At 39.6% G+C, this 106,587-nt stretch overlaps 5 protein-coding genes across 5 annotated transcripts; all 5 read left to right on the top strand.

Moving 5' to 3' along the window:
• The first annotated feature begins 36,123 nt into the window (after positions 1-36,123).
• Positions 36,124-41,236, top strand: gdf10b (growth differentiation factor 10b). The gene is made up of 3 exons (XM_022208916.2): positions 36,124-36,619; positions 38,066-38,970; positions 39,483-41,236. The coding sequence occupies exons 1-3, from the start codon at positions 36,358-36,360 to the stop codon at positions 39,672-39,674; spliced, it is 1,359 nt and encodes a 452-aa protein (XP_022064608.1). The 5' UTR covers positions 36,124-36,357; the 3' UTR covers positions 39,675-41,236.
• Positions 41,237-42,932: 1,696 nt separating this feature from the next.
• gdf2 (growth differentiation factor 2) lies at positions 42,933-47,700 on the top strand. The gene is made up of 2 exons (XM_022208917.2): positions 42,933-43,684; positions 44,647-47,700. The coding sequence occupies exons 1-2, from the start codon at positions 43,336-43,338 to the stop codon at positions 45,558-45,560; spliced, it is 1,263 nt and encodes a 420-aa protein (XP_022064609.1). The 5' UTR covers positions 42,933-43,335; the 3' UTR covers positions 45,561-47,700.
• A 3,098-nt stretch (positions 47,701-50,798) lies between these two features.
• LOC127531168 (retinol-binding protein 3-like) lies at positions 50,799-55,481 on the top strand. The gene has a single exon (XM_051939884.1). It carries the CDS (start codon positions 50,799-50,801, stop codon positions 53,562-53,564), a length of 2,766 nt encoding a protein of 921 aa, XP_051795844.1. The 3' UTR covers positions 53,565-55,481.
• Positions 55,482-55,953: 472 nt separating this feature from the next.
• On the top strand, positions 55,954-59,652 carry LOC110961334 (retinol-binding protein 3). Its single transcript, XM_022208915.2, has 4 exons — positions 55,954-57,224; positions 57,487-57,677; positions 58,000-58,142; positions 58,716-59,652. The coding sequence occupies exons 1-4, from the start codon at positions 56,031-56,033 to the stop codon at positions 59,039-59,041; spliced, it is 1,854 nt and encodes a 617-aa protein (XP_022064607.1). The 5' UTR covers positions 55,954-56,030; the 3' UTR covers positions 59,042-59,652.
• A 4,001-nt stretch (positions 59,653-63,653) lies between these two features.
• antxr1c (ANTXR cell adhesion molecule 1c) lies at positions 63,654-104,109 on the top strand. Its single transcript, XM_022208919.2, is given in 19 exon segments — positions 63,654-64,367; positions 76,983-77,054; positions 78,732-78,803; positions 79,418-79,499; positions 79,644-79,674; positions 79,763-79,836; positions 79,974-80,042; positions 80,764-80,844; positions 81,869-81,929; positions 82,791-82,889; positions 83,273-83,342; positions 88,100-88,178; positions 90,881-90,976; positions 91,201-91,239; positions 91,595-91,693; positions 91,793-91,960; positions 93,324-93,404; positions 101,002-101,122; positions 101,125-104,109. Coding segments are annotated over 19 exon segments (1,698 nt in total). The 5' UTR covers positions 63,654-64,209; the 3' UTR covers positions 101,271-104,109.
• Positions 104,110-106,587: the final 2,478 nt, after the last annotated feature.

The following is a 106,587-nucleotide window of genomic DNA, read 5'->3' as shown; positions in this document are numbered from 1 at the left end:
GTTATCTTATGTCGTTTTGAAGTTATTTTGCAGCTTTATAGTTGATTTGTGCTGTTAATTATTATTTCATTGTGGTTTTCCTTGTATCTCTTTTGCTGCTTTGTGTTTCTGCAGTTTTTGTTTCATCTCTTTGCAGTCATGTTTTTCTTTCTCATTGTAGTTGTTTCACATCTGTTTATGGGTCTCTTTGTTGTCATTTTATGTTGTTTCACCCCAATACTTGCCTTTTAAACAATAAATAGTAACAGAGAGTATATATGGAGGATCTGGCTCAGAGGCCTGCCTGGTTTCTCTGTCCCTTGTGTGTTATCTAACATTAGCATACTTTCCATAAATACATTTGTCTGTGAAACTGGCTTTACTAAGTTACTTTCTCAGCTATCTATATTCTTCTGCTGTTGTGGTATTGTTCCTCCAGGTTGTGGCATTTTCATATTATCCCATAACTGCTTACCTAAATGCTTACCTTAAATACAAAAAGCTTGCTGAAAGGGGAGAGGCATTTTTGCAATAATAAAGCTGAGCAAAGATTTGCTTGTTAACAGCCAAAAAAGGACCTGATCAAGCAGTTGGCTCAGGATCAAAATTGTATCGCCCCTGATTGGTTTGTCAGCTGGCACAAAGACATGAAATGAAAAGAGGTAGAAATGAATAAGTGTGTTTAGGTTTATCAGACAGGGTTGACTGTGCATTCCATAAATACTGGGTGCCATGTCTTGATTTCAAAAGGAAATCAAGACAATACCATTGACTCCCATTCATATCTGACCCCTAACCCTAACCTTAACCCAGACCAAAACAATGCCTGACCCTAAAAAAATGTTTTTGCACTTTTACTTTTTTCAGTAACAACAACATGGCCAAGAAAAGACTGTTTAAACTTGTGGGGACAAGTGACATTGTTTTTGGTTTTCCTACAGTTGTGGAGACATTTGGTCCCCACAAGTATAGCCAGCACCTGACCCCACACACACACACACACGCACGCACGCACGCACACGCACACGCACACGCACACACACACACACACACACACACACACACACACACACACACACACACACACACACACACACACACACACACGTAGGCTTAAACTTAATAGGAGTAGCTCTCTGCTGAAGTATTTTGCCAGTGAACCTCAGGCGCTTTCATGTGCTTAAATCATGTCTATCACATTAACCTTAATTGGCTGCTCAAGCTGAAGAAACAACAAACACAACCAGAGAGCAGCAGAGACAGTTCAGGCCTGAGGGAGAAGCAAATACTCATCAAGTCACTGTGACAGCAGAAGAAGTGAGTCAGTGCTTCAAGACACATGAAACTGATCTCTGGTTTGCACAGCAAAGTGATGCAAAAAAATACTGCTAATACTGGTAATCATGAACTGTAATTAAATTCTACCGCAAAAGTAGATACACATCTTAGGTACAAGAACAAAATCTGTTTGGGTTACTTTGAGCTTCATATTGTCAACAGGAGCTCAAAGCTTTGTTTTATATTCTTTGAAGGCACAGGATCCTCTCCCTGATTTATGACTATCACAGGAGTTCCCATAAGATTTAACCACAGTGGAAATTGGAGTGTACAAGCTCCTACATGCTGACAGGTTTCAACCTAAATTTGTTACAGAATTTAGAATTTAAATGAATGCACATTTAGTGCCGATGTCCTGCCTTTGAAATAACAACATCACAAGTCACCACAGTATATATCAAACAGTCAAATACTAATCAAGCCCAGGGAGGGTGTTGTGAGGTTGCAAACAAACTGCTAGAAAAACTGCCCTGTGGTCATAGGCCTTGGTCAACCGCTCAAGTTGCAGTTTACATCCATGCCTGTCTGGAGTCGTATCATATTCAATATGTAGCAAAGACATTGAAGTTCAGTGAGAGAAACAAAAACTGAGCTAAATTCTTGTATGTGTTCACACACTTTGCCATCAAAGCTGGTTCTGGTAGAGCACAAAATTGTAACCATGGCAGCAGGCGATGCTTCAAATATGGACGTCGTTGCAGAGAAGCTAGAATTCTTGAGTTACGACCAAAAATGTGTTTTGTGAGGTCACAGTGACCTTTGATCGCCAAAGTCTAATCGCTTCATCCTTGAGTCCAAGTGAACATGTGTGACAAATTAGAAGAAATTCTTTCTAGATGTTCCTGGAATATCACAGAGAAAAATCTGCAGAGGCATAAAAAGAGAACAATGACAAAAATCGCTACCTTAAAACAGATTTTTAATTTTTTCTCACAAAAACAAGGGCTTTAGTCCCTAGGAAAGGAACAACAGATGAAGAGCTATCTGTTGCTGAAAGAACAGGCAATAACTGAACAATCATGGGACTTCTTGGCCTTGTGTGCATGAGGATTTCAAGCAATGCCAACATCATAGCTCAATCTGGTAATATTGGCCTGTTTGTTGGTCGGTCTGGCACTTTGGTCCAGACTGAAACTTCTAAACAACTACATTTCTGCTTAAATGTAATCACAAAAGTGAATTCGAAGTAAACTTTAGAAATGTTGAAAATGAATTTTAAAAAGAAAATGGCAGCAAGGCATATTTCTATTTCTGCTATTCTGGAGTAAACAAACCAGACTATTTCAGAAGGTGGAGGTATGGACTGCATTACACATAGCTAAAATAAACAGACTAGCAGTAAAGGTTACAAACCAAAAAATAAATAAAAAAATTGTCAAAACCTGTCACTTTGGCCATGTACAACAGAAAAACAGGTCTACGGGGATTTTGGTGCAGTTGGGCAAGTTGTAATTATTGTTTTATGTCAGCTGGTACCAGTCCTGTTTCCTGAGACTCTTGAAGCAAAAACAAGTAATCAGTCGTTTAGATTAAATGTTCCATATACCAGCATTTATTTGGAAAAGGTGCTTCCATCTCCAACCAAAAGTCTCACAAGTCTAAAATGACCTTTGGCACGTGTTGAAACTTACAGGTTTTCTCAAATGTTGTCATTCCTAATGCAGTACTTCAAAATATCCCTAAAAATACATTATTGACACACGACTTATGAGATGAAATGCCATGACATTTTGGACAGACATTCTGACTTTTCATTGAGCACCACCATCAGATGAAATTGGTTTATGACTTAACACTAGGACAGCTTGGTTGTGTGGTGGTTAGTACTGTCAGTAAACAGCAAGAAGTTTCTGGGTTCAGTTGAGATGGTCTAGCTCCACTGCCCCGGGAACTTCTAAGGCAGCTGTCTGCAACCTTTGTTGCACCACAGATCGGATTCAAGCAAGACAATTTCCTTCAGACTGGTCATTGCATGCATAAAAAACAAGAAAAGCACTCTGAGAGTGTAGTACTCTACCAAGGCTGCTCAGTTGTATTATTTTCAACGGATGAAATCTTTCATAAAAAAATTACTTTGCGATGAGCACAGGAGTGTGTTATGCATGTGTACGTTATGTACGGATACCGAATCCCGTGACGCAAATATGTAGCGGGCGGGAATTGATGGAACTCGGAAACACCCTCACTATTTAATCAATTGTTCCTTGTATCATTTCCAACTAATAAGTCCAGAGAAGTCCGCAGTCGTCAATTTGTATTAGGATCACAATCATGTGATCATCAGCATGCAGCTGATGTAGTGTTCACTTGTTGTCATAGTTACAGTGATGCCGGGTCACTGTCACGTAGTGATACAGAAATGTTTAACAAATCTATGGATCCAGACTATAAGATGTATCACTGCCAAAATGTAATCACTTGGTCCTTGTGTTATTTCTGACCTTCCCTGAAAATTTCATCCCAATCCATTTTTGAGTAATGTTGCTAACAGACAGACAGACAAACGTACGCCGATTGTCACATAAATCTGCCACGTTCCTTGGCGTAGTAATAATGACTGTTTTTCTAAAAAAAATTACTTGTTTTTACTAAATATTTCATTATTTTTTCTTCTGTCAGCATCAAGTCGCTCCTGCTTTTAAAAAAGGGTCTCCACAGATGTTTGTTTTTTATTAATTTTGACAAATTGACAGCTTTATTTAACATTAAATGTGGGAAACAAGCACAGACAGGAAGACGATCTAGTCATTTTCCAAAATAAAACACCCTGCAGACTCCACCAGAAAATAAATAGAAAATAAACCGTTTTTATTCCCTCCATGCAGCCCGGTACCAAATGACCCACAGAGTGGTATGGGTCCATGGCCCGGTGGTTAGGGACCACTGCTCCAAAGGATAAGAAAATATTCCCATTTTGTGCCAATTAGCAGATGCCAGCATGCTAGTGCACTAAACGAATGGTGAACATGACTGACTTTACATGTGCTTGACAACAACACGATCACATTATATTAGCATGCTTATGTTAGTGATTGCTCAAGGCATCAACGCATAAAAAATCCACCTCAAAGACCTGCTAGAAGGACTTTAGATTCTCATTTAGATCATTTAAAGGCAATGAACCTAGCCTTTAATTAGGTAAATTTCTGCAACACTGAGACATGAAGTGGAATTTGAGGCTTTACTCTTTTAGTAAGTCTGCCACAGACTATACTAAGCAACCTGGAGTTAAGTTATTTAAGTGTAAGTTGACTTTATTATCACAGGAATCTAGGTTGAGTCTATTGTGTGGAGCTATTGCTGATACAGTCACTGATTTACATGTAGATATATGACAAGCAACATGTTCTATAAGTCCTGGGAAAACACGAGTGGAGCAGCTTAGTTAAGTGTTTGATTCACACCTTCAAACATCCCACCACACTGTACACCCACCCACCCACACACCTTCCCCTCTCCCACCATTCCTGGCATCAGTTGAAGCACTATGTGTGAGACACCCCTCATTAACTTTGTGTATGTGTGTGTGAATTTTGACTGGCCCCTCTCCCTGCTTATTAAACATTCATAGGAGGGCAACCACTCTGATGTCTGCGTCCTCTTAGCCTCTACTGTGTGTGTGTGTGTGTGTGTGTGTGTGTGTGTGTGTGTGTGTGTGTGTGTGTGTGTGTGTGTGTGTGTGTGTGTGTGTGTGTGTGTGTGTGTGTGTGTGTGTGTGTGCGTGCGTGTTTTCTCTGAGGCTTGCATCCTGCAGCGATCGCACAGGGAGAAAATTTCTGTCTGCTAACAAAGAACCACTGTTCAACATGTTCAACATGGTGCTGCCCTAAACTGTGGAGAAAAGCAGTTGTCTGTGTGCTGCAGCAGAACATGCAGTTCCTCATCCATTTATCCTAAAACTACTTCAATCCTTAATGTAAAACAAACTCCGATATACTATACAATAAAATCTGATCATCAGGTCTGACATAACTACAACAAGAATGAAGTACAAGATGGATGAGATGTGTGACTATCAAATCAAACATTTCCATTGCCCTCAGGGGCAACTACAGTGCAATTATTTTGATTTATTTCTCAGGTGCAGTGAAAGAAAAACTTGGTATAATTAATTTATTTCAAAACATTACAGAACTGACAATATTCTGATATTGATGATGTGCAGCTGTATTGACAAAGTTACTCTATATACGGACAACTTGCCAGGGGAAAATTGAAACGATAGAGGGAAGGCTGGAAAACAGAGCAGGTACCTGATCACCTGGAGAGAATAAACAAAGAAACAAACAAGAAAAGCACTCAGAGAGCGCAGTACTCCACCAAGTACTCAGTCGTTGTATTATTTTTGATGGATAAGTCTCTCTATGTCCACAGCAGTCGATTTGTAGTAGGATTGCAATCATGCGATTGTCATTAGGCAGCTGATGTAGCATTCACTTGTTGTCATAGTTACAGTGAGGGAGGAACTGTGTCAAGCATTACACAAATTACAACATTTTTATATAATATGATTACCTCCTAAGACCCGAGCTTTGGTTTGGTTTGCATTTTAGTTTTTTTCTACTTTACCTGGGATAAGGAGTAACCAATAAATATAATCACTGGATAATATCTAATATCTGATTATTTTGTTCATTACATTTGCATTATTTTTTTTACTAGATTTACATTGATATTACTATTATTGTTTTTTTTTTGTAGTAGTAGTGGTTGAAGTAGTAATCTTAGTATTATTATTAGTATTAACAATATGCCCTTTTGGGGGAAAAAAAACAAACAAAAAAAAACATGTCCACATATGTGGATGTCAGGTCTTAAGAGGTTAAAGCCTCAGAATTACTATATGTCTCTATATTGTACACCACAAAGCAAATGCTTCTTCTTTGTTAATGATACCACACCACAAGATGAGATCTGATCCCCGGACTCTCCTTGTGTATGTTGATACACAGACCTGAAACTGGAATACAATGAGGCCCCATCCAATTAGACTCAACGCAATTTGGATCCAACCCAACTCAGGTCCCCTGTGAACTTTGTGAACCTGTAAAAAACACATTTGCAGTCAACAGCTGTTTTCTCAATAGCTTTCTGAAATACGCAACAAAATATGTTTCAGTCTGCATAATCTCAACTGGCCGAAGCTGAACTTTGCCTCATTTTCTACTTCACTCATTCTAGCTGGCCTTCAACAACCACTGAAGACCTGTGAAGCAACTTAAAGAGGTGGGAAACTCTTAAAACTGTTGGCACACTCACTTGATGCTTATTTACCTTTTCTCTTTAATTTATTCATCCATCCAAATAAAAAAAAGAGGTTGAACTCTAGAGAAAGAGTCTTTTCTTACATCTTGTCTGCCTCAGCAGTCGTCCTCAAGCCAACAGCGTTAGAGAGGTTGGATCTTTAAAATCCTCTCTCTGGGGAGCTAATCTTCCAATCCACACTTGAAGCCAAAAAAACATTTTAGCTTGTAATTATTCAGCTTTCACAATGCCTGCCTGCGTACCTGGCGGCTCCCCATATAGGGTTATTTGCACAGCTACCAATTGCTTGTAAAAATTGAAAATAAAAAAGCAGCTCCTGAAAGCGAACAACTCATTACTTCTCGTAATCAACTTCAGATTTGGTTTATTCATCGGCGGCAGTTTTCCCCATGAAAACCAGGTTACATTTTCTTCTGATTAGATGCTGATGGTGCTAAAATATTACAGTGTGAGTAATAACGCAGGGACACAGTAATAAATCAGCAAAAATGAAAGCAAACAAATGCATAAACTGTAAATGTCCACATACAGGCAGAGTTTTATTACCAGTAAAGGCACATAACTCACATATTCACACAGGCTTTTTCTATGAAGTGATCCTGATCTCCATCTCTGTTGGAGAATGAATGTAAATGCTTCATTACTATGATTAAAAAACTGATTCTGTGTGAAAGTATGAAACAGATCTGAGACCAGCATGGACAGCCTTGACTTCAATCGTTTAAATAGAATGTTTGTCAAAAGGGTTGATGTATTTACCAGTTGAATGTTTGAGTTGCATTGTCATTCCAGTATATGTCATATACAATGGGAAATTTATTATTATTATTTGATTTTATGTGTAAAATAAACTCTTTTCATGTGGATGATCACTGCCATCACACAAACCATTAAATCTAACCTGCATTAATCACAATTATCTTCTTACAATGTCAATAACTAATGTGTTCACAAGCTGGGGCTATTCCTCCAAACAAATTTCACTGTTTATTAAAGGGAACTTAAATTACGCTGAGACAACTCAAGTCAAGAGTCTTTATTGTCATTATGCAATTAGTTTTCACCAGTCACACAATGAAGTTTTTTGGTAGTACTGGCTTAAAAGTCAAAAATAAAAGATGTGGACAGTAAAACATACAGTTTTACTTAAAACTCAGAAAATACTGGTTGTGCTTCGACCGGATGTGATCCATTATCTATTCAGGATGAGTAGGATTATAGCAGTAAAGGATAAACAATGTCATATTGGTTTGCTATGTGTGGCTAAAGTTAGCAGGTTAACGTCCAGATAACTGTCCTAAATGTTGTTACGTTTTGCCGCCAAACAACACAAATTTGACTGTGTCTGGTTTGTAACATCCAGATACGTATTAGTAGAGGGAGAGCAGAGGGGTGCTGCAGCCTCATCTATTGATGGTTATGTGCTAATATCTTAGACCGAACTGGTAAACAGATTTGAACAGTCATAAAAATATTTAGAATTAATTTAACTAACTGTTATTTTTGGTGCCAGCTACTGAGGATAGCAACACTTAATTGTTTAGTTGATGAATGGTGTATGCACTTGTAGCAAACACATGCCTTGTTACAAATCCATAAGACAAAAAGCCACAATAGCACTGATTTGGTGTCTTATTAAGGCCTTCTGATAAGACTCCAAGATTAAAACATATGCAATATCACCTCCCTCCTTCAGCTCTGGTTTGGTATTCATCTGACCCTGTAGCTAGTCCAGTCAAGCTAGCTGAGTTTTCTGTAATAGCATTTACTTATACTTCATCACTAACAACCATTTTAACAGTAATTGTCACATTTTGATTGAATTTAATTGACTTGTTAGCAGTTTTTGGCTATTTACAAAGACACAAAGAGTACAGGTCTCCATCAACTACTGCAGAAAATGCGTGACTTTTAAATGTTGCACCATGTTCACCACCTAGCCGCTAATATTGTCTGTCTGTGGTTTGGTGCTGAGAGAATAGCGTACAATAGTCTTTTCAAAGAAAATAGTCACTTACTACTGAGACATTGCCAACTATACAGCCATGGCCATAAGTTTGGACACAGCATGACTTACTATGTCTGTTTTGATGTCTATTACAGAACATAACTAATATTTTTTGACAGCACCAGTTTAATTAGTCAACAAATCAACAAGGGATATAATATTATCAATAAATTCCAACAACTGGAACAACTTTGTTCCCAAAACATAATATTAGAAGAAAATAACAAAAAAATGCAGTACTTTCACAACCGAATTTGGTAATAACAAAATGACACCAAACTCTTTTGATGTTTTTTTTAAATATGAAACTTAATATAATTCTCAGGAGTTGTGTACTGTATTGTAAGTGACAATTTTGTGGTATTTTCTAAGATTCACAAGCGTCATGGTACTTGTGTCCAAACTTATGGCCATGGCTGTAGTAGTAAGAGTGAATAAAAACAACAATATTACAAGCCAAAACCAAAGTAATGAGCTGAAAGATGCTAAAACACTCTGCAGAAGTACGCTAGGTCAAATTTCTAGCTACAAATCTTGTCCATTTATAGCTAGATTTGCTAAATTTGTTAAAATGTCACTCTAAACTTATATTTTACAGATATGAAGAATGAATTCTTTGCTGTTTTTATTTTCTTTCTCTTTTTAATTTTCTTGTCTAGCACTGTTTTGTTACTCCACTAAATTTTAAAGTATATTTTATTGCAGATTTTGGCCATCAGGTGTCAGTGTTGAGTGACAACACTTTCTCAGTTAGGACAACCTGAAGATTGACATGGTGGACAGAGCTATAAATCTGATAAGTACACTAGTAGCTAAATATGCACAACTTGTCTTGTTAAAATATGTATGTATAAATACATTAAAAAATGATCTGCTTTGCTTTATTAAAGTTAATGTAAAGGGAATGTTGGTGCAAGTTGCTGAGAGTTGTAAGTTTCTATTAGTGTGCATTAAAAATGTAACCACATAACTGCACTTTGTTATGAGGGAAATGGTTTGATCTTACCACAATTTCAAAGCAGATGGTAGTAGCTTAAATTGTGTGACCCTAAAGAGGTTTATTAAAGGTTTTGTTTAGACTTAAAGTGGCCTGAAAAAATATACATTGAACATGTGTAACTTTGTAGATTTTCTAGATTTATGTGCTTTCATTTTTTTCTGTTAAAGACTGCAACCTGAAAGTCCCAAGAGCTCTGGAAATTCATGTCTTTAAATCCACAGTTACACATTGCTAATAATAATAACAAAAAAGTGAATGTAGCAGCTTTAATTTTTTTTTTGCGTTATAAGGAAAATATGTCACACATCTGTGTAGCACTGAAACAAACTTGAAAAACATATGTAATAGGGTTCTTTCCAGATCTGAGAAGTCTGGGAATTAATGAGAAAAGCCTGAGAACTGCATGAGAACTTTGACAAAGTAGGAAAATATAGTGCAACTGAAAGATACAGACTGCATCTGGTGTTAAACCCAAATTATCCCACATTTTAATATTTTTCTTTTTAAAAAATAATATAAAAAAAAGGAATACAACACAGTCTAGCATGTGATGGAAACAAACACAATATGTCTGAATATCAAAGCCATCCAAATAAATCATGACGTGAACGTCTGGAAAAGCTTGGAATTGTCCCGGTAACCCAGAACCGCTGCTTTTCTCTTCAACGTCTCCTGTTCCCTCATCGTTGTCATTTTTCTCTTTTTTTTTCTCGTCCTCGCACACACACAGTTTTGTTATCAGTTCAAAGCACAAAGAAAGGTCAGTGAGGGAGCATGTCAGGCAGACAAGTTGTCACCCAAATGATGACAAATTGGCCGCCTCTCCGCTCGCCTCCCAATCAAGTCCAGACCTGGCTTTCATGCACACATAGTTCCTGTAAATGGAGATCGATGGTGCTCAGGTGAAGCTTGCAGTCAGTTTGCTCACATGAAGTCAGCACTCTGTCACTGCCATGTAGACTTAACAGCTGCTTAGAATCTGAAAATTGAATTTATCTGGTTTTCACTGGTGTGTTTTAGTGTCCCATGATAACCTAAACGCTGCTGCAGATGCTATTTCACCCAGAACGCTCAGAGCACATCTGCTTTTGACAAGAAAATTGTCACATTTGACCATATTGAACACAATTGCTTTTGGCGTCAAGCTTCCTCCCACCTTATAGAGCATAAAGTACAGAGACAGAATGACCAAGACAGAGCCTTCACCTGTTTCTGATCTCCACTCGACTGCTAACCTCTCCAATTGGCCTGTTTCCAGGCAGACAAACATCATGTAACCCAACACTGTGAGTCTTGCAATAACATCTTTATCGCCGGCAATGGATGGAATTTTCTCATTTCACATCTTGAAGCTGAGAGAATATGCAGGAATGCTTTTCCTCCTGGTGAATGTAGAGCGGAACATGGAGCAAAATATTTGCTTTCTTTCATGCTATTTTCTCTCACTTTTCTGGACCGATATTGTCTCTCTATCTTGCTTTCTATCTTTGGCCACTTCTTTCATACATTTTGTGTTTGGATAGCAACTTCACATGGAGCTGCAACTGTTTATGTTTCATATTCTGACCATATTCAGTCATATTGGTCAGAAACACAGGCTATGTCTATGTCCAACCTGGCAAATAATTTAGTCACGGACATACCAGCGGTGTTACAGAGGGAGTAAATGAGAAGCCAGCTTGATAACATCCCTCTTTCCATTATGCGGCTGATCCACTGAGGTGACTGACCCGGGTTCACCTTTTCAACCGCTTGGCTTATCACAAGCATCTCCTTTAAACCAGGCAGAATTCTCAGAGTAAATACATACCTTGATGGTGGGAGATGACATGACATATACACAATAAAAACAACTGGGTCAAAAAGTTTGCTTCAATACAGCACAAGCATGATATTTGCTCCACTAAGGAAGGCGGGAGAGTTATCTGACGATTGACGAAGTTTTTCCGTCTGTTTGTATGTCAGCAACATTACTCAAAAACAGGCCAACGGATTTGGATGAAAAAATGACACAAAGATCACCTGATTAGATTTTGGCAGTGATGCAGCTTATAGTCTGGATCCATGGATTTGTTAAAGATTTCTGTATCATTGCGAGATAGCGGCAAGGCGTCACTGTAATTATGACAACAAGTAAACGCTACCGGCTGCCTGCTGACGATCACGTGATTGCCATCACCAAACTTTAGATACTGATTGGTCTGCTAATTAGAACTAACAAAAAACTGGTTTAAAACAAAATGTTCTTCACTGAATAAAAATTACAGCCAACTGCTAAAAGTGTCTTTTAGTACAATCAGCTAAGGCAACCAAATTGTTAATTGTTTCATGAACTGAAAACGCACTGTGACAACACTCAAAAGCAAATTTATGGCTATTTAAATGTACACAGTGGCATGAAAATGCATTGTTCTGCCTTTATCCTGACTGACAGGTAGCTCACAAGGCAGCTCCATGCTTTATCATCTATTTTCCTCTAAATGTGACCATAATTTACTAAATTAGCATCATGCTGTGTCAAAGGAGACTTGAAAATAGTGATTCAGACTCTCAAATTATGAGGGAAAATGTTTAGGTAACAGATCGAGTGAAAGGTAAGGCCATTTTCTCATACACTTCAATACAATATGCAGCCAGAGGAGTCGCCCCCTGTTGGCTGTTAGAAAGAATACAGATTTAACTTTCTGACCCGGAGGCCGCGTTCACCTTTTTAAATCAACCCAGTAGTCTGTCAGTACTGTTGGACCAAACTTGGCCAAGTTTTAATGTTTTCATGCAGCGATTTCTACTGTCTAATCTTTAAAATAAGTTTACTTTTTTGTGTTGGCACTAGGACTGTCTCAAAAAGGTATTTTATTGCACTGATTCTGATCCCTGTGCCTTAATTTATACACAACATCAGGTATCTATATTTACTTAAATGTTGATTGAAAATGTGTCCAACACATTGAAAAACAGGAGCAGCTACTAACTGTGGAACTAATTTACCAACTACTGATAAATTCTGCAAGCGAAAAGCAGCATGAGTTGGACAAGTCACACAAAGGTTAGATTATGCACCAATAATTACTGCAGTAGAGCACGGTAAATAAGAAAGAACTGGATTTTCACTGTCCTTATTTTAACAGAAACCAATCAAATAAAACATGTAGTTCCTACTTGTGTGTACAATTTAACTTACTTGGCTCTCCATCTTAAACTCAACTCACTGCTTGTGAAGTCTTCTGAATGTCAAAACATCCAGAAGAGTGACACGGATGTATCTGAAGACAAGAGACACATGGGGAATATAAGTTATTTTGCATATTTCATATCCTACTTTCATCACAAGTTTTCTTTCTACTTCTTCTCTGTTATTGTTTCTTCTGTGAAACCCACTGAGATCCATAAAGTTTAATGTTCTGTCACTGTACAAATCCTACTTTTTACTGTACGTTTCACTCAAGAGACGCAAGAGTTTGAATTATTCTGTTTTCTGGCTTTAAAGCACAAATTATCTGGAGGACAAATGCAGGACAAAAGTTACTACAAGGGCTCCTGTGGTGATGTGGACCAATCCCAGGGTGAAGCTTTTGCTCTGATTCACTGCCATCACTTCATACGTTCCCATTTGGTCAGAAAGTCATTGGGTTGGGGAGGGGGTGCGGGTGTTAGTGGGGGCAGAGGTGAAATCCAAGACTTTAAAGCTAAGCCACAAGGTTTGCATAAAAAACAGCTCTGGACCTCAGATGGCAAATGTGAACAAAAGAAAAAAAATCCCGGCTCATTTTCTTTTCTTTACCACAAGCTTCCTCCAGGCGGGGGTCCGCCAAGTTAAAAATTAACGTTGATTTAGAAACAACAGAAGCCTTTTGTCTCGCTGGGCTCTGATTTTTTTTCTTTCTTTTCTTTCAACCATTGAGCCACTTGGCTCCACGTCATGTTATTTTTCCACGCATAAAACTTTCATGATGAAATAAAGCAGAGGCGGCGGGGACAGGCTGCTCACTGGGCCTTTGGCTGCTATCACTCATGAACCTGTCTGACTGATGAGATGAAGTAGAGCTGGATGTCTTTCTTTCGCTGTCTTTGCCTGCATCTGTCTTTTTTGCTGTTTTTTTCTCTCTCTGTTTCTTCAACTGTCTCCTTTCTATTTCTACCATCTTTTCTGTTTTTCTGCTACAACTTTCTATGTTTCTGTTTATTTTTCCTCTGCATTTAAACTCAATTACCAAACCTTTTTACTGGCATGTAAGCCTGAAAATCAATCTTGCTGACGAATCAGAAACACTCCTGTTATCTGTATCATTCTTTTTCTCATCTTCCCCCACCAACACACACAGACACACAGACACACACAGACACACAGACACACACACACACACACACAGACACACACACACACACACACACACACACACACACACACACACACACACACACACACACACACACACACACACACTCACTTAGGTTCCCTCAGATGTCAGGTTTTGGGATTCAATCTGGACATCTGATGAAGAGGTGCGTCTGGGTTATTTCCACGCGGATGTTGGTTTTGCCCGCAGAGCGTCGTTTCAGCGTCGGCATATGATACTCATATTCTGTCATCTCTGATGTTTTCCCAAGATCCCCTCTACCTGTCCTCATATACGAGGATAAGCTGTGGGTTTAACTGGGCAGCAGCAGACGATGACTGCCGCTGAGCACGACACCACATTTATTTCACATATCTTTAGTTTTATGGCTCAGTTTCACATTTTATGGTGGGGAAGGTGAACCGATGTCCCGAGGATACGAAAATATGCCTTTTTTTAAAACAGAGAAGGGATAGTTTAACTAAGTATTACTTTTAGAGTTGATTTAGAGAGCACAGTGCTACAATCTGACACAATCTGTCAAGCAAAAACACCCCAAAAACAACATCCCTCTAAACCCTTAATGTTCTTTTAAAAGCTTGGGGCCAGTGGAAAGACCTTTAAAATAACACAGACACAATATCACCATGTAAAACCGTTATGGTGGCAAATGACAAAAAACAGTTTCTGGCCACCTGACGATTCACTTGAGTTCCGACTAAAGGTCTCTTTGAGTACTGAATTAGTTGCTCATTTTGTCTTTTTGTCGTATTGTGCTGGACAAGTAGTATCCTGTGGATTTATCAAAACATTTCAGCTGCTGAAGGCTGCCTGCTGCATCTGGAAAAAAGATGGATGACAGTGGTGAGAGTTAGTCAAAATATCAAAGCTCCAGGTGTAAAATCAAAACCTTTCATCAAATTAAGGAGTCGTGTAATTATTTTCTGTAGGTTTGTCACTACAAGTGTGCAATGTATAATTTAAGTGATGCAGCAAGTGGCATTTCTAAAATTACATTAGAGTTTGAGCTAATTTATAATAGCAAATTTAGGGCTGGGACTGAATTATGATTAATTAACACATTTAATTGTTCCTTTCTCAGTTCCCTAATGTCTGCGACATCGGTAACACTGATGCACACTCCAGCCCAGTAGGCAGCAGTAATGAACCTAAAGTCTGTTTAACAGTCATGAAGAAGATGTGAATCAACAGAGAAATGTCAGACCAACATGGCGGCTCGGTCGCAAACTTTCTCTTTAGTTATGAAAACTGTTCAGCAAGAAGTACGTCTGAAAGCAAGACATTAGCGACTGAATCTGTCCTCGTTTTAGTTCAACGATGGCTCGTTTAGATGTTTAACAAAAGTTTCAGTATGCGTTGGACCTCCGCTTCCAGTGCTGCATTTGCATAAATTAAATTACTTTATGCAAATGAACTCTGTGGCAGTGCACCACGTGTTTAGCTACGACAGCCCTGGTACCGGCAAACCGTGTAGTCAGCCCACAATAGATTATTTTTCAAGACACTGAAAATGCTTGAGTTTACAAAAAGTCTTAAAATGTTGAATCTAATTGCTATAATTACACTTTGAATTTGCAGTCATCTGTGAATGTAGTAGACAGATGAAAAAGGCAGATAAATACAAATGAAACAAATATTTTTGTTGTTTAAGTTCACATGTATGTTCATCGATTCAATCGTCAACCAAAATTTATTTGAATTGAAAAACTTTGCCTGTTGTGTCAAAAATTGCTGTTTGACAAAAATCTGATTAATCACCATTGCTTAATTACAAAGCCTGTAATTAATTAGATTTTTTTATCGCATCCAAACACCAATTAAAATACTTATTAGTGTAGATTTTAGATTTTTGAAATAATTCTTCCAAAAATAACACCAATCAATAACATATTAGAAAGTAATATTAGGCCTAAATAGAATGCAACATACTGTAGAAAACCACACGAGTATTCAGCATTCAGCATTTTTCACAGCCTAGCAAAAAAAATATTGCTTCTATGAATAGCTATATCTAATCAACAAAGCATGAGTAAGTAGTTACTTACCCTATGAATATTGCCTTCATAGAATGTGGTATCAGTTTACAGATTTTTGTATTTCAAGTCAGAACGTGTGACTTTTCCCACCCACTTCAGTCCAGAAGTAGTTTCTATCACTTAGCATCTAGTGGACATTTGAGGAACTTCATTTAATGCAGTTAGGCACAGTCCAGACAGCTACTGTTTGGTTTCACATCAGAAAAAAAGCTCATTTTCATTACTCTTTAAATGGGGCATTACTATATATAAGCCAGTTCCAATTCTAGCCATTAGTAAGCTATTTGGCCAATCAGAAGCATGTTTGCATAGAGGCAGGTGGCTCATTTAGTGTCGGATCATGTTTGGAAAAGTTGGCAGGTTACATCCTTTAGTTTTACCTGGGGAAATGTGCCATTTCTGTCGTTGCTTTTTATGTTGTTATTGTGTTTCCCTGTATTTTAACATTTAATGCTAAGGCACACGAGCTGCACATTTGAGTTTTAAATTCCTCTGATGCAATTTCCCTTCACTTTGAGCCTTCAGCTTGTGACAGGGCCGACATTAATTATGAAATGACACATTCAGCCAAGACCTTCTTTCCTCTCCCGCAGTAATGTGAAGTAGCAATATCAAATGTCTTAATTAGAGGTGTTTGGCAGAAAGCAGCAGGCTGACCTCACTTCTAAAGAAACACCTGACGAGACAGAAAAACAGACTGACTGACAGCAACCGTGAAAGAACAGAAAAGGGGGAGAGCGATGGAGTAGAGAGAGAAAGTTCACCGTAGTTTGATAAACGCAGCAGTCAACTTTTACAACCCCATCACGCTGCATTTGGAGAATTTGAAGTCAAAGGTTCAAGACTGGGCCACGTGGTCATTAACAGCAACCTGAGAGAGATTGCAGCAGCGGTGTGCGGTGGAGGACTGTGATTACAGGAATAATTCAGTCGGAACCAGAAATTATCTCAACTCAAGCCAGTGCCGGATCAGTGACAAGATTGTGTGTGTGTTCATGCTCCTTCACATATCATTTAGTTTGAAACAATAGAAATCTGGGTAATTAGTGTCAGTGAAAGTGGAGAAATATAACATTACAGCTACAACAAGAACAACAAAAAGATATTGCAGAGGTTAACATAACAGAACTAAAGCAACAATACCTTAAAGGCTGCTTCAGTCTGGGATTGTAGACTTGATGTGATATAAACTGAGTACGTTTGCTGCAGCTAGAAACAGGATTAATTATCGGTCAGTGTAATCCAAAAAAGGAAAACTGTAGTCAAGATATTGATTACAGCAGCTTTAATGGAAAATTAAGCAGAAACTAGGCCCAATAAATGTTATGTATATTTTAATTAAAGCACTCTATTTGGTAAATAGGCCGAACTACATATTTTGAAAAATACCAACAATTTGCATTTAATAACAGATATTGTACAGAGGCCATCGTGAAAAGGATTGAATTCTAAATTATGAACCTATTATTTCTGATCCTAAATAACTATTTACGAAAGATGTTAAGAACCTTTTGAATGAACATGCACATTGCCTAAATAGCACACTCAGAAGACTAAAAAAACCCAAAACTAAAGATATGAAGCATGAAGCATGAAGAAAATGTCACTTTGCAAAAAAGTCAGAAAGGCTGAGTAACATAATATCACCTCAGACTTTTTGCTTTCAGAGAGGAAGAAACCTCAAAAACCACCCAACCTCAAAGAGCTGGTCATCTTACCATCAAATACCCTTAATATAACATCAATTTAGTAGATGTTTGCATGAAGGGTTTCAGTTCCATGAGAACGGACGTTTTCAGTTTGAGCAGCCGCAGCAGGAATCTGACCATTAAAAGTATTGAGTTAGTTTTTCTCAAGGGAAAATCTGCAGCCAACAGCAGAGAACCGAGCTTTGAGTCAGTATCAGCAGGAAGCACAAGAACTGAACTAATGTGTAACTGTTCTAACAACAAGGAACACATAAACAGAGTTAGACACTATCAGTCCTATTACATATACAAATTCTCCTTAAATGGTAAGTTTGTGAAATATACCTTTTTGTCTTCAAGTTCAATAAAAAAAATGATACTGTGCTTATATCTGTACAGCAAAACTAAAGCTACTGACAGTAGCTGACTAGTGTAGCCTAGCATAAAAACTAGAAACACTGCACTTAGATTTTTTTTCCCCAAACTGGACAAAACAGATGTGTCATTATTTGTCTCACACACATTGACTACAGTTATTACTTAGCTCGCCAATGTGAGCGAGTCTTTGTATTTAGCTTAGCTTCCGGAGACAAAGAACTTAACAGAAAGTTCGTTCTTTTTAACATTTTGCTGCGCTTTATATTCTTTTTCCTCTTGTGTCTGTATCTTTATGCAGTAAATTCATAAGGCTGCAGAATATAGAAAATAGAGAATGTCTTCCTTAAGTTGCAACCTTTTCAACTCAAACATACCATTACATGCTCTTTTCAAGAAATGTGTTAACTTGAGACAGCTAAGACAGCCGCATCTCCTCTTTTTTAGTCTTTATGCTAAACAGAACATGCTGCTTGTTGTAGCTGCAAATTTAACATGCAGACATAAAAGTAGCACTGAGTGTGGACTACAGGTGAGGCAGGGGGAGCTTTGTTCCTCTGAAGGCCCTTTCAAGTCCTCAAATACATGAGGGTCATTGTGACAGAAATTTCGTCATCTTTCGAAATTTGTGAGAATTTGCGTGGACCCCTCTACACCAACATCGGTAATCTGTGTCGGCGCGGCAACTCTACTACAAGTGGCTACAGCGCACATGTTTGGCAGTAGTGTGCACAAACTACCATGTACGCATGGAATGAAATCCTGCAATTTCACTCCAGCAGAGTAGAAAAATGGTACAGTAGCAACAAATGCTCTCCATGGTGAGCAGCATCTCTCTGTCTTCTCACTGCTCTCCACTCCTTTGTGGTTCAGAAAGACACACAGTAGCAGCAACTGTTCATCTTGTGTTATTTTTCTTATTTATATTTTTATTGATGTGAACAATCATTAAACAAAGCAAGAAAAATGTGCTTTATTAAAGTGGTAACAGTCATTTTTGTACAAAAAAAAGAAAAGAAGTGAGCTACACTGAATGCAGTGATATAGTTTGCAAAGTGAAGCAGTGCTGATGGAGTAAAACTTATGATAGAGAATATATGCATTTCCAAATATGTGAAACTATTCCTATAAATGTTCCCTTTGGACGATTTTGGAGATGTTTGAGCTTTGTGGTCTGCATTGTTAGCCTGTCAGAGATGAGCGAGACTGTGACTGATGTGTTTCCAAGTGCTGAATGAACAATGTGTTTTAACTGTATAACATGTGAGCTGCTATCATTTGGTTTTCTCCCATCAATCTGCTGGTTTTCTTCGTATTCCTGCTATCTGTCCTCTGAGCTCTGCTGCCTCCTTCTCTCTTTCACTCATCAGCTCTCCAAGACAGGAAGCAATTCACTAACCCCTCTCATCACCACTCCAGTTGTTCCTGTCTCCAGCACTTTGGCAAGCCGTTTTGATAAATACCATGACAATTCATATACAGCGAGTCCGCCATACCATATTAGCCTCAATATGATGGAGTGTGTGAATGTGGAGCACAAATCTAGGGCCCCTGACTGAGTACGATGCAGTATCCTCTTAAACCCCTTCAAAAAGCAAGCATTCCCTCATGGATTCATGAAAAGAGCCCATTTATAGATGTGAAAAAAGGCCTGTTTCAACAGACTTTAAGTGCAGCAGCCAAGGAAAACAATGTGCCTGGCCAGAAAAACTGAAGTCTGTAATGCAGCGACTTAATTCCATTCTCTCGCATGAAAAGAGAATAAAAAGTTCAGAGCTGGCTGGAAAACTCGCTGTGTCCGAATTGTGTGCGACTGACAGAGGCACTGACATACAAAGTATCACGCTGCACGAAAATCAAGTTGAAGCTAAATCACACCACAGGCTGCCTCAGCAGGGCCAGAGTACGTCGCAGTGATATGACAAGTGATTTATGGACAGCGGGGCCAAAACGCTGAAAACAGGATAAGAGAAAACGTGAGCAGGGAGCCATAAGCAGAGTGGGGAAAAAAGGAAAGTATACAAAGATAAAGTAATAAGGGGGAGGGGGGTGGGGGGTGGGGGGGTGGAGTGCGCTTGGTGCCAGTCGTCAGTCCGTTTGGTCCATTAATGTGGAGTAACGGCCTCACTGACTGAGGGATGATGGGAAAATGGCCCTTTACCGTTGGGTAGTCCTTGAGGTAATGTATAGTAGTGAGGACAGAATGCAGCACTCCTTCTTCCTCAACTCATCACAGGCATAAACATCAGGGGGTCTTTCTGTAAAGAGAGGGCACTTTCACAATCTGGAGCCAAAGCAAACACAAGTGGAAGAACTGTGTTGTTTTGGTCATTTGCTCCGCATCGTCTAGATTGCTGCTGCTCCAGGCTATTTTCCCGGTAAGGAAATGTGACTGCACTAATGCAGGTTCAATGAGGCTGTTACTTCCACCTCTGTTTATGAAGCTGATGCAGAATTTTATTACACGTTACAACAACAACAACCTAAGATATTCCAGGCAGCTGTTTAACCACTTCACTATAAATGCCAATCAAAGACTCCCTTTATTTCTCTGCTAAGTGGCAGTATAAGAGTTGAAATAAAAGATGTCCCAATAAAAAAAATGTTTACCCATGATCATTTATTGCTATTCCGCCAAAGAACGCAACAGAGTTATGTGACGAGAGGAGTTGGGGTTTTTTTCTGTCTGTTTGTATGTCTGTTCACAACATTACTCAAAAATGGAATAACGGATTTGGATGAAATTTTCAGGGAAGGTCAGAATTGACACAAGGACCACCTGATTAGATTTTGGCAGTGATGCGGCTTATAGTCTGGATCCACAGATTTATTAAAGATTTCTGTATCATTACAAGATAATGGCACGGCGTCACCATAACTATGACAACAAGTGAACACTACATCAGTTGCCTGCTGACGATCACATGATTGAGATCCTACTACAAATCGACTGCTGTAGACTCATCAGAACTTATCTGTCAGAAATGGCACAAGGAACAACTGATTAAATTGTGGCAGTGTTTCCAAGTCCCAGAAATTCCCGCCACCCACGACATATTTAGGTCACACGATTCAGTATCCATACATAATGTACACATGCATGACACGTGCCTGTGTTCACCGCAAGATCATTTTGTTTGTTGCCGATCATCATTTCTGATCATCAGTAACTAATAAAAACAATGCAGCATTTCTGATAATGCCGTATGTGGGAATGAACAGCCTTGGCAGAGTACTGCTCTCTCTGAGTGCTTTTCAAGGTTAATATGTCCTGATTCCATTTTCTAAGATAATACACATTGCAAGTATTATAGATTAGCTACAATCCCTGTTTGTGCCACATTTTACTGTGTAATACTGTGGAGAATGTTGACAAGCAGAGAGCATTGTGGGGGTTTAGCTTGTAAAGGGGCACCATGACAAAGTCTTTTGGGATTGTTAATGACCTCTGACGAGCACCAACATGTTAAATCAATCAATCAATCAATCTATATCATGTGTCTGTGGCTTAAAATATCAATATCAGCACAGGACAAGTGACTAGCCTGCATAGTTTTCAACACAAATTAATTAATTTTTGATTGATATTGCTGACTTTATTTATATTAAAATGTTGAAATCCTGCATGAAAGCGGATGGGAACAAAGAATATGTTAAGGCATTTTTTCCCCCCATTGCAGTCTAAGTGTTCTATATCTTTACCACCACTTGGTCTCTGAAAAGTAATTTCAGACATTCCTGAATTTGTAAAACCTCTGGAAATCTCTACAAAGACTTTCTAGCAGCTAAACAACCAGCCATAGCAACATCTGAGTGTCCTGCTTGGCATATCATCTTTATAGACTGTAAAGCAAAGTCCCCTTACAGAAACTACCGGCTCTCATCCCCGAGATAGGAATTTCATAAAACTTCCAAATTCAGATAAGACTGGATTTCTTAGTTTTCAGTTTTCCACAATTGTACCAGGAAAACAGATAAAAATCTTAAAGCATATCTACATATCTAAACAATAAAAATGTCTCCCTGTCACTTTATGTAGACACAGTAACATAAGATCAAGTGGTTACATTGTGTAGAAGCAGCTAAGATTTGATTTAATTGGCTTGAATTATTATTTTTATTTCATTTAAAATCATGATTTATAACTCTGTATAGACAAGGGTTTTATTATTGTATTATTGTCCATAGTATATTATATGTATCCTCTTGCCTAAGTGTCTTTTTGTTATATTTGGATTAATTTAAAAGTGTAGTGAGTTATTGTGGCTGTCAATCAAATTACTAATCTGGGATGAAGGAATCAAAAATGTTAAACAGAAAGAAACTGGACTTTGTTTTACTTGTTAAAGATGTTTCCAAAAAGAATTCCAGTTGCCCTTTACTTAAGCACTCAGGATTACCAGGACCAGCTTCGACATTCTGGATGACAGAATCTACACAAACATTTGGACAAAGTACAAAACACTTTCTTTCAGCCCAAACTGGGCCAGCATTGTTGCAAATGAGGAAAAGTTCTTCTTCTTGAAAACATCAACAAATGTATAATAATTAGTTGTATATTTAAAATACAAAGATAAAGTTATTGTTGTACAGAATAACATGTTAAACTATTTGCTTGCATGCTTTGTCAGCTTCAACATTCTGTGGTCTCACATTCTGAAAAAGCAGCATAGTTTGGAGGTGGTTTACAGGGCGATGCCAAGTGCAAGTGTGAAATGGACCGGTGCAGCGAAGCGTTCCTACTGGCCAAGAAATATCTGCAATCATGGCTGGCTTTTAAAATGTAGCTGGTCCAGAAGCCTAAGATGTGAATAATAGGTGCAATTTGAGATCGTTGTCAATTTTTCAAATAACTGACAAACACGTCGCGGATGATTGTTCTCAGACGGGGGCCTCTGAGGAGGAATTGCCAAAACAACTTGGTTAGAGAAAATTGCAGTCCTGACAACACTCGAAGAGAGTGGTCATCATTTACTAATGAACGCTTTTCTCCTGGGAGACGTTCAGTCTCATCCGTCACACAGTCACAAACTGTCACTTGGTTTAGACAGAGTTTGTAAAGGTTTGGGCCTCAGCTAAGAAGGCTCCCAATAACATGTTTTCTTATGATTAGTGAGATTGAATGATCCCCTCAAACTCCTCAGTGCAAATCTGCTGTTGGATAGCACACCAAGTCATTTTTAAAAAAGTGAGCGTTGTTGTGTTCACAAGTTTTCACGCCTTTTTGCGCCTGTCTGTCTTTGGTTGTTGAGTTCAGCACCACCCTCCAGATCTGGTTTCTCACTTTCCTTTTGTGCAAAGGGATTTCCCCAATTCTTTATTCCTAACCATAATGAAACCAAATTTCCTCCTTAAAGTCAATCCATCTTCTTGCCTCCAGTGCGGTACATCAACTGTGGATCAGACAGTAAAAATGAGAACTTAGGTTTGTTGAAGAGAGAAAAAAAACAACCCACAAAAGTATTTTCCTAATTGGGCCGCTCGAGGAAAAGCGTGTCAGGGCTGAAATCCATCACACTGATTGCTGGCCTTGTCTGCGTGGAGCCACATGGGGGTGGTGCTGTGTGGGGTTTGTTGGGGTTCTTGCGGTTTTGGATTCTGCACATGCTAGTTGGATCTCAGGAGGGAAGCCCTCGCGCAGCCGAGAGCAGCTCATTACTTCGGTTAGTCATCAGCCTCATTGTCTGCAGTGGGATGATAAATGAGCAGGTCCTCATGTGTGGCTCTGACAGCCCCGTGGCACAGGGTCAAGCTGACATCTATCGTGGGGCGCAGGCAGCAAGGAGGCCGAGAAAGAAGCAACCACACTTCAGAGAACCTGTGAGGGCTTTCTGAGAATTAAAACACACCCCTGCTGGCTGTACTGGAGGCCTTTTCTGGCAGCAGTTGTATTCACATCCATTTGAGAGATGGCCACTTAGCCACTGGTTGTCTTTGTATGATGAATTTTGTGTTTTCATAATGTCTGAGCTGGACTATCTGAAGATCTTTACTCATCACATCATCACTACAAATGTCTCTTAACAGGGACAGATTATGTAATTTTTAAAAATGGTGGTTCATCTGGCAAAATTTCTTGTTTGCTACCAGACTTCTTGTCTGACTGCTGGATTTCAGCAATGTCATCTGAGATCTCTGCAATACACTGTTATTTCAGAGAGTATTAAAAGCCAAAAGTAATAACAGAAGTTTTCCTTTAAAGGAAGACAAAGTTCAATTAGAATATTATGTGCCTTCAAGCTACCATTCAGCAGCATTTTTATTTTCAGTTTTGGTTTTATTTACTGTTAGTGGAAACTAAGCAGCGTCCTTCAAGGGTTAAAAACTAATGTGTCAAAAACTGCAGTTCCTCTAATGGCCACTTGAGGCTGACCCCTAAAACGAGTCAAACCTCATCATTCTCCAGCTTAAAATGCTCAACTTTACAGGTGAACAAAAAAACATGTTTGCTGTGTATAGAGAACGGGTGGATGGATATTCGTTGTTTGTCGGACAAATGTGTTTATATTACCCACTGTGGTAAATCACATCTGAAAGTGGTTTATACCAGCGGATTCATGAGAATCTAAGCTTTCCATCGGTGTATAGTGTTTGTATAATCGCGTTTGCAGCTTCAGACATTTAAGGAAATGCTTATGCAGATCTCAAAGTGTCCCGCAGGTGGAACACTGAAGCGCAACGGGTTAATTAGATCTCTAAAACCTCATCTCTGATTCTTAAAAATAATGACAAAGAAAACACCACTGTGCAAGTTCACAGGACTGATACCTTTTGGTTTGTCATGTATGAAACTCCAGTTGCCTGGATCTGTATTTTTTGAGTATAATTAGGACGCTGTAGTTTAAAGTGCAGTTCATAGTGTTGTTTACATACTTTTCATTGTATATGACTTTTAGCATACACTATCAGTCAAAAGTTTGGACACACCTTTTCATTCAGTTCTTTTTATTATTATTATTATTTTATTATTATTATACTATTATTATTATTATTTGTATTTGTATTTGTATTATTTTCTACATTGTAGATTAACACCAAAGATAAACACACTTCGTTTACACCATAATTCCATATATATTCTTTTATAGTTTTGATGTCTTCAGTGTTAATCTACAATGTAGAAAATAATTAAATAAAAACCATTGAATGAGAAAGTGTGTGAAAACTTTTGATTAGTAGAGTATAAAACCTACCTTATATACACATGAACAAGATATTCATAGGAGGGGGTCTTTTTTTTCATCCAGCATTTGTACATGGATAATGGCAGTGGCCATCTGAATTCCTCTGAAAGGGAAAGTTTCACTTTAGAGATTACAAAACATAAAATAGGAGATTCTTTTCAGATATACCCATGTGCTCAGATAGGACGTCAAACAGATGTTCACCTTATGCCATTCGTGGAATTTTGGACGGTAAAACTTTTGTTCACTTTATGTTCAATCATCCAAAACTGCAAATGTACAAATTTTGTTGTTTGTTGCTCTATGGCTGACCATCAAACACACACGTGACGATGATGACTCCTCTGTCAGCGAACTGCCCTGTGCTGCAGGAATGAATAAATGCTGTCTAATTCTCCTCATATGTCACTTGTTATTTTTTCACCATAAAGTCTGGCAAATTGCAGCGATTTGCAGTCATAAATTTGTCATGCGCACGTTTCCCCCCACCGGCTCCTGCAGACATTCCTCTTTGGGCTGGCATGGCTGCAGCAACTTGCAACACTAATGCATGAGACAACCGGATGTCTCCCAGAGAGAGCCAGAGGGGAGAGTGTGTGTGTGTTCGTGTGTATGTGGACTTGTCAATCTCATTTGAGTGATGTTGATGTGAGCTGAAGAGGCATGACTGTGGCTCTCTATGAGGGAGGTATGGCACAGAATCCAGACTGGACTGTGGCGTGGTGTGTGTGTGTGTGTGTGTGTGTGTGTGTGTGTGTGTGTGTGTGTGTGTGTGTGTGTGTGTGTGTGTGTGTGTGTGTGTGTGTGTGTGTGTGTGTGTGCGCGTGCACGATGATGGGATGTCATGCCCCTCAGACTCTCACACACTCAAACACAAACATCCATATCCAGCATCAGCGAGCATGAATGGTCATTCAGCTGCAGCCAGCAGTATGAAAACAAGTCAAAGGGAGGAAAAGGAGGAGGATGAAGGATAGGGTCCTGGGCCAAAAGAAACATGGTGGGCTCGTCTGTCCTCCTCCCCTGTCCTGATGAGCACCCCAGGCAAATATTCTGTGAATGAGAGCATATTTCGGGGGGCTACACTTCAATTTCACCCTCCAAAGGAGAAGAAGGAGGAGGTGGCATGAAGAGGTGACTCATCCATGATGTCATACAAATGAAAAATGGTAAATGAGTCTCAATGTGTAACTGAGGATGTGAATTTTGGCCTGCTTGTTGGCCTGGTAGTTCTATTACTGTGAAATTATTGCTTACTGCATTACTGAAAATACATCCAGAGAGCCTTATCAAGGTGCACAGCTACAGGAACATGAAAACCATTATAGTGATATATGAATGGATAATGGCTAACAGAGTACGCTTATTCACAGTGTTTCTGAGAGAAAGGTAATAAGATAGAAATATGAAAGCAGCTGGCTAGCTTAGCTTAGCATAAGGCTGAAATGAGAGGGAAACAGTAGGCACAGATCTGTCTAAAGCTTCGTCCACATCAATATGTTTTCATTTCAAAATTTTGAAGTTTGCATTTTAAAATGACCACCTCTAGACAACATTTCAGCACTGTGTCATGAACAATCATATGCATAAGAATCCACCTGAAAACTCATTTTACACAGATATCCATGTAGGGTCCATGCTGGCACAAACATGAAGCAGAGCTGCTTAGATATGAAAAATACTACAGTAGAATAATGGTGATGGTGAATAGTACAACTGTACAGCATCTGCTAGCATAGACAACAAGGTCAGCAACACCTGAAATTCCTTTTTCATGCTGATTAACTACTGGTGGTCAAGGCTGATGTCTTGGTTTTCTTCTGGTAAATGTTCACATGATGGGAGTGACAAATCAGAGAGTGAACATATGGCGCCTTTCCACTAGCACCTATTTGACTCAACTGGGTTCGACTCTACTCAGTTTGAGAAGTTTTCCATTAGGACATAATACCTGATACCAGGTATTATTTTAGTACCTACTTGGAAGGGATTCCAAGCCAACTTAGTCGAGTCGATAATGTGACGTCTACAGAGTGCAGGCCACTGATTGGACAGGGAGTGATGACACTACACAACGTACATATTTTAATACCTAATAGCAATAAATTGCAGCCATTACAGGGTTGTACATGGGACTGATGTATGATAACTGTAGCGAACTAGCATTAGCTTACCCTCAGACATCATCTAGCTCGTATCCTTTTGTTTTCGGCTTGATACTTCTGTATTGCCTCCCAAACTCTCATGTTCTCCTGAGTGTTTCGACTCACCACCCTCAGCTTTCTCTGACTCTCTTCTTTTACTTTCAATCTGACAAAAAGCCATAACTGAGCAGTAGGTGTACCATCGTCTCAATGTCCTCCATTGTTGTGTTGCATTTGTGTCACACACAAATGACGTTAAGGGACTTCCGGACCGCCGTGCTATGACGACTCCATCCACAATGAGGTGGTACTCAATTGTAATGGAAAATGACCTAAACCGAGTAGAGTCGAGCTGAGTATGTGCTAGTGGAAAAGCACCTTTAACCAAAGTGAACAGGGGAATCTCAAGGGTGTCAAGTCATTGTTTCCAGCTTTCCACCTTTCTAGCTAAAATGAGATCAGCAGATTTTCGAGAAGTCTTCATTTTAGGGGTCCTAAAACTAAAATAGATGCTAGATGTGAATGCAGTGGAACTTTTGCTCTTTAAACTGAAATATTTTAGGTGGCATAAGGAAGGAAGGCTTTGCACCTACCTAAGAAGTAGTCCAGTGCGTCTCCCAAAAAACTACAACTTGTCATTTCTAGAATTTTTTGTACAAACTAAGCATAATATTATACATTAATTAGTAAACTTTAGGGTTGCTTGTGGGTGGATTTTTTTTTGCATTTGGGTAGCTGTTATCTGCTTTTAGTCTTTATGCTAAGCTAAGCTAACCATAGTAGATACCAGCTATGCTTGGCCTACTTATCTCTTGAGGGTTCTGTGTTAACAGATGACATGCTGTTGTGCTAACAACTATTCAAATTAGCCCCCAAAGCTAAGTAAGGGTACACACAGATACCTTGACTGACCTAATAGGGACTGCCAGTGTTTACAAACAGTGACGTCACGAAGTCACGTGATCCCCGCGCCGGTTGGCAAAAGGAACCAGAGAAACAATGGCTGACGATAACAATGCGAATTTTCTTTCCCTGAAATTGTCCGATTATGCTCAATCCTTATCACCTGAGGCCCGACAAAGATACGTGAGTAAGCTGAGATATCAGGGAAACAGTAAAACCTTGCCACTTGCCAGATCCCTACAATTTGAAGACTGGGTGGGTTGATAATCCTTCATTGTGGCCGGACATTTCCTTCACCGACATTTATTTTTACTTGATTGATACCCCTGGACAGTTCACCCACGACAGTTTGAGAGCAACAATCAATTTTTAAAAAAATATATAATTATGAATTAAAAATAATATATGTTCCATTAATCTTCAACAAGATGTCAAAGAAACGTCAAGAAGTTGCTTTATTTTTTTGTCTGCAGTATGGTTTCTATGTAACAGTAACAGACCCACAGCATTGGTGATCGAAAATAGGACAATTCTAAAAAACGATCGCTAGACGCATACAGAAACAAATATGGTTACAAATATGAGGCTGCTGGCTTAAGGAGATGTTATTGAATGTGCTTCATTCGACTTTAGTATACTTTCATCGCCTAAAAAGCGATCGGTAACACATGACAACACTGAACCAAACCGAAAGTGTAGAGATCGCTTCACGCGAAGGATGCGACACTAAATCAATATCTTTTGGTAAATAAGCTCAAAGTTGGACATACTAAACATGCTAAACTGTTGAATAGTTTACCTGAAGAAAAGTGGGAGCCACAAACACGATCTCTGCTGCTTACTGGGGTCCAATTTTTCCTGTTGATGGCCTGAAGCCACTGCCATCTTCTCTCTCCTGACATCGGTATTCAGTGAAATTTCAAGCCTGATCCTTTCTCAAAACGCTTAGTACAACTAACAACTACACATGATATTACCATTGTGGCAAATACATGTGCATTTTCATTCATGAAAAGCGATAAATGTACGTATTTCCTTCAAACCCGATACCGTTCTCGTTGCAAGCCATTATGTTACTGCCGGTTCTTGCCAACTGGCAGCCATCTTGTACCACGTGACCATAACAAATGACGACACGCTGGCAGTCCCTATATTGGTATGTAGCATTGCTTGCTAGCTAAACAACCTAAGGATATGGTATTTAGACACAGCTAGCATTTGAATGCTGAAGAGATATCTGAGGTTTCCTCTGATAAGACAAGGCCAACTGCTGATTTGTTACAGTTTTGCCTCACTGAATTTCATTTGTGGGGCTGAGCAGCTTTTTCTTATAAATAATGAAGCAGTTCATGCTATCTATACCTAGCACAGAATTAAATACGGAACTTAAAACATAATAATCCTGTGTCGACAAAAAAAACTTATCAGATTAATTACTTTTCTTTACATTAATAAATGTATAAATAGTAACTTACACAATGTACAAACATGAAATAAATTGATGTAAAGTGCAGTATTTACAATTTATTTGATGTAGATCTCTTTCTCCACACAATCAAAACTGTAAACTTTTTTTTAACTGTACACTTTGAAACACACAGTCAATCACATCATCATTTTCACACATGACCCCAAGCAGATCTGGTGCCTTCACTGGCTACTGGCTCTCTATTTTACTTTTAGTGTGCAGATACTGGAGTGGTCTCAGTCTTTAAATGCAGCTCACAGCAAGAAGGCCAATAAGGCTATTATTGGTAATGTCAAATTATTCCTCTACGTGGCAAAAAATGCACTTATAATAAAAGGAAAACTGAATATTGGTGCTTTATTCCATAGTTTTTATTCAGAAGACCAGTTTAAACATACTTCCAGTGGAACATAAAGCCTTAAGCCATTTAATATTCATGCTTGAACACCTAATAATGATGGATTTTCTATGTTCCCTCTCTCGTTCTACACTCCCTACTTTGTTTAGCAGCTTTACTGGTAACCAGGCTGACGTGTGTGGGACCCTGAGCCCGGACACAGTCCTTTGATCTCTGGCAGCAAATCCACAATAATGAGGTGACTTTATGATCATTGAGAATTTACGCTCATTGGATATAACAGTTTTCAATTCAGTAAATTATGAGCCGTGTCCTTCTAAATGTCCGCTCTGACATTTTCTCTGCTTCTCCTATGGCAGGCAAGCTGTTAAGTGAGGGATCTTACAGAGTTTGCTGCGGGTGTGACAAATACTCACGAGGGTTTAAATTACCTTTGAAGTGGTCGCAAATCATTGTGCTTAAGCAGTTCTGGCTCAGTGGCAAGGAGTCACTATGGAGCTGGGTCCTTTTGGCTGAAAACCCAGTTTCACAGTAGAAAATGTCAAAATATTGATGGCAAATTCTCCTCAGAAGATGTAAATAAAGGCCTCTCTCATTTCTACCAGTGGTCAGCAGTGAATAGAAAGAGGAATACAATGTTAACTTTGTATTCGATGTGAGACGGCATACATCATGACCTCAAAGGCAGCGGATAGAAAAAGATTAGAGTCTGTGATAACACGAATGGAGACTGAACTCATTCAACTAACTGAACTTTGATGCCAGAGAGCAGTTTTGTCTCTTTGGATTATAGTACTTGAAGAAACCAACAGACAACAAAAATGGAAAATTAGTTGTACATTTGCATTTGGTAATTTAACAAAACCCACTGAGGCAGTGGTTGAGCAGCGTGACTGAAACAGCCGATGCTGATTAGCATAGCCAACTTCCAAAATACAGATTTGTGAAAAGTTCTGGAAAAAACTTGAGCTGCATGGTAAAATGAAGCAATTAATACCGAAGCATGCTCTGTCCCATGTATAAGAATGCTGAGCTGGCCTAGTTGTACCAACGTGAGACAGTGAGAGGGAAAGATCTAAGTGACTTTGAGAAAGGGTTCATTGATGGGGCACAGACGACAGGAGCTTCAGTCAAACAAACTACTCAAGTGGCTACCATTTCAATGGGAACACCGATCTCTTGCAAAACTACAATGAACAATTGCTACAACGTTGATTAGTTTATTAATTGTTTTGGTCTACAAAGTGTTAGAAAATGGGGAAAATGTGTTTCTCAAAGCCCTAGATTATGTCCCCACATTCTTTGTATTGTCCAAAGAAATTTAAAGAAAGCAAAGAATATTAAAATTTAAGAAGCTATATTCAGATAATTTAGACTTTTATTCGTAAATTTCTTCAAATTGATTATCAGAATGGTTGACAATAAATTCAAGTTCAGTTAGCAATGTAAAAAAAAATATCAGTATTGGTCTACACTTTAAAGAGCATTCTCAACAAGTGGGCCCATATGCAGGTGGTGTACAACAAGAGAAGTGTACAGGTCTATATGAATGACCCCTACATTGAGGGCACCTGGTGGTTCTGTTATGTTGTAGGGGTATTTTGCTGGTATGGTTTGGATTTATTTCTCCCTTGGAGGAAAGGGTCATTGCAAATGAATACAAAGGTGTCAGACTGAGCCTATTTCCTCATATCCTGATGGGAGTGGTCTCTTCTAGAATGGCAATGTCTCCGTCCATAGGGCACGAGGGTCACTGAATGCTTTGATGAAAATGACTTAAATCATATGCTGTGGTCTTTAGTCACCAGATCTCCACCCAGTTGAGCACCTATGGGAGATTTTGTCCCGACGTATTAGACAGCGCTCTCCACCACCATCATGAAAACACCAAATGAGGGAATATCTCTTGGAAGAATGTTCCAGAGACTTGAAAAAGCATTGTCAAGGAGAAATTGCACTGTTCTGTTGGTACATGGTGGCCCAACACCTTCTTAGGACACTTTATGTTGTTTGCTCCTGAAATTTTTAATTTTATACATGTAGGAAAAGTTCTCTCTGCAGAACAGATAAAGAATTCTAAGTCTTCACATCTAAAAAAATAAATATGCATTTTGCCATAGCCATGCATGTTGAACTGCAAGAGTGTTTTCTGCGCTGCCAACAGGATTGATTAATTTTAGGCAACTTAAACTACCAGGTAAAGGTTAAGAAAAGATTGTGGTAATTTTAAAAAAGAAGCCAAAGTTCAGCTGTTGGTAATAGACTGGATGTGCTCTGTGCTCTCCAGTATCACAGTCATGCCCTTTGTGCCCCCATTCATCTTTCCTGACCTCCTGCTTCAGAAGTTTTGTGGCACTATGACAACATCAAGTCACCTTCAGGGCCCCAATCCTCTAGGGTCCGATTGGTAATCCAGCCGTACCAGCCGTGGCTACTTTCGCCTTTGCTGCTTAGAAAGAAGACTCTTTATTTCCATGATCACAAGATGTTGCTTGTCAGAAAAACTTTTGACATTTTAAGTGTTGATAAAATTGTTAAAGCCTTTATTCTTTCTTGAAGAGGATGAAAAACAGTGAATCTTAGTGTAACAGAGCTCGTCTTCCTCAGTGTCACACGGATTTACTTAAAAACTGTGCAAAACACCATCAAAAGAAATCTCATAAGAGCAATATTAGTTTAGTCTAGCCCCATTACGCCCAATTAGACAACCCCACGCTGAGTGATAACAGCTTTTGATTACTCCCTGGGAGGAGACTGATGTTATCTGGCTATTTTGTTGAAGCAGCATGACCTTTAAACACATAGTGGAGGGGATCAGAGTCCTTTATCTCTGATGTAGGACACAGCGGTGTCAAAGAGTGCCTTGTGATCCCTCTCTGGACCAGTAGGAGGTATTTTAATGGCTGTCTGACTCGTGGTGGCAATCGCCTGCTGCCCTGTCTCCCTCAGGAAAACCACTGTGCTGCAGCAGAAAGCTGAAGTTCTTTTTTTGCTGGTGGCTGTTTAAATGAAACTGTCAAACAACAACCATGACGATGTTTCACCTTGAGGCAGTTTCTGTCCTAACACATGTCTGTCATCTTGATGAGCAGTCAGCTAGCCTAAGACTAACCTTCTTCACTGCAGCCTCCAGTTCTAATCCAGTACACTATTTGTCAAATTCAGGGCTCCACCTCTAAGTGTGTCTGCATGGAGTTCAACTTTGACAAGTGAATGTACACCTTTGGCAGAAAAGCTGCGGTGTATAAAGAACAACAGTCAGTCCAACACAGTTTGACCAGCATGTGCTGAAATGTTGTCCAAGAAATTTGTGCTCTATAATAAAGTGTTCTCAAATATTCTTGGGCTTTCGAGCTGTTCAGACATTTTTTCCCACTCCACGTGCTGTGGAAGCAGGTTAAGTTATGCTGAATGCCAGAATTCCCTACTCTGCTTGTACAAGCAAGCCAACACTGGTGACCTTTGAGGAAAGTCCAAAATGAGGAAGCTTTTGTAGCAGGTTCAATCTGATAATAGAGCAGTTTTCTAACTTAATGGTACTCAAAGTGCCATACAGTGTTTCTGATTCGTACGCCAATAGCGACAGAGCTGCCATGCAAGGTGCTTGCCTGCCATCAGGAGCAACTTAAAGTCGATCACCTCAACCACAACCGTCATAATGTGTCTAATACATAGACCCGACTGTGCATGTATGGAATGGAATCCTCCAAGTGAGCGATCAAGTCGTATAACAATAACTCTGCATCTGTCGTTTTTACAGTTGTCTGTGTGCAAAGGACCTATTTCTAAAGCTGAGTCTGTTTTGGAGAATGATCTGACTCAACCTCATTATTACTCTGTCATGGAGAAAATAACACAAAGGCTTGTTTGTATTTCTTTAAACCACTCACATTGATCTTGTTCAGTGCTCAGCCCAGGATGTAGCAATGATGCCCCCATGAAATGGTGATGGGTAGAATGATTTTGTTGCAACATTTGCCCATAGGAAAATGAGCAACGATTTATTCATAAACAAAAACAAGCAGGGCTGCCTTTTCATATACAACACACGTGTAGGCTGATGTTGAGTCTTTTGTGTTTGTTCTATTGTGTTGAATCTGATGGAGACTTTAAAAGACACAGCCTTGCACCATCCATTTCAGGGGTCGGCAACCCGCGGCTCCGGAGCCTCATGCGGCTCTTTCATCCCTCTGTTGCGGCTCCCTGTAGCTTTGGAAAATAAATAATCAGGAGGCTATTTAATTAAAATTTATTTTAGTTTAGTTTAATTTTTAAAATTTAATTCGAAATTTGAAGATTATGGTGATCTTGTAGCATAAAAATAAAACGTCTTAATTTTTGTCTGTCAAAATATGCGTCCCAGCCGTCAATCTCCGACACTCGCTGGTTTGCGTGTATTTATTTGGAGTCCTGTTGATCTTCGGATCCCAGTGTTTGCTCTACATTCATTCAGCAGCAGCAGGCCACCATTCCTAAATCTTAGCCGTCGCGCCTTCAAATTTCCTTTTTTATTGTCGCAAATACACCACCGCCACCACACTCAGAGTGTTCTCATCTTCAATAACTGTTCACCAAACTTTGTTGTGCGCTAAGAGTGCATCCTGTGAATGTTCTTCACGGCTGGAAAACAGACTTTAGGTTCATTAGCGCTACCTACCTGGCTGGAGTGTTCATCAGTGTTATCGATGTGCCAGAAATTTGAAAACTGAGAAAGGTGCGGTTCAATACATTATTTTTTAATGCATGTTTTTTCATTAATTAATTAGTCAAAATTAACAAGTGCATAGAGGTACAAAGCAATATATGTAGTGTTGTCTTCATTTTAAATGCCAAAAGGATTTTGTGTCTCCCGGTGTTCTCTTTTCTGAAACGGGTCGAAATGTCCAACCCGGTCTCACAGGGATTCGTGAAACTGTCACGTAAATTTTTGTTTCCGTTTCGTGCGCACCAACACGATTTCGTCATGTTTTTCGTGCCGCTCACCACGAAATGTTTTTCGTGTTGCACACAACGAAACCCGCTGTGGTAATCACATCTGAAAGTGGTTTATACCGGCGGATTCATGACGATCTAAGCTGTCCATCGGCGTATACTGCTTGTGTGATCGCGTTTGCGGCTGTCGGACATTCTTTAAATTCCTATGCAAATTGATAAGTGTACCACCGGGTAATGGTGAGGGTTATGGTTAGGTTATGGTTAGGGTTATGGTTAGGGACGATGTCATGCAAAATATAGCGTTGGATTCGCCACGGTTTTACATTAAAAATATAATATACCCATTCGTTTGAAATACGTTCTGAGTGGCACGAAAAGTCCGCCGTTTAAAATACATTGGTGCGCATTTCGTGGTGAGCGGCACGAAAAACATGACGAAATCGTGTTGGTGCGCACGAAACCGAAACAAAAATTTAGGTGACAGTTTCACGAATCCTCGTGAGATCGGGCTGAAATGTCTCTTTGAGTGTTAAAGGTTGCAGACCCCTGATCCATTTCATCAACCATTTATCTAGCCTCCTCTGTTTGAGTATAACCTGTTTTTCAAGGGAGAAACAATTTGCAGACAATTATAAGGCAAAGTCAATCATCCAAATAACACTACACAAAGTCAAAGTCAGTTATTATCAGTATTATCATTTTTATTATTATTTATTATTATTATAATGACAAAATGCCTAAAATGCTGTCGGTGTTTTTTGTTTGTTTGCTTTGAAGGAATCTTGTTTTATATTCTGTCCATACTCATTTTCTATCCCCCTCAATCCCAATGTGCATTGTCGGTGTTCAACTTTTCAGATTTGAAACTACTTACAGAAACTCTATTTTAGATTCTGATGCCTTCTGGATTAAATATACTCTCATCTGAGGGCCTTCACATCGACTCAGTGCTGGAGCAAAGTGATGCTGCATACATCTGTAGCTGTAAATTTATTTTCAGTAAAAGTTATTACTGTTTGCTGCCAGTCAATACTCAAGCAGTTCACCTAATGGGCTGCAGGCTCTCGTTGGCTGTGCGCTCTGAGGCGTCACCATCTGTCATCCGGCAGCAGCGCCTCATGCATGCATCCAACCCGGGTCTCCTCCCATTGTAGAAACAGCTGTGGACCGTGAACCGTGAGGTTGACACGGATTACCTGGACATCGGCTCGAAGCCTAGGTGGGCAACACGAAGGGAGAAATAAAAAGCGAGCGTTTCTTTCATTCTTTTTACTCTCCGCGGTTCTTTTGATTGGAATCATCCTCCACATCTGCAGCCATGGTGTACCGGCTATTTTACATCCTGCATTTACTGGTGATTCTGGAGTCCGTCTGGGGTCGTCTCCTGTCTGAGGGTCTCGACGGAGCCGTGCGTCATGGTGCCGATGTACCACCGGCTGTGGAGGAGCGCGTCTTTACGCAGGAAGGCGCCAACTGGGACATGGTCTCCATCAACATGTTCAAAGTGTACGAGAAGTACAGTAAAGAACCGCAGAGCCAGAGGGAAGGAAACACCGTGAGAAGCTTTAAAGCTGTCCCGAGTGAGTGAGCAAGCCTTTATTTCCTCCACTGTTACAGAACCAGCGCGTCTAAGTCCAAGTAGTTTGGTAGTTTTGTTTCTCACTGTTGCAACGTTGCATTAAAATCCCCGATTAATGGTATTTTTGTTCAATTACTAAGAAGAAATTTTCTAATTTAAAAAAAATGTACATAAACACAGGTTTGTTTAATTTGAATGTAATTTTTTTTGAAGCATGCTGCTGTGTTGCACAAATCAGAATTACTTTACTGATATCCATTTAGTAGCAATTCCTCTAAAATTTAGTAATCAATACAAAATGGCCATATATATTTATAGAGGCATTTTTTAAAGTAATAAAATGTGCACACAGTTTATTTGCATTTTAAAATTTTCATATTTGTCCTTAAATTAAGCTTAATAAAAGGAAAGTTGAATGCAAGAAATGTAATATGAAATGTTTGCTCCTATGTCTATCTCTTACTGCAAGGGTCATATCAACTTACTCTTTGGAATTTTTGTTGCACATTTTATGCATAGATCAACCCAAAAACATATAGTTAGTGCAGAATGTACACATTAAATAATGTGCCTAAAATAATGCCTTGATTAAAGAGCTGATTCTAATTATTTCATCATTTTAAACATCCTGAGTGCAGGTGTTTAGTCAATCACATGGCTGCTCCTTCTTCCCTTTAGGCTAAACGTCCTCACCTCTGTGCTCCGTCAGTGTTGTGATTTACGGAACTGGGGGACTTTAACTCTCGAACACTGTTACTGTAGTTACCCGGTAGCTCTAACAGCCTAGGTGTTAGACAAGAGCCTATTATCACACTCAGACACCGGCTGCACTGCAGAAAAGCCTCAGAGGAGCTTTCCCTCCTATAAGCATTTCCATATGCCTGCAACAGACCTACTGGACCGACCCAATGTTTGTCTTTCAGGCTGTGGTGGAAGTGCGGGAGACAAGGTTGAACTTCAAGAGTATAGCAATCTAAGATGAGGTTTTCTGGTCATGCAAGCAGGCACTTAACCGTGCCACGCTTAATATTTTCCATGCTGCTTATGTCGGTCAGATGTGTTGAGAAACAGTTTGCAGATGATATATTGGATGCTGTTACTCATTTCAGTCACACGTGCAGGAGTGAGATGATAAAGGAGGAAAAAAGAAGATGGGGGAAAGGGGAAAAGGTTCAAGGCAGCAACGTGATCTCTTCACTCCTCTTTATTGTTCATTTCAGAGAGCGGTCCTCCCTCAGGGCGTCAGCATCTGTTTAACAAAATATCTGTATGGTTGAACTAGAAAGCACACCGCTGTGTATGAATCCTTTTTTTAACGCTGTTAAACAAATTAGAAAAAAAGCACTGAAGACAGAATGAAAAATGTTGTTTCCATAAGTTTGAACTTTAAGAAACTTTCCGTGCCAACCCTTTCATCTGTCTCTTGATTCCTTTTCAAATCTTCTAGGAGTCTCACAAGGCAAAGAAGTGTTCCAGTTCAACCTGTCCTCCATCCAAAACTCCGAGCTCACCCTCTTCGCCTCTTTTCATTTTCTCCACAAGCGGCCCCGCCACCAACAGAGACCGTGGCGTTTCCGAAGGCCTCGCCACCCATCCACAGGCCTCCAGCAGCCCTATCCTCCCTCCTCGCAGCTCCTCTTCTATGGATCATCCTCAAATTCAGCTTTTGCAGTGCCGCTGGGAAACATAACTCTGGCTCCTTTCAAAAAAGGCTCTTGGCAAACAAGGGATGTAACTGCGGTGGTGAAACATGCCAGGGATGTCAAAGAGCTTGTGGTCACGGTGGAGTTTGACATGGGGGTTGGGGCAGCTCGGATCCCCACGAGTCCCCACGGCCAAGAGCGCCTCTCTCCAGCCAACCTGCCGTATATTTTGGTTTACGCCGATGATCAAGCGATTGATGAACCCAACAGCGTGGCCATGTCACTTCAGCGATATGGGCCTTTTCCCATTGGGGAGGACGCATCTGCCACGGCCTCAGCCTCAAGGATCCGGAGGGAACTTCATCTCCAGATCCAAACCAACGACATCCCAGAGGTCCAGTTTAACACCTTGAAGAACCACGAGCTGTGGCAGAACACATATTTCCCAGCTAAAGCCAAAGCAGCAGTCAAACCGGGAAGGAAGCAGGGCCAGGTGAGCAGTGAGGGCCTGACTAAGCCTCAAGTGCTGAGCTTTGATGAGAGGACAATGAAGAAGGCCAGGAGGAGACAGTGGAGCGAGCCCAGGGTTTGCTCTCGGCGCTATCTCAGAGTGGACTTCGCTGACATCGGCTGGAGTGAGTGGGTGTTGGCACCAAAGTCTTTCGATGCCTACTACTGCGCTGGGACCTGCGGTTTCCCCATTCCCAAAGTAAGCCACAGAAACTTTTCCCTTTTATTCCCAGATTCAGTGGCTAAAAGGCAGTTTTACAATTATCTTTTGTAGGGGGGCAGGTTTCTTGCCCCCTCTCATAATCAGTGTTTAAAACAAGAGCATACGAACTTCATTTTTTGACGTCAGAGCAAGGCAATCAAGTGTGATGTAAAAACACAGTGAGTCTAGAACTCTTACACTAAGAACAGACTTTTAAGGTAACCAAGAGACATCTTGTGTCGAGCAGTTACATCTTCAAAATGAAAAGTGTTTGCATATCCTTGTATTTTTTCAAATGTAATCTCTCATTCAGTAAAATGTACCAGGACAAAGAAGAGCTTCATAGGATAGTCCTTTGTTTTCCAAATGTAACTAAAATTCACAACACACTGATCTGAAAAACGTAAAAAGCAGAGACAGCAGGGATTTACCTTTATTTCAAGAGCTGAACAGTTGTTTTTCATTTTATTTTGTAATAATTTCCTTTTGTCCTCCCATTGTTTCCTCAGGTATCACGTCCCTCCAATCATGCCACAATCCAGAGCATTGTCAGAGCCGTGGGAATCGTCCCCGGAGTCCCTGAGCCGTGCTGTGTTCCAGACAAGATGAGTCCCCTCAGCGTTCTTTTCCTCGACCCGAACAGGAACATGGTGCTGAAGGTTTACCCCAGCATGTCTGTGGATACATGTGCCTGCCGGTAGGACTGGAGCTGACCGGACCACTGGAAACTGTGATCAATAAAGATGAGAGACAGTGAGGAAGACGTAAATGTAGACTCAGCATGTAGCAGGAAGAACCAGGTCAGACGGAGGAACAGTTGTGAAATACTCATTGAGGAAAACTGAGAAAAGCTGAAGAACTTGGTCTTGGACTTGTTTGGACTCTGTCGTGATCGGACTTTGCCTTAAGTTTTTCCTACTTTTCTAACAATTTTTATAAATGTCTATCGTTACTCAGTCCACTTTTATTTAGTTTCTCCACTCCTTAACGAAATATTTAAGGGAGTGCTATTAGAGAATCTAGAGTTTATAATTCTCTATGTTGATTTGCTGGACGGCGACAGGTTTAATCTAGAGCTACTGCAGGTAGAATTTTATTGATCCTTAATAAGCCTTTGTGGTCTTTTTTTTGGTCTTGTTTTACTTTCAGAAAGTGATTTTTCCCTGTTTTGATCTGGAAAAAGACTTGATTTCTCTGGTGTCAGCTTGGACTCGACTGGATCTGGTTCTGGAATCTGCTCAGACTCCTCACAAATGGCTTGTGTGAGGATCCTATACTGACCTTTTAGGCTCAAGTTTGATGAGTTCAGTTGTAGATGATCTGGGTTTCAACAGCTTCTGAAATCTCTGCAAAGTGTCTTGTCTTAATCTTTGATTTTAAGAACTGGACTTTGATCAAATGATAACCTGCACACTGAAAGAGAATTTCGGACCCAGAGGCTGTACATTGAACATGTTTACTTATTGCCAAATTAACCAACAATTGCAATGTAAATACTGTAGTAATTAATGCAAACTAAGCGGTACTTATTCCTAAATGATGTGGCACTCTGAGTGGCACATTGAACTGTTAATTATGCATGAGAAGTCATATCTTACTTAAGCTATATTTCAACAATAATTTGTGCATATCTTGTATATAATGATTAAGTTTTGTTGTTTGGTAAGTATTGAAGCTTCAGCGGACTTGTGTAGCGCCTCTCTGCTACATCACAGGGTAAAAACAGTGCGCTGCTGCCATCTGCTGTGCATTTCGTCAATGTTGATGGGACTTTTTTAAAGATTTTGCTGTACCTCCTGTGGCCTTTCATTAATTTGTTTTAATACGAACTATTACAATATTGTGTCATATGCAATACTGTTTATCTGACATGTAATGTACAGTTTGAAATCTGTACAGTAATGACAATAGTTTTCCATAATAACTAAAAACTAATATCTCTGTTTTCACTAATAATAAGCATTTGGCTAAAGTATAATTAAATAGTAACATGATGTGTTCTTTAACAGATCATACACATAATGTAAGTTTGGTATGGAAATAAACTGAATTGTACATACAGTCAATGATAGTGACTGACTTAGGCTTTTTTTTTTTAAAATTCTATATATAAGTATGTGTAATGTTGAGAAGTTTCATTAGAATACATTAGAATATATTACACTAGATTGCTTATATTTTATTTAAAGTTAATATCTTGGTTTACTGATGTAACAAAATAATCTTTGATATTTAAAATTAAATAACTGATTTTGGACCATGATAGTGTTTTGTTTCTGAACAAAGCTTGTCAATTTCAAGTCTGGTTAACCTTCAGTGTGATGTGTTTAAGTTTTGTTTTTTTACATTGTTTTTTTTTAGTTCTTTATATGTAGATACTAATGTAATGTAAAACTTAAAGCTGCACTAGTCAAAACATTTATATCAACAGTGGATCAAGTGGTTATGTGTTATGTGTTATGTGACATTAGTCACTTAAATGGACATACTTACACAGAAATGTCATAAACTACTGCAGTTCCATTCATGTCTATGGAGCATTTTAACAGCTTTTTGATAATTGTTTTTGCTTTCATGGCCCACAGCTTTAATGTTTTTATCCACTCTTGGTACTCTCATCAAGCTTCTCACTATTTTTCCTGTATCAAACAGCTGAGAAACAAAAAATAGTGACTATTCAGTGAATATAGTGGGGGAAAACAGCTGCTAAATAGCTGCAATATAGAAAAGAAAGTGTTTGCCAACGTGTCAATATGATCATACCAACATCAACTTTATGAGGTGATTATATGTTCATATTATCTGTATAATTTGTTTCACTTTTCTTAAGTAGCCGCAAATAACTGATGCTTTGAGGAGCTAACAATATACTAGCTAATGGGAGACATTAAATGTTCTAAGGTTTCTAAATATTATTTCCAAGTGTTTTGGACCATGATAAAAAAAAAAAAGACTAAATCTGGAAAGCTTGGATATTTCTTTTTTTCTTCACTTGAAAACTAAAAACTTGGGACAAAGTATTGGCACAATGCTCGTATTGCTAATCAGATGCATAGATGGCCAAAACCTGATGTTGCTTAATAGGTTTTACCACATAGTTCTCAGAACCGTAATCAGATTAGTGCCGCAGTTTCATAGTGGGCCTTAGCACTTCCTTCTGTGTTTGTTTTCCTCCTTCATGCCTGCATTACTTGCTGTATCCATGCCAGTGCATTTTGTCATTGCCTTTCATTACTGATGGACTGCATAGAGAGGAATGTCCAAAAGCATGAAAAGGCCACAATGAAAGTATTTTTATGAAACCCAGCGTGAACCAAGTACTGAGTGACTGCATGAGTGAAAGGCAGAAATTCCCAGATAGGGAATATTCAGGTCAGTGGCCCCAGATACACTGTAATGCATGTCGTGTTATCCAAACGTCCAACTTGGAGTATCATGTCTTCGTTCTACCTTCCAGTGGTGTGAAATAATCTGCTCTCAGATTTTCAAGAGTCAAATCTATACCAGTTCTTTAACCTTTGTCTATGAGTTTTTCTTACAAACACTCTACACCTGTTTGTTCCTGAAGCGCACAAGAAATTTTCACTTCGCTTGGAAGCCACAATAAGTTATGACTGACTGTATTTAGCTGCATGGTGAGATAAGACTAGGTAAACAACAGCATGCTGTGATGTACAGGTAGGTAGGATTGTTTTCATTCTTCTACTACAGATTCAAAATACAGAATATCTAAATTTTTTGGTGTCAGCCAGAGCAGTAACCACTCATATCCATGTCATAGCAGAAACACATTTGTTGTTCATTTTCACAGCATTTACTTCTCTGAGAACATGGTGCCACTTTACGAAACAACACCTGCTGCAATGCGAATGTTATAATGTTACTAGAGATCTCAGATTTCAGAAGACATCTCCAACAAAACTTGTAGCTTCATCTGCATTTTTTGTATTTCATGAAGCCAATGTGTTTTTTGCCTGGTTTCGATATGAGGTCACAGTTTCACCCTCAAGCTGGGAAAAGGCATTTTATGGAAATGTCTGCTTGTCAGTAACCTCAGTTTCCAGCGCCTCCCTCATTACCGCCGTCAAGTGTTTACAGTGTCTTCATTAGCAGCCAGCCCTCTATTGATAACAAAGCTTTAAAGAAGGCATAAACGACAGTGATAAGCATGGCCAAGCTACTATTTTGGTTGACACAAGTCCCCCTGTTTACTCTGGGAGCATGGGAGCGGACATCAGGACTGTGATCCCGGCATTGGGGATCTTCATTTTCAAACTGTGCCACCGCAAAAGTCTGCTTTCAAACAGGGAAGAAGGTAAAGTTTTTGCCAGTTCAGTGGCTTAGAAAAAAAACTTTAACAAAATGCAGATCTCCAGAACCTTTCTGTTCCGGTTGTGTTTGAGTTTGGTGATTTCGACCGGCTCCTGCACCTGTAAGCCTCTCACTAATGACATCCAAGGCGAGGACCTGGAGGAAATCTACTCTCAGCTGACAGAGGACTTTCTGGAAGAGGAAGATGCAGACTCGAGGATGGAGAACCTCCTCGGAACCATGAAGGAGGGCTTACTGAGGCAACTCAACCTGTCAGATGTTCCTCAGGAGCACAACAAGATCTTCCCCCCTCAGTTCATGATGGAGTTGTACAACAAGTACGCCTCGGGCAGCTTGGCAGTACCTCAGTCTGATGTCATACGAAGTTTCTCTGTCCAAGGTACAGAAACAGTGTTTAACTAAGGGAAATACATTATGAAATGATCTGTGTTGCTGATGATGAAGATAACGATCTCAGTGGGCAAATTTTTCTTGATAATCCCTTCAGTCATTTGGAGCCCAATACATGTCAAACGGAAAGTTCAGTTTATCTCATCTGTATAGCTGTTTGTTATCCATATTTGATGTAATAGAGGTTTTGCTTCACGCCAGCTGTAGAGAATTGGCTGAAAGTCAGCACCAGGAGTATTACTAACAATAAAACTCTGACCTGACACACATCCAAGTTGGATCAAGTCATGGTCAGTCAGTAAATAACAGCCAACTGTCCTTTTCCTTATAAAATCTGCATCAGCATGTTCTTGACACCATCACATAATCAAATGCTCAGTTAAGGTTGTTGGGAGTTTACCATATTTAAACCTCTAAACTAGCCAGAAGTTTCCCAACTTACACCGTTTCCTCTTAAAAAAAAAAAAGAAGCAATGTCTCCTGACAACCCCTTATTTTAGATCAAAGGCCTAAAGATATAAAATTGTCAAGTCATTTTGTGTTGTAGAATTATGCTCCTGTGGGTTCCTTTCCTGTTAATCACTTTACAGATGCTGGCCACTCTGATCCTGGCTCTTCTTTCATTGACAATGCAGTAATTTATTATTGCATGATAGCCTAATTGCTACTTACAAATGATGAAAGAGGAAAGAAACCCCTAGTTGGTTGACTGCCTGTGTGGCCTTTGGAACTCCAGTAATGTTTTGAATTATTTTTAGTATCTGCCTACACAGATACTAAACACATCTGAGAACCATGAACCACATCCCCTGGGTAAGAGCAATGTTGGGGCAGAAATCTTGATTAAATATAAACCTTTTGGCTCAATACATACACACCTCATGTCGGACTGTGGAAACCTTAGCTAGTTTTTCAGATAAGTAATCCAGCCTTTTCTCCTCTCTCCCACAGATATCACTCTCTCTATGACAGATGGCACAAAGACCAAACACAGGCTGCAGTTCAATGTCAGCATCCCCAGCCATGAAAAGATCACCACTGCAGAGCTACAGCTCCTCTTCTTCCCCGATGCCGGGTTGAAGGTCACTCCCCACAGTTTCAAGGCCATCGTCAAAGTCTATGAAGCTGATTACAACAATTTCACATCCCAGCTACTCGTCGGCAAAGTGGTGAAAGGCTCACAGAGCACATGGGAGACATTCGATGTGACCACAGCGATTCAGAGGTGGATCAGGTCGGGACGTGCAGCTACAGTGTTTGATATAGTGGTGGATAAGAAGCACTGCGGGGCCCCTGATAGTGGAGAGGAAGGAACCAGCTGTTTAAACATGAGCCTGTCTGTTGGAGATAATACCTCGGCAGCTTTAATAGTCTTCTCAGATGACCTTGGTAGCAGGAGGAGGGAGACGAAGAAAGAGCTAAGAGAGATGATCCTTCATGAAGAAGAAACCATCCTGCACTCGGGGGCCGACTGGAGCAGAGGAAATCAACTTCCAAACGAGATCCCGGAGGCTCAGCACCCACGGAGAAAGAAAAGAAAGGCAGAGAGGGAATACTGCCGGAAAACCTCGCTCAAGGTCAACTTTAGAGACATCGGCTGGGACAGCTGGATCGTGGCGCCTCCAGAATATGACGCCTTTGAATGTCGAGGAATGTGTTACCACCCGCTGACGGATGAATCGACCCCGTCAAAGCACGCCCTCATCCAGACACTGATGAACATCAAAGACCCCAGAAAGGCCAACATGGCATGTTGTGTCCCCATCAAACTGGACCCCATCACAGTCATGTATCAGGAGAATGGACGACTCACCATCAGATACCTGTACGAGGAGATGAAGGTGGCAGAATGTGGCTGCAGGTAGTCAGAGAGGGCTGGTTTGTCCTGCTGCTAGCAGAGATGAACATGAGTCTAAAAAGAGGTGTTGCAATATACCAGCATTGACGATGACCATGGTATTTAATGAAATATTGATGTAATGCTAATATACCAAATGATAATGTAAATAATTAAATGTCAATTATTATCTGGTTTGCAATCCAACACAGGAACAACATACAGTACGGATGTGGTTACAGACTCTCTCTGCCTCTCAACATTCCTATTTTGAGTGTAATTAATTTGCCAAACAAGAGACAAAACACAATAAACAAAGCTGAAGAGGATCTTGGTGATTTTTTTATTTGCTTGTTTGTTTGTATTTTTGTTTTCACAGATATTGCAATAGTATTGTTTCTGTGAATTGTTTTTCGGCACCATTATTCATGATGGGGAAATCTGATATGTGCTAAATCTGATTTTCATTCAGTTCAGTCTGATGTTCTCCTCCATACCCTCCACTGGTCCAAGAAGACACATGGAAATCCATATACAACCATGCCTCCATCTGCATTATTTCACATTTATCAGCCACAATCACACAATTACCTAATGCTCATTCTGTGTTCTGAGTGTTGTTTTGTTTAGTTTTGATCAATAATTCTCAACTATTTTTAAACACAAAAAACATAATTCTCGGTGTTTCGGTGTCTTAACAGTATGACCAAGAACACATAGCATCAAATGCTGTTTCCAAATTTGGCAGACTTACCGTGGATGTAGCTAATATGCTAACAAGGAAACTAATGAGCTCGCTGGCACTTACCTTCAATACATGAAGGGAACACGGTAAAGTCATCTCATTCATAAGGGTATTATCAGAATTAAAGTTACATGAATAATATATGAAAACTGACAGTGGGAATTATTTTATGTTCTGCTTTCAGGGAATGCGATTGCTTGAATGGTAATAGCGTCAGAGTTCATTTCATTGGCCACAAAGAACAGAATAGAATAGAAGATTTGTTATAACCCATAGACTGAATATGAGTCTGAAACTGAAGCCAATGTGGAAGTGTATTAAACCTGCATTCTTTTCTGCAGCCAGCAGGGGGCGACACCTCTGGAAGACTGATTGTATAGAAGTCTCTGAGAAAATGCCCCTACTTCTCACTTCATCTGTTACATCAGTAAACATTTTCCTATTGAGTTTACAGTTCCAATCACTTGTTTCAAGTTTCCTTCAGTACAGCATGTGTTTATTAAATTATGGTTCCATTTAGAAGACAATGGGCAGTAAAGCTGGGGATGTTTTAGGGTGTGGCTACCTTTTGATCTGACAATTAGCTACCGTATCAGTGTGCATGTTGTCTTTGAGTTCTCAGTCAGATCCACCCTGCATGACCATGGCCAAATTTCATTCATATATATGTCACTATCAAGTCCTATGATAACAATTTTGGGTTTCACTTTTCGTCAGATGGTTTGAGAACCAAATGAACATACAGGGCCTTGTTGAAATGTTTTTTGTGGTAAACTAAAAGGAACAGGCACAGTTTATATTTAATTCTTATTTGTATATAAAAGCTTTCCATTTAGGTGTATTGGATTAATGTGTTCAACTTTAAAACTAATAAAATTGTATTTCTATTTTGAAGTAATGTAAAAAAAAAAAAAAAAAGGAACACATGCATGTAAAATAATGTTAAAAAATATATATATGTGATTTTTAAACATAAATGGTGTTGGCTTCTTTTAAGTTTCATTAGTAAATTTAATTACTATTACAACAAGTACAAGGACATTTTATTTTTGTAAAAGTTTTAAGAGGATTCATTGGTAATGATACTCTGGTCAAACACATAAAATAACATTTAGTCACTGCTCATCTGTTAATGCTTATGTAAATCTGTATACTACTATTGGAAGTGTACTTTGTTTATATTGACATATACCTTGAAATACTCTGTAAATTGCTGCCATACAAACTTGAACTGCTTATACATGCATTCTACATTCTGCCATGAAATAAGTTGTCTCTATATAAGCTATACAGTATGGCAGTAGTAAACTCCTGCAGAGATAAGTCTGTATCTGTATTCATGTTTGTTTTGACAAAATCATCCAGACAATGATGGAAAATTAAAAAGAAAAAAAAAGTTCAATAAAATGTGTTTTCCTCTGTGCACAGGTTTCTACTGTCCTGTATGTCTCATGATGTCTACATTTTCGTCCAACCCTGAAATAGATAAAGCTCGTGCGGAAAATTGTGTCAAAAAATTAAATTTAAAGTTGAATCACTCGTCATACATTTACTGCATAACTTTTCAGTATATTAAGACACAAGATACAGGCATCGCTATAATCTAGCACAGATAAGGTGGTAACTAGATAAGTGAGTGAGGAGGCCGGAAAGATCAAGTGATCCTAAAAATGGGAAAACAGGGCAGGTGGGAATTCTAGGAGAAATGCAAAAGAAACAATACGTAACAGAAAGAATGACTGAATTAAACTGTGACAGCTGGATGACTCCATATTTATATGTATGATTAAATGATCATAATGTGTATGATTCACATTCTCTCATCTTACAATCCTGTATATGTTTTTTGTGCAGTCTCTTATGGACACACGTTCTCATTCAGTGCTTATAATTTATTTGTATTATTTTCTACACTGTAGATTAATACTGAAGATTAACACTTTTTTTTACATCATTCCATATGTATTATTTTATAGTTTGATATCTTCAGTATTAATCTACAATGTAGAAAACAATAAAATAAAAACCTTTGAATGAGAAGTTGTGTCCAAACTTTTGACTGTTAGAGTGTATTTCTTTCATAACTGCAGTAATGTTCAAAATGGCAGAATAACAGGCAGTGAGGGATCAGTGGAATACTCACACCTCAGATTAAATGTTTTTGTCTTTACACTTTACAATACCTGAACCTGTATTTTACTTTTTTGACAGTAGGAAGAGCTGGTGACACCAGTTTTATACAGTCTGTGGTGAAGAAAAGTTACATTGTTCTAAAGCAGATTAGATTCTGAAAAAGTCAAATATTTTAATATTTGATTTTGTGTAAAGTTGGAATTCTTGTATCTGTTTTGGTCATGTTTAAACCTGTTTGTTGAGGAGATGTACTTTAGGTAGATTGTGATGTAATATGTATAGAAATATTATTTTTAGAGCTTCTCTGTTGCTTTACAATTTGTGACAAATAATGTGCACATAACTCACACACACAGTTTTCACTCAATTTGTTTGACAGCTCTGTAAATATTCTGATACAACAGCTTTTCACTTTCTAGAATTCTGATTCAGACATTTTTTGTTTTGTAACCAAGTTAAACGAAATAAATAACTGTGTAATGTGTGCATGTGTGTGTGTGTGTGTTTTTAAATTCCAGAGACAATTAGATGATGAAACAGGGAGTTCAATCATGCTTTAAAAATGTCACATTGGTTAAATAACTCAGAGGCCAATATCAAATGAAGGTAAGAAAGAAACGTTTTAAGTAATATTATCCTTAAATGATTCCAGTTAAACAAAGCTCATTCACACACACTCAGTTTTCCATCATAGAGTGATATACACTGTCAGCTATGTAAATATTTGAAGTCAGTGACACAGCCTTATCTGAGCTGAACCCTCAGTGTCAAGAACAGTGAGGGGACAAGTTTGTGGAAGCACATCCTGCATGGTAGCGCTAAATTGCTAATCTTAAAATAGTACAAATATCCACTCAAGAAATCATATTTTAATGAAAACCGAAATACCATTACTGCCAGAAGTAGCAGTTTGTGACAACAGCTGTTTTAAATGCCTGTTGCAACTGTCCTTTTATTTATTTTGAAATGTTAATGAGAACAGCTTTGGGGGGCAAAACTGAAACGTATTCAGTCCTTAACACGCTGTCTGTGATGGTGGATTCTCAGCTCTATCATAACTACTGTGTCGCTGCTCTTCGACTCTACCAGGTGGCATGTTTAAAAAATATTTGTGCAACTTAAATTCCACACCCAGAATGTAGTGACAATTAAAGTATGTACCACTTAAACAATTTTATATGTTGTTAAAAATTCTCTTGTTATTTTTTCTTGAATGTGAAATGCAAGCAGGGCAAAATATGACAGAGCTCATTGTTTCTGAGGGCTTGATTAGCACACTGGGAATTGTCAGAGAGAGGATTGTATTATGTAAGAGGCAAGGCGGTATTAAAAGTTAAGACGCTAAGATTAGCAGAACACTGTCTAGCATTTGCAAAGAAGGTGACGTCTGGCTGTATTAGCTCTGAGCTGCAAAATGGTCTGGATCAGGGTTTTGCTGCGCCAAAGTCTGTTTTCATGTCAAGTTCAAGGTCTAAATACAGATCTCTCCTTTTTACCCAAATACAGTTTGACTTAAACCGTGTATTTGTAGTTGAATCATTCACAGAGACAGTTTATCTGTTAGTTTTTCACTAATTTATATTTTTTGTTTAATTAAAGAACAAGCTGCTATACAACAAATTCTGAATTCAGTGACCATTGGAATTTTCCACCCAACCTTTGATCCTATATATTAATATATATTTATGGTGTCCATGTGTGTTTTTTTTTTTTACCCAATTCTGATCCTGCATGTGTTTTAAGAAGGCTTTGCCACGTGTCCATAAACTGTGTAATCATGTCACCAGTGGAGCGACCCAGACATGACCTCTAAAGCCACCAACAGCACCAAAATACACCAGCATAAGCTTTTATAACACACAGGGGAGAGAGTGAGAGGGAGGGAGGAGTATGAGAGTTTCACACCAGTCCATCCACTCCACCTGTCCACCACCAAGTTTTGAATGAAAAATTGAGATGGTATATTATAAGAAATTATGATTTTTAACTGATGCAGACCCACATAAAACTGCACTGGAATTGTAGCACTGAAAACTGTTAATTACAGTAAGTCATTATGACACATACAAAGCAACCTTCTATGTAAAATGAAAGTACCAGAGCCCAAAAGGCATTGTACAAAATGAAAGGAACTGTACCTCCCATTTACCGATTTCTATTCTGTCTGCTATTGTGCACTGGCTGAAGCATCACAGATAATGCGATTAAAGGTTTATTGGGGACAAAAGCCTCTTATGTTGATATTGCTGTCCAAAAAACCTATGACAATGACATGTTCCCTCCCACGAAGAACATCATCTTTGGACACAGACAAAAGAACGAACACAGACCAGTGAAACAGAAGACTGAGCGGTTCTGTTCCTATCAGTCCTGATGAAGACACTAGTGATGGCGCAACACGCACCATCACTACTTTGGATGCTTCTGTTGTGTACTCTATCTGCTAACGCATCATTTCAGCCAGCTCTGGTATTAGAAATGGCCAAGATTCTTCTGGAAAACTACTGCTTCCCTGAGAACCTGGTTGGGATGCAGGAGGCCATTCAACAAGCCATCAGCAGTGGAGAAATCCTGCAGATTTCAGACAAAAAGACCCTAGCAGCTGTGCTCACAGTGGGAGTCCAAGGAGCACTGAATGATCCACGGCTGACTGTCTCATTCGAGCCAAATTTTGTCCCAGTGATGCCACCAGTGCTGCCCTCTCTCCCAAAAGAGCAGCTGATTCGGCTGGTAAGAAACTCTGTCAAGATGGATGTCCTAGAAAACAATGTTGGCTATCTGCGGATGGATCGGATCATTGGGGAAGAAACAGCAGCCAAGCTTGGCTCTCTGCTGCGGGACAACATCTGGGACAAAGTTGCTCGCACATCCTCACTAATCTTTGATCTGAGGTACAGCACAGCTGGAGAACTGTCTGGAGTTCCGTTTATAATCTCCTTTTTTGCAGACCCTGAACCACTCATTCATATTGACACTGTGTATGACAGGCCCTCAAATAAAACCAGAGAGCTGTGGACTATGCCATCGATAATAGGAGACAGATATGGAAAGAAGAAGGATGTGATTATTTTGACCAGTAAGCGCACCATGGGGGCTGCTGAGGCCGTTGCATATGCACTAAAAAATCTAAAGAGGGCCATCACAGTTGGAGAAAGGTCTGCTGGTGGATCAGTGAAAGTCCAGAAGATTAGGATTGCTAAATCGGAGTTCTATATAACAGTTCCTGTGGCGAGATCGGTCAGTCCAATCACAGGCCAAAGCTGGGAGGTCAGTGGTGTTGCCCCAACGGTCAATACTGTTGCTAAGGAAGCTATCGCGAAGGCCAAATCACTTCTGGCTATCAGGAGTGCCATTCCCAAGGTTGTGCAAAGTATCTCCGACATAATTGAGAGATTGTACGCTTTCACTGACAGAGTTCCAACTCTTATTCAACGTCTGCAATCTACAGATTTATTCTCTGTTGTATCTGAAGAGGATCTGGCAGTCAGACTCAACCATGACCTTCAGATTGTGTCTGAAGATCCAAGACTGATCATCAGATTCATGCAAGACCATGCCGCCATCATAGAGGAGGACCCTGAGCTCTATAAAGTTCCAGATGATCCCGGATTATTACAGGACTACATTGATCAAGTGTTCAAAGTGGAAATTCTTCCGGGTAACACTGGTTATCTTCGCTTTGATAAGTTTGTTAAATCATTTGCAGCTAAACTAGAAGAGCACATGGCTAAAAAGGTATGGGAACCCCTCAAAGATACTGATAACCTAATTATTGATCTACGCCATAACACTGGAGGATCCTCAACATCTCTAGCCCTGATATTATCTTATCTACAGGACACTTCTCAGAAGCATAACTTTTTCACAATATATGACCGAATTCAGAACACAACAACAGAATATGACTCTCTGCCCAAAATTACAGGTCCGACGTATGGCTCAAAGCGTGAAGTTTATGTGTTAACCAGCTACTACACTGCAAGCATCGGTGAAGAGTTTGCTTACCTGATGCAGTCCTTACATCGAGGCACAGTCATCGGGGAAATTACATCTGGCACCCTGATGCACTCAAAGACCTTTCAAATAGAAGGGACAGATATTGCCATCACTGTTCCTTTCATAAACTTTATAGACAACAATGGGGAATTCTGGCTGGGAGGTGGTGTGGTCCCTGAGGCCATCGTGCTGGCGGAGGAAGCTGTAGACCATGTTCATGAGATTGCAGAATTTCACAGAGGACTCCGGTCCCTAATAGAAGGTGCTGGGAAACTGTTAGAGAAACACTATGCAGTCCATGAAGTGGCACTACAGGCTAGCAAGGTGCTGTTAACTAAATGGGCTGATGGACTATATCGGTCAGTGGTTGACTTTGAATCCTTGGCATCTCAATTGACAGCAGATCTCCAAGAGACTTCAGGTGATCACCGCCTCCATGTCTTCCATTGCGACGTTGAGCCCGAGTCACTTCATGAGGTCCCAAAGATCCCTACAGCAGAAGAAGTTGGATATATAATTGATGCTCTGTTTAAAATTGAGCTTTTGCCAGGTAACATTGGCTATCTAAGGTTTGACATGATGGTGGACATAGAAGTGGTCAGAGCCATTGGGTCTCAACTTCTAAAATTGGTGTGGAGCAAGATAGTAAACACTGATGCCCTCATTATCGACATGAGGTACAACAGTGGTGGTTATTCAACAGCAATTCCACTCTTGTGCGCATATTTCTTTGATGCTGAACCTTTGATACATCTTTACACTGTTTTTGATCGCACAACAGACACCATGTCAGAAGTCATGACATTCCCTAACGTCAGGGGTCAAAGATATGGATCCTCCAAAGATCTCTTCATCCTAACCAGCCATATGACTGGATCAGCAGCCGAAGTGTTCATACGGACTATGAAGGACCTAAATCGGTCCACAGTTGTTGGAGAGCCAACAATCGGAGGGTCTTTATCAAGTGGAACCTATCAGATCAGGGACAGTGTCCTGTATGCTTCCATCCCTAACCAAGTTGTTCTGAGCGCCATCACTGGGAAAGTGTGGAGCTTTTCAGGGGTTGAGCCTCATGTCATTGCTCAGGCAAATGATGCTCTCTTTGTAGCACAGAGAATCATAGCAGCAAGACTGTTGAAGAAAGAGCAAGGTAACTAATGTGGTATTCTAATGTCCTCCAAAAAAAGATTTATTTGTCTTGTGTTTAGGCAGCACATCAGTGTCCAAGTTTGTGGCATGTGGCCTTGTAGTCAGCTTTTGTCTGTGTACTGTAGCTTTAATTTAAAGGAGGTGTTTCCTACTAGTTTCAGCCATAATTTTCCTTCTGTGCTGCCATCATCACATCCAGAATTGACTACTGGAAGTCTTTTCTTTATGGTACATCATCCAAATTCCGAAATTAACTCCAGTTCATGCAGAACTGCTGTTTGTCCGTTCACCCACTCCCATGACCACATCACCCCAACACTCCAGAAGCTTCTCTGGCTTACTGTCCCACAACAGATTAATTTCAGTCCCTCTCATCACTCACAAAGTGCTCCTATAATCAGGCTTGCTCCTTCATCACCGACTTGCTACGTCATCACACTCCTTCCCACAGCCTCTGCTGCTCTGATGCCAAACTCCTGTCCACTAGCCTAGCCACGCTAGACAACCCACGGCAACAAATTTAATTCCCTGCCAGGGTGGGTCTAGTTACCCTCCATAAGGCTCGAGGCTGGATTCTCCTAAAACTGGCCGGACGAATCACCATGAAGTGTGGAGTCAGAAGGCGGGCGTAACTAAGTGACGACAGAGGCGCGACGATTCTGACAGAAACAACCGGCGCACAATAAACAGTTATGTTTCAACTCGGCTTTGGCCACAGCCCTTAAAGATTTGAAGCTAAAATTCAACTTGAAAGATAAACAAAGGATGGCACTGAAGTGTTTCATTGAGAAGAAAGACGTATTTGGACTTATGCCGACGGGATATGGCAAATCCTTAATATACCAGTTGGCTCCGCTGGTTGGGAAGCTAATGGGACTTAGGCACAATCCGCCGGCGCTCAAGGAACTACGTCAGCCTCCCTCCCTGTCAAGCGGTCCTAGACCCTTGCGTCTTCAAAACATGGGTCTAGCGCAGCTAGGCTACCTGTCCACACCAGTCAGAACCAAGCACAAGACTTGTGGTGAACATTCACTTTTTGTTGCCTCCTGTTGATGAAACTGGAGAGTGCACTGATTTGTCAGTGTTCAAATTACTGCTCAAAAAATTTTCATAACTGAATTTAATCTTTCTTTTATGGCACATGTTATCATTTTGTTTTATTGCTTTCCATGACCATTTTTGATTCATGCAAAGCAAGTTTGAGTACCCTGAATGCACTGTTGTGTGTGTGTGTGTGTGTTTAAGTATTATTATAATGAATATTAATAATAGTTTGTATGACAAAACTGTCATCACATCATTTTTTTGTTTTTGGCTGTTTTGAGTGTTCCATGGAAGACATTGACACTTAACTGTCATGATGATACCTTTATAAAGGAAGACTAGAGAAAAAATTATTTAAATACATATGCCATTCAAGAAGGGAACAAATTAGCTGTGGATGCTGATCTTAAATCTGCTCTCTGTGTCATTATTACTATTGATGACTGTTTCACATAACAATAGCCCCATTTCCTTCTGTACAACAATTATTGTAAATAAAACAACTACTGATTAAAATTAATGCACCAAAAAGACTTTAAACTATCTAACCCTTTTATTTGCACTTCATAATCACAATAAGTTAAGTTTTTTTCTCTTATGTTGCTATTTCTTGCTTGGTTTTCCTTTGATCACATGTATAAATGGAATGTTTTAGATGGTTAATATCCTGTTAGTCCAGTTACGTGCCATCCCTGATGTTGTTTGAGTCACTGTTTGCTCATTTGCTTTGTCCTTTTGCTCAGTCTTCTGTGATGATGTTTAAGCTTTTCTGTTTGTTAACCATAGAATTTACCAGCAGAGGGAGCAAGCACCAAACAAACTTACAGCTGCCCTCCTTGTTCGCTTCACAACTGAGCTCAACTACTGCAATCAACCATGTACCATCCAAGAAAAAATAAAGAATTCATTGGTTCTGATTTTTTGCGAATATTATTACTCTTTTACCATTAAAACTCACTTGCTGTAGCACATATAGGTTTCTTTTGATGGAGAATAAATTATTTAATTTTTTTCCTGTTTTCATCTTCAGAACTAGTATGAAATTGATTTAACACACCAGTGTCTGCCATTTGCACACCGACACAAAGTGAATATTTTCACCGCCTTTAATCCCGTTCCTTATATTTATCAGTTACAAAATCGTCTTATTTGACACAGGTAAATAGTTGCTCAGAATACCTTATGTAAATTTATCTTTGGCAACATCTTCTTGTTACTACACCCACTTGGCTTGGTTGTTGTTGCCTTACAGAAGCACTTAGGATAATACAATTAGAGGTTTATTGTGGACTAAATCCTCTTAAGTGTGTGCTAACAGAAACCTTGCAGTCAAAACAGTACCATTTGAAAAAGAACCTCTTTGGAGAAGGAGGTTCAACTCAACAACTTCTACTTCTCACTACTTGCCTTTTTCTGACTAGACTGGCAAATATGGCTAAGTCTCTCTTGCTGGTGGCATCTCTGCTAGTTTTTGGAAATGTTTTCTTTATTCATGCCGAGTTTTCCCCCAGCCTCATCGTGGATATGTTAAAAATTGTCATGGACAATTACTGCTCACCAGAGATGCTGGCAGGGATGAAGGAGGCAATTGGAGCTGCCAGCAGCAACACAGAGGTTCTCAACATCCCAGACGCCGAATCCTTAGCTGATGTCCTCACTTTTGGAGTCCAGGGCACAATCAGAGATCCACGCCTGAAAGTCTCCTATGAACCAAACTATGTTCCTATGGTTCCCCCGAAGATGCCTCCCCTGCCCCCTGAGCAGCTCATCGCCGTCCTCCAGACCTCCATCAAGCTTGACATCCTGGAAGGCAACATTGGCTACCTGAGGATTGACCACATCCTTGGAGAGGAGGTCGCAGAGAAGGTTGGCCCTTTGCTTTTGGACCTTGTTTGGAACAAAATTCTGCCTACTTCAGCTTTGATCTTTGACTTGCGCTACACTGGCAGTGGGGAGATCTCAGGAATCCCCTACGTTGTGTCTTACTTCACCGACGCTGAGTCTCCAATTCATATTGACAGCATTTATGACCGTCCCTCAAACACCACCACTAAGCTGTTTTCTATGGAGTCACTGCTGGGACAGAGATATGGCATCACCAAACCACTTATTATCCTCACCAGCAAAAACACCAAGGGCATTGCAGAAGATGTTGCCTACTGCCTCCAGAACTTGAAAAGGGCCACCATAGTGGGCAAGAAGACTGCCGGGGGTTCAGTGAAACTTGATAAATTCAAATTGGGTGACACTGACTTATATGTTACTGTGCCAACCGCGAAGTCCATCAATCCCATCACTGGCTCTACCTGGGAGGTCACAGGGGTGACTCCAGATGTGCACGTCAATGCAGAAGATGCTCTCGCTACCGCTATCAAGATTGTCAACCTGCGTGCCCAAGTTCCAGCCATCATTGAGGAATCAGCAACCCTGATTGCTGACAACTACGCCTTTGAAAATATCGGGGCAATTGTATCAACAAAATTGAAGGAGAATCTAGCAAATGGCGAGTACAGCATGGTTGTCTCCAAGGACAGTCTGGAGGCAAAGCTATCCAGCGACCTTAGCACCCTTTCTGGGGACAAGAGTCTCAAGACTACCAGCAACACACCAGCCCTGCCCCCAATGGTAAGATCCTTGGGCCTAAGAATAGATATTGTTTTGGTTTTGAGAGTAAACACAGCTTTTTTTTAAAAAAATTGGTTTAAATGACGCCGATATTCTATCATTCTTGCGATGGAAAATGATCTGATGTTTCAAAGTTTTGTTAACACACTGAAACTGAACAGCTAATGTGTCAAAATGTTTTTTGCACTTTTATATTTTGAGTAACACATATGGACCACGGTAGTTACACAGATGTTGAGTTGGTGTTTGTTATTTTCGGCAGGATTATTCTCCAGAGATGTACATTGAGCTAATCAAAGTGTCCTTCCACACTGACATATTGGAAAACAATGTCGGCTACCTGCGTTTTGACATGTTTGGAGACTTCGAGGAGGTCAAGGCCATTGCTCAGATTATTGTTGAACATGTGTGGAACAAAGTTGTCAACACTGATGCTATGATTGTCGACCTCAGGTGGGTAATCCTCTCCACAGTGCGAACTAAAGCTTCTATTCAAAACTCTGTGTCCATTTTGGTGGACATATCATCCACCAAATATAGAGGACTTAGTCTGTTAAAAGATAGCATTGATTTTAAATATTTCTTTATGTATTGGAAATTAATACATTATTTTAAAAGATGAATTAAGAAAATATCTTATCCTAATCAGCCTAACTCTAATGTAGGTAGAATATGGATAACTTTCATCAGTACTGCATGAATCAAAAGTTAACAAATGATTATTCACAGTCATCAAGTATCATAATCATAATCATCTCTATGATTATCTTTGCAGGAACAACCTTGGTGGCCCAACAACAGCCATTGCAGGCTTCTGCTCCTACTTCTTCGATGCCGACAAGCAGATTGTGTTGGACAAACTGTATGACAGATCATCTGGCACCACCACAGAGCTACTAAGTCTGCCTGAGCTCACTGGTAAAATCAATAAATCAGTTGTGTGCAGTAAATTTCTATTAGTGAGGATATTAACAGCCACCTGGTGAAAATAGTGACAGACCAAAAACAGAGCTAAAAGGAGACATTCCCTGTGCGAACAAAAACATGACTCAAAATGAAATTGCTCCAAATCTGTCTGACATTGTGTTTCCAAAACCACCATGTGACAAAAAAAATGCTACTTACAGTTTTTAAAAAAAACAAACACAGAGGCATTTGTGTTTTTAAAGAAGAACTGGTCCTGTGCTGTAGACTTTAAAGCTGTCTCGATGTAATGTGATTCTTTTTGAGTCACTACTCAGGGCACCTTTACTTAGAAACCAAGGTTTATTTTCTATACCTTCAGTTTCTCTTGTTTAGGAATTATCCCTCAGCTGTGCCCTCAACTCTTCCCTTACATAATCCAGTGTTGTAGGCATAGCTATACCTCCATCCATAACTGCATGTCTGTTTATGTTCTACTGGACAAACTGAACCCGTCTCATTATCCACAAATCACTACTTTGTCTCATCTATCCGACGTTTTTGACCTTCTTTTTCCTACATCTTCAGGCACAAGGTATGGCTCCAAGAAAAGCCTCATCATCCTGACCAGCAAAGCTACTGCTGGTGCTGCAGAGGAGTTTGTTTATATCATGAAGAAGCTCGGCCGCGCTATGATTGTTGGAGAGACCACCTCCGGGGGATCCCACCCACCCAAGACCTTCCCTGTTGGTGAGACCAACATCTTCCTCAGCATCCCCACCGTCCACTCTGACACTACCGCTGGACCAGCCTGGGAAGGAGCTGGCATCGCTCCTCACATTCCCGTCCCAGCCGATGCTGCCCTCGAGACCGCCAAGGGCATCTTCAGCAAGCACTTTGCTGGCCAGAAGTAATCCTGAACAAAGTCATGGAGGGGATTACACAGTCAATTTTGCTTTGACAGCCAAATGGTTTTGAGATTTTAAATGTAGGCTTGTTTGAGAAGTGAAGACTGTAGGATAAGTACAAAGTGTAATCTGCTATTCATTCTCTCAATACCTAAGCCTTCTTAGTCTGTTGCAATGTAGAACAAAGGTCCAGCAGGATTTTCTGTAGTTTATATTTCTGTCAAATGTTAATCTGACTGTTGAAGGTTTTGAGAATGAATAACACTGAAATGTCAATTTGATTATTTTGAGAAATATGATCAAGTATGTCAAACACAAGCTGCAACATCATGCAACTTACAAAAATGATATTTTTTAGAAGTCACAAGCAAAAGAGCAGAAAAAAGCAAACACTTCCAAATATGCTTTTGAGCAAATTCTGCTCTTCATTTGTTATGTTGGATATTCAGAATTCGGAGCTCTGAAAAGTAATCAATTTTTACATGAAATGTGATCTCCTCTTTGAGGATGGAAAATGCTGTATGTCTATTCCGCAGTAAACTTCATACCATTTGGACCTACTTGGGTTGTATCAATTCCAGTGGTGAGATACAATTAAAAAAAATGAAAATACACAAGGGAATGTTTGTTGGTGTCCTGTTTTACAGCAACACAGATGGTATCAGAAAACATAAATCTGTTTTTATCATGAGAGAAGTCCTTATACACTCACTACTGCTCAAAAATTTGGGGTCACCCAGGCAAATTCATGTTTTCCATGAAAATTCACACTTTTATTCATGTGCTAACAGAACTGCACACTGGTTTCTAATCATCAATTAGCCTTTCAACATGACTAGGTAACACGATGTAGCATTAGAACACAGGAATGATGGTTGCTGGAAATGTTCCTCTGTATCTCTATGCAGATAACCTATTAAAAATCAGCCGTTTCCAGCCAGAATAGTGATTGAACACATTAACAATGTCTAGACTGTGTGTGTCTCATTCATTTAATGTTATCTTCACTGAAAAATAATGCTTTTCTTTCAAAAAATAAGGACATTTCTAAGTGGTCCCAAACTTTTGAACATACAAAGTTTGCTCTATAAAAACAAGGTAGTTTTTATAGAGCAAGATCCATCTTCTAAAGACATTTACATAACCTGCCACTATTGTCCAACAACTGAAAAATGAGAGGAACATTTTTGTAGATGTGCGGATAAATCAGAGCATTAGTTCCCTGACAAAGGGATAAACAAAACTGGACTTCTACATCAGTGCAACGATAAACATCTGCTTGAAGGGATGTTGTGCAACTATTCAAATCTTGTTTTTTTTGTCAGTGACAGTGCAATTGTGAAGATTGTACTGTGTTAGGGGCAATTATGTGAAGGAGTACAGGAGCATGTTGATCTTGGACGTCTGACAGTCGTGGTGGTTTCAGTTGTTTAGGTTCTGAGTTACAGCACATTGTTCATCAGAGCCGAAAACAGACTGAGCAATCTTGTTCATTTTCAGTAACTTACAACTTAGTTTTTTCACACAAACTACTTTGAATGAGGAAAAATTAAATAAACAAATGCATACGAAACACATTTTTACTGTTATAAATGTATACTGGATGCTAAAGAAAACCTTTCAGTATCATCAATCTGGCTTTAAAGTTAAAAAAGTTTTGTTCTTATCTGGATTTGTGCCTCTCTGTTAATCAGGTAGACTGCACTACCACCCTTCTATCCACTAAGTGGATAGAAGGGTGCAATTGCATGAGAAGCTGAGATTCTGGGAAGCACTGGACTTTCAGTTGTCAAAAGATCAAAAAGGATCAGTTAAGCTGCGGGTAAGTCAGTACGTCAACATGTGTCAAGCCTGGGGCCAAAGGGTTAATGGGAGTAGTGGGTGGTGGGGTTCAATCCTTCTTTACAGGATTATTCATGGGAAGATGTGGGGCTGCTGCTACTTTTCAGGAATCTGTTTGTCTGCCTGCTCAGTGTACAAGTGACAGTACAGCAGATTAGAGGCTCTGGAAACATTAGGAGGTGGAGATAATGCACTGGGGATTCTGTTTTACTGGCAATCATTACAAAACATTCCAGTGAAAAAAGGAACGAATACAAACAACTTAGAATCATTATAAAAAATATGTCTATCCCATTTAAGTTATTAATTTTTCTTATTTTTTTAACATATTCACACATGCAAATATTTGATCGTCTTTGAAATGGTGCCTAGAGATGAAGCTGACAAACAAATGACATATTAAATGACCATTTTGTGCAAAATGTAAGTACATTTATCACACCATCAAATCACTGCCAAAAATTAGAACCTCCCCCTGGAAACTGTGTTATTTAAAACACTGATATCAGGGGTCTGCTATTGTCTTTGTTACTGAAGTGTGAAGATCTATAAGGCCTTCAGATAAAGATTGTGAAACCACTCAAAAGAAAACAACTGGGTGTCAGTTCCAAACAAATACCAAAGTGCACCAAAAAAAGGAATGTCTTCTTTTGGAGACACATTTTTGATGAATGATTGCGATAATTTAAGTTTGAAATACAAAGAATTATCTGCTTTAAAGTTAATAGGAATATCAAGCAGTGGCATTATGGACGATGTTTGATTAGCAGAAATGCAAAACAAGTCTGATATGGTTGCAGATAAGTGAACAGTGAGGCTAATATTAACACTGTAAAACAAAAAAACTCAAAATTTTTCCAGTGTGTTCCTGTTATATTTTACATTTTTTCTGCTTTTTTGAAATATACAAAATCATTAATAAAACTGCAAAAATACACTATGATACATTAGTTATAAAGTAAAATAACATTTAAAACCTGTAATGATGAATAATCATAGCACTTTAGTTTTTAAAAAGAATTTAATTGATTTACATAAAATTACATTTTTAAAATGTGTTATAAAATACATTTGAAAAATAAATAATTCAAAAAATATTTCCTTTTCATGTAATAAATTAAACTCTAGATATTATAGTTGAGACTCATTAATAAAATTTGTTTCCAAGCAGTGACACTTCAAACCTCTTCTGTGTAGGAAGCAGTTTGCTGAAAATAAGCAGAAATAGCAGAGTTAGCCACATAGAGTAAAATAACTACTGTAAAGACAGATCATTGCTGAATGTTAATGCACTGACTTTTTACTACTGAAAACATAAATAGTAGCAACAATTGGATTTCATGAAAAAAAAGACCAATGATATGTCTTTTGCTAGCTCTTGGACCACTTTATTACTTGGGCAAGGAAAGCAGTGGAGTTAAGTGACGATCAGCATACGTCTGTCTGTCTGTCTGTCTGTCTGTCTGTCTGTCTGTCTGTCTGTCTGTCAGCAAGATTACTCAACGGACAAACAGATTTGGATAAAATTTTCAGAGAAGATCAGAAACACAAGGACCAAGTGATTAGAATTTGTTAAAGATTTCCATTTCATTGTGAGATAGCGGCACAGTGTCACTGTAACTATGACAAGTAAACACTACATCAGCGGTCTGCTAACGATCACATGATTGACATCCCACTACAAATCCACCGCTGTGGACTTATCGGGACTTATTCATTGGAAATCACACAAGGAGCAATTGATTAAATTGTAGCAGTGTTTCCAAGTCCTATCAGTTCCCGCCGCCCACTACATATTTATAGGTCACGCAATTGAATATCCGTACATAACGTACACATGCATAACACATGATTTCATTCGTTGGAAATCATACAACGACTGAGCAGCCTTGGCGGAGTAGTGCACTCTCTGAATGCTTTTCTTGTTTCATAATGTAACACTGATTTTCTCTTTTTAACTTTTCAAGCACAGTAACATAATGTAAAACTGTGACTCTTGAAAACATTTTAAATTTAATGCTACACAGTGTGTTTGTTCTACAGTATTGGTGAAATAAAATACCCTTCATGCCATATGAAAGATGCTCATAGTCTTAATGTCATCTTTACATTTGTAGTGATTTTTGTGTTTTTCCCCTATGTATCATTTTATGTAGCTGCTGTAATGTGTAAATTTCACCATGTGAGGATCAATAAAGTTAATCTTGTTATATCTTAACTGTCACATTTTACCAAGAATATTAGCAAAATATGTACAAAATCGGTATAGTCATCAGTTAAATTTGGTTTTCCAGTTAAAAGGGATTTAACCTTAGTTTGTTAAAAAAAAATTAAAATTCTTCATTTTTGTTGTTATAGATTTAACTTTGTTCGCTATGCTCCTTCCTAGGCACATCATTGTCCAAAATCACATGTTTAAAACATGAAATCATAGACAGTCCATGTAATTGTACCTTCATGGTTGTTTTAAGTAACCTGACAGCTGAGCTTGTTCTAAAACATATTTTTATCCAATTTTCTCATCCTAACTGTGTGTGGAGAACAACATTTTATATAACTGTGAGTTTGCCTTTCAGCATATTGACCACATTCATTACAGCCAGAGGTGAGAATTACAGAGGATGTTGCTGGTCCCAGTGAAAGAAAACAAGTTGTACTGGTGTCAAAGTGCTGCAACAGATAAATAAACACCAGCTCCAAGGACGCAGTGACTGAGTTCATCCAGCTCCTGAGATCATCCCACCAGTGTCGCCGATTCCCTGTAAAATGCTCCAGTCTGCCACGTGAGGGAGGCGCAAAATGGGATGTTGACCCATTTTCTTCTTCTTCTTTCCTCCTCAGGATGAAATATGAGACCTGGCCCATTTCGGTAGAGTCTGTCCCCCGGGCTCCCAGTTCCTCCAGCGCCAAACTCTACTGCACTGCACTTCTCTGCTCCATTCGGCTTTTTTCACCACTAAACCAGCTCAGACACTTTAACAGGGGACTTTTATTTGACTTTTCTGTCACGAACCTGCTATCCCAACATTTTTTTCCTTCCTCCAGCTGACCCGGCATTGGATTTGTTTGTTTTTTTCTTGCAGTTTCTTAAACTTTTTATTTTTTGCTGCCAACTACATGTGGATTCTGAACTTATCCGAACCAAAGTGACTCCTCTGGGTGAAAACTTAAATCACCGGGATGCGGCTGGTCGTGAACTGAGCTCAAGCATCCTCTCTTTTGTCTTTGTTGCATCTCTGCCTCTACGTTTTTGACTCTGAGATGTAAAAACCCCACTTCTCTTAATCCACTAAGGAATTACGTTGTGCTTTTTTTTCCACCGAGGAGAAATTATGGCGAAATTTTTGTTGAACATGAGTCTTGTTCTGGTTTTGCTCGGATTATTTTTACTCTCTCCTCCATCCGCAAGAGCCGAGCCGGAGCTTCAGGACGAAGAGGAGGAGGAGAGTTCCTGTCAGGGCGCTTTTGACCTCTATTTTGTGCTTGATAAGTAAGTGGAAGCAGTTTGACACCATTTAATTTCATTAAACGCAACAACAGCATCATGTAGCGGCTATGCTAAAGCAGTTTATTTAATGGAAGAAGTTAGCTAAACACTGAAATTAAGCTAACATCTGTATTTGTTTGTTGTAATTTTTTTTATAAATCTTTCTTTCACTCTTAGCGTGTACAAAACATCAGCTTATGTGTGGGAAAGGAAGTTACTTATATAAAAAGTTCAACTTATTGCATTTTTTTAAAAGTTTTAAAAGTTAAAGCAATGGACTTTAGCCGGTTAGCATTTCTGCATCTGCGCGTGAACGTCCGCGCGCCATGACGCCGTGCAGGAGGCCGCTGAATCGCAGTTCGCTGAATCAGCAGAAAGTTGCAGCGATGATCTGATGCATCAATGGTGATCCGACAGTGTTCAAACCGCACTGTCATCATTTGTAAAAGAAAGAAAACTTCAAACTCCCGCAGACAGGCAGAGAGGCTTAATCTTCTTGTATTGCCTCTCAGGCTAAAGGCTAAGGGGACTTTTTTCTCTCTGCTCACCGTTCACTCTTTCATTCCCACTTTGTACGCCCACATAGGAAAAATGTTGTGGTCGTGTGACATCTTAGCGCTGGACTTCAGCAGCTGGGGAGAAAATAAAATGTCAGAGAAAAACAGGAGAGGCTTCTGGAGGGCCTGCTCTTCTCCTGCTCCGTTTTCAGACACTAAACATCTCATTTTTGCATTCATACATTTAGATCCAGTTACTGTAAACAAGCAAATCAGCATCATCCCAGGCAACAAGAGCAAATTTGTTTGTAGGTTTTTTGGTGTGTGAGCAACAGAAAACTTTATTACTTTCCTGTTGTGACTGCTTTTTTCTTGAGATTATGTTACCTGGTTTTAAAGTGAATTGCTGCCTCAGCTCTCACAGAGATGGAGCAATGCCAGAAATGAGGAGGGGAAACTGGAAGGGACAGGAAGCAACAACATTTATGGAAAATGTGGTCTTAATTTGGAGAAGAAAATGTTGCACGCAGCACCTTTAAAGTCTGTTTTTAGATTTTGTCTCTGAGGTTGTGAGAGGCAGGAGTGTAGGTTTCATTTAAACAAAGGGTAGGCACAAAAAAAGACAAAATTCAGATACAATGTGACCATTCAGAATATTAGAGCTGCAAGTAATGATTATTTTCATTGCTGATTATTCTGTATATCATTTCCATGATTCATTCTTGATTGACAGTGAAAAATGTCAGATGGCTTAGTCAAATGCATGACTTTATCCAAAATTGTTCAGTTATCTGTCATTAAGGAGGTTAAGAAGCCAGAGTACATTAACATTTAGAAAACTAGAATCGATTATCAAAATAGTTGGCGATTAATGTAGCAGTTTACAGCTAGTTGATTAACTGATTTATCGTTGATAGTTGCTCCTATAGATAGACTTTTGTAATATTATTACCATTTGGTCAGTGCACTTGGCAGAATTTACTCTTCTGTCCTCTGTTGTGTCTTTTTTATGAGTAGGTTAGTGCACATTCTACCTGTTTATGTTAATGAAAATGAATTTTAGTTAATTTATAATTACAAATATTGATGATAACATATCTCTGCATCCCTACCACCCCAGAAATTTACACCTATTGTGAGAGAGATGATATATTTTCATGCCACATAGTGCATTTTCACGCTGAGGTCCCCCTCAGAATTTACTGCCTATGCTTTGACAGTGTAGGTGTCTTACTATAGCCACTGAACTTCACAGAACCTTTGACATTTTTTTTCCTGGTGTTTGGTTCTCAAGAAAAAATAAAACACAAAACATGGGACTGCTCCCCAGATGTGGAGGGCTGCATTTGGCTTGTGCCGTGAGGTAAACACTGACACATGCTTCAAATAAGGAAACATCTCCCTTTTTTTGCCCAGTGCCGAATTCTATTGTTAGTACTATTGCTTTGATGCCTACTCTGGGGGCAACTCACAAGACTTCATTTGTACACTTCAAACAAGAGGAAGCTCATTAGAGACCTGTCCTGGCCCTCCTACAGCCGTCTCTCAACCCCATCCCTCAGGCCTGAGCTGGTTTTATGGGACAAAGCCTGAATTCTGTACCCTGGTTTGTCCACATGGAAGACGTAAAGAGTGTTGTGAGAGGATGCAGGGCACTATACTGCTTACAGACCTTCTTTGAATACACAAAGAAATACTGCTAAGATTTCTGCATCCTGAAATCTGAGACAACTCGAGTCCAGAATTGTGTGCAACCTTGAATAGTTTATATATTTTTGTTTTTTGGACTGAATAATTTTGAATCTTTTGTCAGTTTTTAGAGGCCAAGCTAGCAGCTCTGTGAGGCTCCACTGAAGCACAGGAGTGCCTTGACTTAAACGTCACAATTACAGTGCAAACACAATGGTATAATAGCCACCATGTTTGCTCCCCGTGTGTTAGCATTTTATATTTCTAATTAGCACTAAACATTATATACAGTTGACCTTAGTTGTGTTGAGATACAGTATTTCGATCCGGATTACAGTGGTGGACAGAACAGCCTACTGACAGACACTGAAAACACTGGCTTTGAACACTCAGAGACATAAGTGAACTGCCCAGTGAATACAGAGAGGATTGGTAGAAAATCTTTAGAACCATGGTTTTTAAGGTTGATTGGATTAGAATGGGTCTGTTGGGTAGAAAATGAGTGTTGTAGGTGGATAAAAGGGTTACATATTAGTAATGAAGGAAGATACTGCCTTGCTGGGTCATAAAGTGGACTCCAAAAGCATTTATTGCAGACTTGGGAAGATGATGTCATGTCATGGCTGAAACATGCAGGACTGTGTTTGTTCAGACATAAGGGTGACTGCAGTCTGAAGGGCAGAAAGGGTGGCGAATGGCTATAATGTTGCCAGTTTGAATTTGGGACTGAGTCTGGAAAATGTGGGCCTTAGTGAGACACATTGTCTCCTAATTCTGTGTGCCCAGCAGAACTTTATACAATATCCTAAAGAAAAGTAGGGTTGTTACAAGACCCAAAGGGATGAAGGGCAGCAGCACAGCGTCCTGTCACAGGCCTTAAAAGTAGAAATCAAATAAATGTAACAGCAGCACACAGGTCACCCACAGCAACTTTAACATACAGGCAGTAATATCTAATAGAATGCAGATGCTGGAGTAGATTGAATACATGCACGTACTTTACATATAGGATGCCCAGGTACATTAGGGGCAAAAGCGGGCATAAAATGACTCTATGTCTAACACAGAGGGTCTCCAAATGAAACATAATGGAAAAAAGTGGGCTGATTGAAAAACACGAACAACTTCCTTGACTAACAAAAGTTTAAAAAAATGATGTTTTAATTACATAAAATCTGTGAACATACATCCTGTAGACACACCCCACCACCCGCAGTTAACAGTGTGACATCATATCCCTTTGTTGTGGTGTATGGTATATGGTTCCCAAGTAGACATACAATTAAACTGATCTGTGCGCTACTGTAACCTAAATAAAGTCACAGACAAAAGACTAAGAGTCTACAGACATGCTAGCAGCTCTGTGAGGCTGCACTTAGACACACTGGTGCCTAAAATGCTAACATCTGCATGCTACTATGCTCCCAGTGACAGCTACTATTTTATGTTAGCGTGTAAGTTTACTGTACCAACCCTCTTAGATCAGTGCATTAGAATGCTAGCATAAAGCAGCACTAAACACAACCAACGGGGAAATGAAAAATATACACTGGTGATTTCATTAGAGGAAAAGTCAGGATATCTTCAAAGCGAATCGTGCGAGTTTTCGAGGCAAACCTTTTAAAAGTCATCAGGCTTGGAACTGTGGACGATTGTATAAAGTTTATCAGCAGTTGATGCAATAGCTGTCACATTTGGTTTGGACCAAACCGGTGGACTGACAAAGACACCAGCTCTAGGAAAGCAACTCTGCCAGCTTGGCTACCAACATACAACAAAACATTTACCATCCAGTGGCTGATGGTCTCCTTCCCAGAACTTCAACAAGATGGCTACATAATTTGAGGGCTGTGGCATATTATGCTTGTAATATATTTTTGAATTTGCTAGTTTGTCAATTTAACTGTCAAATCATGAAACCATAAGCCTTTAAGTTCTGCATCATTTGCCGTATACCTTTAGGTCCTGTGTGTGCATACGAGAATGCATATTGCTGATTCAGAGCGGGCGGGCCGCAGCTTGCTGTTTTATGTGGAACCCATTGCCAGAGGAATGGTTTTGGGTGTGTTCATATGGCAGACAAAGAATTTCACCTATAGGCCAAATGCTAATAGTCACCCCTTAATGAAATCTGCATTTCATTATCTTTGTTTTTGTTGATTTGGCATAGAATATATGGCATGGTTGGACATGGCAATTCCACAATCTTGCTATGGCATAAGTTATGGGAAAGTAAAACACTGAGCATTGTGGTAGTGCTATATAACACAAATATCACTGGCAGATCAAAAAGTTTTCAAACAGAGGTACAGTAAGCTGCCTCACAATCCTGTTTCCTGCCTTTACAAACTGTCTTTGCTTTCAGCCTTTCTTTTCCACAGCTTCTTTCCTTTTATTTCTCTTTCCATCCCATTACCTCTTCATTCCATCTTCTTGCTAATCTTACATGGTATTAGTGTGTTTTTATTGTTTTAAGATGTGGAAATGCATTATTCATATGTCCAACAGTTAACTGATGCTATTAATAATCAACATTTATCTCTAATCGATTTGATTCAAACCTCAACCATCTCTGTCTTGTCGTTGTTTTTGCAAGCTGTTGTTGTTGATGTAGTCACGAGTTAGTGCTCCGGCTGGGCGTTAGGTCATGCAGCCTGAATCCAGGCAAGTCAGCGGAAAACCCAAACTGCAGCTGGAGTCTGTAAATTCTTCTGATATGTCTGAATACGTTCTAGCTGTGGAATGACACCCGCTCTGTGTTTCGTCCTCTGGTCTCGCACAGCATGGTGCTTTGGTGTTTACAGCAGGAAGAAATGTCTTGTGAAATGATAGCATGCTGTCTGTCTTTGAAGAACTGAGGACAAAAACAAGGGCTTATAAAAGAGGACGAATGTCATTTTTATGCATACCTGCTGAGATGTGATGCATGGCTCTGCCTCAGTTCCTGAAGAGTAAATTTTTTCTGGTCAGATAAAAACTGAAAAAATAAAAATATGTGTCTTTGGACACACATCTGAGATGCTTCTCCACCAGCTAGTTATCTAATAGTTTTTTCCAAACAATTCCTCTCGGTTTTGGAATAGACGTACAGCATTAGCTCAGCAATCACGCAGTAAAGACTTTGACTTCTGCAATGGCTGTAAAAGTAGGTTAGCGGTTTTAAACAAACAAATCCTTGTGCCCACTCAGTTAAATTGGAGCACCATCATTGGCTGCAGGCTGGGGTGGTGTGGCTAGGCCCAGCTGGAATGGAAGGCTCCACAGTGGTGTTGGGATTTTTATTTTTTTTTAACTTTTCCTTCTTCGACACTTTGAACCGTGAGAACGACGCTGAGCCACTAAGCCTTGAGACTGATGGGGCTTTTTCCCACATGAGGTCAGCTTGTTGCCCTCAGGGAGAGAAGTGTCTGTTGGGTAGTTAACGGGATACATAGTTGGGAAATGAAAAAAGAAATATCGTTACTCACAATATCGTTTAGAAAGGTTCAGTATTAAACATGTTTCAGCTTTTATGTCCTTACTGGACTGCAGACATAGTTGACAATTGTCTGACATCCAAAACTTAGTTTAAACATTAACTGGTTCTTCCTTTGGACACACCTTCAAGTCATTTTAATTGATATGTTGGGTCACTTTAATGTAGAGGAACAACCAGTAAACACAACAATAACAGATTATGACCTAAAACCAGTATTAGCTGTAGCCGAAGCTGCCTATTTACACCTAGCCTTTACAGCGGCATTCCTCTGGAGTTGTGTTTCCAGCTAATGTATGTGATTCCAGTCGTCAATCGACTGTTTCAGCCTGTTTATGTTTCTACCAGCTCCAGAGCTGCTGGATGTTTTATTAGTTCAGCTAGTCACTAAATATTTTTCTGTCGTTTGGTGCTAGAAATGTTCTGTACAGTGGGCTTATCGCTTTTTTCCACTGACAACAGCTGCCTGCTGCTGCTGGAAACGAGGCTGATGAGAGCAATTAGACTGAACCAGAGCATTAAAGTTGCAGGCTGTAAAACATGTGCTAAAAGATGCTGAAACCCTCAACAGAGCTGATGCAAACTGCAGAGCTGGGTGCTAAGTATATGGGGGTTTCTCACTAAAAGCAACATCTTTCAGTTGCTTTTAAGCATCTGACCCATTTTCCGTATAAAAAATATTGATTACAGCTTCAATGTGGTATTTTTCCTACTATGTGTTATGAAAGCTTATAGTGCTAACCAAATTAGTCTTTGAAGGGTTGCAGCGGTGGGTTTGTTTTATCCTACTCATTGTAAACCACTTTCTTACATCACAGCTAAACATTTTGCTAGCCTCACAGCTGTGTTTTAGAAGTGTGGACACGTATTCTCAACTCTTCCTGGCATCGATCCCTTAGTTTCCATTGACTAAAACTTTTCATTTATAGTTCAACAGCTAAGCTGTGCTGTAAGAAATAGCAAATGTTAGCAGTCTTACATATAACACTAAATATTACCTGCAGAATATTAGCATTGTGATTATGAACATGTTGACATGCTGGTAATATGTTTAAAATGCCACTGTGTGTCAGTACTAATTCAACCATAATTCAACCACTCAAATACGTATCATGACATCCACATGGACTGTTGTGGACACCCACAGAGGTGCACTCGTTGTTATCATACTACTTTTCTAGTCCATGGGAGTCCACTTGAAAAACTGCACTGCGTACATATATAGTAGGTCTTATCTGTGTTTTCTGCAAATACATTCAACACCAACCTTAGAACACAATCTTTAGAACACAATCTTTACAAATGAGTTCAGCTTCATTGATTTATGTACTTTGGGTCAACACCTGTTGTTTTAAATGTGCTTTAAATGTGTCTTTGTTTTATTCTTCATGTTGCTGTTGCTAGTTCTTTACACAGTTTTTTCTTGTTCTGTCTCTGCCACACTCTTTTCTGACTCCCTGTCTATCTGTCAAACATCTTCCCCTCCTCCAGCTGAACTTTTTACCTCCCCTGAACACAGTCCCGCGCACACACACATTGTATGATTCATTTTCTGCAGATCCAGTCAATTCAATCTCTCCCAGTCAGCAGAAAAGGACATTATTGAAGATGTTTTTACTCTTCAGGTCTTCTTGGATCCATAGGGGACATCCAGATAACCCCTGCCTCCTCTTCACTCTGTCCTTTTGGCTTCGCTGAACAGTAATGATGCATAATGGCTCCTACTGTGCCAACGACTATTTGAAAACAGGGGTGCTGCCCCAAATTTTACATGTATATGATGCAACAACAACAGAGAATTAGGCACTCCAAGTCTGTACAATTTAAGATAACTAGGTTTAAAAGTAATTGTAGCCTCAGACTGTAGAAAACACAACATGGCATCTGTGATGTCACACATATCCAAAGGTACATTTAAGAACATGAAAAAATAAAATACCAGACTTACTGGGTATCACCAAAGTAAATCAAGCAAGCAGCAACATCACAGTTGAGTAGCTTACACTTAAGCATCCTTAAAATATATCCACATAGGTCTTTTATTGTCGCAATAAAGAATTCTTTTGCTTCTTAAACACATTGGAGGACTCCATTTAAGCCATTAACCGAGAAACAGAATGTACTTCCACTGAGAATCCGATGGAAATTTGGAAGATTTCTCCACGAGGTCTCACTTGAAGTTGAATAAAGTTTCTAAAAGGCGCATTTTTCAACTTCCTTGTTTATATTCTATGTTTTGCTGTTAGTTATTAGAAAAAAGAGAACTGCAACCTGAATGTGGCGTTTATTGAAGCATATCATCTAAACACTGTGACATGTCAGAGACATTTTTAGCTGAGAAAATCATATTAAATTTCACAATGCTTTATATAAATCATACATGAATGAAGATAAAGGATGTTTTGATCTTGCGTAGGAACAGCTATTTTGGCAGGCAGCCTTTTCAGTGGAAGCTTTCCAGACTTGGAACATGACACTTATATTACTCAGCAACATTAATTGTTCCTTTGCATTTCAGAATGAATTTGTTTCAAACAAAACCAGAACTGCCAATATGACTAATCTCTGCATATTTTGTTTGTCCTCGTCCTGATTTATGTACAGTATATTCATCAGCATGCTGTAATTCTAAATTATGTGTTGTTATGTAATTCCCTGCTTTGTCTCCACTGTATTTTTATGTTAATTTTAGATGGAAGAGGAGACTCTTTTTGTCTATAATTTGTCTATTCTTAGAGTGAATCATTGGCTTAGTCGTGTTTCTCTTTTGTCTGCTTGCTCTTATTATTTGATCTTATTTTAAAAGAATTATAAGTTGTAAGTTTTTAATGGGCAAATTCAAAATCCAGCAGTTGAACCCTACCCATTTGGCAGCAATTAACAGTAAAGCTGATCAAAGTCCATGGTCTTTGTACGAATAAGGATACATTAACCAGAGAGTGATTTAATCAGTTGTTTACTTGTTGCTTTGGTTGTCTGGTGGCCATATTTCTGAAACAAACTTAAGCAGGTCAGAGAGAAACTTGGCCCTACAGTTGAAGTTTTTATCGCATCTTTCCTCTGGCAGACACGTTCACCACTGAGCCAACAGATTTTTCACATTATCTCACTCCCACAGTGAAATTTACTGTGATCTCTCTGATAAGGCGCTTCATCTTTTCTTTTCTTTTGTTTCTTTTTTTCTCAGCTCTCAGAAGGCATAAGACCAGACGCATGGTTTTCATCCTGTACCAATCGAGAAAACACTGTTGCTGGGCTTTGACGATTTGCTATGACATAACTCCACACTGCTGTTGGATTTGATCACTTTGTCGGCAAATTGTGACGCCCCTCGCCTCTCAAAACCTTTATTTTCTAAGTCCAAACCCCAAACTGCTGAACTCCAGGGCACAACTCAGGTCATTAAAATTAGATCAAGGGATTGTGGGAGGAATAAGGTACCGCATAAAATGGTTTCATCCAGACTCATAGAATAAAATGGCCCACTTCCTCTCCCAACACTGTTTGGACAGGTGAGTGAAACTGCAAGCTAGGCCTTGATCCCACGACTACAGCCACCTCAGACAATCAGACTGTTCCAAGGCAAACAAGAACCACTGTGGTTCAGAAATAAAGATAAGCAGCTGAAAACCAAAGGTGGGAGTCCTTAGATTCACCCTCATGTTTAAATAAATACTCAAAAATGACCCGCACGCCTCGACATGACTATTAGCTGCAGACTTCACCCGATTTTACAGTCTTTTTTCCCTCTTCTGTTGCTATAATGGAACAATCTACACAAGAATCTGGCTGCTGCTGTTCCTTTAGGTCAGAGGCTGTGTGTGTGCGTCCGTGCAAGCCCAATCCTTTTGTGACTCTTTCTGTTTGCGCTGCACATTTTGTTGAACTGAACTTTCTCCTCCTCTACCTCAAGCTTTTTTTTTTTTTTGATTTTGGGAGAATTTTGTTTAGCTAGTAAGGTCTTGTCCTTTTTCTTTGCTCAGTCAGCCTCACAGAAATGTACGCCTTGATGTGGGGGAACAGGTCATGTCATCAGAACAGTAACAGCACAAAGAAAATGCTTACACTGGATTTTTAGTAAACCAGTATTTATAGCTGTTCGCGTTAAATGAGCGAAATCACTCAAACTTACATAATATGTATATGTTATTGTGGATGATTTTATTGTATTTTGAGTGCATGTTTCCAGCATGGGTGGCCCATGGGAACCCAAACCTGATCCTTTAGCAGTGTTAGTGCTGTGGTCTCCTCATTTCTGCAAGATTTTGGCTTCCTTTTTATAGCGGCTTGTCTTCTCCTCAGTAATCAATCTGTTTGTTTTCTGTGGATTTTTTTGTTGATGAAGTTTGACTGTGAGCTATGTCACAGCTGTTAATGTTACTATGAAAAATGAAGTCTGTGCACAAGAGACAAAAACTGCAGTTTTTCAAATGGTCACTTGAGGCTGGTTCCAAAAGTGAGTCAATCATAACAGACCCCTGTGATAAAATGTCCAAATAGAACATGTTTACACCATGGTACAAATATGGTTTCAGCCACCATAGTGAGTTTTCCCAGACAGACAGCTGTATGCACATTGAGCTTTCATATAACTCACCTGTTTAAATTGTATTTAGGCTTAAAGTTATATACAGTTCAGGGCTCGAGTGACAGCTGGGTGCTGTTACAGGACAGTGCATGGCCCACTTCAGCTCCACTCTCACTTCATCTCTTTGCTCATTTTTGGATTAGTTATCCAAACTCAGATACCAATATCTTAATGGTTGGAGCCAAAACACTGAAGATTCCTTCATCTTTCCATACAGTCAGTGGTTATTAAAGCTACTCTTACTCACTCTAATTCTAAGTGAAAGGGCCATACTGTAGCTGGACAGCTTAGTAAAACTTTTTTTAAGTGAGATATTTTAGCATATGCAAAAATAATCTGTGATGAACAACTGTATTAACTTCCTGAATATGTTATATGGGTAGGAAAACCCTGCCCTACTGTCTCTTAAAACTAGAACATTTGGGTGTACAAGGATCCAAAACAACATCTACCAAACAGAGCATTTAGCACAGATCCAGAGTCGGGTTTGGCAGGATAAAGAGCCTTGAATTACTGAGGCATGATGGGAAACTCCCCTGGTATTCCCTGGTTGTGTGTTCCCCAAGCCAGGCCAAAAAATTACCACTCCAGTTCCAAGCCATGACACAAAAACACCAGGGGGTATAACATCCGTGACACTCAATTGCAGGCAAATATCATTAGTCACAATTTATTTCCACTTCAACTTCTGGCCCTGTGGCTGGAGCTGTTTTCCAGAGAAACTTTAGAAAGTCTTAGTTTGTTCCTGTTTACTTAAGTACCCACCTAATAGATATACATTGCATGGAAAACAAAGATAAATATTTTCTCATCAGTTCAAAGCAGGAAAAGCCACCATGCACGAAACAGTTCTTTCTGTTTGTTATGTCTACATGTGATTCTCCGACAGATTTTTGGACCTTTAGTGTGCTGGGAACTAATAACAAAAGGTAGAGTGGGATAACAGAGTCAGTGTTTAGTCTAGTTCCCATTTTCTCTCATCCCACTGATACACCTACGATTTAAAGACATGACATGCTTCTTTGTTTGGCTGATTATTGGATTTATTCTGTTTTGGATTACTCAGCAGACTGCATGTTAAGTAAGTTCAAATCCATCTAATCCCTGTAGATACAAATTGACGTTGACCTTCTGCCCCATGCAGAAAAACGACGAACACACCAATTCTGGCGACTTCCAGTGCGTCTAATGCCGTTACATCAGTTGGTCAGCACCTAGAATAACACTGAGTCAGCCTTGTGCTATATTCTAAGTAAGCTTCATCCTCTAAACAAGCCTCCAGGTTTACCACAGTCAATTAGCTCATTTCCCGAGTGTCATCTCTGCAGTTTGTCCATTAACTAATGGATGACCTGTTGACTGGTCTTGTTATGGCTGCAGCCCTCACCCTTAAAGCTCACACTTAATAAAATTGCCACAAATACACACACACACAGACACACAGTCTGGCCAGAGGAAATAAAGGTAGCGCCATAGATAGTTATTTTTGCAAAAGTCCAGTTTTATGGAGGTTTCCCTGGGGAGAGCAGGGCCTATTTCCTCAGCCTCCAGGGGCTCGTTCAGGATACAGGAGGGTGCTAAATTATCCTCCAGACTCTGCTTTTATCTCACCAGTACACTTACCGGCCCTTAATGTTCAGAGCAGGCTAATTGTTTTAAGTGACTCCCCAAGTAGTGTTTGTGTTACATTAACAGGAAAGTCCATATTCTTAGAAAACATGACGTTTAATATTCTTCCATTCAAGGTTTAGTAACAGATACATGATGTAGTAAGTAATTTTTCAACTGAAAAAAAAATGGATGCGAGCTATCAATAACAACTGAGGACTAAAAGTAATATGTTTTGTATTAACTGAACAAAAAACAATGTCTTTGTTGCAGATAAATATGACAGACAGTAAAGTTTATGTAACAAGTTAAACAGTCGTGTTTTGCCTAGCGCACATACAGCTTGTTCTTTGTGTTGTGGAGCTAATGATTCGACCCCCTGTCGTTTTTGGCTTGCAAAGCTGTATTTTTCCTGTTTGAGCACTCTACCATATGGAGGGTTGTGTGTGCCTGATGGATGGCTTCAACCTCGGTATTTTGTTTGAGTTCTTCCTGAACAAATCATTTGTAACTAAAAGGCATATAGAAATTATATTTTATGATTTTTACTCTCATTTATGCTGAATATTGTCCAACCATGCTTGGGAATTACAGCCATGAATTAAGACCATCTGTGCTGCTTTTACAGCAGTGTCATAAAAAAGCTTCCTCCTATTAAAAATGTGCATTCTTAATGGCTGTTTTGCAGCGTTATCGATAGTGTTTTCAAAGTTAGGTGAATTTCTCGACTTTTTTTGATTCTTTTTCTTTCTATCTCATAGGTCTGGCAGTGTGAAAGATCACTGGAATGAAATCTACTATTTTGTGGAGAATTTAGCCGAGAAATTCAAAAGGTAAGAGTCACTTCATAACCATGTATATAAACAGTGAGTAAAAAAGTGGCGATATAAAGGTGAATTGTGGCATCTGAACATTTGGAAACTACATTGTAAGTCTCCAAGCGGCCTTGTCGCCTCGTATTCAACTTTCTAAAGCCACTAGATATAGATCACTAAAGAGAAACGCACACTTTACGCAGCAGTTAGCCTGGTAAAGTAAAATATAATCTGTCAGAGCAGCTACAACCAGCCATATGCTAAGTCATTCAGTATCCCTGCTGATGATGCAGTCCTTGCAGTAGCTGGGCTGATGTCTGTGGAGTTACCATCACTGACTACAGGCTGGAAGGTCTTTTGTATGCGACCAGCCTGGTTTTATAGCTTCTCTGAAGTGTATGATTTCCGATAGTTTTTTTCTCCAAATGTCACTTGATATATTTTTTATTATAAGGTTGGGCAATAAAAAGCTCTATTGAGTTCCTGTTGTTAATTCTGCTCATATTAAAAAAATAGGAATAGATCCTGATCACTTAGCCTGCCATGACCATTGAATTTTAGTTGACAATTAATTGTCACAAAAATAATTACAATTAGGAATGAATTCATGATTTCATACGTTCTTTTTCTGTTTATTTCTGTTTCTTTTTGTAACCTGTTAGTTTTAGAATAGTGGTATTAGCCCTTTTTACTACCTTTTTGTGGCAAATCTAACAAATCTCATCCTCCAAGTAGTTGCATCTTCTTTCTTCTTTCTGACAGGACTACCGACTGCTTTTATTTCTTATGATGTCAGATCAGCGATAGTCACCCAGTGTGGCATCTTGCAACTGTCCGCTATCAGAAAAGCTAATTAAGATGTTGTATATATTACTGAGATATCTGAAACATTTCATTGTCAAAATCTGACCCCCATTTTAATGCAGTGCAGCACCAGAAATGTAAGTGTGGAATAAAATATGATTTCAACAACTGGTCACGCTTGTCCTTCAGCTGGTGGGTGGATTTGTTTTGTCCGTACCGCCTGAAGGCCAAAACAACACCTGGAACTCTGTGGCCCAGCCATAGCAAAGCTACATCAAAGTTTTACACAGCCATGAGAACACTTTAAACAGCACAAGTCTGCCATAACTTACAGTCTCTCACAGACAACACACATTTCACTTCAAATAGTAAAGAATGTGTGTATTTCCTCTCAAAATAGAATTCACCAATAAACGAAAATAACAAATGTTTCCACATCTGAGGATTCAGTGATGCAGTCTCAATATGAACATTTAAATCCTGCATTCTTTGTCACTCGATGTTGGGCTGCGCTTGAATCAACAGATCAATCATGCACAGACTGCTGGAGTGACCTCATAAGAAATGCAGCTGTTTTTCTCCAATGAGATATTCGCTGTCTAAGTGGAAGGAGTTGTAATGAAAAGTAAAACGTGATGAAAACAATGTGTTGCTTGTGTTTTATTACTGTAACTAAGCATTAAGTAAAATGTTTATGAATAATCTCAGATGATGCTTGTATTACTTCATGTTGTGCACAGTGGGGACCCACAAGCCAACAGCCAGATGTCGAATTACATCTGACAGAAAATATTAGTCCTTGGCTTTTATCATAGTTTATTGGTTACTCTGTGAAATGAGCTGCTAAATACTGAGTATGAGGATGTTTCATTTTCTTTTTACTTGTTCCAGTCCCATGCTGAGGATGTCCTTCATAACGTTCTCCTCCAGATCATCCACCATCATGAAACTGACAGAAAACAGGTGAAATAAGTTGTGTCTTATATAGTGTGTCAACTAGGGTAATTATGTACCACAACCCTTGAATGTATTTTAGTAACAGCAACTGACCAACGTAAGCTGACTTTGTGTTTTATGCCATATAAATGTTATTCTAGCATGGACATACACAATTGAATCAATGAGCTGAAAAGTAAACTTAAACCACTGGACCAGAGTGAAAGCAGATGCTCTTTGAACTGACATGAAGCTGTGGACCAATGCCACAATATAACTGTTGGTAGAGAATTACTGTCATTGTGTAAGAGAGCTGTGTTTCCTCTATTAACCACTTATGTGCAAACCAGAGGTATCTGTCAGTGGTGGAGGAAGTATTCAGATTTGTCTTACGTATGAAAATTAATGTGAATGTACTCCAACCAGACTGCTTTTGTCTGTCACAAATGAAAAAGGTTGGGAGTCACATATTTGTCACGTTTTTTTTTTTTGTAAAATCTGCAATGTGACAAGTAACTAAACTTCAGAGATAAATGTGGTGGAGTACAAAGTACCACATCTGTATGAAATGTAACAGAGTAGAAGCAGAATACATTGGAGGTCCTCATCAAAACAACTCTTTACCTTTATCCTGTGTGCAGAGTGAACATTAGAAAAGGGCTGAATGCTCTGAGAAGAGAGATCCCAGGTGGAGACACGTTTATGCACCTTGGATTGCAGAGTGTAAGCCTTTATTTTATTGTATTATAGTTTTTTAAATGGCAGATCAATCTATTAAGTATCTCAAAGTTCATTTTATTTCCCGTTTGAATCTAAACTTTAGTATTTCCTGACCTCCTGACAATAAACATGTCTTTTTATTTAAAGGCTAATGAACAGATACGCAAGGAGAACTTTGGTAAGCATCTAATAAATCATTCATTGAGAAAAAAATGTCAGGCTAAATTGTATGTTGAAGTTATAGTACAGCCATATCTGTTTTCCAGGCACAGCCAGCGTGATTATTGCACTGACAGATGGAGAGCTGCAGGAGCATCAGCTAGTCACTGCACAACAACAGGTACCAAATCCACACTGAGGCTGATTTCCTAAACTGCTTCAGTTAAAGCTCAAGTAACATCTGGAGGCAGGAATGTTCTTTTTGCTTGATTGCCAGTTTTCTGAAACTCACTCAGCTTTTCCCTTCTCTTCCATCAGGCAGAGGAAGCCAGATCTCTTGGAGCTATTGTGTACTGTGTTGGTGTCAAAGACTTCAATGAGACACAGGTAAAAAAAATGAATCTTTCAAGAACAAATTTGGCAGTTTTTAATTTACAGCCCCCAAAGGTTAGGTATCTGGTTTGATATCTGAACATCATTTTAAATATCTGTGGAACCATTTATCATACATTACATGTACTGTACTCAGTAATTCAGAGATGTGGCTACATGAAAAATTTTGTTACCACTGTGTATTCAGGAACTCCTGTGCAATTTGGCTACCCTATATATTTTTTTTGAAAACCAACCCAAATGATTTTGAACCCTTAGCTGCCTCTCGGACCAAACCTGCAGCCAACACAAGATTGGAGCAGGAAGACGTCTGTAACTTGAGTAATACTTGTAAATTGGCTACAGCATGGTGATTACTGTGTTTAAAATGACGAACGTTCTGTAAGCAGACATTTGACTGATTGTAAATAGATCGATTAGCTGATTGTGGATAATATGCGGTGATTGCTGAGAACTGGATTCCCTCATGTACAGCTCTTACCCTCTGTATAGTTGTTACCATCTAAATGTCTGAAAATGCGTCACAGCAGCACATTTGAGGTCAAATTTGCTCTTGTTAAAAAATCTCAGATGTCATCTGTGAAGAGTTCCAGTTATTCAGTCTTCATCACAAGAAACCAAGGCTACTTAGTCACTTCTGATTATTTTGAGGATAAATTCTCCTGCTCTTCTGTCCTCCCTGCACACCTCTGTCTGTACCTCTCTCCCACTACAGCTGGCCACCATTGCAGACACCATCGAGCACGTGTTTCCTGTGTTGGGAGGCTTCCATGCCCTCCGGGGTGTCATTGATTCGGTAAATAAACTCATCTCTTTGCAGAGAAACAGACCTGTACAAACAGGAGATTCAGTCGTCTATATTTACATTTTTGACCTAAATGTGTTCTACATCAGCACAATTACAATTTCCTTATTTTCTGCATGGTTTCTTTAAAGCCAAGAACTGATATTATAAAACACTTTGTAGCACATATTCACAAAATACTCACTCAGTAAATGCAAAAGGGATATAATTAACATGTTTCTTTCATTTTTGTTGCAGTTAGTCCAATGCTAGAGTTCAGAAGGAGCTCAGACTACTCAAAGTTTCAGCTGAGTCTCTGCTCACTATTTTTGCCATGCAGCAGGCAGAACTGTAACTCTTTGTGTGTACTTGGCTTCATGAAGCACACCCATACTGTATATTCAGAGTACATTGCAGGCAGGGCTACAGACTCCATCGCCACGGTTATTTGATAAATCTGTTGAGCTTTTTGTTATCACACCTCACATACGGGTGGATTTATTGGTCTAAATTCGTTGTGTGTTTTATTTTTTAAACAGTGGATTCTTTATACCAAAGACCGGTAAATAACTGCAGGCTTCTTATTTCTGTGATAGTAGATTTGACAGATTTTTCCAGTAGAAATAACTTTCATTTACAGATTTTAACAGTTGTCTCTAGGTGATTTATTTTCAAACGGTATCTTTTCTAAATTCTGTACATACCTAGTGTTGCTCTCAAAGTGGAAAAATTCTGCGGTTGATGGGCCTGCAGTGCCTACTTACTTTCACTAAGCTATGATTTGAGAGTTTAGGAGGAAAGTTTAGCCAGCAGTCAACTTCTATAAATAACTGATGAGCTTTTAAGGGCCAGACACACATCAGGAAGAATTACAATAGATTATTCAGTTTTTACAGACACATAGAAGATCAGATGTTTTTGCTGTTGTCTGTTTTTACACGAATAAAGATTGATGAACCAGGCTGTGACAAACAGTCAAGTATTAATATTGGATGTCAACACTAGAGAAAAATCACTGCTGCCTTCTCTTTTCCAGATCATCAAGAAATCCTGCATTGAAATTTTGGCAGCCGAGCCCTCCAGTGTGTGTGCAGGAGGTGGGGAGCTCCAAACACACAGTCACTATCACACACTCACACACATTAAACTGGGTCTCTCCTGAGTCATTGATACAGATGCCAGCACCTCATCATTCCCCAAACTGTGCGAATTTCAATAGTGGGTGTCAGGTGTCCTCATCTCTGAATTATGACAATCCCAGACTGAATAACAATATATGGGCATCCAGGTCACTTGCAGGAAATCTACCGGGACAGGGGACCACGGTGGGAATAGTATTACAGGCCCTCATTAAAAAAGCTTGACGTGTGAAAGTGGCATTGGTGAAATTGGCAGCAGCTGAAATGTTAAGGAGACGACGTCCTTTAGTGTCCTGCCAAGAGAAAAATTATGACAATTAAAGCAACACACAACAGATAAAAATTTAAATTGATTAAAAGTTTCTGGCACAAGTAGAAAGAGTGTGACTGTTTTTCACATCTGCTTTTCCCTTTTATGAAGCAGTGAATTACTTTCACCCTTTAAGAGGGAAATTATTTCACTAAACCAAATAGTTTTCATTGGCCTTTATTTTATTTGATTCATTTGTTATTGCATTTTTGTGCCATTTTTGCAGTTGATACACTACGTTTTCACACTGTGGTGTGATCCGTTAGGGGACTAATCATCTTAGTGATGTTATTGTTTTCACATAGACAAATATACAGAATTATTTGAGCCATTCAGAGTTAAAAGACAGCCCATGGAACCACCTGGGTGTGAGATGTAACTGTGCCATCTTAAACAGGAAAATGATCTTCATGTACAATAAATTAATAGAGTATCAGATGTGATTTTTCTTGGCAAAGACTGTCTGTGTGTCAAAAATGTAAAAATGTCTATGTGTCTTGCTTAACCAGAGTCTTTTCAAGTGGTTGTGAGAGGGAATGGATTTCTCCATGCGAGAAACATCAACCAGGTGCTTTGCAGCTTCAAAGTCAACGACACCATTACAGTCAGTAAGTAGACCTACACTTTGGTTGTCCTTCCCTTTGAATGTACACCAATCAAGTTTGTAACAGAGTTTGTAGTTGTCAGTGTTGCAATGGATATTACTGCAATGTTTTTGCAATGAGAAAGTGGATCCTGACATAAAGAAAACACATCATGCATCAAATTCTGTCACAGAGAAGTGGTCAAATTTAAAGGTGCGACTGAATGTGAGCTTTTTGTATCAGCCATAAAACATCTGTATAGCATTAGTCTACTATGGTCTGTACTGATAAAACTTTGTTCTATACGTCAGTACCTGCCAATATAGTTTCTATAGTTTACAGTGTGCGCCCAAATTAGTTCAAGCTGATGAATGTGTATTAAACTAAATGTTTCCTTTGCTTCCTAGATGAAAAGCCTGCAGATGTACACAACACTTTCCTACTGTGTCCAGCTCCTGTCATTGATGAAGTTGGGAAGTAAGTGCCTTTTTTATGACTTCATGATTTCCTTTACTCTCAAAGATCATCTTTCAAATGCCTTTTAAGGGAAAGTGCTCATATTTCACACAAAGTGGCATTCACGTGCACCTGAGGTCACGTTCTTTGCCTCAAGCATAAAGAAACGCATGGGTTCACGTGTGTTTTTGCACAGGCCATAAGAAGCCTGTCATACATTAGCTCTTTTTTACGATCCCTATCCGAGGCCACATTCCTCTTTTCTAGATCCCAGTATAGCTTAGCAAAATATAAGAGGCTCTGTGGTCATGCCAACACATGCGATGGTAAATCCTTCATGCATTTGTCCTATTTCTGTCTTACATTAGAACAATGAGGGAGAACAACAGCCATGACTAACACAGAAATTTGTCAAGACTAAGAACTGACAAATCTAATCGAACTCAGCTGACGACATTCCAAGTCAGTCAATGACAAATTACAAAAAAGAAAGTGTTAATGTTATTTAACCTGTCAACAGTTAGGTTTTTTCTGTGAAAGACTCAAAATACACACTAAATGCACACTGAATGGTGCCTGAAGACAAAGTTAGCAACAAGCTAGCAGTTCACAGCTAACATTAGTTCATGGAAACCAAAACTGGGCAAAAGAGGGTAATTATTATTGTTGTTTGTCCAGAAAGATGATGTCAAATGGAAGCTAATGTTAATCTGCTTGGATTATACAGAAAGTAGACTGCATTTTGGCAACAAATTTGTAACTTTGTTGGATGATGACATGTCAATGTTGTGTAACAAGTTTGCAGAATACAGTAGCCTAACAGGCTTTCAAAATATTGCCTTCTAGCTTGAGATGGGACCTTAGTCATATGTATGGCAAGGTTGTTGGATGATTAACATATATAAAAATGTCAGGACCACAGATTTCTTTTTTCTCCTGCAGCCAATCAGTTGGTTGGATGATCTCAGTCATCCAAGGCTTTTGGTAGACTACTGCCATGTTTACTGGCCAGGTAGTGTCAAACATTTTACAGCCTGAGATAGGACTCAGCTGTTCACCAACCTGTCGTTTTCCTACAACAACTTCGTCATCAGTTGTTGCTTCCTGCTGTTCTTATTTTATGTGTTTTATTAACTTTAAACACTCATATGAGTGTTGTTTCAGAATTTCAGATCTATATTGAAATATATGGGAAAAGATCTTATGAGTGCAATGGATTTGTTAGAAGGATCACTGTTAGTAAGATATGCATGAAAAGCAGATTGTTTGTGTCAGTGTTTACGAGGGCAGTGGTGAGCTGTGAAAGCTACGACCACTGAGGTTAGTGTACTTGAACTTTTACCACACCATGGTCACACAAATTTTCAGTGTAACCCTCACAGTGGCCAGAATTGCTCCCCATCAGCTGGCTGCATTCTCTTTTTAGAGCCTGACCATGTTCCAACATCAACAATCCACAAACCTCTCTAACCTAACTCTTTATGGGAAGAAATGTACACCGGGCCACAGAATATGAGGTTGAGCTGATGGTGGTAAAGACTTTAAACATACAGAGAGACAAAAAAGAGAGGAGAGGAGGAGGTCTGTCAGCCCACGTTAGTCTCTCTTCACATGCTTTATTGAACTTTTAGGGGTTATTGTACTCCTCTAATTTTAATACAGATTCCCCAGTTTTGTTCCCCCATAGCAGTTATAAATCACATTTGTAGTTAACATTTGCTCTGGCAGTCGTGTGGAAAGAGAGAATTTGATTTTAACTGCAGCGGGGAAAGATTTAAACAACCTGGACCGATGGGTTGGACTCTAAATCGATAGCTTGGCAGAAGGATTGTAAAATCAAAAGTACATGGTGTTCCTGTGCTTCCGTTAAACATCACACTAACTGAGTTCATTTCTGGCTTTGTGTGTTTTTCTCTTAGTCCTTGTGAACTTTCCATCCCTTTATGATTAACCACTTTACCTCCTGACTCTCCAATCCCCTAATTATTGTTTCCCCATTCTCTCCACCTCTGTCTTTTCTCTTGGTGCCACGGTGGCTTCTTTTTACCGCTGTGCCACTTGTTTTCCTGCCCGCCACCTCTTCTGCTGGCCCATCTGTTCACTTCTCTCTCTATATCTGTTTTTTATTTGTCTCTGTTACTCATGAAGTCCTTCTTTCATCCCCTGTCAGTCTTACACTCTTTTAGCAACCTCCTCGTCCAGTTTTGTCTGATCAAAGCCATGTGGCAGCTACCCTGGTCTTTCAAGTGTGTGGCCGTGTGTGTTTGTATGCAGTCTGATTCTCGGCAGGATGGAAAAACCTCTGGGAGAGGCTTTAAAGTTTAAACTACACTGAAAGACAGACTAATGAAGTGAGTTCTTGAGTCATTAGAATGATGACACTGATCTACTTTTAGTAGCAAATGTGACGGTTTTGTAATGACTTCACTGAAAATCCAATTTTTTATCATTGCCACTCTGCATTTTGGTCTATTTTATGGCCATTTACCGTTGTTATAAATCGTGTGTGTGTGCATGTGTGTGTGTGTGTTTGGACTGTCTGGCCTGTCTGTTTCATTTCCTTGCTTAGCAGCTGTCTGCCACTGTGCTCGACAACTAACATTTCCTCCCCACTACTTTGTTTCTCATCCACATCCTCAAATTCACACTGGTCAGTTTTCTCTGGCTCGTCCTTCTCTGTGTGGAATTTTCTTCCTCCTAAAACCCATTTTTTGCTCTTTCTCATCTTTTATTCATTGTAAAAATAAGATTAGACAAGTCCATAGGCATTTTACACTCGAACAAGACTACTGAATTTTGTTAAGGGTAAGTTAAACAGGGTGTTTTCTATTTTTTCAATGTCATATTTGCCACTTTTCTTTTGGACTATACAAACTACTGGAGCAAGCTTACAGTAAAGCCCTTTGCTCATTGTTGTAGACCTCCATTATTGTCCATTATTTGGATTCTGAAGCAGACTTGGCGTTATGTTCCTTCTTTACAATGAATATGGTTGCTTCATATACATTTAACAAACAGCCGTTGTTTATTTTTCAGTCTCCTGCCATAAATACTCACTAGAGGAAGGAGGACACTGAAAATAGTCTTCAACAAATGTATTATTGACTTTTGTTTGTGTAACATTTTCTAAAAACTTCAGTGCCCATTGGTTTAATGAAATTACTAGAAACAAATAATTAAATCTTCAGTAGTGACACATGTCTTTGAGTACCACAGATGGTAAAAGAAGAAGTATTGAGAGATGGTCTGCCATTTAGAAAAATATCTTGTCCATTCCCAAACTATTCTGAAACAATATTTAGGTCAGCTGTGGTACTTGAAACATTTTTACTGGTATTAAGGAATCTAAAACTTTTCAAGAGTTAGCTTTTTCAGTTCTATGTCATGACTATTCCCAGACTGCCATTGAGATTAGCTAGGAATGCATGATTGATGCTATTAATACCATACTGTCTGCTTTTGTCTAAACCTAGGCCCTAACCTAAATCTGGAGGGGTGCTTTCAAATTCGTCATGCCCAGATGTCTGCTGTCAGCACAGTAGGAATGTTATTGATCATGAACTTCACCCACTAACGCAGCTCTCCTCTCTCTACCTTCTTCTAAACCCAGACAGGCCTGTGAGTCAAAGCAAAGACAGGTTTATCGGTCAAACCGTCTGCTTTCCATCTGCCAGACCTCATTCACATCCAAGCATGCCTTTCATCCACCTTTTTAATAACTGAACAACAGCAGGCTCCTGTGAGGTCACTGGAGGTCACATGAGATTCTTAGAATTGTTTTTCTCTGCTCAGAGAGGAACTTTTGCAGATACAAAAACCTTAGAAAGCTAGGAGATCCAAGGACAACACACAAATGAAGTTTGAACAGAAACTTGTTGACGAGTGTCAGGATGTTTACTTTTAGTGTAAATTACATTCCATCAAAAATTATTTTGTAGCTCCAAGAAGAGGTCAGATGACAAGTTGCAGAGATTGTTGTCATTCCTCTGAGTGGATTTAGAATGATGTCTTTCCCTGGAAAAATACACAACCTGCCCGAAACCATAAAAAATGTCAAGTTTTGTTTTGTTTCCATTTCCATTTGTTCAAATTCTTTGTGTCTGCAGTGCTGGGTCACACAGCAACACCTACAGATAGTTTTTTTTCCTGTTTTTACCCACTGTGGAAAACTTTGGTATTTGGTTCTTTCGGGTTTAGATTGCTCAGTTACAAGCGAAATGGGACTTGTAAACAAAAGTCACACAACTCAACCAGGAGCTCATTTATTGGACATAGTTTTCAGTAACATGTCCTCCTGCCAGGTTAGAGAGTTTGGCAGAGAGTCAGAAGTAGTCTGATTCCAGTTTTTGAAGGCTACAAAGAAATTGCTGAGAGATGTGAGCATCACACTGGATGTCACTCATAATCCTTTGTGTCTTGTGGTTGTTTTGTGTTGGTTTAAATTACATTCTCACTTCTTACAAACCACGTCACAGTTAGCAGGCGGTTTGGTGACATTATTTGGTGTGAACTCAAGTTTAAATGACATCACTCTGGTCGTACAAACTGAGCTTCAGAAGGAAATACTTTAGACTAAATCAGCTGATTCAAATGCATGCAGTGTGAACCCAAACACTGAGATGCTCACCTGTCCTGTCCTCTGTGTGTGTGTGTGTGTGTGTGTGTGTGTGTGTGTGTGTGTGTGTGTGTGTGTGTGTGTGTGTGTGTGTGTGTGTGTGTGTGTGTGTGTGTGTGTGTGTGTGTGTGTGTGTGTGTGTGTCTCTTTTGTTTTATTTCAGGGTGATTTATCTTCAAGTGAGCATGAATGACGGTCTGTCCTTCATCAGCAGCAATGTTCACATCACCACCACAGAGTGTGTAAGTGGAAGCTTCATATGTACCACTTGTGATTGAGAAATTTAGTTTACGCCTATTAAAAGCAAAAGCCACACCTGACTGAAATCTGGCCTATATCCGTTTTGAAGCACTCCTCCTGTGCAGTGATACACCGCTCCCAGCGCTCCTGCCACTTTTAATATGCTCTCTGGAGGTGCACGTGTTATTTTTGTTGACCCTAAACTTGCACACAGAGCAAACATCAATGCTGACGATCATCATTAGTAAATTTTGATCTACAACTGTTGCTCAGAGACCAAACAGTAGTCTTCAGTGGAAAGACCTGCAGTCTCCAAGAGTGAAGAAAGGTCATCAGCACAATCAAGAGGATGCTCTCTGGTTTCTTCAACATTTACAAGGTTGCGCACTGTGAATTTGTCCCATGAGGTTGGACTGTCAACACAGTGTTCCTCTTGTAATGTCTTGAGGCATCAAATGGAGAACGTTTAGTGCAAATGATCTAAACTATGGTATACATGGTAGCAAGAGCAATGGGAGCGGTGAGTTGCTGAACAAGGTCACTACTTGAAGGAGATGGAGGGCAAACTTTTGCTTTTCATAAGAACAGTCTCTGATTTTTTGAACACACCATGTATAGACACTTTTTATGACTGTATCTTAAATCAAAGCTGTGTTTTTAAGAAGTTTCTCTTAAAGATGCAACAAACTCTAAAGCAAAAATACTGTATAAACGGTAAAAAGGAAAGGTTGTACTTTAGGAGCGGATTGTAAATGTATCTTTAAATGATTATCTTTCTGTCAAATAAATGACTTTTTTCAGCTGCCAGAATCAGGAATTTACTCTTAGGATATTGTATTTTTTGTAATATAGTCAAAGAATTTCCCTTTCTTGTTGTATTGTATGTGTTTTTCAATGCTTCTTCATCTCTGTAACCTCCTTTTTTCCCTAGAAGTCTGTTGTTTTGTTCTCTGCAGAGAGTTCCTTACTCCTTTATCTTTATCATCTTCCCTGTCTCAATTTTGTTATTTTCCCTGTTTTGGGGAACCAAACCACAGGGGTTGGTCGAAGTGGTCCACCTAATAAAAGACCTTCTGAACTCCCTGGAATAGGGGGAGACGGAAGGTTACAGAAGCAGGTTCATGACCGTGGAGTTCTTTGTTCCATCTTAACATTTTGTAAAAGTGAAAGAGAAACATCATGTAACATTCACGACTGATGGCGCCACTATTTACGCTATTAATCTTCTCTAGGTGTGTGAATGTGTAGAACTGTCGGTAGGAAACAGGGTGGAGCTCCATTCCTTAAAAACCAAGATGCAATTCAAGATAATTTAAAGCAATCTATCAAAATAAAAGACGTATGTTGGAACATATGGAGCAGAGCCACGGCACATTTCCACCTAACCAGAAAGAAATGAGCTCTTTGAAGCTGATCTTTCTCAGTCCGTGTGACATCATATTCACAAAGATTCTGTGAATTCAGACTGCTGTGTTGTGGGTCATGATATACAGACCTCAATTAGACATGCCATTGCAATTAGCTGTTTCTCGCCACTAAACTAAACCATATAGACTGAAGTCACACCAGGCTTATGAAGCCACAACAAGTCACCAACTGGAAATGAGAGGCCTGCAAGTTATATTCTGTGAATCAAGATTGAAAGCAAACCCAGTAACCCCTTGCGACCCCTCCTCAAGTTCTGTCAAAGTACCACACTGAGGAGTTTCAGCCTTTGTAGTTGGTCCACAAAATATGGCCAGATTGCATGAGAAAACACATCACATGTGTACAAGCAGCAAAATACAGATGTGGTCACTATTGAAATTTCAGCATTCTTTGCCGAACAATCGCCTCATCAAATTTCCCAACTTGTCAGCTGATTAAGTTGTTGTTAAAGGAAATAAATTTTTCTGAGAAATAGTCGTTTGGTTCCAGCGATGTCCTCTCTGCAGAGTGCCCCACTGCTGAGTCCAAATTCATCCCCCACATCTTTGCCGCAAGATAGATAGGGGAAAGTTTTCACCACATGTGATCCTCATCTGTGGTCTGTAATGAGAACCATGTTTGGCTCGCAGACGAATGCCTCACTTAAGGAGAGCAATGTTACCAGACGAATTCATTCAGGGATCGCACAACTTACATTAACCACTGTCATCAAGAAAAAAAACAGAAAAGAGCTGACAAAGAATCAGTCTGAAGGCTTCAGTCTTGTTTCAAATGTATCATCCCACTACAGTATGATTGTACGGTTGTCACTCTTGCCCCTGTTATTAGTGCTGCACATACTGCACTATTTTTTATTGTCACCACTACTCCTGATTTTAATATGACCTACATCTGCTGCTGCCGATACCTCTCCTACAGTTGCTCTTATACAAACCATGGTTGTTCTACCAGATGTGAAGAAAAGATCTAAATTGATTGAAAGCATTTACATCAAATATATTAAAATGCCAAAGTGTAAGTAGTAATTCTGAATAATTTGTTTTATATTACTGAAAAATAATTATTGATTTAATAATGTGTGCTTCACTTTCATGTAGCAACTAGTAAAGTTGATCTTAATTTTATATTTTTTTAGTAACATTACTAGCTTTTCTATGCTTTGTAGGTTAAATCTCTATCTAGCTCGGTAAATGTGGATGAATGAAGGGCCAGAGAGGTTAGTCTTTCCTGGTTTGGTACTGGTAGCGTACTAATATCACTTTTGTCTCTTCTCCAGTTCGATGGCACCATCCTCCTGATCACCCTGCTGGTGTTGTTCCTGCTGCTGGCCCTGCTCTTCATGTGGTGGTTCTGGCCTCTCTGCTGCACCGTGGTAAGAAACACCAACAACACTCAGGAAGTGGACAATTTTAAAAAAACAACACTTAACTTACAATTAAGCAACTTCACAGAGGTTTTGTCTAAACTCCAAAATACCCGTAAGCACCTCGGGGGTCCTTACGCAAAGAATAAACTCATAAAAACCTCTGAGATGTGAAGCACAGATGTAATTAATGTGGTTTTAAAAACCATGACATGTCTCTTATTTGTCCAAAGGTGATCAAAGAGCCACCTCCCCCACCTCCTCCTGAGCCTGTGAGTCAAACACACACAAATACACACCGACCAAGTAATACCAATAAAAATGTAGCATAGTTGACTGAGTCAGTCTACTGAAGCAGAAATTGACTAGAAGTTAAGATAACCCAAGCAACAAGAAACAAGCAAGCATACACTATAATACGAAAGAATTATCATGGAAACACATCAATACATTTCTGTATTTTAATTAGCATCGTACACACGTCAAAGGTTTATAGGCCAGTTAATGGATCTCTCCATCTTCTACATAGATCTCAGCTTGGTAACTTTGTGTACTTATTTTCATCTAAAAATTTGTTTAAAACACTGAGTGAAGAAGTCAGCTTTTGTGTAAATATCTGTGCTTTAGGAGTCAGATGATGAAGACGGCCTGCCCAAGAAGAAGTGGCCCACTGTGGATGCCTCATATTACGGAGGAAGAGGAATCGGAGGGATCAAAAGGATGGAGGTGACTAGATGATATGTGCACAGTCTTTACAGAACATTATAATTAAATCCACTGATTACATGTTACATTCACTGCTTCTGTACCGCCTGCTGTCAATAGGTGCGTTGGGGAGGGAAGGGCTCAACCGAAGAGGGGGCAAAGCTGGAGAAGCCCAAGAACGCTGTGGTGAAAATGCCTGAGCAGGAGTATGAACCCTTCGAGCCCAAACCTAAGAAACCTCAGAACAAGAAGCCGCCTCAGAGCCGGAAGTGGTACACGCCCATCCGGGTAAACACAGCTTCAGTTTCACACAGGATCAGCAGACAATGGGGCACTGTAGTGTTAAAAATACCTAAAGCCGCTGTTATTCTTTATAGATGCTCAAAATGTTTGCAGTTAGTTTAGGAATGCCGTCCTGCCGCCTTTGCCGTCCTGACATAAAATATCAGCTTTTTAGGAACTCAGAAATCTGCCTTGTTTACAGTTTGACCACTCCGCGTTTTTGAGTTCTTGCCCACCAATTTTTAAATAAGTGAGGGTAGCAGAAGTTTCCCAGCCCACAGAGAAGCCTGAAACACTTGAGATGAATTTGAAACATGAAAAGCACCACAAGTGGAGTAAGTTTTCACAAGACAGCAGGGAGGAATAAAGCCCACTACGGCCGTGTTTATGTATAATTAGTTGCATAAGCACAAATTTCACCAGCTATCAATGGGCACACTTAACCAAAGTAATTCAATACAATACAGCGAGACATTATTGCTGCCAGCACAGTTTGTGCTTAAATCTTACATTACAATACAGCTCTGTGTGGTGACACAGGCCTTTTATACAGTAGTTGTACTGTTATCAACACACACTTGAGACTGTAAAGGCTGTATTTTTGATACGAAGTGAAAGAGCTACTGCAGTGATTCATTACACTGTTCATACAAAACAGTCAGTGTAAGAAAAAGATACTGTAAGTATCATTGACTATTCGATGTGTGTGTTGGTCTGTGGTTGGTCTCTGTGGAGCTCTGTATTTCTACACTTGACAATCTTTAAATTCTACTTCTGATTAGGATATAAAACTCCAGCTATGTACCATCATACCTCACTCTGGAGACGTCTTTGGTCCCAGAAAACACAAGATTTCAACATGTAAGGAAGGAGAATATCCCTCTTATTCCATGTAATTCATCAGCTTTTAGCTCGGCAAGTTTGTCCTGCAGGTCTGTCAAAAGTTAAATACAGTTCTTATTAAGATGCACCCAGATTACTGTTATTGTTACAGCTGGGATCACCAGTCCCTTCCTGTGAATTAGAAGGGAATCCATGCTCAGTTGCAAATTTTTTTTCGGTTAGAGTTAAATTGCTCATGTTTCAAGTTACATAAGCAATACAACCTGTCATGTTCATGACTAATCAGTGACTAAACAGCTTCAACCAGAGAGGAAGGAACTAATCAGCAGAATCAGCTGCTGTAGTGTTTGTTTGGGATTAAAACCTGCGGACTCTTGGCTTTATTGAGGACCACAGACCAAATGTTCGCTGATACAGAAAAATCACTATTAGCAGGTTTTTATTAAGTTATGCATTGCGGTGTGGAGGAGTTTGGTGTCCAGATGTGTCCAGCTGTTCAACCTCTCCCTCTCCTCCGTCCTCTCAGGGTAAACTGGATGCTATCTGGGCCCTTTTTCGCCGCGGATACGACCAGGTCTCCCTGATGAGACCCCAGCCCGGTGATCATGTAAGTATCTCAACAGTGTTTCATTCCATCAGAAGCTTTCACCCACACCCACTCTCTCTAGTTCAGCCCTCCTGCAGGGTTTTATACTTGTGGTGACCCACAGCTGCATCATTCTCTTCTCATTTTCCCTCTCTCTTTTCCCTCCATCTTCAATCATATGCCATGTATTTTCCTATTCTTTTCAGATGTGTTTTCTGCATTCACTGGGTAATTCAGATCAGAAGTAAACTGATTTTTAAAGTGGCCAACAATAAGTCCTATAATGTGTTAATTGAGGTTTTTACCTACGAAGTAGTTTCTGACTTAGCACTGAATCCAGGTTTGATAGAATTGTAAATTTGGTAGTGCTCATCCCCATTTGGTACTGTTGCTTTGCCTGTGAGGCTTCTCAACTCTTGCTGACAAATCGCAGTTGGAATAGCAGTTGTGTTTGACAGATCACCTCTAGCGAGCTACGTAACTAAGCTGACAGCAAAGGTCCATGAGTTGGATGAAAATTCTGTGCCCTGCTGACTTTTTAGTGTTTCAGACTGACTTGTTTTAACATCAATAGAACATAAAAAGGCCTTAATTTGAACTTTATTGGCTATACATGGGATATACTAAAAATTGTGATGCTAAATCAGGTGAAAAAACGTAATTATAGTCTTGCATTGTAGAGCCAGTTAGTCTTAATTTTATGTACAGTATGTGTTTATATACCTTAAAGTCCCTCTCTATATATCAGAGTTTCGTATATAAAAGTTTACTCAATGAAAAGAATCAAATCCCTTCATAGCTTACATGTCTTAGAAGTAACTACACTAGGCTACTTTACTTCCTTTACAATGCACATAGTCTCTGATATACTTTCCACCCTCGAGCACACCAGCTAACTATGACTGCTCACTGAAAAACTGTGAAGTTGTACACAATTAGAAATTGTATTATAGTTCACTGACTTTGGATTCATTGCTGGGTCGGTGTAGGTACAGTAGTGGAATAGTTACCCAGACATGGATTAGTTTGGTTTTTTTGGTTGTGGAAAGACTAAAAAAAAAAAAGACTCCACCCTCCAAACTTGTCCCTCTGTCTACAGACCCATATACACCAATTCACTGGAGAGAAATCCGAAATGTTCTAATTAGAGTTGCTAAGCTGGAATGGTTAGTCAGTTCTCCACAGAAGCTTGAACAAAATGTGTAATGATATGTATGAATTAATGCTGGAGTTCCTACGTTGTGCGATAATCCACTCTGGGGATAGAAAAGCCAACGTAATGTTCCAAAGCGGTGCAGTTTTAAGAGTGTCCTGGTTCGTCTCCAGCCTGAAAATGCTTCAGTCATCTGTACCGATTACTCATCCCGCCCTCCCTCCTTGCATCTGTCTGTCCGTCTCATTCACTCCTGGTGTTCCTGCGCTGGCTAACACCTCCGTTGGCCCATTCTTTCTTGTTGAGCTAGCCACACTCACACCTGCTTCACATTAGACGCCATAAATCGGATAAAAAGCAGAACCACAGCTCACATCGCTGTAGCTCAACGGGTGTGTTTTCTGATGTGTTCGTGCATGTAAGATGGTAAAAATTCTCTCTTCTTCACGGATTAGCCACATGGTTTGGTTTTAATGTTCAGTCTTTGTATCAAAAAGCCCCAGATAGCAGTTTTGGTTGGATGTGGACTGAAGATGGGAGTTCACTGAGTCCACAAAGCTCTCTAGGGATGTTTTAAATCCCTCAGACACGTTCAGCAAAGACAGTTTTTACGTTCAAATGTGTTCTATATAATTTCCAACTGCACCGGTCTTAATGGGCACTTTGGAATTCAGCAGTACTTTATAAATGAGGAGTATAAGCTCTAAATTCTCCATAAGCTGTTTGGTTATTAGCCATGCTAGCACTGCGTTTAGCACAAATTTGCAAATGTTGCAGTGGCATATTGGCACATTAAAATAAGATGGTGAATATCGTGAACAAGTAACAACATAATAATCACATTATTCTTCTTCCTTAACACCAACTTCATCGTCTGCTCTCTTTATGTTCTCCCTTTTCCCTATGTTCCTGCTCTCATTCAATCTATTCTCCACCTTTTCTTTTATCATCAGTTGTTTCCTCCATTTTCTTATTCTTCCTCTTCTCTACAGCCGACTTTCCTGCTGATCAGGTCCCATCCACAGCACCAGTTAAAATCCTGCCTTATTAGCAGAAAATTTCCAGTGATCTTTTTTAACGGGAATTCCACATTTTAGAGTGTTTTCTTGGCACCACAAACAGGTACAGAGACAGAATTTGCAACCAGATTATCGTTTAGCTTTTCTTTGAGACAAATGAGATTAAAAAACAGCCACCATTGCTTTATGATTGCATCTTCACCAAAGCAAACCGGCGGTCAGATTAAAGAGATTTGGGATTTGATTTCCTTTGTGAACAAGTTTCTCCTACCCAGAAAGGCTTTTAGGGAAGCGTGAGCTCCGCATGATGCAATGCTTATTTTCTTGAAGAAATCCTGTCTCTCTTTCCATTGAAATGATGTCGTCTCCTCAAGTCATTTGTGGTTTGTAACAAAGAAGCTGAAGCATCTCACAGACCAGCAGGCCGTCTCATTTAGTGTAACGATTTCAAGAAGAGTGGAAAACAGGGTGAGGCACCTCAATCTTTATTTTAAGTGTTACCTGAAAAGCTATGTGTTGTTAAAATCCTGCCAGAAGTTTGCAGAGGTTTCCACAGTCCCACCCTGAACAGACCTTTTAGAGCAAAGCCTCACACTCCAAACATGGAAGCATTTCAAATTCATAAGAAAACTCTCCAAATGACTTCAGGTTGGATTCTTGATGCCTTTTTCATGCTGCTTGCTACTGCTCGATGTCACTCTTGAGACCAGCCCTGGCTGAGATCTTGTGCAGTGCACACAAAACTCAAAAAATGCATCAATTCTTAGACTGCTTTAAAAGGTTTTTCATGATGATTTTGTAATAAATTACTCTTTTTATTAGCCTATGCAACACTGATGCAGCACATATCTAAGCCATTAAATGTCTCACTTTTCTGTTAAAAACCCTCCCTATGGGTGAGCTCAGCACAAGGAATAATGCACGACCACACAAGAAATGATGCATTTTATGTTGATGTTTTTGCATGGATAATAGTTATGTGAGTTGAACTGAACATGAGGCTCTTGAGTTTGACTTTAACTTGAGTAACATCATTCTAACTTTAGTCTCAGTCCTGCCTAAACACACACTGTTCTCCCAGCAATGCATCCACTAACCTCTCGTCTTGTTTTCTTACCTCTCTTCTCTGCACAGCACCATGGGGCAGAGCACTTCATTCATGTATGATGTTGCAGAGTTAAGATCACAGGATCTACATTTGAGAAAGAAATTAGCCATTATACCATTGTGTGTCACTAAACCACATCCATTTCACTGATGTGAGAGTGAACAGCATGATGTAGAGCCATCCACAGTCTCTCTCTCTCTCCCATTCACATGAACACAAGTCTCTCCAGGGAGGCAGTTAGCTGGCTAGAGGACATGAGGTAATACGTATGGCAGACGACTGCCAGGCCTGTCTCCACCAACCGACTGACCATGGCTCTCTCTCACACACACACACACACACACACACACACACACACACACACACACATGTTTGTACTTCTATCTTAGTGAGGACATCCATAGGCGTAATGCATTTCCTAGAGCCTTACCCTAACCTTAACCATCACAACTGATTGCCTAACCCTAATCCTTACCCTAACCCTAACCAAACCTCAATTCATACCTGTTCTCTAAAAACAAGTCTTCACCCTCAAACATGGCTGTTTCAAAGTGAGGACCGGCCAAAATGTCCTCACTTTGTAAAAATGTCCTCACTTTGATAGTTAAATGCAGAAAATGGTACTCACCATGTAGCAAGTACAAGAACACACACACACACACACACACACACACACACACACACACACACACACACACACACACACACACACACACACACACACACACACACACACACACACATAGCTCAAGCCTAGACAATTTTATGACCTTGGTAAGACTGTCGACAGTGGAGGAGGTCAGTCAGAAAGAACAAGCAAGTGTGGCTTTTCTAAAATCCAGGAAAATGTTCAGAGGTTCAAACCGCAGCTGGGTGCTAACAGAACAATGTACATGAAGCGAAGCTGGGATAAAAAGCACACAATGCATCCACATGAACTTCAGCATTTCTTATTTTTATATTAACTTCTCCATCTAAGCATCAAAATAGTTTTAAACCCATCTTGAGGTTTACACCCACTGAAAGGCATTGTACATTTAGTTTTAATGAGCTATCAGCATCATTGCTTACATACTGGAAGTAAAAATTTGATGTTTGAGGAAATGTTTGCTCCGTCACTGATCATTTGATGAGTAGATAGATACCACTCTCATGTCTGTATCTTAATTATGAAATGACCATCAGCAGATATCCTAACTTAGTGCAAAAACTAAGCTATTGCGTTAAATTTTGCTGTTTTTTGAGGAATTTAAAGAAATGCGATGGAAAAGATTTTAGACTTTTACCGGATCATAGCAGGAAAGCACACATGTACACTACTGTTCAAAAGTTTAGGGTCACCTAGAAATGTCCCTTTTTTTTTAAAGAAAATCCTTTTTTTTCAGTGACGATAACATTAAATTAATCAGAAATACAGTCTAGACATTGTTAATGTGAAAATGACTATTCTAGCTGGAAACGGCTGACTTTTAATGGAATATCTCCATAGGGGTACAGAGGAACATTTCCAGCAACCATCACTCCTGTGTTCTAATGCTACATTGTGTTAGCTAATGGTGTTGAAAGGTTAATTAATGATTAGAAAACCCTTGTGCAATTATGTTATTGTTATTATTATTATGTTATTATAATTATTTTAACCTTTTGGGACTAAGTCACCACACTTATTCAGCAATATTCATCAGATTTGACGAGTGATTCTATACAGGCTGGTCTTGGTAACCAAGTGGTAAGACTTGCCTGCAAGAACCTACAATAAAAAGTCAAAATGTCTGCTGCTATGAAGTCATTTGGGGAGGTCTAGAGGTGCTGGTCTGTAGTTTTGTTCTATGTTCGTTTTCTGTGCTATGTCGCGCTTGCCAGCTTTGTATTCAGCATAGGTGACTGACCAACAAGTCCTCATATTCATACGACCGCATCGGTCGTTTGCACAGTGCACCGGAATACGACCTATGCGGTCGTATGAACGTTTGCGCCCCTACGGGGAAAACGAACGCATTATGGGATTTAATTCGCAAAACGGCTTTTCCGTCGCAAAATGGCTTTATTCTCACTTTCCCAACACGTTTTTAGGATTATGGTTAAGGTTAGGGTTAGGGATAGGGACAGGGATAGTGTTAGATAAAAGTTTGTTCATGATGACGTTTCACCTGCGACTCCAGAGTGTCGATATTTACTCAACCACCAGAGGTCGCATATGTCAAAACGTAACATTGGGTCGTAATACGGGCGTGTACAGACGACCTATGTGGTCGTTTTTTGTTTGAGGACAGGCTGGACTGACAGTGGAGTGGATCTTGTTTAAACTCTAAACATAATTGCGAGTTAGCCCATGAAATATGCTAACTTTTTTCTTGAACATTATGCATTGTGTAATTGTTAACTGAATATATCTTAACAAAGAATCATTTGACCACAAAATGATTAAAACATCTATAGTTTAAGATTTATTTCCTTTGACGTCATTTTATACGTAAATAAGAATGAGAAGCTGTTCTGTGGAACTACATGAGAATTTTTTTAACAATTCCTCTGAACTAGTTAAACTCACGCTGCAACGTCTGACAGGGACGTTGCAGCGTGACAAATGAGGAAGAAAAAATAATTATTCATTCGTTTCTCACAAAATCCTGACTCAGATGAAGCCATGGTGCAACACCATTTCCAAGAATGTACGTATATTCCCCTCTTAGCAAGAAAACAGCTTTAAAGAATTTAAAGATCATCAGTGTTTTTTGGCTGATGTCTAGGAATGCCAGACTGGATAAGTGGCGACAGACCAGAATCTGTTGGTTTCTGCTAGATTCTTCAGAATGTTTTTATTGATTTTATGCCAAATGTTTCCTCCGTGTGATTATATGTGTATTACAGATGGAGACGCTTCTCAGTCTACATCTGGTCATTGTGATGTATTTACTCATTTAATATTCCTCATCTCACCAGCATCTTTAATCTGTCTTTGAACTGATGAGAGATGAGAGGCAGGTTGGAATTCAACATAATTGTTACAGAAAGAGTCTGCGGTCGATGCAGAGATGTTGGGCTAAATGAAAGAGGACAGGAGTGGTTGGCTGGAGATAAAGGCCAAAAGTTTAGAGTGGGATGTCTCAGTTCACTTTGGTTTATTATTATCTTATTCACTATGGCTGTTTTTCTCTTGTATTTTAACTCACTCTAAGTCAGTTCTGTGGTGCTTTAACTGTATGAATGTTTCACTATATGAACATTTTAGAGCCAAATCTAATTTTATCTTTAGTGCTCAAGGTCTTCATTCCACACAGCTTTATGATTGACATCATTTCCCGTTTTCCACGATGTAAAACCATGGCCTTGTGGCTCAAATCAATGATACTGCTTATTAGCAGATTAACATTACTTCACTCCGCTCTGTCTGCCAACCACAGGCAGCTATGGAGTGGGCAGAGTTTCCATGGTAACAACGACCTCTGCAAACTTACTGAATCCTGCGGTTGCTGTAATATTTTACGAGAAGAAATGCGATTTCTGACAGAATTAATTAGTTAGTTTTACAGTCTGATAAGTCAACCTAAGGCTCTTAAAATGTTGCACCTCAACGAAAGCCTTTTACCACCTCTCTCACACACACACACACACACACACACACACACACACACACACACACACACACACACACACACACACACCTTTAACCCCAATCTTTCTACTCCATATGGTCCCATTGTGAACATGGGAACTTTGGTAAGCGAGTCACAATTCTAGGGACAGAACATCGGCCTAACCGGGATAATTTGGAGTGGGGGCGTACAAGTAGGGATTTAAATGTAATCTGGAACACCAGCTGGCTGTACACACGCACACACACACACACACACATACACAATCATACAGAGAGCAGCTGCTGTACCAGGACCTGTGCTTAAATTCCTTCTTAGCCCAGATGTACTTTACATTAGACACCTGTGAGTGGACCCACATTTTTACCAGACATGTTGACACTTTTTCAAAATCAACTATATATTAGAAGATATGTGTATTGCACATGTAGATTACCTACATACCATGCCTGCTGCTCTCTCATATAGCATGTAGGTTTCCATGTTAACACTGAAACACAACCATTTTTACTAAGACTGAGTCAACACTATGCACTATGTTTGTTAGCTTCAAATCAGTTAATGGAGACAAACCTAATTAGCATTTTTCTTGTCCAGGTGTCCCCTGCTTTCTCCCTTAGTCAGCTGGGATAGGCTCCAGCCCCCCATGACTCTAATGAGGATTAAGCGGTGTATAGAGAATGGATGGATGGAAAATCACCACAAGAATCTTAATCTTGCGTGTTTCTTTCTTTTTCTTTAGGGTCGATGCATCAACTTCACAAGAGTGAAAGATGAGTCAGCAGCAGCCAAGGCTGCCCCTCGCACTCCCATCCACACTCCTTCACCACCACCACCACCACCAGACTACCGCCCCGTGACTCGCTCCCCCCCTCGTCTCCCACCTCCAGCAGCCCTCCTGCCAGAGCACCCCCGTCAGGTCAGATGCTCCCGGGACCACCGCCGTCCCGCACGCCCCCGGGGCTCCCCTGTCCACCGCCATCGCGTCCTCCACCCAGCCTTCGACCCTGAATCTCACAGACAAACCCCTCCCACCCTCCCGACGCAGCCCGCTTTGATATCACATTGATATTACCGCCCTGTTGACCAGTTCTTTCAGTTTGAAGGCTGTGGTCGTCGCTGCCAAAGGTACTCCTGCTATAAGCCAAAGATCAGCAGTATGTTGAACCCCAGTCCTTCTGTCTTCTTGTATGGCATCGAATGTCAAGTAATACTGTAAGCTGGCAACTTAAATCATTTTATACGTACTACCACCTGGGATGCTAAATTCTGGAGGAAAAAAATTTTTGAATAGCAGGGAAGCTGAATTTTACTGACCTCACTGCTCTATGTAGTTAGTCTTTGTGCCAAAATAAAGAGTGAGCCCCCTTTAAAAAATCTGAGAATTTTCTACAGGCTGGAGTGTTTTCACTGTTTGCTGATGAGCAACAGAAATGATTTAGGCTAGCAGTTTGACTTGACGTTCTGTCTCATACAGACTAAATGGGGTGATTTGGGGAAATATGTTACTCAGTGTTTGTGAGATAGGGAGGATTGTTGCTGGACAGCAAAGCATGTAGGAACAGAAGAATACTGCAATGGATGAAATTTCTTTGTTGTCTTTATCAACTACTGAGTTCGGCCATTGTCGTTGGGAAATGAGGGGAAAAGAATTTTGTATGTGAAAATCAGTAACTGACTTAAACTTTCAAAAGAATGGATTGGCTTAATTCTCCATTGCTGTGTGGCGGATCAAAAGTTTTGTGAACCCTCTTTCAAAGCAGATTGAATTAGTCATGCGCTTCATGGTGTTGAGAAACAGATAAAAGACATTTGATTATGTTTTTAAACAGATTTTTCACCATTTTGTGATGTTTCTTTTATTCAACAACATGCTTAACCAACAAATCCCAACCTTTTATTACAGACTGATACAGTTACATGATGTGTGGTCCAGTTTTTGCATCATTCAGTGACAGGGAAGTGTACAGATGTTCTATGGAAGGTATGTTTTTACAGTATGTTTGAGATGAGTTTTAAATGCCATGTTGGTCGATATCTTTGAGGCTTTGGATTTTATCCTTAACCACCTGTTCATGTAGTTGAATTTAGATTACAGCTATATATATTTTTTGTTTTGGTATCTGCGCACATAGACTGCTGGGCAACTACAGTATGTATTTTGTTAGCATTTCGACACTCAAACTCATGAAACTGAGCATCCAGAAATCAGGTTCAGGTCTCTCCTCACATTTTTTATTCACAATCCTGATACTGTACTTTGATACCATTACGTGTATTTTATGTCTTCAGTCATATCATCACCGGTCACATTGCAACTGCAGGGCAGTTCAGAGAGCATCTAATTTATTTTACTCCCCGAGAGAAACAGAGGAGAGTACTTGAATATCGACAAGGTGTCCAACCACAGACACTGTGTGCAGAATTTAGAAACACAACCGCTAACCAGTCAAAAGTCATAAAGGCTTACCAGCGTTTCTCACCACCTCAGCTACACAGAAAAACGTTTTGTAGAAACTAAAAAGGATTCAGCTACATTTTATGTTGTTTTCATCAGAAAGATCTCCTGGCTAGCAGGCATAAAGACACAGTTAGAGAAAAATTGTGCATGTTAGCAGTGACTGCATGCTGAGTGAAGGACATTACCTGCCAACAAATGGACACGAAAGAACAGAACTCCTAGATTTTGACTTCAGGGTGTAGAAAAGAGGCTGAAACTGCTGGTATCCCTCCTATATCCAGTGCCTTCTGGAACTTTTTTCTTTTTTGATGTATTTTTTTAAAATTTCATTTTAATGTACGTCCTTCAGTTATGTCCTGTACCGTTGTGTTACTACATGCATTAGTAATTGGCCACTGAAAATCTCCAGTTATCAGGTCTCCAAGGTCATCAAATATTGGGATGCTTTAGTGTCATGGGCATAAAAAATGAGACAGCCACCTACTTTGCTAGAAATCTCTAGCATGAGCGAGCATTATGTGAGTTCATTTAGTAAAGGAGTGCTGTGACAGAGACCTCTATGAGGCTTGCTGACTTCAGGCCTGCAACAAGTGTAGATTTAGGAAGGATTGAAATAGCACAGTGATCTGACACCTTAATTAAACATCTGACAGCATTTTTTGTGGCTTTTTGCACATTTTTGTATAAAACAGTCAATACCAACTGTTTCAAAATATCCGTGATCACGATAAATGGACAATGAAAGTTTCAAACCCATTATTCATTTGATTCATGTTGACAATGTAAATTGAACAAAGAACTGCAAAGCATCCATTGTTCTTCTGTTCTGGGATATTAAACATCATATCAGTGCTCTTGTTTATGCTAACTTTACCACAATGTCAACATCACTGATTGAAGTTGGAACATGTTGCAGTCATTACTAGAAAGCTCCCAAAGTTGGGTTACATGCAGTGCCTGTTTTTTTTGTTTTGTTTTGGGTTTTTTTTATGTGGCATCACCAAGAATTTGATTTTGGCCCTAGAAAAGTCAACTGTTTACATATTCCCAAACTCAGCAGCTCCACTATGTTGTGTTTCACTGACAGCTGGTGCAGTATCAAACTGATGTTTTTTACATCTTGCTAACTGGGTACAATTTTACATTCTGCTAGCTGAGGTCAGCCATATAATACTCAAGAAATACAGCAAACATCAGTGCTTGACAGGGAACTTCCTCGGTGATGTGATTCACAACAGAGATGAGACAAGACACATTATGTTAATCAAGTGTTTTCTACATGTATAAACAGCAGTACTGAAGCAAATATGAAAGACGTATATGATTTCCTATTGTTGGTTGACATGACTTTTTTAACAGTATCAATAAAGGTTGACTCCTAAGCTTCTACTAGTCAGTCTCCTTGTGATTTTTGCTTGAACTTATGTGTAAATGTCCTCCCCTGTGCCAAAACTTCTCCTGATACACTTAACACACACGTTTTGGCTACCATCATGACAAGGACCTATTTAGCTTAATTCATATTAACTTGACACTATACTTGCAACCCAGTCTCCTGACTGCCAAAAGAAGGCCTTTTTCACTGAAGGTATTTTAATAGTAGGAAAAAACACAGGTGTAGTAAATAACGTTAATGATGCTGCCTTTTATTTCAGTTAAGTCAGCCGTAACTAGTGCTTGACGCGAGATTTGTCTTGAGGTCTCAAAATCTGCCACATTTTTACTCAATCTTATCTCAGTCTCACACTAAGACAACTTCATTTCTAAAAAATGAAGAGCACAACTGCAGGAACATCACTATCAATTTACTTGTTTACATTATTATTAGGATTTTATGTAAAACTTCATGCTTCAAACACAACTGATGAGTTGATTCAGTTCTAATTTGAACTATTTGTCACAGTTATTTCCCTGTCTTGGTAACTGCACGTCTTGATCTAGTTTAAAGATCTTAACAACAACAGTATAACTAATGTGATGAGTCACACCGATACCGACCGAACTGTCTCTGCAAGCAAAGCAGATTAAAAATATGAAGAAAAATGTTGCGCTGTTGCCTGAGTGTAATAAATGATGTCTGAGTTTAGAGAACAAGAAAGCTAAAAGTGAAAGCAGTACGCTGTTGAGGTGGAGTTCCCAGTCCGGGAGTTTCTGCTTAAAGCGTCCATGAACAATGTTTAAATCCAACATATAGCTCAAACGATAATCTGTGATATGCAACAGTTTACTGTGATAAACCTGACTTTACAGATTCCATCAGCTCTGCAATTGTTTACCATCTTTCAGCTTATTATTTTAGCTTTACAGCCAGCAGGTTCACTGTTATAAATCAGTCTAACCATTTATTACTCTGCCAAGGAACATGGCAGAGTTATGTGAGAATCAGCGTACGTTTGTCCTCCTGTCTGTTAGCAAATTTACTCAAAAACAGAGTAGCAGATTTGGATGAAATTTTCAGGGAAGGTCAGAAATGACACAAGGACCGAAGATTTTGGCAGTCATACGGCTTATATCCACGGATTTGTTCAAGATTTCTGTGTCATTGTGAGATTGCGGCACTATATCACTGTAACTATGACAACAAATGAACACCACAGCAGCTGCCTGCTGACGATCACATGATTGCAATCCTACTACAAATCAACCGATGAGGACTTATCGGGACTTATCCTTCAGACATCATACAAAGAACAATTGATTAAATTGTGGGGGTGTTTCCGAGTCCCATCAATTCCCACAACCCGCTACATATTTAGGTCATGTGATTTGGTATCTGTACATAATGTGCACATATATAACACATGCATGTGGTCACTGCAAGGTCATTTTGTTTGTGAGTACATTCAGAAAAATGGCCATATTCTGTAGTGATGTGATTTCTGCCACAAATCTTTTTCAAAATTTCATCCGTCAGAAATTACACATCAACCCAGGAAGCCTTGGCGGGGTACTGCGTTCTCTGAGTGCTTTTTTTGTTTGCATTGTTGTTCTAGCAAAAGGTTGCCATATTACCTGCATAGCACCAAATGCCAGAGACACAAAGTTAGCGATTAGTTTTCAGTAAAGGAAAGCTGTAGAACCTAATCTGGAGGTGGTGGAGACCAAAATTGTAGCTAAAAGAGAGCAAATATTGTATTTACAGACACCAAATTCAGAGAAACATAACATTTAATGAATGCTAATGTTGCTCTCTGCCTGGTCGATGTGCACATAAACCACAGTTTGCTAACATGGTTGTCATTAGCTCTGTAGGGTGGAAATCTGTCAGTTGTGCTGCCCAGATTGGCCACAAAATGCTGGTTTAACTGCTGTACATCTGATTAGCTGTACATGAAGTAACCCACAATATTCTAAGCTGTATAACTAAGTAAAATACCAGAACTCCTAAGCATTAAAAGCTACCCATGGGCACAAATGTCCTGCTGTTGATGACTTCCATTCATTTCCTCTCGGCTGTGAAACAGAGTAGTTGACTCGCTTTAAAGGATTTCCCTTCATCCTCTTGAGGCTTCTTGTTCACTGATGGAGGTTAGGGTGATTTCCAGTGAATTTCCCCAAATACTCTTTTCTTTTGCCACTCTGGCTTAACCCCCTGGTTACCTCCTGGTCACTGCCTGTAAACCTCCACCTCCCAGTGAACTCCATCAGTGTCAGAGCTGAGTTCAGGTGTAGCAGAGTCTCCTGGCTGCGCTGTCAGTCAGCCTGGTCTCGCATTCATAACCTGGTGTGTACAAAAACACACACTATGCTCGGAGAGTATTCAGAATCTGTTTCCCTGGTTGGTAATGAATTTAATACAGCCAGAATAGCCCTCATGAGCAGTTCCAGCTGGATAATTACTGTGGAGTCTGCGTTTTTCCCCTCTGC

The sequence above is a fragment of the Acanthochromis polyacanthus genome, chromosome 19, assembly GCF_021347895.1.
Source record: "Acanthochromis polyacanthus isolate Apoly-LR-REF ecotype Palm Island chromosome 19, KAUST_Apoly_ChrSc, whole genome shotgun sequence".
NCBI classification, from domain to species: domain Eukaryota; kingdom Metazoa; phylum Chordata; class Actinopteri; family Pomacentridae; genus Acanthochromis; species Acanthochromis polyacanthus.
This window is presented reverse-complemented; position numbering and strand designations above follow the sequence as displayed.

Coding starts and splice junctions, on each gene's coding strand:
- LOC110961334 (XM_022208915.2), top strand. CDS start 56,031: ATGGCTAAGTCTCTCTTGCTGGTGGCATCTCTGCTAGTTTTTGGAAAT. Junction 57,678..57,999: donor GCTATGATTGTCGACCTCAG/GTGGGTAATCCT, acceptor TTATCTTTGCAG/GAACAACCTTGGTGGCCCAA. Junction 58,143..58,715: donor AAGTCTGCCTGAGCTCACTG/GTAAAATCAATA, acceptor CTACATCTTCAG/GCACAAGGTATGGCTCCAAG.
- gdf2 (XM_022208917.2), top strand. CDS start 43,336: ATGCAGATCTCCAGAACCTTTCTGTTCCGGTTGTGTTTGAGTTTGGTG. Junction 43,685..44,646: donor ACGAAGTTTCTCTGTCCAAG/GTACAGAAACAG, acceptor TCTCTCCCACAG/ATATCACTCTCTCTATGACA.
- LOC127531168 (XM_051939884.1), top strand. CDS start 50,799: ATGGCGCAACACGCACCATCACTACTTTGGATGCTTCTGTTGTGTACT.
- gdf10b (XM_022208916.2), top strand. CDS start 36,358: ATGGTGTACCGGCTATTTTACATCCTGCATTTACTGGTGATTCTGGAG. Junction 36,620..38,065: donor AAGCTTTAAAGCTGTCCCGA/GTGAGTGAGCAA, acceptor CAAATCTTCTAG/GAGTCTCACAAGGCAAAGAA. Junction 38,971..39,482: donor GCGGTTTCCCCATTCCCAAA/GTAAGCCACAGA, acceptor TTGTTTCCTCAG/GTATCACGTCCCTCCAATCA.